The sequence below is a fragment of the Melanotaenia boesemani genome, chromosome 15, assembly GCF_017639745.1.
Source record: "Melanotaenia boesemani isolate fMelBoe1 chromosome 15, fMelBoe1.pri, whole genome shotgun sequence".
Taxonomy (NCBI): domain Eukaryota; kingdom Metazoa; phylum Chordata; class Actinopteri; order Atheriniformes; family Melanotaeniidae; genus Melanotaenia; species Melanotaenia boesemani.
The window spans coordinates 16069211-16188781 of record NC_055696.1 but is presented as its reverse complement, the minus strand read 5'-3'; the positions used below and the strand labels follow the sequence as shown (position 1 = coordinate 16188781).

Below are 119571 nucleotides of genomic sequence, written 5' to 3'. Positions count from 1 at the left end.
TATTTGTTTCTTCTTTTGCTCCCACTCATTGACTTTCTCTTTGTTTTTAAAGTTGACAACCCAGGGTGCTGTCAACACTCCTGCAGCTCAGCTCTCCAAGATGAATCGACTTTAGCAGAGACTGAAACCAGGAACAGGAAGAGAGAGGAAAAAAATCTGAGCTGAGTGGCAAGTGAATTGGAGCAGAGAGGACGAGGGGTGGAGTGGGAGAAGAGGAGAGTGCACAAGGGTATTTAGGCTGATAGATTAAAGAAAAGGAGGACATGATCAACAAGAATGAGTGAGGGTCCAGAGGGAGGGTAGATCTGAGAAAGTTACAAGATTCAGGATAGACAAAAGAAAGATAGAGTCGAAAGAAATAAAAAATAAAAAGTGTAATTATAGAAGACAGTGAAGTGGAAGAAGTTTGGAATTTGAAGAGGGGATTGTCATGTTGTGGAAGGAAGGAGCTGGGAGACAAATGCAGTGCAAGACAGAAGAAAAATGACATTGAGCAGACAGAGAGGTGGCCAGAAACTCAGGTGTAGACGCATAGAGAGGATTAATGTAGCGATACACTTATACATTAACAAATGTAAAGTGTATGACAATAGAAAAGAACATTTTTAATGCAAGGGGGATTTTTCTTTCTTTTACTAGATCTAAAAAAATACTTGAGCTGTTGCCAAATCACCATCTTCGTCTTCCACCTCAAAAGATGTTTGCATGTTTTTAATAATAAAAAAGTTGCTTTCCAAGAGACAAATTCAGTATGTTAGTGGGAGAGCCTTATATAATGGCAGTTACATAATATAATTAAAAGTTGCTGTTTTACCATCATTGGATTATATTTGTGTGCTTTCCACTTGCCAGCCAAGCATCGTAAATCAAAAGGGGTCTTAAGCTTATTGCAAGCCATGGTTATATTTAATACCAGGCAACAGAGAGGCAATTTACATCACCAAATGCATCCAAGTGAGGGCTTTCATGTGGAATTAACTAGTTTTCTGACTTCTTATGGATGCCCTGTATAAACCCACATTACTTCATAAGAACCAAAGACTCATAGAAGCATATAGAGCTCTTTATTGTTTTGAACCACTGCCAAAAAGTTCATATTTTTTCCCATCGTGAAATAACAACTTGGTAATTGCAGTATGCAGACTCTTTCAAGCTGCACCACTTCTCATTAAAATCTGTTATAACCTCTATTTGCAGTTCATCTGTCCTTTTTTTTCACAGCAGAAAGGTGGTGCAGAGGATTCAGTGACCATATCTGCAGCATACAATCCAGTATTACAACTGGATTTATGTGGAACAAATTCAACCCCTTTGCAGTTTTAAATTCTTTTATTCTAAACAATGGTCCGGGCTTCACTTTTGCTGCAGTAAGCTGGTTGGCAGCACATTCTGTAAACACCGCCTAATTCCTGAAGGTCAAAGCACTAAGACTTTTGGATCCAGTATTGACAATATGGGCTATTTGGGGCTACTTTTGCACAGAAATATTTTCTTTCTAAGGTACTATCAGGATGCATTTTGTTTGACACTATCTATTGTAAGTACATGAAGGCAGGTACAGTGCAGGTATAGCACCACCCTGTCACTCCCAGAAAGCCTACTGAGCACCAGGTATGCACTTTTTTTCCAGAGTTGGGTGTAAAGCTGCCAGTAAAACAGCAGCTGGAGATTTATAGTTTTACCTTGGCCTGTTACATAGTGTGCTGTTTTCTGTGTGTGGGTCCTTGTGTGTACATCCAATGCTTATATGTACCCTTTGCACATAAGCGTGTGTAAATGTGCATGAGCTTTTGTCTGTCCTGCTTAAAGCTATGTTGCTCTCCTTTTTACTCCTATAAATCACAGTGTAAGCCCATATTTACCTTGGTCATTGCAGGCATCACCTTGTTACAGCTTTTCTTAGTCTTGTGCGCAGTTCAACCTGAGCACTGTTTCACCCTTCAGGGATTCTGAAGGAATCACTTGTGTTCATTCTCCGCTTGCAATTTATTTCACCTTCCCTCTCTTTCACTATCTCTCCATCTGTTCCCATCACTCCAATTTTTTCTTTTCTCTCCAAAGCCTTCCGGATGGTTCTTGTCAGAACCAATAGTTGCCATGTTTATCTCTAACAAGGCCTACAGTTCACAAGGCATGAGGCTCACTTCTGTTCAGCCACACATTGTCATTCAATCATATCTTGTTACCATGACATGTCCCTTTGAAACCACCTACTTTGGAAGAGAAATAGCCACTTAAAGGGCACAAGTTGTATCAAACTCAATCACACGAGCTTAACTTTGTTTCTTTAATCTTGGGCTTCATGCCACAGTTTCTTATTCCAGATTACTGCACCATGACTTCCCGAAAAAATGACCAAGTGTCAAATGTAACCTTAATAAACGCTTTGGCATGTACAAGTAAAAATTATTAATATCGGCTTCAGGCCAGAGCTGTTCCGGCTTCACAAACATAAATCAATGAAGAACTTTTTTTTTAGAATAAAATGATGTGTTACCATGGAAGCATATTGTTATAATGTTTAGCATTAACTGGATATATAGATAAAAAAATCCTGCTTTTCCAGTGCAGTTATGTTGATATTCCAAACAAGAAAAACAGCTATATATATATATATATATATATATATATGTGTGTGTGTGTGTGTGTGTGTGTGTGTGTGTGTGTGTGTGTGTGTGTGTGTTTGTGTGTGATCTTTTATTCTTCAGACATAAGACAGACAGTTCCAGTTAAAAAATAATAAAATAAAATAAAATACAAAAGAGAGATAGTTCTTTTCACACACTGTATGTTTAGATTTGTGCTTGAAGTAGGCACTCCCTGATCTTGTAGATGAAGAAAGACAGCAAGCTACAGTTGGTCAGACAGTGACTCATGTAGAGTTTGTGATGTGGCTCAGCCAAGTCATAGCAAGAATTTCTTTCATCCATCTATCCATTTTCCCAACCTCTGTACCTGCACCAGCCTGTTTGCTGTTGCAGTTGGATGAAACCTATTGCAGCTATCAGCATGTGTGAATCCAGCGCTACTCAACAATTGACCCAAAACTTTATTTCAGTCAGACAACTCATGTGAATGACAGGAATATGGCTGAAGTTAGATTAAAAGAATAAAATAAAAGATAAACTATTTAATATACAACTTTAGATTAATCCAGAAATTAGTAAATAATAAACTAATGAAAGAGGAAAAAAAGGAAAGGAGAAGAAGAATTATGTAAGTTTAAATGCTCAAAGACATTCTCAAAGAGCCTTTAGCAGGGCTTCTGAGTGAAGAACTTCCGAATGAGATTGTTGGGATTATGGTTTATTCACAACCAAGGCAGCCTGACTCAGTCGCAAAATCATTTCTGTTCAAAGGACTTTTGGTTACTTTGCATTTTATGTTAAAAATGCAAAGAGAGGTGGGTCTACTGGAACACAGGTCAGCTGTACTGAGCAATTTCAGCCTTTGTACATGCGATGCCCACGCTTTGACATGCCAGAATGATCCAAAACTCACAACTATTAGCAAAATAATTTATTACATACAGTAAAGAGCCTTTGCTCATGTTGTAACATTACATTATTGACTTAAAATCTTAATAAAATAACAATTAAATCATTCAAAACATCCGGTTTTGGCAACTTAATCTATGCCTGCATGAAACACACACATCAATGGAAATGGAGCATGGCTACCATGCATGCTACTTAAGCTAGCAACGCTAACTTTTCCACGCTAAGTTCCACTGGGCACCATTTGAACCCAACATAGATTTCTTTTTCAAACTACGCCAACTTTGACATGTACTACTACATGCAGCACTTTTCATACAGTTAAGAGTCTTCCAAGTCTTTCTGTGTAATTTGGGGAATTGTGCCAGAAAACAGCTTCCAGTGCTGTAAGATTCTTAGACCATCTTGCTGGCATTTTTGAAGGTGCAGCTATTTTTTTTTTTTTTTTTTTTCCCACAGTCTGATGTCTAGGTCAAGGGACTGCGAGGAACAAGGAAAAAAAACTAGCTTGAACTAGTCAACTTCGAGATTTGAGCTCTGTTTTAAATTATCTTCTTTTCATTTTCAGTTTTTTTTTTTCTTTTGGTTTATGTGCTACTAGTCACAGCACAAGCAATAAATATAGCCAATCCATGCAGTCATTAACAAAGATGTTCTTTCAATAGTATTCTGCACCATCTTTCTTTCGATCGTGTGCTTGTTGGCCTAAAATGCATAAGATGTATTTGGATACTTACATGCATAGTTCTGTCGATGATTTTATATACCAACTTGATTAAAAATTTAAACTCAGTGATTCTCACATTATAAACAGAAAAAAACAGCCTTTTATTAGCCTTCTTTTGCTTGTAGGTACCAGCTAATATTAATTTCAGAGAGCCAAGCTGCTGGTTACAGAGGCCAAGGGCTACTGATTATTGAGTCCATTAAGAAAGCACTGGCCTCATCATTAATAATTTTGCTGTCAATAAAGTTGGTGGCTCGTCTGAGTGCATGGTAAAGCAGGCCAGACCATCCAAAACCTTATCCATTCCAATTATTAAATACTGTTGTCCAGTTGATAACGTTTAGCTCCAACTCACCAGGCTATAGTGTTTGCTGCGAAGCAGGTAGAATGTGATAACAAGGCATATGGAGTTTAGTAAATGTAATGGTGGTTTTGGTTTCTACCTTTTGGCTGTATATGCTTTGCAGTTAAAGGTCCCATATTATGCAAAATTCACTTTTTAATGGTTTTGGAACAGTCATACTGGTCCCCCCGCATGTGTAGGAGAACCGTAAGTGTGAAACTCTTTCAGGCGCTCTCTCTCCCCCCTGCTCCACCTCTAGGGAAGTAAACACTGAAGTGAGCGAGTTTGAAAGCGTGTACGTTAAGACGTCATAAGGGACAATAACCACTCCCCACAGAGCGATGGACCCGCCTACCGGCTCTCAAAGCACGCCCTCTAAAAATCACCTAGCGCCCAGTGTTTATCCTTTTCAGCAACCCTCGTTAGCGGACATGGCTAAGCGACAGAAGCACTGTTCTGTTTGTGGCTGCATAAATGAACACGAAAACGTTTTTTTACTTCCATCCACTGAACCCACGAGGACTGAGTGGATTAATTTTATTTTTGGAGGAAATGTACCCGGAAAACTTCCAAAGGTTTTGCATGTCTGTGGCCAGCATTTCAAAGAGGACTGTTTCCACAACATGGGGGCATGGAAAGCAGGCTTCGCCAACCGTTTGAAGCTAAAGCCAGGTTCAATACCAACTGCCCGTGACACAGCTGGCAGGTAAGAGCTGGCAGTTATTTTATCGTTTCGGCCTTATTAGTCTGATAGCTTGAAAATATATTAGCACTGTTGTAAATGTAGCCAAGTCACTGTTTCTACTGTTTGTATCCGGTGCCATTGTGCATCAGATTGGTGAGCGTAGCTAGCTGTGTTCTCCGTGCGTTTCGGTTTGGGACGGGAATGGGGGCTTCAGGAATGGGTTCCGGTGTTCCGGCGTTTGTTTATCCTTCACTACGCTGTAATCAGCGTCTAGTAACCTCTAAGGCCTAACCTGTCAATCACCTCATGACGGGCGATGCGATGGGCGGAGCCAACAGCTGAGCTGCTCCACCAGGGTTCCGCCCACCATAAACGGCACATTTCTGAAGCTGCCAAAAAGAGGGAGGTGAAGAGAAGCCGCTGCACTCAAACTGAGGGTCGATTTGTCCATACCATGGCGGAAATATTTCATTTAGATATTGATGAATGGTCTCAGATTGGGAATAAAGTGTATAATATGGGACCTTTAAAGTGATTTGTGTATTAATTTCAATTGTGCTACTAGAATGTGCAGAACCCCTGAATTTTACTGGGTTAAGTGTATTTAAAGGTCAGAAATGTTATTGTTCCATCCCAGTCATAACAATATTGATAATAATGGAGATACTCTTAGCAAAATTTACCTTCTTACCAAAGCAGTTTATATTATTTCTTTCTTTCTTTCTTTCTTTCTTTCTTGCTTTCTTTCTTACAGTATTTCATTTTCTTTTCCTGCTCACTTAATTGTTTACCTGTGAGTTTGCTGCTGTCAGTACACTGTAAAAAATGTATTGTGTGCATTTGCTGCTAAAAGTGTACTGAAAATTTTGTTTTGTTAGAAATAGTTCCAAATATTGATTTTAAAATGTTAAAAAAATATGGTTTTGTAGCTAAAACAGTTATTCAAATCATAAAAAAATGGATGTATTTGATTGTAAATTGAATTTCAGTCAATGATTTAGTCTTTGTCTTTTAGCCTTTGAAAGAAATTTTCTGGTTAAAAATTATTAGAATTTATCAGCAACGGTTGAATACATTCCAGTTTATTCCATACAAATAAACTCATGAAACGGACCTGGACAAATATGATGGTACCCTTAACTTAATATTTCGTTGCACAACCTTTTGAGGCAATCACTGCAATCCAACAATTCCTGTAACTGTCAATGAGGCTTCTGCACCTCTCAGCAGGTATTTTGGCCCACTCTTCATAAGCAAACTGCTCCAGGTGTCTCAGGTTTGAAGGGGAACTTTTCCAGACGGCATGTTTCAGCTCCTTCCAAAGACGCTTAATAGGATTTAGGTCAGGGCTCATAGAACGCCACTTTCGAATAGTCCAAAGTTTTCCTCATAGCCATTCTTGGGTGTTTTTAGTTGCGTTTTGGGTCATTGTCCTGTTGCAAGACCCATGACCTGCGACTGAGACCAAGCTTTTTGACACTGGCCAGCACTTGATAGTATTTCATTGTACCCTGCAAAGATTCAAGGCAACTTGTGCCAGATGCAGCAAAGCAGCCCCAGAACATAACAGAGCCTCCTCCATGTTTCACAGTAGGGACAGTCTTCTTTTCTTGATATGCTTCATTTTTCCGTCTGTAAACATAGAGCTGATGTCCCTTGGCAAAAAGTTCCATTTTTGTCTCATCTGTCCATAGAACATTCTCCCAGAAGTGTTGTGGCTTGTCAACATGTAGTTTGGCAAATTCCAATCCAATAATCCTCCTTGGTTGTCTCCCATTTAGTCCACTTTGGCTCAAACAACGACGGATGATGTGATCTGCCACTGATGTTCCTTGAGCTTGAAGTTCACCTTTAATCTCTTTAGGAGTTTTTCTGGGCTCTTTTGTTACCATTCGTATTCGTATTCATATTCGTATTCGTATTCTTATCAGTTTTCCTCCTGCGGCCATGTCCAGGGAGGTTGGCTACAGTCCCATGAATCTCAAATTTTGAATAATATGTGCAACTGTAGTCACAGGAACATCCAGCTGCTTGGAGATGGTCTTATAGCCTTTACCATTAACTTGCTTGTCTATAATTTTCTTTCTAATCTCCTGAGACAACTCTTTCCTTTGCTTCCTCTGGTCCATGTTGAGTGTGGTAAACACCATGTCACCAATCAGCACAGTGACTACCTGTAGCCCTATACATAGTCCCACTGACTGGTTACAAGATTGTAGACACCTGTGATGCTAATTAGTGGACACACCTTGGATTAACATGTCCCTTTAGGTCACATTATTTTCAGTCTTTTCTAGGGGTACCATTATTTTTGTCCAGGCCCGTTTTATTTTTCTAAATAATTGTGTTGAAAAGCAATGTTTGACTTTCATTAGTTAAATTTCACAGAATTTTTATTTGTTATTACGTTTGTCATTTCTGTGACCATTGTGAGTTTTTCTTTCATTAACCGAAGGGTCCAACAATTTTGTCCACATGTGTATGTATATATATATATATATATACAGTGGTCTCTCGCTATAATGAGGTTCACCTTTTCTCGGCCTTGCAGTTTCACAGATATTTTTTAGTGCGATTTTGCATGCTTTTTTTTTTTTTTTTTTTTTACAACGCATTGTGTTCTGTGTCTATAATATTTGGCTTATTTTTCTATGAAGGTTTGAACTTTGACTGTGTTTAAACCAGAGAAAAGTATATAAAGCGTGTAGTGAGGGTTTTATAGCCTTAAAACATCTATAATAATTGTATAAAATAAAGTTGACTACTTCGCGGATTTCGCTAGTTTTAGAACGAAACTCCCGTGATTACCGAGGGACCACTGTGTACAAATGGTATGAATTAGGCAACCTATAAATCTGTCAATGCTTTTAAAGTGAGACATATCGGTGTCCCTGTGTGTACTTTAAATAGTAGTATAATTCTTTAATCTTTTCGTGGGGCAGAAGAGCAGGCTGTAAAAAGCTTTAGCTCTGGTTTTCTGCAGTGTGATGTCATGTGATTAGCTTCATCTGTTTCTTTTTTAAATCAGCTCTCCTGGGCAACTGAACTCTTTGAAGTTGTTCAGATATTCAGGGAAATGAAGACAGAGCAGTCCATGGAGGAAAACTTTGCGGGCAAATGTCTTCCTTTTATCAAAATACAGATGTACTACTTTTGTTATGAAGTGGTAATTTCATATTAAATGAGGGTGTGCCTGCGGCTTTCTCTATATATACACTATATTTCTGCCTTTCATAAAAGATTTCCATGTGATTTTGTTCTCATGGAACAGAACACAAGCTCCAAATCATGCAACATTTGTGCATACAATGCATACTGAAAGCAAATTATCATAAGACATAAAAATTTGATTGTGTATATAATTCATGCGTCAAAATCCTTAAGGAACATTTTTTTCATATCACTTATTTATTTGTGCATGTAAATTCCTGCACTATTTCTCTCTTTCTCCACACACACACACACACACACACACTTTCCTAATACCGACGTAACTGCTGACATTTGCCTCACCCTGAGGCATTTTCCTTCTTCATCCACCCCTTATTGTTTTACACCGTACCATCTGGCGCTCAGACGCCACTCATCATAGATAGATAGGATGAATAAGAGAAAGGAGAAAGCTTAAAGGGGAGGCTACACCTCCATTATTCATCTGTTCATTTCACTGCAGTAGATCCAGCAGGGGGAGGTGTTGCAATATTTGCTTGGTTGCTGCCCGGCTGTTGCACAAACACACCAACTAAAGCATTCAGACTCCAGTTGAAACAGGTGCAACTGTATCACTGTGCTTGAAAAGCATTCCCTAAATGGAGAAAGACTACACTGCACAGTCCAATTTATGTTGCATGGACAGGTGTTGTGTCTTCTCTCTGCTTGTCTTAGTTGCTTTCTGTGTGTGTGCGTCTCCTTTGTTGTTTGGAAATCTGATTCAGCTGAAGGAAAGGTATATTCGGGGCAGGGCAGTGAAAGGGTTGTTCATAACCAGGAAATCTCTCTCCTCACTTGGGACATTCTGACATTTTCCTCATTCTGAGGACACAGAGTGGAGGAGAGAGAAACATAAGGAGAGAGGGGGACTTTGGGAAGAAACCAGACATGAAGAAAGAGCTTTTCTGTTGAACACAATGTGATTGAATGAAGTGGGCAATAGTAATAGAAGATTTGGTGTATTTTTTGGTGTACTTTAAGCAGTTCATACAGATTATGTGTATATATGTATATGTATAAATTTCTTTATAATTCCATCAGTTCACTATAGACACACATGTTTTGGCATATATCATGTTATGAATATCAAATATTTATCTATTTGTCATTAAATTAAAGACGTAACAACAAACAGGAAGCAGATAGAGTTAGATTTTGTGAATTCAAGCCAGGCTGCTTTTTCTGCCAGCCCATAATGTGTCTTGGCCAGCAGCTATTATTCATTTTGAAGCTGATTTTTTTGCACTAAATAAATTACTGTTGTATTACAAAATTGATTACTGAAACGCTGCTTTCCCTTCTTTCTGCACAGGCCTCCAGCACTCTGTTGCCTTCACTGTTCCAAATTAGACCTCAAAGTCAACTCATAACGTCATGAATTTAAATTTTTCATCAAGTTGGCATTTTGTCCTGAGAGGAAATGCGCCCTCTCAATGAAATTCAATTAGGTAAACAAAGAAAATTGTCTTTCATAACCATAGTAAGTAAGTATAAGTACATAAGTGATGACAAAACTTGTACTTCCATTGATGGTAAAAGATTAAGTAACAAATTAAGTAATTAATTAACCATTCCTCCAGGTTTCTTAAAGTATTAAGTTTAAAAATGCAAGTTTAAAACATGTTTTATCATTTATTGTAAATGTGTTTCATGACGTATAAGAGGCTCTTCCTGGGGAAAAAATATGGGAACTGGTAGAAAATTGCTGGAGTTATTTTCATTATGTCATTTATCATAAAATGAATATAATCTTGGAAAAAAAAACATTTTATTGTTTATCAAACAAAAACAAGCCAAAATGCAGAAACAGATACACCCCATGTCTAGTAGTTCATCCCACCAGCTTCTTTCAACGTCATCTAAATCCTACACACACCTTCAGACCCGTTCCACATTCTACTATCAATTCTCCGGTAAATAAACCTGCCAAGAAGTTATTGCTTTCTGACAAATAGACTTTTATTTGCACTTAGCAGGATGAACGCATCTAAAGAGGTTTCATTTCAGGTTTTTTTTTTTTTTTTTTTTTTTTTATAATATTTCCCTCTAGGACATGATTTTAAGCCCGACTGCACAATTCAATGATCCTGAAACATCAATGAAATAATCCTTATTTCATTATTGATCACATCCATGGATAACTTCCATAACTTGTCATAATTACTAATGTGAATAAAGTCTGCTGTCTGTGGCATCCCAGCTTTTTTTTACCAATCTATTCCTTTGGACTTCATCCCTGCCTGCTTTGCTGCTTTCCATTTCATTGTCTATTAATACTGTCGGCCTGCTTGACAGCACTTCAGTCTACGCCTGTTTGACTGAGCTGCTACATTATCAAAACTGTGATGAAAACATACATTAAAATGTCTTTTTCAATGTGAGAACAGAACACGAAATAAACCTGAATGAACCTGAGTTTGAGGAATAATCTATTGTATCCTACACTGAGGGTATGGCTCTTCAGTGTGCACTGAATCACAGGTAAGTATACACGGCAGGTTAGCATGTGATTGACACAGCATCAGATACAGTGCTGGCATGGCACAGTGAGACCACCGTTATCTCAAAATACCCCACTGACACTTTCATGCTGTCTTGCAGCCATCCAAGCGATTTTCATATTTAACCTCAGTGACAGACGGAGGCAGCAAGAAAGCCAGAGGTGGAGCGAGGGACAGCAAGACAGTGGAAGACGTACAGGGTGAGGAATAATGGAGGGATTATAAGAGACAGCGAAAAAGTAGAGGAAGAGAAAGAGTAATAAATACAGTAGAGGTTTTGAATGCTCTCCAGAAAAGGCATTAAGCAGTTACTTAGATAAATCTATAATGCCTCTCAGGATGCTGCAACCTATCTGCTCTAAATCAAATCATGCATCCAGGTAATTGTTCTCACAGTGGAAAACTACATTCTGCTTCCAACCCCCAGAATGCTCGTTCACCCTACCCCATCTGTCTGAGACAGGGGATGGTTACAGGGGAAGGCTCAGGATGAAGTATGTAACATATGATGTGTTTTATATTGTTGATGATTCAATACACACTAAGAGGAGGAGGTCTCCAGCTTTGTGCTGAAGTGTAATAAAAGAAAATCAACAACTCAAGCAACACTGTACCTTTAGCCATGATTTACTGATTGTGTCTCTATGTTTCTGTGGTGCCCTTAACATATTTTAATGGCGGCTTACGAAAACAATTGACTGTTTGATGAGGGGTGATTTGGGATGATTAGACCCCTTTTGAAAGTGGCCACATTATTAGTTTCTATAGTGAATTGGGAAAGTTTTACAATGCCCACATGTCCAAAAATAACTATTTTATGAAATACTGATGCTTTTCTAAAACACATAGTAAGTTTTTATGAGTTCTGCACATGGTCAGTACTGCAGTATTGAAAAAGGTTAAGGAGCAAACAGTGCTGTTATTGTAAATTCATTCTGTCAGCTACTGATGTTAAAACTGCCACATTCAGATAATTATGGTTGACTTACGAGGGTGTTTGCATTCTGCACACTATTATCAAAACTTTAATAATCTCTTTCTGAAACTCCACAAACTGTAATCTAAATGCAACCATTTATCGTGTCAAATACATAAATGGTTCCTGCTGATGCAAGGTGGGCTGTAAAAATGAGATGGGCAATACATTATGCCAGCATAAACGAGCAGAAAATAGGATGCCATTCATTTTTAAGTCTGAAAAAAGAAACCCCAGCCTCCTAATGACCAAAACAAAGTCATAAAAACATTCATTCTGTCTTAAATAGCTACATTAAACTTAACAGTGCTATGCCTAGCTTTCCTCAGAGCCAGCCATAGCCCTCCTGCCTGATAGTATTCATTCATATGGTACATACTGTATGCGGTTGCACCACTGTTGTTTAAATGTGTCTATCAGCCGAGAACTCTATAATGGAAACAATAAAGTTTCCAAGAAATACACATATTGTTAAAATTTGCAGCATTCTTATACTCATATTTTTGTTTTTCTTTCTTTTCTTGAAAGACTTTGTTGGATTAATTTTACTTTAAATTAGTATGAAGCAAAGGAAACATGCATTTAGATCTCACGACTTGTCTAACCGGCAGACTATAGAAGTTTTTAAAAGTGTAATAGATTTGTATTTGTGTTTCTGAATTCTAATTACAAGTGAACAAAAAAAATAAATAAATAAATAAAAAAAAATGCATATAAGAATACAGTCCTAAAGTTTTTTTTTTTTTGTTCTTTTTTTGTTTGTTTTTTGTTTGTTTTGTTTTTTTTTGACAAATCTTAGCTTTAACTTTGCTTCCCATCCAAGCCAGTTTGTTCAGTTTGTAATGCTTGATGCATCACTTTGAGCTGTAACGGTTTCAGCAAACTGGACCACAGAAGATGTCAGGATAGAGGATTGGTAATTAAACAGATTTTATTGTCAGGAACTGAATAATTCTCAGGAAATCCGGGTCTGGTCACGTCGCCCACTAGCCTGTGAGAATAGGAGATTCCAGGTGAGAATAAGCGTGGCAAAATGGGGAAGTGTGAATTCTGACGCTTACGTACCGGCAGAAGAAATGGAGGACGCAGGGGGTCGCTGAACCGGGAGGGTAGTAAATGGTCCACTGCGGCTGTGGTGTAGTGAGAAGGGCTGAGACCAGGTTGGTGGAAAAAGGCTGAGGGGAAAAACAGTTAGTCAGACCTAAGATCCCTACTGAGGTCCACTGAATCCTCTGGGGAAGACAACGAGAAGAACACGTAGTGTTAGGGATAAATCCGTTTCCACATCCACATCCGAAATCCTGTATCCAAATCCAGAATCCAATTATTCAATCCAAGTCCAATAATCCAAATCCAATAGTCAAATCCAATAAGATAGTCCAAGGGTCAATACACGGGCAGAATCCCAACAACAGATAGCAGAGTTACCAGACAGGGAGGAGGCAGGCAGAATCAGGAAGTCTTGGTCGGAATACGAGTCGGAGGTCTGAACACAGGCAGGCAGGCAGATAATAAGGGCTGGAAACGTGCAGGGTAAACCGAGACGATCTGGCAGGGAACTGTTGTCAAGCACAGGTATATAAAGGGCACCGCACAGGTGGAGTGCATCAGCAATCAAAGGCGCACTGAAAGAAGGATGCCTTCAGGGACGGCATGGAAATCCGGATTACAGGCCAAGACCGTGACATTGAGCTTTGCTCACTTTTAACTTTATTTCTCAGCCATTGTTTGGTTTTGCACTTCAGATGATGTGGTTAGGTTTTAGCATTTAACCTATTGGCATCAGACATGCTATGGGAAGGACATGAAAAATAAATATGTTTTTTACTCCGCCGCCCTTCCAAATACCTAGACGTTAAACACTTTTTTTTTCTGACCAGTCGCAAATGGAATTTATCTTTGAATTCATACTATACTCCAGTAGCAGATGATACTACAAAAATGGTCCTGTTACACTAGCTTGGGTTCAGTAAAATATTCCAGTAAAATAGTTGATCCAAAGCCAGCCTTTTACCAATAAAAACAGTTTTAGGTGAAAATTGAAGGATTTTAAAGGGTTAAACTAATTGAGGCTTAATAAAACACCCACAAGGCCAGCCTTAAAACAGACTTTTAATAATTATCACATAGAAACCTATTCTGTCTGGATAACTAGTCGGCTAGGCTGGTTAGGTCCAAGACAAAAAAAATGGCAGAAATAAAACAGATTTCTTTGTGAAATTACAAGACTGAAAGTGGTGCAGGAATTTTGTTTTGTTTTTTTTGTTTGTCAGAATATCCTGTCAAAATAACAACAAAAAATATAAAGTTCAGGTAAAGACTGAAGAAAATGTTAGCATCGGTTTTAATGTCAAGATGCAAAACAATTTCAAGGAAAACCGCAATCCATGCCTAAAATTTAAGGTAGAGAGTGGATTTAATTATTAAAAATAATGTCACACCTTTTTGAAAACAGCCTTACTAAAATTATTACTACATGTTAGTATCAAGACTGTCAAAAATGTCTAGTTGGCAATAGCAAAAATCCTGTTTTTTTTTTTTCCTAATTTTAGTCAGATATGTCTCTTGTTTACTTAAAAGTAATTATCATATATCATCAGATCAGAAAGACCACAAGACTAAAAATCATAGGCAGTCAAAAAATTCCATTAATCTTAATACTGGTCAAGAGCTGTATTGATATATTGCTATATGGGACTCTGGCCACATGATTAAAAACAAATCTTCTAAATGTGCTTCCAATTTAATCTAAGAAAAAAGTTTGGTAATATGGCCTGATACATCATTTAGGAATGCGTTTAACACAATGCCACACAAATCAGAATTTACGACATACTGCAGGCAGACCACATTAGTCCTCATTCGTTCTGCCGCAAGTGAGAAAAATGACTGTGTCACAGCAAATGAATTACTCAAACCATCAATGTGTGAAACCCAAATTGACCTTAACATGGCACCTATCAAAAGGGAGCACTGGATAATTGAAAATCTTTAAAATATAAATGAACACTGAATCTCAACAACTTTCAAAATAGGACATCAACAGCAGTGGGCTTTTGTTTTTTATTTGACCCAGTTCTTTGGTATGATGGGTTTGTTTCATTAGTCTGAAATAATCATTTAAATTGCTCCCCTGCCTCCCAGATGCACACACCCCTCTTCACCTACTCAGCCGCTTTCCAGGGAGTCTTTATGGAGTTACTAGTTATGTCTGAAACACTGCTTTAAGAGTTTTCATAATGAACCTATGTTCTACTGTAATGGCTATAATGTCTCTAGCTTCTCCACAACCTCTTATCCTTTAATTATCTCCTAATAAGACCCTCCCAACCCCCCCTCCCCTGCCAAACAAAAAGCATCCCAGGATTAGAAATAAACGTTTAAGTGAAGCTGTCTCTATGACCTTGGTTCAGTTAGTTAATCTACATCTGAAAACACTGAAGGACAAACTATCTGAAAGTCACAGAACAAAGTTACACCAGATCTTTGATGCTATAGAGCAGAACCCCCTTGGAGCTGCTCCATTTGCTGTGGAGGGGGCAAATCTGTGAGGGGTACGACAGTGCTTAAGGCTGTTTTCTGGGAATACAGGCACATCTTTTGGTTCTGAGCACAACACGCTTTAATGAATAAAACCCATCTGGATATAAAATACCGCACAGCTCCCCCATTTGTAAGCATCTGCAGGAGTGGACCGCTAACACAAATTATTGCTATCACACTAAGTTTAAGATTTTATTACACAGTCTAATAGTTTAGTGAATGGATCAGTCAATAGTAGATCATTAGTTCTACAATATTTAGTAAACGTGACATGAAAAAAAAAAACAAAAAAAAACTGAACCTTAGTTATATATATTTATTATTATTATATATTGAACAATATATATGTGTATTTAGTAGGTGATATAGACTGGGATATATATGTATATATAGATATATATATATATATATATATATATATATATTCACATAAAGAAGATTTCTTTTTAAAAGTTTTGCCCAAGAGAGTTCTTTTGCATCCCCTTGCTATTATACAAAGAAATTCTTATTTTGCTTTGATGATTTATGAAATTTTCTCAAATAGTTTTAAAAATTCTCTCAGATTATCTACAGAAGTCACAAGCTTTGCAACTGCATCTTACATAGCCTGTAAAATAATTTAAAAAAATAACCTGGGGTGTTGCTGTGATACTCAAGCACACTCCCCAAGCAGCATCTTGCACATTTTAACCAAATGCGTGTGTTTTATCCTGATGCGATTTATTTTTCTATTCTTTCTGAACTACACACAGTTTGTGTTTTAGTTCAATTAGAGCAGAAGCGACTTTTGTTAAGTAACAGACAGGAAAGGTATGGAGAACCAGGTGGGTCTTTGAAGTAGCAATGCAGCATTTTGATGATGAGTACTTAATTGTGAAATAAAAATATAGATTGCTAAATAAAATTTCAAATTCAACAACTAATTCATACAAAAAGAAATCAAATTACAAGGAGTTTTGTACACATTTTAAATCAAAATATTAAAAAGGATTTGCATAATTAAATAAGAATTCATTATTAAATACTGTGATTTGTAAATGTATTTTGCTATTTCTAGAAGAAGAAAAAAATAATAACCCAGCTCACGTAATTGGTTATAAATACCTTTGCATTTCAAACATTTAAAAATGTATCCATATCCAATGTTCTTTTTTTCTGTCTGCATTTTTAAATCCTTTTGTAATTGGGTTTCCTTAATAGTTTACCTACTTTATTTAGCTTTTAGGTGACACTTCGGGTCCTTGAGTAGTAAAAACTAAGTTAAACCAATCACAGCTGTTCTTCGAAAGCTCTCTAATTGGTTAGAAGCCACACTTGTGTCTCTGTCTTAAATCTCTGAGCAACAGCTCAACCTCTTTGAGAAAAACTCATATCCTGAATGCGGAAAAGATGCAGGAGTCTCCTTAGTATTTGCATTATCAATGTGGGGATCTGTGATAAGCTATGTGTCACTAACATGCAAACTGCAGTGGATGTTTTTTTATTTATTTATTTCTATTTTTTTTGTTTTTCCTGTAGAATAATCGTTTCTGCACATGACAATGGGCATCTGTACTGTTGACGTAGTTCCCAGGCTGTTAGCAAGCTTTTACTTTTTTTACTTTTACTTTTAATTCACAATTAATTAGTTATCATTATAATTCTGTATTTCAAAAACCCTCCTGATCCTCCATAGAAAGGCACCCTTTCCAATCCAGAATGCGTGTGGCTGTTCTACGAAAAACATTTGTCTTTCTTTCTGATGTATTTGAAAAATTACAACTTAAAATCTATGGCAAGAACAGACCTGAGTTACCTACATGATTTTCATTGAATGTGTCTTACTTTTATTTCCAGTTTTTCCTTGTCTTTTGGAATAGAAATCCAGCTCTTTGTACTGGATAAACCTTCAGTCCTGCACCAGGTTGCTTCTGTTGACTTTATTTTTGCTATTTCTGTGTGAGGATTTAAACATATTGGGACACATAACATGCAATCCACGTTCATACAGTGAGCACGGCTGGGACCAGGGCTCAAGAGGAACACCCAGGGATGAGTAACTACATAGTCCCAGCCATTTAGTTGAGTGGAGTTTGAAATAAAATAAATACACCTGTATTTACCAGGTTTACAGCTAAATGTCAAGCCAAGGGAAAAAGATTCAGATGGGTATAGATTTCAGGATGTGATTCCTGGAGTTTATTTTGCATACTGTGAAGACAGAGGGATGTAAGGCAAGGCAAGGCGAGGCTAATTTATTTGTATTAGAACATTTCATATACACAAATTAAAAGTGCTTTACATAAAACATTAAAAGCATTACAGCAGGGTGCAGGAATCTGGGTGGCTCATAACAAACCAGAAGATCCTGAATGTATTTTGGTCCTAAACCATTCAGTGCTTTGTAAACTAACAGCAGGATTTTGAAGTCAGTTCTTTGATAAACAGGAAACCAGTGTAGAGATCTGAGGACTGGAGTTATATGATCTGCTTTCTTGGTCTTAGTGAGGACTCGAGCGGCAGTGTTCTGGACTAATTGCAGCTGTCTGATGGACTTTTTAGGAAGACCTGTGAGGACAAATAAAATACTAATGGTTTCCAAAGTATATTAAGAAGGAAAATGTGAGTAAAAATATTTCAAGGAGAGATGCCTATTTGATTGACCAGGATTTCCTCAATACCTTTATATAAGTAGATTATTAAATAGATTATTTGAATTCTGACAGGTCAAAACTGTTTCTTGTTAAAGCAGACAATCTATATCTATAATCATGGAAAAAAGGAATTTCCTGGGCATTAGTGGCATTAAACCCCACAGTGTAAATTTTATGGTCAGACGAAACAAAGAGAATGAAAGGCCGTCTTTGCTGTGTGGACAACACAGAGTAAATCATCAAGTGTTGTTGTGAATAGCCAATGTGCTGGCTACACAAAGTGGTACAGAGTGGCGTGTCCTTGGGTTGAACAAGATGTTTTGTAAGTATCCTGATGGAGACACAGAGAAGAGGGATGAGCTTTGGATAAAGCCTTCTCCTACGCAATGAATTTAAATGATAGGCTCTAAAAACCACTGAGGTAAGTGAAGATGAGCTGCACTGATTAGATGAGGCGGCCTCATATTCATAAAATCACATGGTGGAGCTGAACTGCAGTGATTCGCTTCTATTTATTAATTTTTTTTCTAAATGTCATTGTAAATTTAAAGTGATTGTTCTACACTGTGAAAACCTGTGATTCTCCTAAAAAGTCACAATTACATTTTCATGTTTATTCTCAGCTGGTAGTTATTTCATTAGTCATCATAGAATGTGAGAGGTGATTAAATCACAGGTTCAGAGAAAACAAGAAAACATTTCCACTGGTTGAATTTTATTCTTGATTTAATATCATCAACTGTATGTTACCCATGCACAAATCTTCCACTGTTACGCAACAATCAGGTCTGAAGGGTGATGATGCTAAGCAGTAGCTAAATACGTATTTATCACTCATTGTTCGTTTGAGTCACAGCTTCTCTGGCTGAAAAAAGAAATTCTCTTTGTGTCATCAATATGAGAATTGCAGCTTTCTGAATGCCTCAGGTGGCAACTGATGTATCGAAGGGGATACACAAAATGGTCCTTCCTTCTGTTTAGAGTTATTTGATTAAAGAAAAGAGAGAAAAGAAAAGTTTGTGCTGGATGAAACGGGAAAGTGATCCTTTAGGACTGTCCATTTAGTGATGGCAAGTAACCTATTTCCAACATGAATGGAGCTATATTAGAGCTTCATCTGTTATCTTTTTGGCTGTTTTAATCTCAACAATAGATGGACCAGCAAGATTATATGTATTCTAAGACTCAGCTGATGAATGGGAGATGACAAAACATTAGTGTCACTCAGTTGACTAATTAGGGCTGTCGCTCATCCAAAATGATGGAGCAAGGCCAACTTGAACATAAAAATGTGACCAAAGTCTGAAAGTGAACAATTATTTAGGGGTCACTGAGTTGTGACGAAGGCTACAGGCTGACAAAAATGTGTTTTTCTACAGCAATAAAGGCATCACTGGAATGCTCAGGACATCAACATCCTGCCAGGGGATCTTGATGGCAACTATTGTGTAATAAAAGAGATTTACATTTGACATAAAAAAGTATCACATTGTGCTGTAAAGAAATCTCAAAGCAAAAGACAATATTCTAAAAACACACACATTCCAGTTTCTGTGTGACCTGGCAGGGTTTGTCCTGGAATTTGCACCATTCTTTTCGTTTTGGCATTTTTCCTCATCTTTTTAGTATATGCAGCAATGACTTTGGATTCATTTGTGGTTTGTGTTTGATAAAGCTGAGACCCTAAAGACGCCATAAAAGCCTCAGATATAATACCACAGCTGAAAGCAGAAGCTCCCTGTGATTTACCTTTGGGAATGGAGATTATACCTGCTTAATGTCAAGCAGACCAAATACTATATAAAGAGGCCGTGAAATCCGCCAGCTATATTTCCCTCAATAGTTGCAGTGGATGGCTTAAATGCTGGCAGGAGCTTCACAAACTCACAAACAACAGTTCATGAAATTTGACTGAGATTTGCTGTTTTTTCACAAAATTTCTGAATAATTTTGATTATCATTATGATTGGTTGAATCCATATTTAATGGATGGTTACAAAAACAGTACATTTTTTATTCAGTGAAATAATTTTGAAAGCTGCCATAATATTAAGATTTTATTATAATTTTTCTCCCCCTCACCAGTGTTGGGCACGTTATTTTAAAATAGAAATTAAGTATACTTACTGGTTACTTCTTGCAAAAAGTAATGGCGTCTACGGAGTTACAGCATTATAAAAGTAATTAATTACTAGGAAAAGTAACTACTCTGTTACTTTTTAAAGAATGTTAAAGTTGTTTGATGGAATTTTAAATTCATCAGCATGGTTATTTATACATAATAAATCCCAATGTTAGATCTGAATATTGATTGAAATGGAAACCTAATGAAATAATCACCGTCACTAATCTCAGACTGCTGAAAGTCGTCTCCTCTTCAGGAGAGGAGCTTCATCTGATTCTAACTGCTTACAGCCACCATGAAAAAATAACTTTGTTTCTGGTTATGATGAACATTTCTCATAACGTTCTTGTCTTTTTTCTATGTAAGGGAAAAGTGATGTCTGTGGTTCCAGGTTAAAACTCTTCCTATTTTCTCTGGACTCACCATTGACCCGGGGAGAAACGATAATGAGCAGTGAAAAGGAGTTTGCAGAGAGGAAAGCGTTTGCCAGTGGAAAGATGCATTACAAAAACATAAAGAGGCATGCATATTTCAGGGTGAAATTGGTCATAAAAAAGTTATGATAAAGCTACAATTTTGTACGCATTTCTTTCAGGTTGTAGTCTGCCAAGTGCAACAGTGTCCATAGGAGGTCTCATAATAAACAGGACAGAACTTTGCTGCCTAGCAGCTGAAAAATAATAATAAAATCAGCAGAAGTTGTTTGAGGAATCATGTTAATGCAAAAGCCGAACATCAACATTATTCATCAGGTTGGAACATCTTTTAAGTTGGATTATGGATGTCCTACCAGTACCTACCATTTTTTTCTGGTGGATAAATTATGGGCTATTCTTGAAAAGACTGCTTCTTCAAAGCCCCTTGAACAAAATATAGCTTTCTCATTAGGAGAAGCTCCCCTCCTTTATTTGTTAGGGACCTTTTGGGTTTTTTCTTTTTAGGATTACAAGTTTCCTATGTTTTTTTGTGTGTGTGTGTGTGTGTATAACAAGTTGGAATTTGCTGCCAGTTCACCAGGTAAAGGACACCTTCAGTTGGGTTTTGTATCTTTATTTTTCTAAATAAATTGTTATTCATTTTATTTACGTTTTCTGGCTCGTTTGTGTTTCCGAACCCTTTCCTCCCCTAGACCAGAAGGGGTTCGTAACAAACGCTAGTTATTTATTAAGAGAGTAATAAATATTAGGCCTATTGTTGATAATTCTGAATACTTGTGAGAGTGGATTATTGCTAACTAAAGCTAAGTTAGTTTCAGTCTCCCTGTTTTCCACACTAATTAGAATATTTATTGTGACAATTAAGTACTTTAATTTCAACAACATTGCCTCCATTCCTATAGCTGAGTTCAGCTTTGTTTTTGTCAAAAGATATAATATCACAAACTGAAGTAAGTGTATTGTAAACTATGCTATATCTAATTGTTGGCTCTGCCTACAGTCCTACAGACCTGTCCAGGGTGTAACTGCCTCTCGCCTGCTAATTGCTGGAGTAGGCTCCAGCTTTCCCGCAACCTTTAATTGGACTCAGAAAAGGCATCTTCATATGCAGACTTTTTCAGTAACTCAACTGAAAAAGGTAAATTATAATATAGACTTATTATATGCAAAGTGAGATATTTCAAGCATTTTTTGTTAGAATTTTGATCATGGCTTACAGCTTATGAAAGCCCAAAAATCAAAACTTCAGAAAAGCATTGAGGCAGCAATTTATGCAAAAGGGGATGAGTTCCTATGCATGACTATACTCTGATATATTATAAGTTTTTGAGTTTAACTTGTAAATACTCAACTCCTAGTTTTTGTTAAACCAGCTGAATGAAACCAGTTTTGCACATTAATAAGTAAGTAATGACCTGATTTATGTTTTGTTGGTCTTGGACCACTTCAGGTGAAAGCATTGCTGTGAAAACTGGAGTTGTGCTCTTTCTTTCAAATATAACTAAAAAAAATATTTATTGAAATACAGAGGATTGTTATTTTCCTGTATCATGAATTTTATCAGTTTTATCAACTTGAGCGGCTCAACGTAGGCAATTTCAGATTAATAATATAGATTATTTCATATCAAATTATTTATTTTTGATATGATTAAAATTATTAAAAATATTATATAAAAATGTTTCATGTATCAATTTCTCTCTGGAATAAAAAATAAATATTTTATTATGACAGCAGCCTGTTTACCCTGTGTGTCTAATAGACTGTAGCAGATTCGTAGATCATTTAAGGGATTAGCCATCTCTATTTTAGCAGGGCAAACTAGGGGCCAAGGTTATAATAGTTTTGGATGTTTTATTAGTTTTAGCTTTTATTTCGTTTTCACTTTTTATTTTCAAATTCAGTTAATTTTAATTAGTTTTGAGAGCAAATTTTCTCGTTTTTATTAGTTTTCGTTTTTTTAAAAATGCTTAGTTTTAGTTTAGTTTTTATTAGTTTTAGTGTTAGTTTTAGTTTTTTGTTTGTTTTTTATAAATTAGGATATGTAGCGACTCTCTGGTCCTATCATTTTAGATGCTCTGGATGCGGGTTTCCTGGTCATAACGCGCTTCATTAAAACAATGTCCAGATAGAAAGGTAAGCTTGGGGTGTGTTCCCATTTATTGAATGAATGAATGAGGATCTGAAGTCCAGGATGGCGGTTTACAGCAAGAGGATGGATGGAAGGTAATGACAGGTATGGAGGTATAGTAGGCCGTGTGGAAAAGTATTGAGAAGTGGAAAGACATTAAGGAGCAGAGAAGTGATGGAAGTGGTCAAAACTGTGCGACCTCCCGTCACCCCAGCACCCCATGCACTGTCATCTCCACGCCTATATGCACTTTCCTCAACACTTGTGCCATCCCAAACATAAACAAACACCACCACAACGAACCTGAAGCAAACAATAAACAGAAATAATGGCTCCTACAGGGTATTTGTCAGGTGCAAAATTCAAAATAATCAGTATAAGCACTGTATAATAAAAACTTAAGATACAATTTTTAAAAAAATGTATCAGGAGGAAACATGAACAGCCATCGGCAAATCAAACACAACAGCCCATAAAATAGCAGCTTTAAGTAAAAAAAAAATGTGTGCAATGCTGCTTCTGAGATAATGTGCTAGGTAAAAATAAACATAACCAACATACTAAAGACACACATCAACATAACATGAATCCATTTCACAGTTCTTGGCAGCCAGGAGTCTAAAGGAGCTCAATCTGACTAATCATGAACAACCTCAACAACCCAACAAACTCTAGACTAGAGGTTTAATTCATTCATAGAAACAATTAATAATTAACTACATATAGAATTTCACTAAAGGTGCAGCAGCTGTAGTACAAATCACTGCAGCTAATTATCAGTACAGAACCTCACATGTTACAGTATACTGGACATGATAAAGCAGTGAATATTTTAGATACTTAAAGTGAACGTGTCTGGTAGAACGCAGAGCCAGCAGCTGGTTAAGATACTGATCTATCTCAGCTGGATGATGATGAGCTTTTTTCTTTTCTTTTCAGAATTAAAAGTTTAGTCTTCCAGAAAGACCAAGAGAAACTCCTCCATGCATTCATCTCCAGTAGGCTGGATTACTGTACTGGTCTTTTAACAGGACTTCCTAAAAAGAGCATTAAACATCTGCAGCGCATCCAAAACGGTGCTACTAGAGTTTTAACCAGAACTAAGAAATCTGAACACATCACACCAGTTTTAAAATCTCTACAATGGTTTCCAGTCTGTCACAGAATAGATTTTAAAACCCTTCTGATTGTTTACAAATCCCAGAATGGTTTAGGCCCAGAATACATCTGTCATATGTTCAGAGAATATAAACCTAGCAGAGCTCTTAGATCCAAAGACTCTGGTCAACTAGTCCAAACCAGAGTCCAGACTAAACATGGAGAAGCAGCATTTAGCTGCTATGCTGCAAACAAGTGGAACAAACTGCCAGTGGAGATTAAACTTTCACCAAATGTAGACATTTTTAAACCCAGGTTAAAAACATTTCTTTTCTGATGCACCTATGCACGAAATCTGCATCCTAACTTTTTTAACTCACCTTGCATTTAATGATTTTAATGTAATTAATGATTGTATTGTGATTCCTGCTATGTGTTGCTGCCTTTTACCATTTCTTAATATCTGTAATGCTTTTGTGTTATGTAAAGCACTTTGAATTTTCCTGTACATGAAATATGATATAAAAATAAACCGCCTTTCCTTCTATGCTAAGTGTCCAGCATTGTAAACAAAAACGAATTTAAGCCTCTAAAATTCAGCTTTTCAAGATTTTGTGTGTGACTGTGTGTAGGCATGTTTGCGTGTGTGTGTGTGTGTGTGCGTGTGCGAGATTGTGTGTGTCTGTGTGTGTAACTGACAGTGTGTCTGTGACTCACGTTCTTTCCTCATGTTGCTCGGCCAGGCTGAAGCTTATAAATCCGTGGAGGGGGGCAGAGAGGCTACCTGGTCCAGGTACTTCTGGTTAGCCTTCTCGTGCAGCTTCTCAAATGGACTTTCAGATTCATGGTTTTCTCTTCCACATATTGAACCACCTGCTTCTTCTACAAGGCACTTTTATCTTTGACATGGTCATAATGAAAGAAATCCCCAAAAGGACTCTTTCTCTTAACTTTCTCCGTAGCATCACGCTAGCCGGCGCGGGCGGACACGCTGTTGACACGTGACGTCACGGACCTTCGGGTACTGTACGATGCAGACACATGGCATAAATCCGGCAGAGCGAAGTAAATAGATTTCATCTCAACCCCGAGGGCTTATGTATGAAATAAATTTACAAAATACGAAAACGAAGGACATTTTTGCTTTCATTTTGGTACTGTCCTGTAGGAAAGTTATGCTGTTCTACTCAAAAAGTAACTACAAACTACAGTCTGCACAGCAATCAAAGACGATCACATTTCCACCACCATGCTTCACAATTAGTGTAAAATTAATCTGTAAATGTCTTTCTCAAATGAGGATGCTTTAACATCTTCTCACCAGTTAAGTAAAATTTTAATCACTTGACAGCCTGTATGTATGTATATATATATATATATATATATATATATATATATATATATATGTGTGTATATATAAGCCACATTTTGAATAATTACTGCAGCCAATTATCTTTCTGCTGGTAACAGGTGATTAAACCCCAAGTGATGCAATGAGTAGCTTCTAATTTCCTAAACAACCATGTAGAAAGACACATTCCAAGTTTGTGAAAAAGATGTTAGTCTGTTTAAGAAGGATGAAATCATTGGCATCAAGCAGAGCAAACATCTAAGGAGATTTTAAAAAATATATTAAAATTGGGTTAAGAACTGTTTAAGACATTATTAAAAACTGGAAGGATAGTGGTGAACCATCATCTTCCAGAAATAAATGTGGTTGGAAAAAAATCCTGATTGATGATGACTAGCGATCACCTAAATGTTTTGTGAAATCAAATAATAGAAAAACAGCAGTAGAACTCAGGTATATGTGTACTAGTAAAAGTAAGAGCATTTCCACACGCACAATGTGAAGGGAACTCAAGAGACTGGTGCTGAACAGCTATTTAGCCATAAGAAAACCAATAATCAGTGCGACTAACCAGAGAAAAGGCCCCAATTCGCTAGGGAGCATAAAGATTAAACTCTGGTGCAATGGATGCCAGTCATATGATTTGATGAGTCCAGATTTGCCCTGTTCCAGAGTGATTGATGCTTAAGGTAAGAAGAGAGGCAGATGAAGTGATGCAGCTATAATGCCTGCCTACTGTACAAGCCTGTGGGGGGAGTCTATGATCTGGGATTGCTGCAATTCGTCAGGTCTAAGTTCAGCAACATTATGTGCCCAAAGAATGAGATCAGCTGACCACCTGAATAACCAGGTTATCCCATTCATGGATTTTTTCTTCACTGATGGCATATTCCAAGATGACAAAAAGAGTGATTCAGGAAGCGTGACACATCATTTTTACCCATGGATTGGCCACCACAGAGTCCAGGCATGAATTCCATTGAGAATCGTGGTGATGTGCTGGAGAAGACTTTGTGATCTTGGTGAAAAATGAATGCAACACTGGATGGAAATAAATCTTGTGACATTGCAGAAGCTTATCAAAGCAATGCCACAGCGAATGCTGTAATCAAAGCTAAAGGCAGTCCAATGAAATATTGTGTGACCTTTTTTTTCTTTTTTTTTTTTCGGCAACCTCTTTTTGTTTTGGCCAGCCAGTGTACATTTCCCCCATGTGACAGCTAGTGCTTCAGTTTCCTTTGTCCCTTCTTTAAGTTAGCTTTTATTGATCTCTTTTATGGACCCAACGTTATTATAAAATAATTATGATTTTTTTTTCTTTGTTTTTCTTTTGTAAATAAATTCTAACTATTTTTTTCTAAATTCTCTGTGCATCTCTGGTTTTTCAGCTCAGTTCCTGACTTTCTGTTTAATACACAACGTATCTATTTTCAAGGTTTTGTTCTCTGAGTTGCCATAGTGATAACATGGACTCATTCAGTTGCAAACCTCTGAAATCAAAAACTTTTATGTGTATATTAGGATGGTAAAATCTATGGTTTTGTTGAGGAAGCAATAGCCTGAAAGAAAAGTATCTTTGTGACCAAAACACCACTGATTGGACAAGGGACATTCAAAGACAAAACAGTTAAGTTACAGTTGTCTCTAGAGCTCACAAGACATTTAAAGTATGACTAAATTATTGTCAGCATGAAGGTAAACACAAACTGTAAGAAGTGAAGAAGATGCAGAGATGCCACTCTTATTGGGAGCCTCATTAAATCAGCAGAGAGCAACAAATGACACAGCATGACCTATGAGTAGTTAAGGCAACAATTTCTCATGTAAGATTAATGAAGACACATTTTAAATAAAATTGCCTGATGAAGCAGGCGAGGAAAATTAAAGGTGTTCCAGTTAGACTGACTTGTGGATGTAGAGAAAATGTTATTTTAGACCACAGAGAGTACTTTCTCATGAATGTATCCAAATTCTCTGAGAAAGGATGGTGTTCACACATTTGCCAATTTTCATAAACAGACCATACTGCATATTACAGGATACATTCTTCAATATTTATTTGTTAAATGATAATACATTGACCTGGAAAAGTTACAAAAAATGTTATGCTTTTCTTCATCTGCTTTTGGATCTTGCTTCTGAGGTTACATCACTTTGACTGAAAGCCAGACTGTTTCTCATATCCAATAGTGCTTACAGGAGATCATTCGGCTCCCACAGCTTGATGCTAACCGAGTGGGGCTGTGACGGCATATGTGTGGGTTGTAAAATTGGAATAATAGTGGAACTGGGCATCTGTGCCTTCGGTGTTGCCATTATTGAAGGCCATACCTCCCCCAGCTCTTATCTAAAGATGACACAATGTATTATCACAGCCAGAGTCACACATATCACTCTGTTCAGAGATAAATGGGTTCCATTTAAGATGACCTCACAATGGAAATGTTCTAAACAGATATGTCACTTTAAGCTTTTACACACAGATGCTGTCACCACCCATAAAGTGCTCTGCCTGATTGCAGAAATTAAAACCCTGAAAGGCTTTAAAGTAACCTGTTTTTGTATATTAAGCTGTGTTGGAAAAATTTTTGATCATTTTCATATAAAACTAAAATCAGATGCTCAGCTCTACTTACTATAATCTAAGATTAGATTTGTGTAATACTGTATAGTCACAGTCAGTGACTCTGCTGGGTGAGAATTAAAAGGTGATGTCAACAAAAATGATTGCCTAGGTCCATATTCAAGAAGAAAATAAAGAATAGATTGTAGGAGACAGGTGCAGTGCATGATGACCCAGATCTCCCCATGATATAAGGATGTGCCATTTCGACACATATATCTGGTGTGGTTACCGAACCAAGTCAATCTAGACTGGCATCTGTGTGTGTATGTTTGTGTGTTTGTATGTGTGCAAGAGACAGAAAGAGAAAGAGAGAGAGAGAGTTTGAAAAGGAGAAGCTGAAATATTAACAGACTGCTGTGTGTCATCAGAAAAAAAATATAAAGAGGTTAACATAAGCCACACAGATTACTGAAAAACATTGAGTCATATGTTATGAAAGCACACAACAACAAAACAGCCATCCTGTCCCTTCCTGTTTCATTCATGAATGGCATTTTCAATCAAGTGTAAAAGTATTTCACCAGCAGAAAATATCCTCTCAAATTTGAGCTCATTAGCTGATAAACTTTAGTGGCTATTACATTTATTAACATGTACTTTAATTACCTCTAATATCACAGCTAGGTATATACCTACTGTACTGCTCATCAGTGGCTCTGATACTAAACAAACGAATGCCAAAATCATAAAACATTACAAGTACAGTTAGGGTTTAACACTGCAGTCATAAAAGATGATAATCTACAGTAAAATGAGATTTGTGGTAGATCACAGGCAGCAGACCTGATGAAGCATCTGTCATTTTTCTTAAGATGATTAACCTTGGTTAAGCCTCTCCTGCCACATATATACACATAATTTGACACACTTCATAATGCATGCCACATTTAGCTGGTGCCAGCAACAACCCATGCTGATTGGTCCAGTCAGGTTTTAATAAACAGTGTTTAAAATCTCAAATCAGACCATGAGTGCTGCAGTCTTTAATTCATACCCGATGCATCATTTTAAAGGCAATAAATACAGTAAACAAAGCAGTGCCATATGGTTATAGTCTCACGGGACCAAAACTATAAAAATTATTGCAGCTTGCTCACTGATGTTATGCCTGTACAATAAATGTTCAATAGAAAACTAAGACCAAATGTTTGTGACAGGACGATGATGCTGAAACTGTCAGTCTTTCGCTATTCATTTATTCATTTCTCATTCAATCACCTGTTATCCTAAAGGGTTTTTTAAATTCAACTACATAACTTTTTGTTTTTTTTTTTTAAATGGGAATGCAATCATAAAAACATACTGTGCATCAATCATAGAGAAAGGGAGAGATGTGTGGTAATACATGCAGAAATGATCTCAAAGAAATGCTCTCTCATTTTAAAAGACAACAATGCTATTAAACGCAAGTGACCAACTTTTTTTTTCACACATTATGATAATAACAATGCTGATAATAAAACCGTATTAATTTAGAACATTCATAATTGTTACAAAGTTTTTTAACAGAAATAAAAACAGAGCCAGAAAAGAAAAACATTTGTATAAATAGAAAATATGTATTAGATATACAACAAATGTTATATATTCTTATATTATTATATTATTATTATTATAATATTATTATTATATTATATTCTTATATATTATTATATATTCATAAAGCATATAAAAATAGAAAATAAAAAAATGGATATCATAAGTCTTTTGGGTTTTTGTGTCTCACATAATCTAAAATATTCAACTTGGGTAATTTTATCTGATTTAGTCCAACAATAATCAAGTTAAAAATTTGATCATGTTAAAACAAGTACTATGTGAATGAAATATTCCAAGGTCAGCTTCTTTGTGCCTTTGTGTATTATTTATTTTAATATCCCCAATATTCAATTTCCTTTATGTGTTTGTTTGACTCAATTATCAACTCAGTGTGAGAGGCCACCATGTTCTATTTCAGATTCTAAACGCATATTTCTTCCATAAACTTATTCTCAAGGAGCCCTTGAAAGGAAGTCTTGTCCTACCAATACATCCACATTAGCATACTTATATAAGAATACTGAAATGGATAATGGAACACTTTCCAAATGGCAATGAAAACCAAAGAATAATTTCTGGATTGGTTTAAAAACATGACAAAAGGCTCAGAAAGCAACATATATTATAGAACATTTCTGCCCTCTGCCTAAATAAATATTTTGGCAAGGACTGGGTTCCTATATCACCCTACAATAAGCAATCAATGCACATTGGAAAAAGAATAAAGTAGTAATCAGGTTTCAAGCCTCCATTTTGTAAATAACAGTTTTATTATTATTATTATTATTATTATTATTATTATTATTATTATTATTATTATTATTTTTCTGAATAAAGTGGGTCAGTACTCCTCTGATCTAAGCAGCAGCACATGGATTGGAGCTGTCCTTGGTGCTGATTGCTGATTTAAATTGCAGCGGAAACAGGCAGAGCTGTACGAGGTCCTGAAACAGTGATTGGGCTGGACTCTTGCTTGTAGTTAGCTCAGGATTTTAGGATGATATATGTAAAATTATAAACAGAAATTAAAATGTAGATAAAAGAAGATTTTTTGGTCTGATTTTTTACTGTTGTATAATAAGTTAGAAAAATCAATAAAGAATAAAAGAGTATATTGACCTTTCTTGAGACTGGATGGAATGTTTATTAATATATATATATATATATATATATATATATATATATATATATATATATATATATATATAACAAAGATATATTTAGATGCTTCCGCTGAGTGAAACCGCGCATGTGTTGATCCGTGCTGCAGCAACGTGCATCAGTTCCTCTCTGACCCCAGTGTTAATCTGCATTCAAGCTGAGGCTCCAATGGTTTTCTCAGCTGCTCGACATTGGAGTAGCTTATTACTTTGGGCTTCGCTCTTTCTGGCAGTTTTGTAGGCCTCTGTTAGGTTGTCGAATCGGAAACAGACACGCAAAAAGACGAGTCTATACGAAATCAAGCTTTCGACTCGCGTCGATTTAGTTTTGCCTGATTGCACTCCAACGCACGTCCGTCTCGAGTCTAGATTTGCAGAAACGCTTCTGCTAACGTGCGTAATGTATCGTAAAGAGGAAAGACAGTGAATAGACGGACACGTCCATCTGCAGGAAAGAGGAAACGAAGATGGTGATGACGGCTTCACCAAAATCAGCCTTCAGATGCTCGATAGCAATGGCGAAGCCTTCCCTCCCCCTGAAGCCGTTACTCTGGGTGTTTATTGTCATTAATCTATCTACAAGGTAAGAGATTGATGCCCATTTCATCTCAAAACCGTGATCAAGCGTTTCTTTCGCGGAGCATCGGATTTCTTATTTTAAATAACATATAATAATGCGGTGCCTCCCATCTCATGCCACCCTGAGCGACAGGGAGGCTGACAGGTATGTAGTTTTGTAGAAAACACGGCGGTTCCTGTTTCCATTCTTTAACTGTAGCTCGACATTGAAGTTGGATATTAAATAACCAGCCATGCATCGCATTGGTGGAAGATTCCGTTTGTTTATCGCGTATTATTACTATTTAGATATATTTAAAGGGAAAAAAAGCGACTGACAGCCACATATCGTCAAAATCTTTAGCTTAAGAGCATTATTAATGGTAAAAGATGAACGTATGGCGACTACTTTTATTATGCTCTTTATCTGCCCAGTGTTAGAAATAGAACAGTGGAGGGCTAAATTACCTGAAGCTAAAGCTACATAGTCTCTGCTAAGCTGTCTTCAAGGTTTAAGTCTATTCCAAGAGTCAAAGCCTCGTTAATGATTGGATGTGTCAAATAAGGCCAAACTGGGTTATTATCTTCTTTTTCTTTCTTTCTGTCTTTTATTTATAAGAAAGCAGACGTTTGTTTTAACGACAACTTGGTTATTAATGAGAGAGCGTTTAATCCCACGTATTTTAAATAAAAGGCATTTCAAAATGGCAGACAATCATACAGAGAACAGAAGTGTGAGGCACAATAAGGACAAGCACACAACATACGGGTTGAGCCTTAACGTAAAAACACTCGCAATGGACGGCCATGTCAGTTTCATCTGTGCTGCAGGTGTGAGTTTGTTAAAAGGAGCTCTTTCTCCCGGTGAGGACTTCATTCATGTGCACTTATAGGGGGAGAAAAAAAAGCAGCGGAGAGGAAGCGGATGGTTAGGCTCCTTGCAACGTTTTCTTCTTGTGCTGCCGGAGGATGAAAAATGGAGGCAGATAAATCAGCTGACGTTCCGTCACCGTCATGCTGATCACAACCTCAGGGTTCCTTGCTCAGCCCTCCAATGACAGGCCCGTGTATTTCTAAATGTATGCACTAGTAATGCTGTCAATACACTTGAGTAAACAGTGTATCCTTTCCATTCAGAACTGACATGAAATGTTGTGCATGAGTGATTTAATATGAAAGAACCAAAGTAGATGGAAGTACGTGCTATGTGATTGACACTGAACAGTTAATCATGGCAAAAAATGCACCTCTTTATGCAAACACCTGTAAGCACGCTGTGTGTTTTTGTGTGTGTTTAGATTGCAACTGTTTATTAGTGAGTGGGTGCCCTGGAAGTCAGTTATGATTCATGCATAAAAACTCTTACATAAGTGATTTTTCAAGGTCTCACCTTGTTTTGAGTGATCTATGCCACTTTGTGACTCACTGGCCTCTATTTTGTTGAGTGGTGTCAAACAGCATTACTACATATTAACCTCAGTACACAGTCAATTACCGATTTACATTGGAGATGTTGTAGAATCCAGGTTTTATACACACTCAATGGAAACTAAAATAAATTTTGGCTAACTCTATGACATATTGTTCCATCAATCAAAAGTTAGACTAAAGATGAAGGTCCAGGGTTGAGGTTATGTATCATTGGAGCAGGAAGGAGTGATGTCACAGCAAGTAAAGTCTGAGATCCTCAGATTTTACACCAAATCCATCTGATAGTCTGTATCAGGTGGCACATGAATTACATAATCAAAATAATTTAAATATTTCATTTTTAGCTTTTTTACTTTATGTACACAAGATTTATTGAATACTTTCTTCTAATTAGAAAGCAATATCATACATTGTTCTGACAAGTATAGAAATACACAGTGAAACAGTATATTACATTTCTATGATTATTTTTTATGCCATGCCTTTGTCATATTTACCACCAAGACACTTAGTTAAGAGACATTCTAATGGAGTATTGAGGGTTTGAATAACAATAAATGATTGTTTTATTTTTAATTTCCTAAAAAATGTATCTTGTTTAACATCTTACACTATTTTACCTTTGTTACCAAAACATTAGAAAACTGCATTACGAAGTGAAATTTCTTAACCATACCATAGTTTAATATAGTATACTATATTTAGCACATTTTCTTTACATCTTTCTAAGTTGTTTAACCTCTGGCCCCGAAATTCTGAAGATTTTGAGCTATGAATAAAATTCAGTGTTGAACACAGTGCTGTGAATCCCCCATTCATTATTTAGAGGATAACAAAATGCTACATGTAGGTCTGGCTTAGGAGAAATATCCTACAGCCACAGTTATAAATCTGGAAATCCTCTTGCAAAACAGTTAACAAAGAGGAAAAATACCTGCCAGAGTATATACACCTAAACAATTACCTGCTGTTTACATAAGTCATCAATGGTTTCTTCTACTACTCTAAGAATATTTATTCACAATATATGCAGGGCCATATGAGTAGATTTGTTTTATTTTTTCAGCTATGAGCATCAGTGATATGGCATAAATTAACAAACCCTGACTGACCTGTAATTTGTTGCATTCCAGTTATCCCCACACTTGACTGCATTTGATCGGCTTGTTTACATTGTTTACAAGTGTAGTTAAACTCCCTCCTTGGAGATTTAGAAGAGCCCTAAAAAACAAATATCTCTGCATAGCAGCTACTTATTAAGATATTTCTTTAAAAAAATATTTCCTTTAATCCTTACAGAGTAAATCTACTACTATTTGAAATGCACAAATGTATGAGTATGCTAATTAGTCCCACCTTCCCCTCAACAGCTCAGAGCAGCTGTTCACACCAGACTTTGCTCAAACTCATTTCATTCTCCAGTTTGATACATTAGCATGCAGCTTACAATGCAAGATAAATCTGGTTACCAGTCACCAGCTCCAACAAGGATATGAAACTTTGGCTGTCTGAATCTGTGTTTTTAACATTATCATTGATATGCTGCAGTTCCAAGTTGGAAACGTACTTCTGCTGGTTGAAAACAGTTGGTGGAAATTTTAATTTAAAGATTTGATTTTAACCTGTTAAATGGGAACCCCAAAGTGCATAGAATTCAATCAAGCTGTCATAGAAATATCTGCCTCTTTTCAGTTAGAAAGGGCTGAGATGTTTCACCAACTGACATGTATCCAATAATGAGGATCATATTTTTATGTCTCAGTTTCTCAAATGTAGTTTAAAGCATCCAGATGTCAGTCTTCTATTGTCTGTGGTGAAAAAGGTCTGACAGGACATAGAAGATGACAGAAGACAGCTTGTAGCTCCCTTTTGATTTCAACTTGAAGACTCTGTCATATTCACCACCCAGGAGGCGTTAAGGGTCACATAGTTTTAGATACAGGTGGGAGGGTGATCACAATAAACCCTAGATCATTTTCTAATCTAACTTATTTATCTTTACTGTTGTCATAATCACTCTTTTTGCTGTTTTAGCACCAATAGTTCAAAGAAAAAGTTGATATCATCCTTAAAGTTTTACCCCTAGATAATTTGCATAAATTTTGAGGTGGGAATTTATGCAAATTATCAGTTTTTTTCCAAGATGCATTGCATTTCATGGATTTTACAAACTTGGATATAATGTCTTTATTGATGGGTGTACATATTATAATTATACCTACTGAATCTTGGTGATGTTGTACACCTGCAGTTCCTTTGTTTTTTTTTTTCTCCATGCTGAGTCATTCATCTTTGCAATAATAACACACATTATCCAAACCAGTTGTCTGACACAGACCAGGAGCAGTTTCTTCTTATTTCTTCTTATCTTATGTAATCCCAATGTTATACATGTTTTATGGGCTAATCTCTGTTTGTGTTTATTTTGGTTGATTCACAATAATGCTAATGTGGCACTGATCACTTGTACTTTTACAATTTATTTGGCTAGTTGGTAGATGTAGGTTGTGGCTGCATTTACAGTGCAAGATGGTGACTGTAAAGTTCTGGCAGTTTAGGAATTTTGTTTAAGGCTATGTTAGCTTGTAAAGACAATTACAGTATGTTTTTGAAACTATCACAGTGTGATATCAGCTCTCTCTTTCTCAGCCATGATCAAAGATATTCCAGCCTTATTGAACGTTAGTGATACCCAGTTTTATTCCCTTTAGTAACTACTACTTAAATTTCTTCAACACTCAACAATAATTTAGCATTTCACTTGAGGCTCAGCACTGACACCATTAGTGAATGGCATTAAGTCACATTGTACTTAATTGCTGACAGAAACAAGTCAGCCTTGTTTGCTAATGTAAGTTAATCTATCTGATCTGGTTTACACTGAAATGAGTTGAGCCTGCAAATCAAAAGTGTCTCCGTGCCAGAAGTCGGTTAAGTAGAGCACAATGACAAAATTCTGTTAATTGGTTGTTAACATTCCTGTTTAAGAGTACCATAGCTGCACATGTTCATTATTGCAAAGTGATGGCTGGAATGATTAAGCAAAAACACAGTTAAGATCCACTTCCAAGTTTTTTTTGGTTTTTTTTTTTAGCAGTAACAAGGGTGCTATTGTGTTAATTTTTTAAAAGAAGGGTTGAGCTTGCTAAAGAAGTGTCATATCTAAAACTGAGTGTTCAAAAGTGGTTTGTTATGTTGCTGCCAAAAGGTGCAAGAATAATTTAAAGGGCTAGTGCACCCAAAATGTGTTTTTTGAGCTGTACACAACACAGGACTACCTAATTGTGATGGAAATCACATATACTGTTGATAAAATTAGTATTTTTTCAGTTAATTTTTTTTTTAAAAGGGGATTGTGCTGAGTAATGCTGAGCATGCTCACAAGATTAGGTTCATTGATTAGCAATAGTTTGAAATATATTTAAAAATATTGCTGAAAGCAATGCAATGAGGTTGTCTTGTAGCAGTTCCCATGGCTGATATTGCTAACTTTACCTCCATAGACCCTTTAATGAGTATGTTAAACTGCAATCATATGAGTAGTTCTGTACAATGTTAAAATTTAAATGTTCTATAGCTGTAATAATCTTATTCTCATTATTGCTGCATACACAGTCACTGGATTATGTATTCATAAAATAAGCAAACATACACTTGGGGCACAAATGTTCACTTAGTTGGTGCATGCTCCTCCGTGGACCCTCAGGTATTGCATTTGTAGTCAGACCTTAGTTCGCCTGTAGAGGAGAACACATGACTGCTGCTTTGATCTGCTGTTGCTGGGAACATTTTTTATATGCACAGAGACTCTGTGAGATGAATAGTAATGATAAAATTGAGGCACCCTGAAAAACTGCAGATTTTCAGCCTCTCACAGCCTCCACTGTCTCCTTTATCTGTCAGTTTGTGTGTACTCATCTGAGTAAAGTAATTAAGATTTAATGGCTTAGGCACTCATGTTATGGTAGAGATGGATAGCACTTAATGGTGTTTAATGCAGTCTAAGGAAGACCGCAGGTCAACACATTAGCTGTCACACCCACCCCGAGAACACAAGAAAGCCATCAGGGCTCCCTATGTTTGTGTTCAACCAAGGAAACTTTTCTCTCACTATTTGTTATTCTTTATCATTCCATCCCTAAGTCGCTTTGACTCTCATTGCTCTAAAGCCCTGCTGAAAGCACACATCTATTTCAAGGTTACTCCTTTGTGCCGTTGGCTGCCTGCTTTATCTGAATCAGTGGTTGGAGGAGCACAAGTGATCCACATCTGCCATGGCTTAAGGATTTGCTGGATCAGTGCGCTCATTAATTTTTATATATTTTTTTTAACATTAATATAAATGGTGAAGAAGATCTCTTTTTTAAGCTGAAAAGATAGGTTTTTAGAAAAGCCATGGGTAAAAAAAAACACATTACTTGTGTACATATTACAAGATACTTGGATTTGTACCTGTAATTACAAAAAGAAAAAGATATACTTTCTTTAACATGTCTGTTAAGTGGATATAGGTTCAAAGACTATAGAAAATGGAAAGGTTTGAAACTCATTCATTTAATACACTACTGTAGTGCAGTACTTAACACTGACTGCATAATAAAAGGCTGTCTTTGAAAATAACAGACTAATTACACAGAGGACGTGCTATTCTAACACAAACTGAATGGAATAGGTACAAATGTAACTCGTGCTTTGTGCATATAAATTTGGCCCATAGTCTGTCAGTTACGCTCTTTCTGTCTTGCACATTATCCTCTGGCAGTACAAACCTTACCTTCTATTGCAGACAGCATTATACAGTGCAAGATACTTTTGACATAGTCATCCTCTTTGGCACCATGTTGTCAGCTAACCCAGCTAACTCATACTCATGGCTTTATAAGCTGCCACTCAAAGCTGGTAGGATCTCTGAGATGTGTACAAGGTGTGCTTAGGTGTCTATGTCCTGAAATACAACAGAGCAAACACAGACCTAATTAAGTCTGCAAGTGTGCATTTTTATGTTGTTGTAGAGCACCTTAAATCCTGTGTAACTTTTACTGATGTTAAATATGTTCAAAATAAATAAATGGGTAAAAAGATAAATCACTGCTATACAGGTATACAGTGTCTTACTGTGTGACGCTAATGGGACATAACAAATAAATAAACAATACATGTTGAGAGTGACACCATGCACCATCAGCACACAGTTTCTAATGTTATTGTGAATTACATGCCTCCATCTGCTGTTTTAGGAGAACAGTCTTTTCTGTTAGTGACTAAGCTGTCACTTTAGACATATAATCTACCAATATGATAGCCATTTGTGAGAGAACAGGGACTCATCTGCACCTAGTTGCAATGATATTTGTGGTTGGAGGCTCATGAGACATCATTATCCTTCACATTTGAAATGTCCATGGTTAGAAAGTAAACTTCAGCAAACTGGCTTGTCTTTTCACTCTCATAGTGATAGAGATGTTGGAGGGTGGTTGGGGGCCTGTTAGCACAAACAATTCTGCCATCAAGTGTCTTACCTCTGCTGCCTGAGAGTTTATTCCTTACTTTTGACAAGTCACTTACTTGAAAATTGAGCGAGAGTTTCAGCCGTCATTCACCAGACTAGCTGGCTTTTTTTAAATGACTAAAAATATATATTTATTGCTTATAGTTGTTAAAACTATATGAAGAAAGAGTTGTGGGTTTGGTAGAGAGATAAATGACTTTCTTATGGATTAATAGTAGTTCTTGCAGCAATAAAACAAAGTGCATTTATTACTTTAAGTCTTGACTTAATTAATTTTATCCTTCATCAAATGACTGCCTCTTTGGTCAAACAACACTTTTAATATATATTTTAGTAAGTGCTTACTTTGAAATCAGCCGAGGTTTTGAATATACGTCTTTATATATATTTTTTATACATTGAGAGATGTCTAAAGGAGGTTATTTTCTGGACATTTAGTCAAGTTTGGCTGAGTTAAAATGATGTCACACTGTATAAATAAAAAGTATGTCATGAAGATTGTTTGGGGGAAATTGACAATCTGGATGGAAGAAAAGAGACTCAGCATTGCCTTACTGTGAATCTGTTTCTGCTAACAAGCTTGATGATATAGCATAAATCTGCCCTAGTGGCATCTTAATGTTATGTTTAATTTAAAGCTGTGCACACTATGATGAGTTTGCATTACTGATAATACTAAGCTTGACTCTTATATAAGCATAACCTGTTGATGGATAAAAAGCCATGTGTCATGTATTGTAACTAAAAGGGGCTCTCATATGCCTCTGCCTATGATCTTAAATGTACATACAACATGTTTATGAACTGTTTGTCATTTCTGACATGATCGCTGACATCTGTTCGAAAGGCACAATTCAAACAAATAACCACTGGATTATAAAACCCAGATGTTGAGGGTTCTATAATATGTAACAATATTATTCTGAGAAAGGCTGTTTTGCAAAATGCAACGTGGCATTTTAAGGCACCTTGCAGTGTGAAAGTAGACGGCAAGATAGATTAGTTTTTGTACTGAATGTGTAATATAGTTCAAGTCTTTCTTTTATTAATGCAGCTACTTTGATTAATTATTACAGAAACATAACAAAAGAGAATAATTCACTACAAACTTTGGACATAGATCTCTTTCTGCGTCAGATCTATTTCCTTTTGAAGACAAAAACAGAACAAAATGCCAACAGATATAGATATAGATACTCATTACATGATATGTTTCATTTCCTCTCTGTCCCCTGCAGCTCCCTCCAGAATGATGACGATGATGAGGTGTCTAACAAGACATGGGTGCTAACTCCCAAAGTGTACGAGAGTGACGTCACACACATCCTCAACAGCCTACTAGATGGATATGACAACAAACTCAGACCTGACATCGGAGGTGGGCGCTGATTTTTCACAGATCATCCATTTAGAGTCCCCAAAGAAATAAAAAAAATAAAAAATCCTCAAAATGTTAAATAATGAGCACACAAATATGTCGATACTCTACATCATGATCATTTCGAATCATTTGTGTTGATACAAACCTTAAAAGTCTATAAGCCTGAAAGGCATTGGATTATAACATCATTATGTGAAGTGGTGCAATGTTTTCTGTGTGTAATTGGCAGCCATGCTATTTATAAACTTAATCTACCTGTGTTTATGTATATACATGCATTTTGTCCGGGAAGATGTCTGTCACAGTCCCGTAAGCCGGCAGACAAGTAGCTTACTCCCTTCACTTTGACAGACAGCTGAGCAGGACTCCCTCGTCTGCATGAGTCCGTCACGTCCATCTGGAAGAGCAGAACAGGGAGATGCTCAGTACCCTTGAATACTTGATTCACGGGTCAGTATTCCTGGGAAAACTGGCTAAAGCCATCAGCTGTCACATATCACCACGTATGAATAAAGCTGTGCCACTTCATATGCAAGCAGTGAAGCACTTGCCCAGATACTGCATCACTCTTGCTGTATGAGAGCTGCTAACTTGTGACATATTCATGCTAAATTTCCATTTTTTTCAAACACATTTTTCCTTTTGGTCCTTTTTTTTTTTTTTTTTGCTTTTTTTGTTGATTTCACAAAGTATTGGATCCACTGCCTCCTGCTGAGATGTTAATGGTCTTCTTTCCAAATTCCCTCCCTTTCTTTACAGAAGCTCAGAAAACTATCAGGTTGTGCTGGTGTAACGAAAGAGCACAATTCTTCACTTGCTTCCCAACTGAATTCATGGCAGATCACATTCTCTGGGACATACAAACGTCATTATTTGATCTAATGCTAATCTGAATGCTTTGAAACCCGATGGATTATCAACCGAAACGTGGCCACAAGATGAAAGCAGCTCAGTAACACTGCTGTATTTCATAATTCGCTCACACTAGTCAACATTGATGGGTCTTCCATGATAAAGCATGTGCAGCACATTTCCTGAAGGGCATCAGTTTTATTCTTGAAACTTTAAAGATGAGGCCCTGTGCTTTGAGCTGATTAGTGGCTAAGATCTGCTTTGTGGTGCAGCTCCAACTAAGCGAGCCACTGCATAGCTGGGCGGCTGGCTGCCACCGTCTTAACCATCATCTTCAAACGTGCTATGATCTTGTGCTCTCAGCGTTGGTCTTCCAGTTGCTACCAAGTTACAGATCCTCACAGGGGATGTAATTAGCCGGCTCTACTGTCATCTGAGCCAGCAACCAACCAACCATACCCTGGCAGAGTAAAGTTTCTCCTCCACTCCACAGAGTGCTGTGGATTCAGATTAACCGCTGATTGTGCCACTGCTTCCCTTTGAAGTCCATTGTGATGCTCATTTAATTTTAATGTCCCTGAAATGCTGGTCGTGTGAAAACTGAAGCAGATTCGACAAAGAGGAAAAATGTGAATATAATTGATCAAGATTGTTTTTTCTTTGAAAAAATAACATACAGTGCCATGACCTGACGAAGGTCAGAGACTATGAGCTGATTCTATCAGCGTTTTATCACCCTGTAGTGGGTTTGGATGCATGAACCACAATGTCTCAGAGAGCAAGTTTGAAACTGTACCATCTGTTAACAACAATCTTGGAATAATGTTTTTTCAGCCTCTCTTTTTGCTTTTATGAAATACATTCATTTTCCAGTTGGCAGCAGAAAATAGGATAGGTTCTGTTATTTTGTTTAGACTTGTATGCCCAAAACTTAATACTTTTGGGAATAAAGAAGTTCTAGTTACATAGACAATTTGGCCCAAACCAAAATTTATTTGTTTATTCATGGTTAGAACAAAACACAAGACCAAGTGTACACCATGAAGAGCTATGTGTGTGTGCATGTGTTTGTTCATGCATAAGCAAGCAATGTCTAGGGGGCTGGGAATACAACGAACATACATGTTTGGTTGTGAGTGACATGAAAAATGGATGCAAACTTGTACACACCTCCTCCATTTATCAGTAACTGTTTCCCCCACATAAAGCCATGAGGATGGCTGAAACTTGCTCTGACTCTTAAATACAATGTCCTGTCTGAGCCGTTGTGCCGTACACAACCTCTGTTTTTCTGCCTGCATCCTTTCTTGTTTCAAAGCTTTTTACTTTTTAACGTCCTGAACTACAATACTTATATGCATGTAAATCTCTTGGAGTGAGAACATTTGTACCTTTTCCCATTTCGAATAATGCAGCTTTCTTGGTTAAAAATAGCACAAAGTGAGGGAGACAAACTGAGTCCATATTGTTAGTATTTTTACCTTCAAGCAGGGACTCGTGACATATATTTTGGGCTTCAGTTGAGGTCTCACTTTCAGTTTTGGCTCAAGTTATTTTGGAGTTTTCTGCTTCAGTCTGACACCCACACACATTTTTTTTTTTTTTTTTTTTTTTTTTTGTTTGTTTTTTTGGCAAGTATACCTTTAAAATCTTTAAAGTATTTTTTTCTTCACTTGCTTCATTTGGGTTGGAGGAGCTTCCACATTAATGCTTCCTACATACAGTATAATGCCTGCTGTGACTGACCTGATTGCCGTATAGTGAATATTTGTATTAACATAACATAAAGTAAACCCGTTCATTCAGTTGCTTTTCCCATTTACTCTTAACCTGAGTGATCATTTAACCTACCACTAAATATGTAATTTAATTCATTTCTCAACTAAACAGCTGCTCCATAAAGAACAAACTTTGGCATTTTGGTAGAACCACAAATAGATTAGTTCTTGTAGGACACAATGGCTTTTTGTAAACACAGTCTGTCCATGACAAACAGACTCAGTGTGTAGTTCTTCACTTTTCTAGAAAAATCTAAGGTTTTGTCTCAACTGGGGTTTTGCACTCTCTGTCTTAGAATTTGTGAAATTGTAATATGAGATTTAATATATGGAAATGACCTTTATATGTTTATAATCAGATTCATGAATTTGAATATTTTTAATTGAATTTACTTCATCTTTCCCTTACAGTGACTTCAATAAGGGCCTTTAAAAAACATGATTTTCAATTACATTTTTTAAAGGAAAATTAGGAAAATATTTTCCATTTCATAAGAAACTTGGAATGATTCATGCAACCTTTACTGGGATTTCTCTTGAATTCTGTATCACATATGAACCAAATTCTTCATTTACTTACTCTAAGCAGCTTTCTGTTTACAACCACTGGTGACAAACAAATATCCACCTGCTGGAAACGTGCTGTGTTTATGTATGAAAGACCTTTCTTCTCTCAGTTATTTAATATTTTTTCTGTTTCTTTGCAGTGAAACCAACAGTTATCCACACAGACATGTTTGTCAACAGCATTGGCCCAGTCAATGCCATCAATATGGTAAGCGATACTGGAAAATGAATTCATAGTGTAATCATCATTGTAATCATAAACCTCTCTAAGAGGGGATAATTTGTGATTGGCCTGTTTCTACAATGTTTACTGGAGGAGCTCTAGACTTGATTTCAACAGGTTTGAAGATCTGATTGTTGTGACGGTTTAATTAAAACCTGAGTGCTAGCTGCACTCTTTTATTTTCAGTACTGTTTGTTTGTCACTTTTTCAAAAGGAATAAGAGAAAAATCTTATTTCTCAACCAGTTTTTCCACTTACATCTTACCCAGTTTCACTTTATTTTCTGCCAGTGTGTGAGTAAAACTGCTGATCTGTGTCATATTCCAAACACTCTTTAAGTACATTCACATTTGAATTTACAATTTTAATTTTGAAAGAGAAAAAAAATGTGTTGATTCGTGAAGAAAGACCTCCCTCTACTTTGCCATCTGATCAATTAAAATCTGTGCAGCAGCAAAACAGCATAATGCAGACGAAGCAAAAAAATCTAACCGAATACTTCTTAAAAATCTGCTTTGTTTATATATTCATTCATGTTTTTTGTACCCTTGCTGAGAACCAGAACCCCTTGTTATTCTGCAGGGCATTCTTCTCTACATGGCGATGATGTTCCGTTTCACTAAGTCTTAGCTAAAACACCCACTCTCTCGTAAATGTAGTCAGAAGCATTGATGGGATCAGTTAGAAAATGTGTGTTTATCCTCATATTAGAGAATCGTGATAGGGCATTATGCTGACATGAAAGGTTGAGTGAGGGCTTCACATTTATATGTAGCGTCTGTAGTTTGGACAACTGTGTTCACACTGTGCCATGACAAATCTGGTTGGGTTTGATAGCTTTACTCAGAAGCAGAGAGTGGATGGATAGTGTGTGGGTGTGCATCTACTCTAATCATAAACACAATTTTGATTTTTTTAATTATGATTTAGGAATCTGAGATATGGCAGCACTACAGTTTGTGAGTATGAGAGAGAGGAAAGGGATGGAGCAGACTCAGAGAGAAGGAGGTCAATGTTTGATAGATAAAAAGAATCATTAATTAATGCATAGACATTTATTCAGCTCTGAGGGAGCTGCATAAAGATCCTGGTATTCAAGCATTTTCTCATCACTGGAAATATATTGTCTGTCCCTTGTGAAAGAAAAAGATGGGAATTTCGCCTGGTGAAAATATTTTTTCAAATCTTGTTTGGAACACTTTGGCATGGATTTAGACTTTATTGTTGGGCTAAGCTTTGCCAGGAATTTAATGCCTATATGCCCTCTTGGCCACAAATCCCCATATTTTCCCTCTCTCTCTTCCTCTCTTTCTCTCTCTCTTCTGCTGTATATCCCTTTGAACCTCAGGGCTCAACCAGTCCAAATAACAAAATAAATAACAAAGCTCCCTCTGTTTCACTGCCTCCCCTTTCCCTCTCTTATTAGACCACATCTCACATTTTTTTCTCAGCTCTCCAGCTCTGCCTGTGCCTCCATCTCCCTCGGGCCTACTGTGTATGTTCCAACTCTGCTTTCACAAGGACTGAATAGGAGACAAAGCTCAGGACAAATTGCTGTCAAAGCAGCCAGGTTATGAAGTTTGGTAATGCTTCAGTCAAACAATGAAAGATATTAATTGCCCCATTTAACATTTAATTTTCAGGTTCAGGGTGTCAAGATGGTCTTTTTTTTAAAGTGGTTATCCGGGAACAGAAAGGCTTCTCGACCTGAAAGGACACTATCTTGTCTAAATAAAAGGTGCTTGCCAATGTGTTCCCGTATTGTTCCCACTAGCATAGAAGACTTCCCTTCAGACAGAAAGCAAAGGAAGGCTTTTTGAGCTCATGTTTTGATTTGGTTGTAGTGCATCTCTAAGTTAAAAGCTTGCATTTCCAAGGTCTGGAGGCAGGCAGTAGAGTTACAAAGGCTATGCCCAGACAAAGACTTGTATCCAGTGTTATACTGAAAAGATTAACCTTTGAAACTGTACTTAAACATAGAATTTAAAGTAAAACTTGTGTTTCATGTTGTCAGGAATACACCATCGACATCTTTTTTGCTCAGACCTGGTACGACAGGAGGTTAAAGTTCAACAGCACAATGAAGGTTCTTCGCCTCAACAGCAACATGGTTGGAAAGATCTGGATCCCAGACACCTTCTTTCGCAATTCAAAGAAGGCCGATGCCCACTGGATCACCACGCCCAATCGCATGCTTAGGATCTGGAATGATGGAAGAATACTTTACACGCTCAGGTAAGACACCAGGATTCCCTACAGCTTGTCTGTCTCCACAAGTTCTCTTCAAATCACTGAATCAAGTTTCAATTAAAAAAATGTCAAAGATATGACTAAGACATGTTTACTGGTTTCCATCCTCCTGGCCCCTAGTTTCTAATTACCACATAACATCTCTATATAGATGACCAGGTTATTCATGTTCAAGGTCGGATAATACTATTTTAGGATATTTTAAATTATTTTATCAGTTTTTAGTGTTTATTATTACAAGAGATCTTTTAAGATACCTAATACGATAATGTTTTCTTATTCCTTTGCTTCCTTGTATTTATTTTTATTAATATTTAAAGACCTGATCCTTTAATGCTTTAGGCTTGAAGGTGTGTTGGAACACCAGAGCCAAGGTGTGCTGCTCACCCCTTGGCTCTGCCCCCCTTCATACAGTTATTCCAGAGGTATGGTTCAATCTCTTTTCCCTGACTTTTTTTGAAAAGCATCATGGAGTTCAGGAAAGATGATCAAATAAATTTATATGCACCTTAAAAAAAATTAAACCATAGTACAATGAGAATCAAAGCACACTGGCATTAAGCTATAAAGTGGGTCTGCAGTACTAAAACTACTAATGTTCGCTATATATTCTACAATTAAAAGGCAACAAAATAAAAAATGTTGCTGTCACAGGCTGTTCACACTTACCTTCCTGTCCTCATTTTTATCCAGACAAAAATCATTTAGTCTGATTGTATTTATTTAATCAAGTGTCACTTTGCAAGTTTTACTTCAAAAGAATCATTGAACTGAATGATCTCCTTGATTTGGTAAAAGCTGGTGCAGTGTTTCTCATGCTAAAGGACATAATAAAGGGAGCACTAAGCTTCATTCATTGGTATTCAAACAGCTCTTATCATGGCTGCTCCTTAAATACATGTGGGTAATTTCACTCAGTGGGAAACCTTCCTAAGAAAGAATGAACATTTGACTAGATCCCAGGTTTTTTCTTTGTTCTGCACCAGATTATGATCTTCATTTCAACTGGTTGTCATGTCAAGGTAAACTTGGCTCCTGCCACATTCTGCTTTGGACTATGATTTATGTTTCTGCTCTCCCAGTCATGGCAGGGTCTTTTGTTTGGCTGAATAAAGTTTTGTTTCATCTACACCTATCTATATATGTTTGGGTCCAATTTTTTCAGACACATGAAAATGTTCAAATTAGAAATACAGTGACACCATACACCTGTGGTGGTGGTATCAACTGGTAAAGTTAATTTGCTTGAAACCTGCCAATGGAAATGTGTGTGAATCATATTTCTTTGTTGTAGCTATGTAAAACATATCTGCTTTTGCTAATGAGTGAAAACCTGGCTATTAGATGTTAGTCATATTCAGACAGACATTCATTGGATATCAAATATTTTTAAAGGCATTCTGATAAGATGATGAGTCAGCAGTGACACAGTTATTGTGTGACTAATTTATTTTATGCAAACAACATATTCTGTTTTACTGACAAGCATCACAAAGAACACTCAAACATTTTTAATACTCTATATTTCATTATATTCACATATTGTATTTCTTCTTTTTTGGTTTTGTTGCTGATGTTTTCAGCATTTTAACATAAAATGTCTAACTAGTTTAGATATTTTGAATTTTGGTGGGATAAATACTTTGCTATTGTAAATGTGATGCTATTTCTTCAATTTAGCTCTTAACACTGCTCAAAAAAACATCTGCTAATTTCTGATGCTATAATGTTATGTGTAAACTGGCACTGAATCCCTTTTCTAATGACTCTGCAGTAACTGCTGGTTTTCACTCACCTCCAGCTTGGCGCAGCATCAAAGGTTCACATGCTAATTTTCAGTAAGGATTCTGCAGTAAGATCCCACAAAATCAGGCACAGCTCACTTCTTCTTTACATAAAAACACACCTACTGAACATAACATCACACATGCAGGCTGTGAGACTGATGTCAAGACTTTGCAAGTGAAAAGAGATGAGATCAATTGTTTTTCTCTCTTTCTGTCATTAAGACAGCTGAAAGCTTATACTTCTGTGTGGGGCTGATATACCTGATACTTCACTCAATGGGAAAGGCTTTAAATGGATTGTTGTAGTAATTAGAAGTTTAAACACACTTTGGTGGAAAAAAAATGCATTTGTGAAGTAGACATTGGCAAGTAGTGTTTGAACAGTGATTCAGACATTTTTGTGTGTGTGTGTGTGTGAATTCAGAGGTCCTAAAGGGTCAGATCTTTTGTTAACCTTTACTTGCTAACAGCAAACACAACTGTTGAATGAGATATTGTTTCTAAGTCCTCATTGAGGTCAACAGATACTAGTAATGCCAGTGCTCCCAATCAGCTTTGATTGTGATGACTGGCCCCTGCTCCTCCATCAGTCCATCACTAACAATGTGTGTGTAATAGAAAGTATTGTGAATGTGAATGAATTACTGATTCTTATGAATATCAGTGTAAATAGTAATGCGTCACTGGAACACAAAAACTACTTTTCCTTGTACTGCTTTTTTTAGCTGCTCTGGTTTTGTATGATAATATCAATATTATATCAGCTGTAAAATGACTGACTACATTAGTTATGATGTGGTGTTTCTGAGTGAAAGAATTATGTGACGTGTGCCACACGGATCAAGATGAAGAGGGAATATTAATTATACTTATTATCATGTTTGCACGCCATCATAAATGCAGCGGACGTTTTTAGTGACACCACAATATATCAACAGTGAAAATAAGAGAGAGAGTGAATTCTGCTGGACTCAGTCAAGCTGTGATGGATGTTTTCCTGAGCAGAACACTACCCCTCCACTTCATTAATTTGTTAAGGAACTCAACTTAAGCACTGGTTAATTAGGATGGCTGCTGTGATTCCTGAGCACAATGATACATGACAATAGCGAGTCATGGATGAGTGAAGTCATTTAAGGTCATTCTCTCATTAAATGGAAGTTTAATGACTTTGCCTGTGAACTTTTTCAAGTGTAAAGAAAAAAAAAAGAAAGAAAAGTTTGCTTCTGTGCAAAAACATCAGTTTAGTCTGTTTTAGTTTAGCATTAGTAATAAAGCTGGGCATTTTTAAATTCTGTGAGAGGGCTGTGTCTCTGTTTTAATGAGTGCAAATTTTATGTCTCCGCAGGTTGACCATAGATGCTGAGTGCCAGCTTAAACTGAACAACTTCCCAATGGATGAGCACTCCTGTCCCCTGGAGTTTTCAAGCTGTGAGTTTGGCCGTGTGCTTGTACCCTGCTGCTTTACCCCCTCCTTGTCCTTTTCTTACACATTTCAAATACACATACACAGATGCAATATGGTCACAAACATGCAGGATATGAGCAAAAATACATATATTTCACTTTAAGGTGTAACAATTGTAACAATTTATGGATTTTTTTTCCAAAGAAGTGGAAAAGCCATTGAGCTGCACACATATAAGCACAGTCTAACATACTGGATGATACTCCTGGGTAGGCACCTTTTTCTTTGCTAAAATTCTACTTTATTCTGTTTTTTGCATTTGGAAATATTATTCTTAGAGAGATTTGTAAAAGGGACCACATGACTCATTCTTTCCATGGAAAGAGAGTGTGGCAGGCAAGTTATGCCAATGAGCCTCCTATAGATATACAGAGATGCATCATGGGATGTTCTCCAGGGAGAATGCTTCCTGAATAGCTCCAGAGAACAAGAAAGAGAAACCGAGGGGGTTTGCAAGCCTAAAAATGGAACAGAAGCATTCATTTAAATTTGATGAGAGCCGTGGATGTTTTCAGAACTTTGAAAATTGCTTGATGCACAGTACATGAGCTCGGTCTCAGAAGTTGCAGTGAGAGCAGCGTGCCGCTATTTATCACGCGGCAAATTATCTCAGCACGTGCCGCAAAACAACAAAGCGTTGGTGGAGGAAGCCTCTTTTGCAACGGTTAAGATTGTAGTCAAAGAAGATCAAACTACACAAGGCAGCGGTGGTTCCAGCTAAAAAAATAAAATCACATTGTCAGTGTTGAAGGTTATAGCAGCTTTGAGTGAAAGTGAATTCATGACATTGAGTTTCAGGAGCATCCTCATTTATGCTTCCCAGAGGGACGTTGAATCTATAATATCTTCTGGATGCGTTAGGAGCGAGGCAGCAGATTGTCTGCATGGATGGCTGTAATGGGGGAAATAGGAAACACCTTTCATCCCCTGTTACAATGCAGCCCACCATTACTGAGCACTTAAATGATAAAATCATTTAAAGTTTGCAGAGAAGAAAGTTTACGTGCATTATTCAAGCAGCAGCTCATCACTTGTAGTATAGTGAAATCTGAAGATCTCCATAGTCAGGCTATTACACCTGTGATGGGGAATACTTAGTCCAGTCATTGCTGTTACCACAAAAGAGGATTGTTGTAGCTCTTCTTTTGTTTTTCCAACCCTGCATACCACACAGAAATTCAATCCTAAGAAACATGATTTGATTATGATAAGATAATTGCTTTTCTAAGTGAATCAGTTCTAGACAAGTAAGATTGCTGGTGGGATTGTTCCAACCATAGAGGATAAAGGCTCTAAACTAATGACGTTATTGGAATTCTAGTTACTTTGGGTTTTAGAAATCTCAACAACTTTTGTTTTACATTTAGCTCAGTGTTTTAGATACAACTTTTCTTCCCACTCATGAAGTGAATGTTCCCCTACATGTAGTTCTGGAGTCTGTTATACCATGGTGCTTTCAAGAACAAATGTATTTCCTGACAGGATGACTTTCTGGATATGGATTACTCTAAAATTAATTTAACTAAACTGTATGTTTTTTTTTCTTTTACACTGAACACTGTGGCATCCGATTCCCAATTTCATAACAGAGAGCTCATTTAATAAGCACTTAAAAGGGAAAGATATTATAGTGTTTGTCTTTTTGCTGTGAATTTCTGCTCCTCCCTGACACCTTTACTGTTTTCTCTTCTTTAGATGGCTACCCCAGGGAGGAGATTGTGTACAAGTGGAAAAGGAGCTCGGTGGAAGTTGGAGACATTCGCTCATGGAGGCTCTACCAGTTTTCCTTTGTGGGCCTGAGGAACACCTCTGAGGTTGTCAGGACTGTCTCAGGTAAGACAGCAGCCTATTCTTTTCCCATCAAACGAACACTTTATGTCTTTATTCAGTAAGGGTTGAATAAATTCATTTGGACTGATGCAGTAACTATACCAAGAGACTTTTATTCCTGCTGCCAGAGGCATTTAAAACTATCTCTTAGTGCAGATAGACCTCTCTGCATTGTGATTCTAAGGCCTGACCTTGCATGCAAATCCATACCACACTCTACTAAATTAAGTCACACACTGCCAGACTGCTTCAGAACTGCTGCTCATCCTCCAGATTTAATTCTGAACGATGGACTGATCTGGTTTGCCTCTGCTCCTATGGGTTACACCAGGTTAAGAAGCATAGACAAGATCCATTTTGTTTCTTATCCACTTTTAGCTCCCACTGCCTTGTCTTTCTCGCCTACGCTTCTTTCCGGAGTTCACTGTCCTTATTGCATTCTCTGCTATGATGGGTGTATGAATCTCTCAGAATGCAGTGCCAATTTAAAATATCAAATAACACTAAGAAGAAAATAGTGCATCATTGAGGTGTTTTTATGGTGTAGTGGCTGGATTCTAGTCAGAGAAACAGCAGCCTTTTCTGGCCAGTTCAGGATTTTAAAACACAGTAAAAACTGCTCTGGCACACATTTGCTTATTTGTTCATGTTTATGCTCATATTGGTGAGTAATGTATGTAATATTTCTCAAGGAGCTGTGCATTTCTCTTGCTTGCCCCTGGTGTGAATATAAGAAAGGCTGCTGCAGAGGTTAACTGTGGCCAGAGAGAAGTTCATTCTCATTAGATCATGCAAAGTAAATGTTATGCAATTGAAATATACACTTATAAGCACTACTTTAAAACTGCTTAGCAGGAGATGTTGCAATTTCAGCATTTATTTAACATAACTTTCAAGTTTAGAATTCTGCTTTTTGTAATGACTGTCGTGTGACAACATAAGGGAAGAAGTGTTTTCTTTTTAGCCTTAACTTAGTGTTATTTTAATGAGAGAATCAATTAATTCAAGTGCATATCAGCTATAAAAAATTAATAGTCTACTTATTCTTGCGTGTTTTTTTTAAATTAGTGTCTTTCAGATAGTTTTGTTTGAAACATACTACTTCCATTAAGCATCCTTCTGCTCCGACTATCTCATGGAGGTAGGTGGCTTCTGAAGTAACTATTAATGTGAGTTACTGATTTATTAAAAACTGTTTTTAGTGTGCTGTATTTATTTTGGAAATATCTGTAGACAAAGTCAGCCTAAGTTGTAGGGTGTTGAAGGATAATTGCACTGTATGGAAATGAGCTTAAATAAGCAGCTAACCTTAGAGCAGTTTTGGATGCGAGATGAAGGAAGAACTCTCTTTTTTTCTGTTTTTAATAAAACCATTTTTATTAAATTGCATAATTAAAACTATAAAATGTTTTGGTTTTAGCTTAAATTTCATCTGAAATGCAAAGGAACTTGCATGCTATGCAAAGGAGTAGCAGTCAGAATAACAGTGTTCACCCAGCTATTCTGTAATGTCCCACATCTGAACACAGCCACTGCAATGTATCAGAGCTATGCACCCATTTACATGGTGTGTAAAGAGCATGCGTGCTGCAAGACCAAATGCTTGAACTGCAGTGCTGCAAGTGAATAAAGTAAAAACAAAAATGCTAGTAATTTTTATTTTCTCTCTTTGGTCAAAAACAGTGTTGAATTGACAGCATGAAAGGGGAATGTTTGTAAGAGGATTAGCATTTGCTGAGAATTTGCAGGATCCTGAGACTCTCTCTCTCCCTTTGATCAGGTTTGTTATTTCCACAAACCGCCATCTGCTCTCTTGTCAGAGCAGAGAACCTTGACTGTGGCTGAGAGACCTCTTGTCTCATTTTGCAATCAGTTTGGGAACTGACCTGCTTCAAGATTTGTGAACACAACATCTGCCTCAAAGAGCACTCAGTCAGGGCATCATAATAACCATGACATCCTAAATACTCACTGTGCAAGGAGTAATGCTCTTGGAGTTGCAGGACGACATTTATTTATGCTGTCATTGTTGGGGCTGTCACAATAACTGCAAATTTGTAACAATGAGGAATTGATCTGCCAATGGCAGCAGATGGCGAGCAACCGCCACACTTGCAATGTTCACTCTTGTTCTTTTTATCATGATTCAGTTCGCATTTACTGAATGTTAAAGAAATGCTAAATAAAACAGTTAAATCCTAACCTGTTTCAAGAGGAGAAAGCATACTTAATGAAACACACGGAGGATCTCTGCAGGTAGGGCACAGCAGAGGTGGATGGTTGCTGCCTTCCAGGCTCTGTCGCAGGATATCCCAGGATGCACAAGGGCCTGATTATCTCTTCATTTCCCCCCATAAGTTTCAGCCTCAGCAGGCCTTTCCCTATGACCATTTGAGGAGAATGTCAGATGGGCTTCATGTTGTAATCTACCTTTCTAGTTCTCACAACCCTTCACATCCGTATATTTCCAACGGCTTGCTTTGAGGGGTTGAGATGTGTGTATTGTAAAGAAGTAAAGAAGAAGTATAAAAGTTTAAAAGAAAAATTCTAATATTTATTGAACTTACTAGTCATGAGAGCTCTGCCGTTGCTTCCTTCATGGAAATAAGAGAGGTTTAACCAAGATTTAGTTTCTGTTTGGTTAACTTCAGAAAACTAAATCTATGGGTAATGTATGAATGAACTGGTGACGTGTCCAGAATGTGCTGTGCCTTCCACCTGCTAATTGCTGGGATAGAATCCAGCTTTCTCACGATCCTGAATTAGAATAAGTGGTATAGAATAAATATGGATGGTTTTGAAGGTAGTTGTGGTTTGGGTACAGCAAAGAATTTAAAAATACAGGCTCATTATATACACTTACACTTTCCTCACTTTTTTTTTTTTTGTTTGTTTTTTTTTTTTGCTACACAGATACAGTTTAAGCACAGCATGTCAAGATCAAACATCTGAAAGGAAGAGATGGCAGGAGGTCCCAATCCACAGGCCTTTGTAACTCTGAACACTGTTATGTAATAAACTGCTAGTTCCAGTGTTAGTTTGTTACTTACTTTTTCATGCCACTCTCTCCTGGAAAGAGTTGAGGTTAGGTAATAAAGATAAAATGGTTACGGTTTGAATAGATGAATATGGCTAATAATTCATATTTACTATTGATTCTTTTAAATTCCTATCAAATCACATTAATGTTGTCTAACTAAAAGAAAAAGAAAAAAACTGCCTCCGAGGGAAATGTTGCCATCTCTGAGTTGGGCTGGTTAACCACATCTTAGAAAGTGCAACTGTCTGTTCTACGAGTTTCTTCTCCCACTTGTGGGTTGGGAATGTGGTATGCTAACACATAATGTCACCATCGGAGAACATTTGTGGTTTCATGGAGTTTATTTCAGTCTTTTCTAATAAAAGTTGTCCTGTGTAAAAACATGCACCAAGCGGTCCTAAACGAGAGTCTGTATTTAAGGGGTGATGTGAATATAGTAGATCCCTGTCAGCTAAATGGATACTGTACATAGACATGTCTTTGTTTGCATGGGTTAAACTTTACTTGGGTATATTTTTTCTTAGAAAAACATCCTTTATATTTCACTTCAAGAACCGTTCTGACTCTGTCATATTGAATAAAAATAGGTGAGATAGGCCAATGGAGGGACGGCCTGATCCAGACGTTGACAGCTGATTTAAATAGTTGGAGCCATTTTGTTAGACAAGCATATGTCTTCCAGGCTCAATGTGTCACAGTACTCCTCCTCTACACAAACCAATGTTTCTTTTCTGAGAGTACCATCAATTTAAATAAAAGAAAACAGATTATTAAAAGTTATGCATGATAAGAAGTTCAAACTGCGTAATGTAATGAAAGAGAGAGTAAACTATGCAGTATGTTTTTTTTCTACTTCTTCTTCTTTTAAAGCTGTTTGCTCTGTATCTGCTAACAGATACAGAGCATTTAAACGTTGAACATGTGAGCCACTAAGTATGCTGTTAACCTCTAAACAAACCTCTCGGTTACTGGGTTAAGCTATATTCTGGGAGCTTTGCTCTTATCTGTCTGCTGGGCAGGAGTTCAGGCATGATCGGAAACATCATAATGTAGACGAACATGCAACAGAGAAAACTAAAAGCTGCAGAGAGAAGAAGACAAGGCAAGTGATAGAAGACAATTCATGTTATATCCATCTATGAAGGTGAGATATATGTAGTGTGAGACTATGGATTTTACTAAAAAAAAAAAAAAAAATACTAATCTTTTTTACTAATAAAATCAAAATCTAGTAATAATGTTGTTTCTTTTTTTTGTTTGTTTTCTTTAACATTCACCAAATCTAAAAAAGTGTTAGCCTTGATTCAGTTGCAGTAGAAGAAATATCTGGAACTCCACTAGATGAAGTAGTATATACACAGGCTTTTTGCTGTCTTTTTCCACACTCATAATGATCAATTTCTATCCAACAATAACAGTGTGGATGCATTAAAATATTCTAGAATGAGGTAGTTTAATAAACTAAATGGAGGTAATGGAAGGTGTATGACAAAGGGAGGGCCAAGATGAACACGTGATTAGTTTTTTTTAATAAAAGTGTTTGGCCTCTTCTACTGAAAGATGTACATTAATTGCAAAATACTATCACAGGGCATCTTCCACATTAAGAGAATAAATAAGCATAAAAACACCACTTAAATGGGCGAGAGGCTTTTCCCTTTAAGCATAAAGGGAATCGATGCCATTTGCTGTTTTTTTTCTGTCTTTGCATTGCAACTATCACTTTAGTCAGCATTGAACCATGGAAGGGTTTGGGCATGAGGTAGTTAATTTTCTGTCCTGAGCACAAATGTACCCTGTGTGCATCGGTGCTGCCTGTCTGTCTGTGTTTGACAGTATGAGTGCTCCGGACTGTGCCTTTGTCCATGAATTATTGCATGTTTTAATGTCCATTTGCTTGCATGCACATTTTAGTCTGTGCATTCCACTGTTTATGAGCCTTTTTTATGTATTGGAAGCTATTCTTAGAGTGACCTTCCAAAAGCCGTGCCATGCAGCTCTGTTGTCTGTGTGCGGCCGCCTGTGTGATTCAGTTTGAGAGCAGAAAGCCCAGGGACACATCAGTGGCCTTCTCCCGATTACTGAGCTGCACTGTCTCCACATGATTCTTTGATGGGGCAAATCTGGAGGCATTGTGGCTGAAAGGAAGCGCCTGAGCTTAAAGAAGAAGTTAGTGATACAAGCATGCACGCAGTGTAATAGTCCAGCAACATGCTACACATGTATCTGTAGCTTATGCATCTTATGCATTAATTTCCTGAAAGTTTACCTTCTCTCTGATACCACATTAGGGCACATATCATGTAATGGTGGCCTGAATTTGAATATACATCATCAAGTCTTTGAGTTGTGTTTAAGGGGAACATTAAACTGTTTTATCAGAGCTGTTTGTTTTTTGTAGTACTCCCAAAAAAAAATGATGTTTTTCTTTCTTTTTTAAAATGGCAAATCATTCAAATATTGAAAAAAAATATATATATAAATAAAACTAAAGAAAATGACAATGTTGTCTTGGTGGCAGTATGTGTATGAAATCTCCCAGTGGTGGTGTGATAATGGTAATGCCACATCCAAGTTAAATGGTAGCAATCCAAACCAAATTAATGGGGAAATGTTATCAAATTCCTCAAAGTAAATGATGCCACAGAGACAGGAGTGTTTGTCACTGCTTGCCTGGTTTAATCAAGAAAAAATGGAGGGAGACAAAAAGCAATAACTGAAATGCCAATGATTTTTTATTGTTACTGAGACACTGAATCCCTAATCAAATAACCTTTGAAAGATCCAGCATGCTGTGTGAAAGTATTTCACTTTCCACTGGATGAATTGATTTAATTCTCTGAATATTTTACAAAACTATACAAAAATAGAAAGCCTCCAACACAAGATCAAATAATATGTAAAGATAAATGTAATTGGACCAAGCTCAAATATTGCTTTACACCTAACTTCATGTTTGCTGTCACATTTTCATCATTAAAAGTGACAGAAACGTACATTATGTTAAATATACCTACAGCAAAATGCCTTTTGTCCCACTTAACTAGCCTTACAGACAAGGATTGTATTTGTGGTCTTCTCTTAGACAATTTTTAGCTTTAATTTTACTTTAAATATGTCTGTTATTATTTCTTAAACTGTCAACAATTTGAATGGTCTTTGTTTTTTTACCTAAAAATATGAAGATGACCTTTTATAAATATCTTGCATTTCAAGCATGTTCAATAATCTGTAGACTTTGAACATAATTCAATTTAGTGCAAAAAGTCAGTTGCTTTGCTAGTGTTGGTTTAAAGAAAAGTTGTAGAAATATTAGTGAAAGTTATAAAAATAATAATACCAACCTTGGTACATTGGCAACTGCTTGTTTTAGTGAAACTATAGCAGTTTTGTAGTGTTATTAGCAGAGCTGTGCCTTTGTGTGTGTTTTTTATTCAACCTCCGATTCTCTGACCTCTGTTAGCAAGACGTGACATGAACGCAAATAAGTCCTTTCATTACAAACCTTCAGATTCTCCACTCATTACCCTAAATTCTTCAGTTAAATATCATTATACAGTGAAAAGACCAGAAATTCTGTCGCTCTAGTACGACACTGAATTTTTTCAATGTTATGTTTGCCTGAATGTTAGATTTTAAATCTCACTGGCTTGGCAAATGCTGCATTTATTTGACATCAGATCTGACAGAGTTTGTGCTAGTTACAAGTTAAAATTTAATACCATTACACTAATGTTATAACACGTGTTTGTTACATGTTTAAGCAGATAAAAAATAAACACTGTTCCATTTAACTGGAATAGTGCAAATATTTGTGCAGAAGACAGAAGAGAAGATTGTTTTATAGTTACCTTACAAAAAAAAATGTCCATGACCTTGACTTGACTGCATATATAAACAGCGATTTACCCAAAGCAATGATATAATGTATGCATTTTTTTCACCCCACGTTAGACGTTTGACACTTTTTAAAGGTTAATAAAACTGTGAAACAATTCATAAAAATAGTTTCTGAAATAAATGTTTTCTCTCATCTTTTCTTCTCTTCATCCCCTTCTTTCTAACTCTCTGTGAGGTCCCTCTTGGCCTCTGGGTGATTGTCAGAAGAGGAAAAAAAATGTTCTGACTCAGCTGAAATCCTTCTTTTGTCACGTTAAATACAAAGTTGCACTCTTCTCCATCACACCCGTTACAACTTTCCACATACACAGTGTTATTCTTACAAATGTTTGCTTTATCAAGCCATCTACCAGCCTTTTTCCCCACTCACTCTAACAAAAACATCATTATATTTTGCATCCTCTTTATTCCTGTGTCCTACATTTTTTATGTGTTTCTGTTGACAGTTTTATAAGCCAGTAATTAACACTGGAAAACAGGGAATGGTGAGAAAAAGCCCAGGAGAAGAAACTGTTTTGGAAAAACAAGCCACTTATTTTTTCCCTCTACCGAACACAGCTTGCATATAAAAAGCACCTATGGGGCATAGATTTAAAGAGTTATTATTGTGTGGTATCTTTACTTGTCAGTCAACTTTGCATCCTGTAAATGTATGTAGGTCATGGTGGACAGATAATGAAGCACACTGGAATCTCAACTGAGAAACAGCTTATGAAATGGAACGAAATGAAGTCATAGCTTCCTGGCTTAATGCAAAAATAAAATTTCTTTTTATACTTTTACCTCCTTTAGCTTCACCAAACCTTTCCACAGCACAAGTGTGGTTGCAACATGAGTGAAAACTGCAAGACTAAAAATCATGGTCAAAATTAAGCTCATTTGCTTAGGAGTGAAAAACAAGCAGGTATAAAATAGTGACATTTTATTATTTATGAATTTATTTATGGTCAGAAGGAGATAGATAAAGGTTAAAAGAGTCTTAAAGGGGTGAAAAGAAAGGATGAGTAATAAAAAAAAAATGCTCAGTCATTACTAAATTATATCAAAGTTGTCAGCAAAGATGTTAGAGACATTTTTATCCTTCTTCATTACTGCAGGTGTAGACATTCAGAAACATAAGTCATCTGAACAGTATAAAAAGCAGAAAGGTCAGCCCTGGGTTTACGTGGTTGCTTTCAGATTTCATCAACCTGAAGGTACAGAAGTAAAAAATGGTTTCACATGCTGTTCTTGATGATGAAAAGTTTTATTTTATGCTTTAAGCAATAATATTTCTTCTGCTGGAAATACAGCCAACTTGAATACCACGGTTGTTGCTAGAACTTCTTCTGCTTCTGAGATTGCTGCCGCTTCTGAACACGTCCTTTTCTTCTTCTACTGTAACTAGGGCTGGGCAATTAATCGATAAAATCAATTAATCGAATTTTCTGTTGATGTTGGTTTATTTTTATGAAAATCTGGATTTCCTTTTCCTGTTTTATATGCACCACAAACGCTCTCCTTGCTCTCCTTGGACTTAATAGTCAGTGGACGAAGCCTACCCTCCACACCAGAACGGTGTTTGTCTGAAAACAGACATACAGTGAAGAGAGTGGTCCCTCACGCCTGAAATTTAGCTGTGCATTTAAATCCAGTGAAAAATGCTTCTCTCTTTGAGATGCAGAAGACAACTTCAGCCCACAAACTCTCATTAAGCGATGACATAATCAGGGGAACTATTTCTGCAGTGGATCCCATATGATAAGGATCCAGATGGAAAGAGATCGTGGATGCAGTTGTGTTGCATGTCTCTATGCAAGATATGAAGCCATTTATATGGTGGAAAAGTTATGACGTCATTTCCTTTCTTTACTGTCATTTATTCATATAAATCAATAAAATACATTTTGCATGCAAACACTTTAAGTTTAACATTGTTTTTAATACGTTTTATAGGTTTTTAAGTTAAAAAAAAAAAGGGAAAAAAAACTATTCAAACTGGAAATCAGATTTGGTTTTATATAAAATCGAGATTTTAATTTTTTACCCATATCACCCAGGCCTAACTGCATATACTTATTGTAGTATATAATCTGTGGTGTGGTATCAGTAGGCGAATTGACTATGGCTACAGGACTCAGTAGAACTTCATACTATTTTGCTATTTTTCCTTTGAACGATTGTAAAAGATTATAAACTAAATCATAAAAACATCCTGCTATATTGTCAGTAAGTAGGTCTTACATCTGTAATGTATAATAAAAAGATACAATAAGAAAACTGAAAATAATGCAATAAGAATATACTCCACATTGTTAATGTTTAATAGGCAACATTTGCTTTGCTTGTTGACCATCCAGAGTTGTTTGTAGTCCAAGCAACATTCACTCACTGAAACATTCACACAACGTCCTAAGCACATTTTTACCATACACACACACACACACACATTCACATGCTGATTATCCATCAAATAAAGTACAGTGAAAAGTACAGAAAGTTACAGTCATTTCATTTTATGAATTCTACTGTAAAGGGTTTGGGTATGAAGCTGCATAACTAAGACCAATAGTGTAATTTACTCAATATTCCTGCACTAAAAAGAATACACATATACATGTCTCTGCTTATCAGATAAAATGGTTCATATGAAGGGTCATTTTAGAGTCTTTTTCATTCTTGTCAATCAACTTATTAGCCTGCAACCCTGAGCTTCAAAGTTATTAGACATAAGGAAAGTTTTTTTTTATTTTTATTTTAGTCTATATTCTCCGTCTGGTTGTGTTATGAATAGCACAGAGGGGAGTTTTCCCATTAATTATGATTATAGGACATCACCAAATATAGAAGGACTCAGATACAACCTATTTTCTCATGGCACAGTAACTATTCAGTATCCCCATTTTAAGATGTGGTGTAATACATTATTTTAACGAAGCCTTAAATAGAGCATACCATTTCTCCACTTGTACATATTATGCTAATACATGTCAGAGATACGTTAAGGTATCAGTGGCTTATTATGGGTAACTCTACTACAAGAAGGAGAAAAATTAAATTTCAAGTCATCACAGCTTGGACTCTGTTTACTAAGAGGATTAACCTTCCTTTACCCAAATGTCTGTTACCTTCAATGAAGCTGTCTGTGAATCTATGGCAGTGGAAGCTTTATTAATTTGCATGCTAGATAACTGTGACCATGCAATGAATTAACCTGATATGAGGGGTGCTGAACTTATCAATACAAGACTAAATGCTTCATATTCTGAGTATTCGTAAACATAAATTAATGCTATATTGTGGGCAACACAGCAATAGAATTAATTAGATTTCAAAGCCTTGAGCCAGCTATTCAGAAGTTTTATCTGTAATAGCAAAAAGCCATTAGGTAATTAAATGGGGACTGATTGTCTGAAACAATGTTTGTCTGAGGTCATTGATCCCATTTTAGTTTAACTAACATAATGCAGCATCAGTGCATTCTATAGCCTCCTATAGCCTAATTTCCTAAAGCACACATTACAGCTAGATGTGATGAAGTGTGAAGCAGCTACATTTGAGATATTATTGTTAAAATTATGGATTGGGGATGAAAATGGAGCAAGCCAAGAGTTGTAAGTTTTAAAATAATTTTTAGTGATGTTTCAGGCTTTGATTAGCTTTGATTACATATATGAACACTACAAAGTGATCAGTTATAAAGACCAGCTGATGCAAATTTCACAGCTTTATATACCCCTGTTCATAACAGTCAGCTTCCATTGGCTACTTTTAGCAGCTGTTCACAATATTCCAAGATTACATGACAGGAGAATGCAATATTTTATTAATATATTTATTTATTGATTGATTGATTGATTGATTGATTGATTGAACTAACTTAAGCTATATTGGTCAACAGAAATTATATTTAGGAGCAAAATACAAATATGGCTATTTTAGATTTACAGTAAATCAAACTAAAAATTGAGTAAAGATCTAAAAAGAGATTTAAGATATTCTGCTTTCAGCATCATGAAGATTTGTAGTATTACATTATATCCAATAAATAGTGAAAAATAAATACATACATAATGACCGATAGGCGCTGGCACTCCTGACCGAATTGGTATCAGTCCCTATTTCATGCACTATGTTGGACTGCTAGAAGCCCAGGCGCGTTTGATGTGACTGTAAGACCATTAATCAATTTTATTTATTTATTATTATGTTTTTTAATCTGTCCTGTCCAGCATCTTAAAAGCAGAATAATGGTCTGACTTTCTTGTTGTGTCAAAAAAATTTGCTTTGCCAAGAGGAGCCTTTAGTATAGGAGGCTCCCTTGAATCTTGAATGTTCTCCTTTATTGTTATTTTATTTTATCATTTTATTCATTTGTTTATTGCCAAATTTACACATGACCGCTGGACCAGAGGAACAACAGAAGAGAGAGCGTGAACAGAGGAGAGAAGGGAAAAGAAACAGTCAACATCCTAAGGTCCCTAAGAAAACGCAACAATCATCAGGAGCACCTGAGAAAGAAAAACTGTACAAACCATGGGCAACAATGAACACGATTTCAAGTATATGTGTGTGTGTGTGTGTGTGTGTGTGTGTGTGTGTGTGTGTGTGCAGGTGTGACATTTGTCACAAATTGTCTCTCTGTCTATCTATGATTGCTGGATTCTAGATCTTTTTCCTACATGTACAAATCTAAATTGAACCGATCTCTTCCATCTTTTTGTCATGTGTGATGTGTTATCCATCACTGCTGCTGCTTCCTATTCTCTCATGTCCTCCTCTTGCTTTTACTATTCACAGATTACTTGAGTTTATTTTAAATTGCAGCTTATCCGTTTGCTTGAAAAAGGCACAAATGGGACAAATAAGTCAAATCATTGGTGTCGTCACTGTAGACGGCGGATTAGTACTGTCACCTGGCCAAAGGATTACAGCAGCAGATAAGGCATGGGATTAAAAAGAGGGTATATATTAAACATGGGAATGGAGGAGCACAGTGGTTTAATTTTAGAACTTAGAGCTTGTGTAATGGCTGCGAGGCGCTTCTTTTCTTGTGAATCAGAAATAATGAAGCATCTTAAAGCTGGAATAGAAATAAAGGGAGCATAAGAGAGAAGTGGATTGTTAATGTCTCACTTGTGTCATAAGCTTCCTAATGTAATTGAAATAAACTAAGTATTGAATGTCATTTGCTTTAAAATTCAAGAGAGAAATGGAAATAATGGAAATTAATCAAGATGTTTAAGGTGGGTGGTCCTTTTTTTGAGCAAGAGTCCCTGTAATTGTGTGGTAATTACTTTGTGTTTGCTTGGACCAACAAAGCCAATTAATTCATGGTCATAATGTAGCAGCTGCATTTTTATCTAGCTTGATGCCTCATCTTAAAAATGGTCCTCGTATGTATCTAAATCTTAATACCACCAATATTTCAGTAGTGTGTGTTTGTTGTATAATCTTTAACAGCTCTACTCTCAATGATATGAAAGCTGTTGTTGTTTCTGAAATGGATAATAATCTGTCCCTGTCACAGAAAACACAATGGTAACAACAAGGAAATGACACAGTATGGATTCTTTTCTGTGTTTAAGCATGCTGCTGTGTTGCCACAGTTACTCACCATGACAGCACTGCTCCTCTTTACTCTGTGACGCCATCTTGCCAACCACAATTTGGTAGCAGTAGCTGGGGCAGCCTGTGGAGACAACATACAAAGCGCTAGTGACTGGTTAATCACTTGCAAACAGCCTGTAGCCATGACACAGAAAGTGGTGAGTTACATTCCATCGGTATTGTTGACCCTGTAAACCAGTCGTTAGCAGACCTCCTTGTTTTTGTCACACACATGCACACCCCTACACACATGTGCACGATAGCAACCGCTGTCACCTCTCATATGCGTGACCCTAGACAGGATGGGGAGCGCAGTAAGACAGCCTGTCAGCAGAGCTGCAGTGTGCCTAGCTTGTCTCTCTTCATCGGATGGCCAGCATGTGCCTCAGGTCTCTCCTGCCCATCCATATCCACAGCAATTTCCAGTCTGGCTGCCAGCAGAGCGATACTTTCATATGACAGCTTTTATTCTCCCGGTCAGCATTCATGAATTTCCATGTTTCACTGTCATGAACCCCTGTGTGGCTACTTTGCCTTTTTCTACAGCCAAACTGAGATCAACACCCTTCCTTGCAGGTTCAGCACTCATACTGTCATAAAGACTGCTGCATTCTAATAATTACAATGAAAAATACATTTTTGAAGTATTTTCCTCTTTTGTCTCCTTTCACTGTGTGGGTCTAGTTTTCTTCAAGCCTGCTGTCTCTGTGGCTTTGAACTGTATAAAAGCAACACTGTTCTGATAAATGATCATGTCTGCCAAGTTTTTATTGCTTTCTGTAGATTATATCAATTTATAGTAAATTGTTTTAGGCAGGAAAATGTGTGATCCTAATAAAAATGCTTCAAACCATGTCTTAATACAAACAAAGGTTTTGAGTTGTCGTCAGAGCTGATTTTTCATGCGGCTGCTGTCAGCTTGCTTCATTCATGAATACAGTATAAACAGGACTGGGCCAAATTGATATCTGTGTAATTATTATGGGGATGAGATTGATAAGACAAAAAACGTTTTAGTGATTTTAATAACAGAAGCAAAGCAAAAGAGTCGTATTGCTTCATTCTAGAAATTTATATGTTCTGCTTACTAGAATGTTGAGTGAGTTATTCCAAAGGAACAAGGCCTGAATCTACCTGCACAAAGCAAAGACTCCGTCAGCCATAACGAAGTGAATAGTGACGCCTGCAGGTTAATCAATATAGAAATAGCCCAAATGTAAAAATAGGAAAATCTGAATGTGAATTTGAAGATAGGTAAAAAATTTTTTGTTCTTTTGGAATTTGTTTTGTCTCTTTTTCTTGTTTTTCCACCATCCTTGAAATTGTTTGTGTTATTTTGTCTTCTCCAATCCTCAAGTCTTAGTTTTTCCCATCTGTGATGCAAGTGGAGGAGGTTAGGAGGACACAAGGCAAAGGTATTTAACAGAAAGAGACATCCTTGCCTTGGAGCCTTCATGTTAAACTGAGGTCAGTTAAACATGACATGTGGTACAGGTGAATCATCTGCCTTTTATTTTGTTAAAGCTCACTGCTGTGTTTCATGATCCGTCAGGTGAGCCTTAGCAGTGCTCATGACAAGATATTTATTTACTCTGTACTCTGTTTAGGATGTTAAAGGATGTATCATTCCTCTTTGTAAACATCAAAGATGCTGAAAATATGTCCACTATGGTTTACCTGTAAATCTTTGCTTCTAGTTCCTCATGTAAGCCTTCCTTTGTCAGGTGTAGGGATTAAAACATCCTTCAGAAAGATTTACCTAAATCAGAAATAGAGAAATGAGAAGAGCCTCCAGTCTATTTTTGGTCAAGTCCTTCCCCTGTTAAGCTGTAAAGTTCTCTCTTTCAGTCAGTTCCTTTTGATTCCTTTTTTTTTATTATTTTCACTTTGAACATCATTTTTTTTACTATATTTGGACATTATTTACTTTGCTCCTGGATTCTCAGGTAATAAGAAATAATTCATTTTTCTGTTTGGAAGGACAAGGCATAGTTTGCAGAACTCTTGCTATAATGGCAGATAAAGTGACAATCTGTGTTGGAGATGGTGACACTTTATGAAGTGCCTGAGGGGGAAGAAATATACATTTTTTAAGAGACTATGTATAGGATTGTAAAATATCTGGCTGGTGACTTCTAGAGTTGGTAATGCATACTAACACACTGTTTTATCCACAACCATCCCACATATATGTTGTGCTTTTCGTTTCCAAACTCATCTCCACGTAAAACAAATATGTGTAATTTGAAGTGTTCACACCCTACTAATTGTGTTGGGACTGTTTATCTGAAGCATTAAAGTATTTGTGCCCTGATAGCCATGTTGTGAAATCCCTACCAAACATTTAAGCCATGCGGGAAAACCATTTTGTTTTGAGTGGGATCAGGAAGTCATTAACAAACTGATGCATTGCTACTTGGCTGTAATGGCAGGCAAACCGATATCGATACATTATCCTGACAGGATAGAGCGCATCGATCGATGGTGTTTCCTCAAAGTGTCTTCTTGGCAACTGCTCTTGCCCACAATGAAACTGGCAAACAGATGAAGGGAGACATAGGCAGGAGAGTCTTACAGGAACCGACATCACCCCTGTGGTGGAAAGTCCATTATCATTACGAGTCTGAGGAAATGTGAAGGAGGCTTTGTGCTGCTGACCAAGCTGGAATAAGTGTATTCACATGCAGTTTCTCAAGTGTCAGGGGTCTCAGTCTTGGGCCACGGCTAATGTTATGCTAATAAAAACCAAATAGTGGGTTGCAGGACCCCCTGAGAGCAGCCTTCATGTGTTTGCTTGACTCCTACACACCGAGACAGTGCACTGTAATATCCTGTACACCTGCTGGCATCAGCAGAAATCACACATGGTGATATGAACAGTTATGGTTGTGGTGCTGAGGGTTATTGCACTTCGTCTGTTTAATGAAACTATCAGTGACTAATGGAAGGGGTGCATGGTAGAAGGAGTAACAAAGTCTCAGTCCCTGCATATTCAGTATGAGGACTGCCGTCTACAGTGTTCATGGTTAGAGACATAACGAACACTGACAGTGTCCTCCTCTTTCTATCTGTCTCTCATTAGCACACAAATGCACAGATGTTGGCTGTTTTTCAATAAGCGCTGCGTGCCCTTTCCCATGAGGAAAATCATTAGCCAGCTGCTCATTCCCCAGCTGCAGAGACTATTTCAAGATGCGCATTCACACAGACTCAAAAATGTGCTTCATAGAGAAGGTGCGTTTGTGCCCTGAAGGTTACAAGCCACAGTGAGAGGCCTGGGGAGGTTTCTGACACCGTTAAATGTCTGATGTTAATCAATTAGTAGCCGTCTGACTTAGCTGGAGGCCAGCAGTGAACTGTCATTAAGCTCACTGACACAGACAGGTACACCGATAGGCAGCTAAAGAGGACTGAACTATTGGCAAGCACAGTTAGATTGTAACACCGGCAATGAGACCACTGGTGTGTGTGATACTGTAAGATTATTTCCTTAAAACACGACTGTTACTCTCCTTTGGTTCAGCTCAGTCTTCTTAGAAAGGTGTGAAAATAACATCTGATAAAATGTGAGAAGCTTTATGCACGTGTGCGTTTACGAGTGCCTGAGTGCTTGGCACTCCTGCTTAGCATGCATTTTAAATAGGCAGGGCAGATGATCCATATTGCCAGGGTCAGGTCTTTCTGGGCTCAACTAACCTCAACCTCTTAACACCCAGCATCTGCTCGGGTCAGCCAGCCAGTGCAGAGATGGCTCATCATCAGCTGGCTGCTGGTGTTCATGTTCCAGCTAACTACTGGCAGGAGACGAGGGTTTGTGTGTATCCAAGCAAGTTCATCTCCAGCTCACTGAATCACTCGACTTCATTTTAGATCTCAGGTTGCCTTGGGCCACTATGCAGTAAGGATTTTTGTTACATAATTTTATATACAGACGACTTAACAGTTTGTTTAATCTCTGCTTGGTGTGTCTATGTTGACAGCCTTCGTTAAGCATGGTAGATTATCAGAAATAGTTCCATAAAAAGGCTACAGTGTCATAAAGGACTATTCTTTCAGTGTGGAATAACAATCATTTCTCAAGACTAATCTTTTGTCCATTTCTGTTGTTTTTACACCACATAATACAGCAAATCGGCAGCCATATGTGTGCTTCACATCCCTGTTGTCCACAGTGAACTCACGTGCTTTCTTCTTTTTTTCATCTCTGTCCAGGTGACTATGTGGTGCTGACCGTCTTCTTTGACCTGAGCAGGAGGATGGGCTACTTCACTATCCAGACTTACATTCCATGCACACTTATTGTTGTTCTTTCATGGGTCTCTTTCTGGATCAACAAGGATGCAGTACCTGCTAGGACTTCATTAGGTATTAACCAACTTATTTCTACCACAAAAGCTTACCTTACTTTAGATATTTAAAACTCACCAAGCTCTTCCTTTTAGTTCATTTGGGTGATCATTTCACCCCTCCCCTACACACACGCTGCAGTTTTAAGCTTCATTAAGTTCGTGCTGACCTGAATTACTCCCTGATATAAAACTCACCAAGAACCCTGTGATGCTGTTCGCTATCTTATATTATAAAGCAGACTGCTTAAGATTCCTCATTTCTGCTGTTCTCTCCTTTACTTTCTTCAAAAATTCTTTCTCCTCCTCATTTTCCCTTCTGAGACAGGGCAGCTGCTTCGAAATCTAGTGCATCTTGAGTAGATGAGCCCATCCTGGCGCATATGTTTGCATGCACGCCTTAATGAGGCATTAATTATGCAATACAGCAGGGAAGGTACTGAGATGCTGCTTCAGCACAATATTAATGCAGGTGGCCTCTTCACAGAATGCAAAAAAGGGACACGGGATGAAAAAAAAGGGCAAAAATGAGAATTTCAGGGAAATTTGTCAGCTTTTAAACTTGCCCTTGACATCTTTTAGAAGTTTTCTCGTGATTTAGTTGCATACACAAGCCTTAGTCAGCTCTCATTTTAGCTCCTTAAGGGTCTAAAGCCTGACCTCAAGTCCATGAGTTATTATTAGAGAGGATAACTGGATGTAAAGCAATCCCTACAAGTAGTAACCCTCACCCTACCTTTCTCGTATCATTATATTGTCTTTCATTAATCTCTCTCAAAATAGGTTGTTTTTTTCTGCCTCTGCAGCTCCAGACATGATTTACAGTTGCAGTAATAACACTATTAATTCCCTGTTACAATTGTGCCAAGAGTCAAATGTCTTAATTTCCTCTTTGAAAGATGATGCAGGAGGTACATGCAGCCTAGAGGATTATGGCAGATGACATAATTCTTAATCCGTCAATGCCATCCAGAAATATATCAATTCACACAAAGTATTAGTCTTAATCTTGACACAGACTGATATCTTTCAGTTCACGTTAAATTTTGACATGAATCATATTTAGCATACAAAGGAAGCCCCCCCGCACATATGGTGTGTTTAAAGGAAGGAGGCGGTCTTGCTTGTTTGTTGGTGTTTTGGAGGCTGTAATGCTGCTGCTGGTAATCTGCTGTATCTGTGTACTTACGCATTTACTCGTCATGTGCTGCCCCTCTGCTTCCGGCGACATCGTCGTTAGAGACAAGTGGAGTGAGTAAAACGGTTGCAAAAGAGGGATACCAGATGGTTGATACAGGAAAGCAGTATGTCAGTGTTGTGGTCAATGGCTGTTGAACTGTAAAGTATGTGAATCAAGGGGACAGTGAAACAGCTGCTCACCATCCCCTCATGGCCATCCAACGGTTAAGAGCTCGCACTTAAACAGCCGAAATCAGTTCATTTAAATGTATCATCTGTTTAATTAAGTTTCTGTGCACTGTTTTACTCAGGTATGAAGATAAAGGACATCTTATTTACTTATTTTTTAAATTATTTTTTTACTTTTAAAATCATTTCAAGACATTTTGCATTTGTGTTGGCATGGTTTTTTTCAACTTTTTTTCAGCTATTAACCTTTAAACATTCTCAGTTTTTATTATGGCGACTTTATACGATGTCAAACTTCAGGCAAATAATGAAAACAATATTCTTTTCAATCCTTTAAAAATGGGTAAAAAAATGAATTCATTAAACTAAAATTCAGTTTTTATATAGATTTATACCTGTCCAATCATTATTGATCTAGTTAAGAGATTTTAAATAGAAAGAAAAAAATATGCCTACATGAATATATGAATTCAAATGTGGAAAAATGTATTTATCATTAATTATAACAATAATTAATTGTTAACATAATTTAAAAATAGTTAAAAAAAAAAAAACTTGACATTATTGGTGAAATTTAACTCAGACTTAAGTGAAATTCTGCCTTTAGACGTATTAAGAATGACGTGCAATCTTTGTTTTTACTTATTCTGTCTATATAGAGCCTCAATCATTTTTATCATCCTTTTCACTTCTATGACAAATTTAACACAGTATGTACTGCAACAAATTTTTATCGCCACTTCGATCCACTTAAACAGATAAGACTGCAGTGTAAGAAAAGGTCAGAGCGTTCCCTTCCAATAAATAACAACAGAAATCTTTTTCAGAAGTAATAAAAGTTCTGAGTGTGCCTGTGATATAGGCCACGGAGGTCCAAGTAAAGGCCCTTTGACCTAATTTCACAGAAATCTAATTTTGTCCCATTTTCTCTTGATTCTTTACCAGGCATCACAACTGTACTGACCATGACCACACTGAGTACCATTGCCAGAAAATCTCTTCCAAAAGTGTCATATGTGACCGCCATGGACCTGTTTGTGTCGGTTTGCTTCATCTTCGTCTTTGCCGCACTTATAGAATATGGCACGCTGCACTATTTTGTCAGCAACAGGAAGCCGAGTGCCAAAAAGGACAAGAAAAAGAAGAATCCGGTGAGCTTTATTCATGTTTTTTTTTCCGTAACTAATAATAAGGTTTAATTTTTCCTCATCTTGGCTTGAGCTTTTTTTATTTTGCCAGACAGGGGTTACACAGTTTAACTCTCTAGTGACTAAATATTATTCCAGGAACTAATGTAGAGGAATATATAATCCCATCAGTTTTCAGGTAAGATCCTGTCTACTAACACTTTGTCCTTTCCAGTGTGTTAAAGCAATAGATGAAATGAGCTGTGGCAAAAAAAAAAAAAAAAAAAAAGCGACACACTGCCTGGTATCTCGCTTCCTTGGGGTTGGCACCTGAAAATTACTCAATGACTGTAACATGTAGCTCCAAGCATCTTTTAATCCATCATGCATCTGTTAAGGTTGTACATTAGACCAGGGTCACATGACAGAAGCGTTGGCCTCATATGAGCCCTAAATCCCTCAAGAGATCATGGCAGCTTGGTTTAAAGGTCATGAGCTTTCAACAAATGTCTAAGTACTTAGTAAAAACTCCACAGAAAGGCTACAGCTACTATCTGCTAAAGTTGACTTATGCTTCAAGAAATAATTTTTTGCAGAAAACATAAGTGTAGGTCTAATCCATGTATTTTTCTTGATGGAAACAGTTTTGCTAAGTTACAGAAATGTTGAAAAGAGATGAAGTGTAGATAACGTTTTCTTGAAATGCTGCACCGAGATGAAGTTGTTGACCTGGAACTTGGTGGAGAAAGTGGGGCAAGCCAGCTTTAGCAGGTTGTTTTACACGGTCTAACTGTCATGTGGATGAATGAATAATAAAGTGGAGGGTGAAATGCCAGTTTGCCATTTCAGTGGGGCTTTTAGGAGGTTTTCAACATGGTTTGCCCAAATGTAGAAAGGGTAAAGTATGTATTTGGAATAAGGGTTAGGACTTTGGTTGAGGATGATGTAAATCTTAATTTAATCTTAGTTTATAAGTTTATTTTTATTTCTTTTACAATACTGTTGATAACTGCTACGTCATTAGCAATGCACAATGAAGTGAGAAATGCTAACTGAAGCTGTGCGACATATCAAAATGTAATAACACACTCATCAGGGGAATGTGGATTCAGAGTTGGATGGTCTGAACTTAATCTTTCCAGTTTTGCAGTTATGTTTTCCCTGAGGTGATGCTGATGTAAGACGCATGTGAAATACACATATCCCAACATGCATCCCCCCCTTGTGTGTGTTTGTAACATGTTTGTCTCTGCAGTGTATTTCCTCTTTCCATTTTGAACTTAAAAAGTACTGTAGTTGTGTGTCTCACACATTATCTTTGTGTCGCTGTTTATTTTTCTCGCAGTTGATTTAATGTTCTCTGTTTACATCTTTGTTTTTGTTGTTGTTTGTTTTGTTACTCTCTTTCAATTCCACAATTTCTTTTTCTCCTGTTGGACAAAAGCTCCTCCGGCTCTTTTCCTCAAAGGTATATTGCCTGTGTCTGAATGCATGTGTCTGCTGCATTTTGGCTCTGTGAGCCCCTCCCCAGCACCTCACTGCTTTTCTCTCTGCTCAACAGCAGAAACGCCTCTCTCTATTACCTCTTTATCTACCTGCATTCTTATTGTACTCCTCCTCAGTTACTAAATGGGTATCAGAGATTACATTAACAGGGGCACTCTGCAGTGCACAGTGCGGAGGCAGCCAGCCAGACATACTTATGCAGTTTTTAAAATTCTAATGAGGATCCTACACATCCCATGTCCAGGAGAATGTAACAGTCCAGGCCCAGTGTGGACTCATTCTGGCTCCCTCTGTCCTGTTTCACTCTATTCGTTGTTACCACAGCGAACAAGCAGCCGCTACAACAGCTTCCTCCTCTTTTCCTTTTCCTGTCAGTAAATCTATACCTGTGTGTTTGTTGGGCTTCTCAACCTGACGCTTCCTACAGAGTCAGCAGAGCCTTAACAGACTGAAACAGACAACCCACACACTGAGTAAAATCTAATTAGATCTGGAGGTCCTTCACACGATTTAGACATTGTAATCTATAGATGGCAAAAAGGCATTTAGAGTGGGTGAAAGCTAGCTAAAATCTAAATTTAACCCAACTGCTATTTCACATTAGGATCCACATCAGTGTTGATTCTAAATATACTGTTTAAAATTCCCAAGCAGTATATAAATGCTGATTTTTGATATTCAGCTAAAAGCTTCAGAAAACATAGAAATCTCCAACTGATGACCCTGAGGTAATCCTCATTTTGTCTTTTCTGAGTGGTTGTCAACTTTCAGCCAGTTAAAGCTGCCAATGCCAATGTGCTGGTATTTTGTTTTTATTTATTTGCGTTCTGCTAACACCAACTCAGCGTAGCCCAGCTTGACCAGGCCATGCGGTGGGACGCTGTCAATGCTCCTCCTGCTTAAGCTTCCACTGCGCTTCCTTCAGTGCAACCCGATCCCCCTTTGAGAACTGAGGCATAACCTGCTCTGCTAATCCCCTCATTAACTTCACATATGGTCCGTTAATAAGGACAAAAATGCCCAAACTAACCCATATGTTGTTTTGTTGTGGTTATGTATCGTTTTCAAAGGGACAGCCGGTTTGTGCACTAGTGCTGGGCAAGATGAGAAGTTGTAGGGAATTAGTATTATGTTGAACAGCAGTTTAAGCTTGTTTGAGGATGCATGCTTCCAGTAGATTATGACATGCTTCAAAGTAAAACTGCAATGACCGACTTTTTTTTTTTACTTTCTATTATTATTATTATTATTATTATTATTATTATTATTATTATTATTATTATTATTATTATTATTATTATTACTTTACAGCAAGCATGTCTTTTGTAGATAAAACAAACTACTTTTAAACTATTGACATGGCAGCTCAATAAGCTGCTATCATGTTTGTTGCAAAGTAAACTGATCTCAAGCACCTTGTATTCACATTAAGTATAAAGGCGTATTTTGAGGCCCATTACAGTCCTAAATATTAATAAGGAAATATTATAAGGAACAATTTAATTGACATCCACTAGCACTTTCTGAAATTGGCTTTTGGAATAATTTCAATACAGTGTGTCTTTTTTAATTGATTGGCTTGACAACCTAGTTTATCAGCAAGGTCAAAGAACCATCCATTTCAGCCATTAGGGCCTGAGGATCAGGGGGTGGGTAGCGCCGCTTTTAATCTGCAAAACGGCCAGAATTCCAATTTGTGCAAAGGTGGCATGGCATTTCAAGATAAAAAGCTGATGAAAACGGTCTATTTGAATACTAATTGTCTCCCTTTACAATGACAGGGCCACTGTCACTGATGTCACTGTCCTATTTTAGGAATCTTCTCAAATGAAAGGCATCTGCCCTCCAGTGGTGAGCACAGCTTCAAAAAGAGGTTTAACCCATTTAGGGACAGAAATAGTGGGCTGGAGAAGTATTGAGCTGTGTGCTGCACATCTGCCAACACATACTCCTCCCTAAGCTTAGCTTTATGATGCATCATAAGCCGCATCTCCTAAGTGAATTTCAGAAAAAATCACTTAGAAACATCCATGCCGGTCCAAATTATGACATGCTGTTGAATCAGTGGGCTTAAAGAAAAGACATTTAAAATATAGCCTTTGAACAAATGATGCATTTTTTTGTATTTTATGTATTTTGCACCGCATTTGTGAATGTAATGCAGCAGCAGTACAATTATCTATATAAGCCCAGCACTGGTTTTATTTAGCTGCTAAATGAAGAAATATTGTGCGAAATGTGCAACAGCGATAAAACTATAATGAATGTCCCAGCTGCCATCTATACCCCAGCCAAAAGGTATAATTTGTTTCATGGGTTCCACTGGGATTTACCCTTTGTTTCTGTTAGCATCACTAATTGAACCCACAGTTGGTGGATATGGGCCTGCTTGTATTTCTTTACACTAAAGAGGGTCTATTCGCAAGTTTAGAGTGTGAATTACAATTTATAGATTAATTATTAAAAATGGACTATTAGGTATACATAGTGACTCATATTGGATCTACTGTAATATCAGGAAAGGTTTCATTATGGGACTCTTGTGGCTTACTGTGTAATTTTTTCCTGTTAAAAGCAGACACCAACGGTGGACATCCGTCCACGCTCAGCTACCGCCATTCAGATGAACAACGCTACGCATATGCAGGAGCGAGACGAGGAGTACGGCTATGAGTGTCTGGATGGAAAGGACTGCACCAGCTTCTTCTGCTGTTTCGAAGACTGCCGCTCCGGAGCCTGGCGGCACGGCAGGTTGCACATCCGCGTCGCCAAGATAGACTCATACGCACGCATCTTCTTCCCCACCGCATTTGGTCTCTTCAACCTGGTGTACTGGGTCTCCTATCTCTATCTTTAGGCGCCGGTGTGTATCCAGCCTTATCCTACAGCCCATTACATTCAACAAATGTTCTGCGCCAGCAAGTGACACTTTGAAGGAGGGGACCCACTGAAATACCCAAACTTTATTTTCAGTTAACTCTATTTCTGTCATTTAAATCCCTTTAAATTTTAGTTACCTTTTCAGACAACTTTAAAGAATATTGCAAATGTTGTAGCATTACATTTAACTGGTGGGAGGAGGTTTATTGTTGTGTTGTAAAAAAAAAATATGATTGTGTGAGAGATAAACATATTTCTTAAGTTATGTTTTCATATTATGTTCAATTTTTAAGCAAGAGTGCCCCCTGTTGTATGTCCCCAATACTTCCAGAAAAAAATAAACATGTAATCATATCAAGTCATTTAAGTCATATGAAATAATTGAGACAACATTTAGATATACATTTCTACTGAAATAAAGTTATTTAAATTCAAAAATACTTTATTTCATTAAAACAGTGACAAAGAAAGTAGACGCAATTTAACTAATGAAATAACAACAAAATGGCAGAGAGATTAAAAATTATTTAAACTAAAGATAAAAAAGTATGACCATATCTATCAAATCTTATCCATCCAAACTGCATGAACCAGATCTCTTTTATTCATTTTTACATTTTCTTTTTCACTTCCTAAACTCAAAGTCTAAAGCACTTTAAAGGAGCAATTTCAAACATGAATATTTATTTATATCTAGTTCTTTCAGTATGCGTTAGAACAATTACATGTTGCATTTTTCACGTGCGGTCAACGTATGACGATGCTGTTTATGAGCAATGCTCAGCTGTACAGACACTGTATATATTTTATTCTTACATAGTGGTTTACATTTATTGCATGTACCTTTCAGGCCAAAAAAAAAACCAAAAAAAAAAAAAACTATTTTATGGTCTTCTACTGTTGGCTATGGAAACAAAATCGTGACTAAATAACAACAAGTATTCAGGACTTAATTATACTTTTTCTAGGAAAACTGGAAAATTAAGTGTTAAAAATGGGCCCAAAATATTCTTTTTATTTGGGAAGTCATATCTTTCCTGACAGGTGTAAGAATCTGCCTGATAGCTCATGCCAGATATTTGGTTTGTTTTCCTTGCAAACATTAGCTTTCAGCACAAACTGTACCGGCTCTTTATGTTTTCCTCTGTTTGCAGTTAAATATGTACATTTGCATAATAATAAACTGACACTTTATTTAGGTTATGCAAGCTGCTACAAGAAAAACTGGACTGGAAAGGTGTTCATATGATTTATTATTATTATTATTATTATTATAATTATTTTGCCCTTTATATCACCAGAGTGATAGATGCAGCTGCATAACCAGCGGCTGAGTTTCACTTTCAAATTGAGGAGCTGAAACTAATTTACACGTCAGTGCAAATGTTACTTCAGAAAGCTGAGAGGTATTTATGAAATATCTGCAGTCTCAGTTCATGCCACATGGCCTTGCTTTGAAAAGAAATATAAATATGTTTAATATCAAATCATTTAAGAGTTTTGAGTAAAAAAAAACATAGAGCTTGTGCCAAGAACAGCTACATTGTTAAGAATATCTCCTCTTGTCCATTTTAAATTAATTAAAATGAGGACATAAAAATAATCACAAACAGCAACAAGCACACAGATTTGCAAGGCTCTGTAGAGGTCCAGTGTTTTGTCAGTACTTTTATTCAGTTTTGCTTGAATGTGTGATTATAGCAGAAACATCTCAACTGTAAATGTTGTAGATGGGAACAGGTAATGCACATGAAGTGAAACTCCTTACCGATCAGTGTTAAAAGACACCAGTATGCAACCGACTGTGCTGCAGTATGATTTGTAAACTCACAAGGAATGGTTGTAAATCACATTCTTTATGTACATAAATTATAAATGGAAGAAAACACTTGTCAAGCCCTTGGCATTTTGTAAAAGGGTAATATATTTTGTAATTTTATCATTGTTACAGTATATCATTATACTCTATAATATACTTATTGTATTATGCTGGACTGACCATGCAGATTACTTGGGGGTAATGGGTTATTTATTAATTTATTTATCTGCTTATGCTATTTATTTATTTAATTTTATTTAAATAAAATAAAAAACATTTTATGCTCATATAGCCCCTGAAAAAAAAAACACAGAATGCTGAAAGATTTCTTTTTTTTTTTTTTTTTTTAAGTGGAGCTTGAGCTTATTTATCTTGTGTTTTCTATGTTGTAATAAATGTACACTACGCTCACAAAAGCCTGTCAAACTGTTATATTTGTTGAGTGACTTTCAGCATTACCTGTTGTGCAGCTTCTGAGTGCTAGACTTTATTTATATAAATAAAATAAGAAAAAAATGCACAATAAGGTTCCTAAGCCACCAGGAGAAGAACATTTGCTTGTCTACTGACTTTTAATTATTTTCACTTTTCCCACCACCACAACTGTTTGCTTTGGTCTTGACTTTATCATAAATAAAGCCTCGGTGGAGATACAAACATATACATTTATCAAATTAGCTCATATTTCCATAGTTCTTTCCAGGATGTATTTAATGGTGGTCCTGCTGTGTCCCAAAGCTGCCACTTAGTAGTTTGAATCTGTCGTCAGTGTACACATATACTATTTCTCACGTTTTAGGGGTGTAAGAGTGTCAGTAGCGACGTAGACCGGTCCTAATCAGTGTTCAGTGATTACATCTTATAATGTGCCAAACTGACACAGAAAATATCAAATGATCGCGCACTATTTTAAGGTACAATAACAATATACAGTGGATTTGCAGGTGCCCTGAAATTTCTTTTATTGTTTACTTCTTTTCTACATGTATACTTGTTTTTTGTCCAGCGCTGATAAAGTGCATCATCAAAAACATCAAGACAACAAGGAATTTTGCTAAGAGGAAAACAGAATTCTCAGTTTCGTCTGTTTTTTGTTCACTCTAGTCAAGGCATAGATGTGGAGGTGTGTGGGAGGTACTGAAGCATGCATGCAGGATGTCGATTCTGTTACCAAAAAAGAAAAATGTTTTTGAAGAATCAGATTTCATTCATGTGCTTGTAATCTTTTGCCTGCATTGGCATGAACATTCACTGCACTTATTTTTGACAATGTGATTTTATTTGTTTTTGGACCCATAAATGAGACATGAACAGCACATGTAGATATTTTCTGTTTTTTATTTTGTCTACCTGCAGAAAACAAAATAGGAAGCACTGGAAATACTGGGATCTGAAAGGAAAATAAAATTTTATATGATTTTAGTCCATACAGTATGTTAGTTGTTTCTATGTATATTTGAGTATTGTATAAAAGGGGCACTAATCATTTCTGAGAGGGGCTGCAAAACATATTATCAATGTTATGGAAAAAAGTCCTTTTCATAAGGAAATTGCACATATCTGTTGAATTTTACAATAAAATTGTTGCATTTGTCAGTGTGTAGAAGTTCATTCTTGTTTATTACTCAAAGAATTACTAGTAGTTTTTTGTACTAATTACTGTACATATTTATTGTGTACTTAAACAACCTGCAAAGCAAAGCTGGAGGCCCAAAGGAAATTTGCATTTTTAGTGGCCACTGTGATATAAATGTAATTTTTTTGTTTTCATACCAGTTTCTCTCACAGCCACAACATCATAGCTTGTAAGGAAAGTCCTGCAAACATTTTCACCTCAGATTTTTAAGAGGAAAACCTTTTAAATTATTTAAAAAATTCAAAGGGAATGTTCTTCTAAATATCCTTAATTTATTTCATTTTATGTAGAGCTTTTTCACATTCAGAGTGACAGGGAAGCTGTAGTTAGCAGGCAAGTTAACAGGGTACACCAGGTGGAATAAAACAAACTGGCATTTTCCTTTTCTTGTCAATAATGGACAACGGTGATGTGCTGTCTTTGAATATGCAGCCCTGATTTTAATAAACTCAAGGCGGTGTCTATCAACTAGTAAAGGCTTTGACATTAAATATCTACATATTAATATAGTGGGCAATATTTCATATTTCTAGCTGAAGCAGCATCCTTATTTTACCCAGTGAATGCTTAGCTCCACCATTGAGCTGTCACGATAAGAGTAGGTATAACTGCATGTTCATTCCTCTGCAGAGCTGACTTTATGTGCAGTTAGGGAGGGGTTGTATGTCCTCTACTCTGTAACCTCAAAAAGGAGTAAGAAAACATTCATAACATAACAATATTACACTTTTGCTTCTCCCTTTATTAGGAGTCCTTGCAGTGATATGTTTTTTTTTTTCTTTTAATTTTAAATCATAAATTTATATCATGCAAAGTCTTGCTCCTCTTCCTACAAAGCATCCCTTCTAGTTAACCTCATCATCACAGGAGCCGACTGTACAGGGGCCTATATGAGTATATAGAGTTACAGTATTGATAGGCCTTGTCATTCAGGGGTTAACATGGTGCAGATACCTTGGATTTTAAAATGTCATATAATTTTATTTATTTTTCTATTTGAATAATTAAAATCTATATTTGAGATGTTATTGAATGGTTTATTGTCTTAATTTATTCATTCAGTGTTCATTAAGTGATTAAAAACATTAACTTCCCCACATTAGTATTTTAAAAAACTTAATCATCATGTCCTTCGTAGGTGAAAATGTACTTATACACAAGGGTTAATCCTTTCCAGACCCCCAAGCAATAAAATGTTATAAAAAACATTTATTTATATTTATTTTATTTATACATTGACATGCACCTACTGTGTAATAGTAACTTTGGAAACTTCTTGAGGACACACATTTAGGTAGTTTTATTAACCTCCTTTTAGGGAAAAAGCTAAAAGGATTAGTTTAGACATTGCATAACCCCACCGCAATCACACTTTCATTTAATAGGAATTTTTATTTATTTATTTTTTTTTTTTTTCTTGTTTTTGTTTTCTTTTTTTTTTTTTTAATGGACAGGAGCGTACACTTTGGTTTACCCCAAAAAGTCTCTCCCTTTCAGGAAAGTGCACTAGGACAGAGCAGCAGTTGGCTGATGGAACCCTGTGCTGGCACCTCTCCCTCCACTGGGCAGGGTGGCAGCTGCAAAGGACAGCAAGTGAATCCCTCTGATTATTACACAACCCTCTGCAATCTACCACAGCACCGTGCCATCAGAGCAACTCTTTCATCAGCTGAGGTACAAGCTCTTTGGTGAATGCAGAACTGGGAGTACAGGGAGGGCTGCATAAATAATGCAGTGTGCACATGGCTCACTTTTTAGAGATGTGTTCATTACTGGGACATAGACTGGAAATTAACACACTTGCACACAGGAACTTTATTTATTTAATTAAAACTTGTTTGCCAGCAGACCCAGACTCATAAAGGGTGGCCATCAGCTTCAACCAGTTTGGAGTGGAGAAGAACGAAAAGAAGAGTCAACAAACACCATAAGTCTAATTTAGGACTGCTTGCTGAGAAAGGAAAATATTAATAGAAATTAAGGACAACATATTTTGTTTAGAGGTGGAGAATTAAGAACAAAGGGAGGAAAATACAAGGATGTTCTTAGTGCTTGGATGTCCTGCAATAGCCTAAGCCTATGGTAGTATAAAGGGACAACATAAAGAGCTGGTCAATCAAGACAACTTAAACAAAAAAAATAAAGTTTTAAGCCTAATTTTTTAAAGTAGAAAGGGTGGTTGATTCATAAACTCAAAGTGGGAGCTGGTTCCACAAGAAAAAGACCTGCCAATTGAAGTGAAGGCACATCCTCTAATTCCACTTTTGAAAATTCCAGGAACCACCAATAAACCTGCAGACTGAGAGTTAAGTTTTCTGTTGGGATAACCTGGAGGTATGAGATCTTTAAGATACGATGAAGTCTTGTCATTAAGAGCTTTATATGTGAAGAGAGTACCAGACCCCCTTGTATGAGCTGTCCAGTCCCTGTGCGACCAGAGCCAGAGCTTTGTCCGCATTGCCAGCAGTTAATCAGATTTGTTTCCAGTGAGGGTTGGACTCCACCAAGGCTGCCCTTCTTTGTCGATTCTGCGCATAACTTTTATGGACAGAATTTCAAGGTGCAGACAAGGTGTTGAAGGGATCCGGTTTGGTGGCCTTAGGATTGGGTCTCTGCTTTTTGCAAATGTGGTTCTGTTGGCTTCATCAGGCCGTGATCTTTCTGGAGCAATTTGCAGCCAAGTGTGAAGCAGTTGGGATGAGAATCAGCACCTCCAAAGGTGGGAAGACCCAGGACACACTGGAAGGACCACATCTTTCTACTCTTTTGGCCAGGAGGAGCGAAGTCTGGGTGCTTCTCTGCTTAGGCAGATGCCCCCTTGACCCTACTCCAGATAAGCGGAATCAGATTCCAAGTTGCGATATCAGAGATACAACCCCACTTGGGGGGCCTGGGGGCATGTTCCCCTGGAAGAAATTTTTAGACATTTTATATTTAAAAGCATCAGTCAGTTGCAGTTTGAGAAAAAATTAAGCAGAGTTACAAGCCAGTATGAATGTATAATAAAGTATCTAACAAATCTGACAGATAAAATGACAGCTCTTGTCCTTTCACTGTGACTTCTAATTTGAGCCAATACCTGCATCCTGTTGTGTGACCACAACAGCAGCTTTCTCTCTTAACACACTCAATCTGCAAATACACTGTAGTATTAGGGTTAACTTATAGCTTAATTGATAGAACAGTGGTTGTTCACAGTTAGTTTAGGTGTTATTTTATACAGATATCTGTTCACTTGAAAAATCTGATTTCAAAAAACACATTTATGCCAACTGGAAAGGAGTATTTTACAAGTTCAGAGAAATAAAGCACAGGCCTATCCTAACCCACAGAGTAAAACTATAATAAGTAACAAAAAGAAAAGTACCATGACAGTATTCTTCCCTGTATTTGTACTAATATTTCAATGCTTGCCTGTAGGGCAATGTCTTGTTAAATGTAAGGCTCCCTTAATGCACAGCCACACATTTGCAGCTCACTATGCTTTTGCACTGCTCTCATTTATAAAATCACAGTCCTAATAAAACAATTTTCCGTATAACTCTATGTCCCATCCATACCCTTGAAGTAACATATGATTAGTTGCAAGGCTGTGACATGTTTGGTTATTGAAACTATGGCTTGAATAAGCACACATTTTTAGATAAAGTTTGTATTCCAAGTAAAAACCCTTCAACTATTTTACATTTTTTATTTATAATGTTTGTTATAGTTAAAGACTGGCACAGACAGGCTAACCTAGGCTGCAGTCTAGGGAGCCACGTGTGTTCTTTAAACTTGATCATTAGTGGTCCATTACAGACACTACCAAAAGAAAAAAAAAAAAACCTGATTGTCTGAATGTAGACGGACCCCGTTGATTAGATCCTATTTTTTTTTTTAAATAAGAAAGATAGGTCCAATTGCCAACCTAAAAAAAAAAAAAACAATATGACCACTGAGCAGAACAGGAGAAAAATGGCAGAAAAAAAGTATGACAGCTGTGCCCAAAAATGAAAAGCTTAACATTTGAAACAACTTCATGATCAAGATCTACTCAAGAAAATCCCTAAATTGACTGGATTTTTTAAGGCAGTCTAATCTATATCTAGTCATGAATATGAAGTTCCAGGAGGAGGACTCTCAGCTAAAAACTCAAACAACTTTATCAGCTAGCCCTAGCCACAACAAAGACTTTAGCCAAGATGGGTGCCACAATTCCTCACAACCATCTCGCCCAGGTCAGGGATCTGGACTGACACTTGACGCACATGAAACACTGCTAGGTTGTGCCTCCACCACCACCACTCCAGAAAATTAGCCATGACCCAGCAGTCGTGAGTCCCTCTGTGATGTCTGCTTCACCTTCTGTAGCTGAAAGAGCACCAGATAGCAACAGTCCCATTACCTAAAGCACTGATCCTGGATGCTGAGATAAAATTGAACATATAAGGATAAGTAGTTTTGATGACCTGTTGCAATGCCAAAGTTCTGTTCTATATTGGATTAAAATGGGACCTGAAACGTGTTAGAATGAAGATGCAGATGTTGCAACCTCAGAGAGACTACACAAACACCAGAAGAAGCACTTTTCTAAAACCCTGGCAAATGGTGAAACAATACCAAGGAAATGGTTGCTTTATTCCTCTTCAAAAGATAAAGTGTTCTGTTTTGCATGTACACTATTTGGGGACAGTGATCAACAGTCTGTACTCACTTCAGGCTACAGTGACTGAAAAAATGCATCTATGTGCCTTGCTGAACATGAAGGATCAGAGAGCCACAGAAAGGCTATGGTTAATGAATGTCAGTACTGGACTGTGATGGATCGAGCTGGTACAAGGCAAGGACACAGTTGGTTTCAAAACAAGAGCGGGTTTTATTTACCCAAAAGAATACTCACAAAACGTTTGGGCCCTTAAAAGAGGTCAAATGAACAAAACTAAACCAAAGTATAACAATAACTCAGGAAACTTTAAACTAATTGTTTAGCATGTAACTCAAAAGAAACCAAACTAACACAAGAACCAAACTGACCTAACAAAACAACTAACCTGACCTAACAAACAGGAAACAAAGGGGTACCTAAATACTGGCTGATCAGACCAGTTCTAAAACTCAAGAGGGGTTGACAAATACTAAACAAATACATTAAACAATTAGACAAAACCTAAACAATTAGCTCATTATTACTTAACACAAGAATTACTCAAAAATAAGAAATCAAACTAATCAAAATCGTAACAACAAAACTAATTGTTTAACGATATGAAGGCCATTAATCTCCCCTCCGGAAGGAGCTGACTTGGTCTGGGCCCATGGCACTTCCTGCTCCCTGGCTTCTGCCTGTTGAGCTCACTGCTGCCCCCCAGCATTCATCATGCTCCCCCCAGCACCATTAAAAGAGAAAAACATATTGAATACAGAGAACTTAACCAGAATTGAAAATACAATAGTGCTCCAATGTGCGCGCTAACAAAAGGGAACTAAAGCATTTCAACCCAATTTAAACCAAATATAAACAGTGTTAACTCAAACTAACATAACTGAAATGTGTTGGTGTAGTGGGGGTTACCGCCTTTAAATGTGGGGCTGTAGGTACGGCCATCACATGGACCGAGGTCCTAAAGAAGGTGGTTGCAGTGGTAAAGATTTTGGCAGTTATTAGTAAGCTATGGACATTCTTCTTCCTTTTGCAACATCACTTTTTTGTGAGACTGGCTTCTCTGCTGTTGGTGTGCTGAAGTCCAAGTACAGGTCCCAACTAAACACTGAGCAAGAGCTGAGAGTTGCAGTATCATGTTTCAAACCCAGCTTCAAAAAGCTTTGCACTGCAAAACATGCTCAGTGTAGCCATTAAGAACATACATTATATGAAGTATGGACACCTGGCAAAGAAACTATGTAAGCTACACAAATGCAGTTCCACAGGATGAGAGGTGGTCATGTGAATCCATGAAATGCCATTTTCTGCTTTGAACTATCGACTTCCTCATTTTGAAAAGAAAAAACTGCACAAATAGTTTTTGTTTTTCATTTTTGTTTGTGAAAGTGTTCTATATATTGTGCTCCAGAGTTAATGTTGCTGATCAATTTGAATTTATTATTATTTATTGATTTTATTTAATTAGATTTTTTTAGTATCAAATGGTTCAAGCCGGTCAAAAAATGTTTATAGTTTAAATAAGGATTTTATTTTTGTTTTAATTTCAGACAATTTTCTTCTTCCTGGGAGGGGCGTAACAGAAAATAACTGAGAAGCACCGCACTAACCTAAGGACACTTTGGCTTGTGTATCAGACTACTAATCCTGAAAATAAAGGACAACCTGCTATGCTGTTTAGCAACATCAGTTCCAGTCACAACCATTTATCCCGTCACACCTACATAATAAAAAGCAGACACAAAGAAATCTGATTTCTGTGCTACCTCTGATAGTGGCTTCTTTTGATACCACTGTTTAAAAGGTCATACAGCTGAATATAATACTTCCTTATATCAATATACAATAGCCCTCATTGGAGATGACATTTAATGGCTTTTGGACTATCCAGTGATGCAAGTCGGGATCTAAAATGTCAGCTAGAAAAATTATAAGCTTTCATATTAATTTAATGTATTCCTTGCAAGTAAACACTATGACTTGTGTTTTTATGTGTGCATTCTGCTTGGTCTGCTGCACCCCTCTTCACCAGCTCATATGTAATCTGCTTGGGCTCAGTCACCCTGTAGGCAGGGTAACCATGTGGCGGTTGCATAACTTATTCCTTTAGCCAGGACACTCAATTTAAACTGGATTATTTACCAAACTTGGCTGTCAAGATAAACCAGTCCACAATAATCAAAGTAATATAAATGTTACGTCCCTAAGGAAGGTCTGGGGGAAGAAGGAAGTAACACAACTCCAGAAGATGCCAATGAGGAGGGTTAAGGTTATAATCCATTTAATACTTGTTCAACAGCTAAAATACAGAAGGGTCAATAGCGTCAGGGAGAGCTGAGGCCACCAAAACAAACAAAACCCCTCTACTTGAAAATGAAAAGAACATCGTACCTTCAGAAACAAAATAATACAAACCTGCTTCTAAACTACCCTAACCTCAACATAAACAGGAGAAAATGACCCACAGGAAAAACAAAATGGCAGTTCTCCCCTACAAGACCAATCTGGAAAACGAAAGATAATACTACCACTGGACATAACCAAAACCTAGGCTTCCACAACAGAAACACAGTACAAATGACAAGTGGCCAAAAAGCCCAGACGTGCAGATCCTCACTCCTTTTGTAAGCCACTTCCAGGCATTGATTGGCTGGAGGTGGCCTCCATCTAACAGAAGGAGGAGCCTCTAGAGAGGTAGCATAAAATTAATCCCAGGAACCAACCACATTCCTGAAACAATAATATGTATTATTTTAAATACACCAGAGCTGCAGAGTATGCATACACACACACACACACACACACACACACACACACGTACACAAACACATATTTGTGATTTCTAATATAAATGAAAGATTTTAAACACTGATGTTCAAACACTCTTGTAAACTCTGATTTGATTCACTTCCCAAATGTATGAAATGTTAAAAGTTCATCAACAAAACACATTAAATTAACTGACCCAGCGTCAAGTCCCAAATCTTAGAGTGATGTTTAATATCTTAAACCTCAAAAGGCCAAAAGAAGGGAACATCAAGAGACAGAGGGGTAACTAAAAGACAAATAAGAGAACAGATTAGTTCCTTCTTTTCAGCGCAGTAATTAGCAGACTTTAAAGCCTGCAGAGACCTCTGACGTCTATGTTATTTTTATTTTTTTACTAACCCACTTTATTCCATGCAGATCTAACTTTGTGCAGTCTCTGTCATAGCAGAACATTTTCAGACGGGATTCTTTCAGTAATTACAGATCCAAAAGATATTCAACAAAGTTTTCTCTATTCTTCCTCAGAATCAGCACTTAAGACTGTGACCTCTCATTTCCTTTTTAAGACCCTTTTTTGTGATATCTTAAATGTACACTTGAGTAACTCGCAGATATTCTTCATGTTAAAACCAGAATCAATCAAGAATTTATCTGAAGCTACAGGTGAGAATATGTAATCAAAGTGGGGCCAGACAAAAGAGTTTTTATCATCCTGAAGATCCTCCTCCTGTTTCTAAATATTTAATCTAACTTGACTCTCGAGCAATAAAGCAACAAACTTTCTGTGATTACAATCCAGGTTTTGATGGAGAGGAGTTTGTCCATGTGTAGAAAAAGAAGAAAACAACTCTTTCTGGAAGGAAATGATGACACAAGGCTGAGATATTGCAGAGAATGCAATACATTATATGTACTGCTCTCAGTGCACCCTATAATTAGCCAGGAAAACTAGCCTGCTGACTCAACTACAAACTTTAAAGATGAAACACTTGGAGAGCATAAACAGCCTGAAGAATAAGCTATGCAGGAGCAGATGCACTGATGGACTTGCTATACCTCTCCCAGCAGAATTCAGAAGGTGGGAACCAACTAATAGGACTCAGATTACATAAAAATCCATTGAACCCGTCCACTTGCAAAGTAGGGCATCCCTCCGTTATGAGTGATGAATACAGTGATGTTTTAGCTTCTCAAACTAAAGATGAAGCACATTACAACAAATTCCATTTCTCCCATATTTTTGATGGATACCAATAAATAGAGATTTTAATGATGTCTTGTTTTATTCAGATGGGGGGATAAGGATTAAAGGATTAATGTATTAAGTGGGTATATTCAACAAGCAAAATTAATCACTTTTGTTTTTGTTTTTTGTTTTTTGTTTTTTTTTTTAATGCTGTTTCACTTTTGGACTTTTTAAACCAAAACCAAACATTCTTATCTGCATATATAACTGACTATGGCAGGCAACTCAAAAGGCCAATTCAAAGTCACCATAAGTTTGTTATCTACCAAAAAGTTACTCTTTCCATGTTGTTCTGTACAGACTTGAACCCATTCAGCCAGGTCATCATGAAGAGAGGCTCAGATATTGGTTCTGAATTGGAGCAATTATCTGCTACCTCTTTCACATCACTGATGAGCAAATATATCAGAATGTTATTTAAACTAGATAAATGTGGCAAATGGTGTCAAAAATAGGTAAGATCACAGTTGAAGGGCTTAAACTACCTGAAGGCAGCATAGCAAATGTTCAGAAGATCTACAAATGCATTAAAGTTCTACAGACAGATGGCAACGCTAGGGAGTCTGGCAGGACCACGTACCCATAAAGAGTAAAGAAGGTCCTGATGAATCAGCTGAAAGGGAGGAGCAATCCCCCAGTCATCAACATGTATGCCCTGCCAGGTATGGTAGAATGACCTGGCCTAAAGAGAATATAAGCCACTTCTCTCAAGACAAAAAAGCTCTTCACATTGCAAGGAGGGTTTCACCCCAAATCCAACACACTGAGAGTGTATACTAAGTGAAAAGATGGGGCTGTGGGTGATTGAGCTTATTACTGTCTAGAAAGAAATAACAAAGATCCCGGAATACATCAAGAAGATGGCCCCAAGAGATGCGCTGCTGAGTAAATGCGTCAGGCAGCTGAAACACATCAAGGAAAGCAGGAAATGAAGAGCAACCATCATTGAAGGATAAGGTTATGCACAGCAAGTAGTGCTGATAGGTTGAAGAAACGGACGAAATCAACAGGCCCTATCGATGCCTAGAAAAGTATGACCTGAAAGCAGCACAGAGGCAACTAATCATAGCAGTACAAGAACAGACACTGAGCATATGAACAGTAGAGGCAAAGGTCTGCAACGGCAGACAAGAACACACGTTCAGGCTCGACACAGAGGTACATTAAGTGCTGTAACCAATTGGTTGAGTGTTTTTATTTTTGCTTGAATATTGGATTTTTCAATACATTTCAGTGCAGCATTAGCTTGGGTGTTATATGGAGCTGTTAAGTGTGATGGCTGTAGGAAGGAATGATCTGAAGTAGCACTCCTTCCTGCGTTGGGGTGTAGCAACCTTGCACTGAAGGAGCTGCTTAATGCCACTACAACAGGATGCAAGGGGGTAGATAGAGTTGTCCATTATGGTGTTAGCTTGGCCAACATCCATCTGTCTGCTACATCCTTGATGGAGTACAGTGAACAGCCCAAGACAGATCCAGCTCCCTTAACCAGTTTGTTAAGTCTCTTTATGTGTCTGTCGGTGCTGTGGAAGCCAACTACAAGCTCCTTGGTCTAGCTGGCATTTAGGAGCAAGTGGATTTGCTCACACCCTTGTACTCCTGCTCATTCCCCTCTGACACACAGTCAACAATGGCAGAGTCATCAGAAAACTTCTGTGGATGACAGAGGGTGGAGTTGTAGTCTGAGGTCTGAGGTATGTATGGAATCGTGAGAGCACCATCCCCTGAGGGGCCCCAGTGCTGCAGAGTACCACATCTGTTTCACAGCCAGGCATCTTCATATATTGTGGTCTGTCAGTGAAGTTGTTGTTGGTCCATATATTCTCTTTTTTTAAGTCAGGGATGCCTGTTCAGCAGCATAGATCCCTCAAAATTTAACAAATGGGAAAACATCATGGCAACAGTACTACTGTCAATTACCCCCAGTGTTTGCAAGTTGGAATAATCTTATTACAAATTAAAAAAAAATCTTAAAAAATACAACTTTTAACATGAAATTAACTAATTGGGTTGTTCTCTTCTAGATTATGATCCGTATTCATAAAGCTGCTTTGGTTTTCACAAAGGGCTTTACAGTGGTTTAAAGTCTTTGTGTATTGAGACATCCTTTATTTACTTAAGTAAAACATTTCCGGACCGTAAAGAATCCAACAAGGGTTAAAATTTCTTAGATGATATGTAAGGTCTGTTAGTAGACTAAACTGAACAAAGGATGTCAAACTAAAGGTTTTAACAATAACTAGCTATATAAATGATTCAAATCTTTTCTTTTTTTTTTTTTAATGGGAGATAAGAGCAGCTTGTGGAGAGCTGCAAACAATTTGAAAAGAGTTGAATGTTAATAGGATGAAAACGCGGTCAGTCAAGCAATAATGCCCCAAAAACACCAATCTAAGCATTGGAAGTTCAAAGGGAATCCCTGTTGTGCTTTCAGGTTTGAAAAGCACTTTATTTTTAGCTGTTAATTGAGCCTCTTGTGACTCAGAGTAAAGAAAAACAAGCCATACTGGAGGTACCTTAAAAAAGCAACGAAAACATCAAAAGTGTACAGTGTAATGTAGTGTTGAAAGTACATCACAAATGTAATGCAGTTTATAATATCGCCTATTGGTTTTATTTTTCTCCATTAGCAGAACACAAATCCATCCTTATAAACATCCCTGGACCATCTTCATTCTGATCTTTTCAATGTGAGGTCTGACACAAAATGAGAATTTTGTACAGTGTTTGTTATAGACAAGGTACATTTACCTGGAACCAAAAGCATCATAAAGCAGACTTTATGGGCAACTTAGGTGCAATAATCCTTGATGTTTGAGGCTGCTCATTGTACGCTTTCTGTAGTTTCATGCTAAAGTTATCCTTTAGTTTCAGTCTGACCCTGCTATATGTTTGGCAAGTTATTACCACCTAAAAAAAAACAATAACAAAAAAAGAAAAAAAAAAACTAAATATACATGTGATATTATAATGAATACGGGCTATGTGGCTTTATTAGACCAAATGGGAAAGTGGTATAATTGTCATCAGTGTGAATCTTATCCTGCAACTTGTTACTATCAAATACATTTGGTCTGTTACTATCTATATATTTTTACCTGATAGATAGATAGATAGATAGATAGATAGATAGATAGATATATAGATATATAGATAGATAGATAGATAGATATATAGATATATAGATAGATAGATAGATAGATAGATAGATAGATAGATAGATAGATGGATGGATGGATGGATGGATGGATGGATAGAATATATATATATATATATATATATATATATATATATATATATATATATATATATATATATATATATATATATGTGTGTGTGTGTGTGTGTGTGTGTGTGTGTGTGTGTGTGTGTGTATAATAAGATTAATTTTAATCTAGAAATTGTTTAAAAATCCCCAAATTATTTTAAGACAAATCTTCATCAACATCACTATCAACTATATTGATTAACATAAGTTTAAAATAATTGGACTGGACCGTCTCATTTAAGTAGATTTGTGCGATAAATCAATTTAATCGATTAGTTAGAATTTGCCATCTATGTGCTCATTTCTCACTAAGACACACAGGTGTGCACACACACCCAAAGCAAAACTATAAACGACAGCTTTCAAGAAGGAGCTCGTTCCAAAAAAAGGTTCCAAGTTATCAATTAGGAACAAGTAACGGGTTACAAGATTTATTTAAAAGATGTTTATACCAAAGATGGCAGAAAACAATCAATTTATTTCAGCTGCTCAATAGAAATAAATGAATATTTCATATTTCAGGACCTCATAGAAACTGTGAAGCATGGTGGTAGAAGTGTCATGGTTTGAGATTTGAGTCAGCACCCTTGATATTGGGCAACATGGCTAACTGATTTAAAATTTTAATCTGTCTCAAAACAAAATATGAAGTATTATGTACTGGTCAAGCTAAAGCCTCCATTTGAAAGAATGTTGGGGATTTTGAATAACAGTGAAACATCTTGTAAGTAAAGGAATTTAGCATGCAGAAATTTCAGTACGCTCATGTCAAAGTTTTTTTGTTGTGTGCAGCACGTTTATTTGCTGTACTGACTTAAAGAAAGTTAAAAGCTTTCTTTGTCGATTTAGTGAAGAACCAACATTTTCAATTGCCTTTCTCACGTCACACATCACGGTAACACTAAATGTACTTTACTGGCATTACCTTATTTATGCATGTATGTATTTATTTATTTAGTTATTTTGTTCTGGCACATCGTATTTCACATATCATCCCACAACAAAGTCAAAAGGTCTTCCCTATAGTATCTATGTATGTCTCTGTGTGCCATCTTCCTGTGTTATTGATTTCTTTTTTTTCTCTCTTTGCTGTGAGCTGTTGCTATTTGCAGAGGCAGAAGAACTAGTTTTCTCTAAGGATTCATTAAATATTTATCATATCGGGAGTACATGTAGGGGTTGATGTTGTAAAGTTGTGACTTGTGGTGAACCATTTCGCATACTGTACAATATGAGTCTGTGTTTTTTGTAATTCCCAATGCTCCATGGGGCCCCAGGTGTTTTCAACAGATGGATGCAGTGGGGAGCAATGTCCAGGGAAATATATGCATGTTTCATGTTTCAACGTATGTATCATAGATGTGTAGTCTGTTGCGTACAACCAACTTCAAATTATATTTCATTGTATGCATCCAGGTTTCTTTACATCACACAAATAGTGGAAGCTCAGAAACAGACGACACAAATGTATTACAAAATTCTGTGCAATGCCAAGTGAATGAAACAAACAAACAAACAAAAAGACAGATTTTAGGATCCATTTGTATGGGTACTTTAAGATTTGTTTTTGTTTTTTATTTTTCATGACAATGGAAAGTTGTCCTTGACAGTGTGTGAGATTCAGCTGTTCAGCTTCTTGGTTGTGTAAAACTATTATGACCCACAGTGGTCCTGCCAAAAGTCACTGGGGCCTTAACTGTTGCATCACTTAGAAAAGATTAGTAGCCATGTACCAAGCAAAAGTTAGTCTCTTCCCTTTATTATGATTAATCCTACTTTCCTGCTAATCCCTCAAAACTTCTTGGACTCTGTTCCTCATTTGCATTGAGGCCCCTTTGGGTGGAGAAGGCTGCAGGTGTCGACATGTTTAAATCTCTAATCTCTCACACTGACTGGCTGCTTCACTGTGACTAAATCTGTGAAATTAATACACTCTGTTCCTTTGGGTTACTATGAAGATAAGAGTACAGTTGGGCTGATGTTGATTTTTGAGAGGAAAAAAAGGTAGAGAAAGGTTTGCAGCCATTCTTTATTTAGAAACTACTTGCATTCAATATAAAAATGTATTTTTTTAAGCTGTGATAAAAGATTCAAGATTTGTTTCCTTTAGGTTTGAAATGACTTTCAGCATAACAGTATCTCTGTGTCTTCCTGCAGATCAACCACCTGTTAAATTTCATCTGTACACCCAGGTCTTACAGGTATGCTTTCTTTTAGTTTCTAATAAAGCAGCGCCATGTTTACTCTTACATGACAAAGCATTTCCCCTCACATCAATGTTTTCCAAGTGTGCCTAATTAATGCAAGATAAAATTAAATTGAGCAAATATCGCTGCCAGCACTGTCTCACAGTTGGTCTCACAATAAAAATCTGATTCAAACAGACAGGAAAAACTCTAAACTCTGATTTGGATTCAGTTGCAGTCACAGAATTTCCTCTTTCTGAAAGATGAATGTGGACACACACACACACACACACACACACACACACACACACACACACACACACACACACACACACACACACACAGTGAGGGTAAAGACTTGACCATGGATGAGGAGACAGGTCACATTTTTCTAGAGCTGACAACTGCACTCATACTGTGAATACAGGAAACTTTGGAGACTAAGCAGCCAAAGAGTCCTTTATCGTATCACCTGCTCATAAAGCTTAAACATATCAAAAAGCTGCATTTTGAGCTGATTTTATCCAACTTGTGTGAAGTACATAAGAACGTGACCTTTATCAGGTGATTCTAAATTTTTATAGCAATATAACATGTAAGAAGACTGTGGTGCTATAAAGACATGACATGAATGCATTTACATTCTATTTAAACTTTTTCTGTCTTCATTTAATTTATTTTCAATTTTAAAGTTTGTTTTTAATGTACTTTTTAATGCTTCCTTTTAATGCTACTACACCACCACAGAAAACAAAGCAGAAAATCATTGGGAGCACCTATTAGAGCAGTAATTCCCAAGCTTGGTCCTCAAGGCACATTATCCTGCCGTTCTTATAGCAGAATGACCTGCAGGATAGTGTGTTGAGGACCAGGGTTGAGAATCACTGTATTAGAGGACAAACTGAGAAAAACTACAACACAAGGAGCAACAAGTAGCAACACAGAGCAACAAGTATACAAAAACATATCTGTAGCTATTAGTGATTAAACTTGCAGGACAACACAGTAGCTGTATAAGCATGTGTTACTGAATGTAAGATATAAGGAAGGAATTTTATTAGTGATGAGTTTAATCATGGAAATGCAAATGCAACTCCAAGTGTAGGTGTTTCTAGCCCATTTTGGGGGTGCCCTAAATTGAATCCCAGCACCCCTAAAATTTGAGATATATATATATATATATATATATATATATATATATATATATATATATATATATATTTGTTGTTGTTGTTGTTTTGTTTTATTAACAAACTAGAAAAGTGTAAAAACCATAGAGTACTTGATTGAAATGTAATATTTTATCAAGAAAAATACAGCACCCCCCCCTTGTCTCAAAGATGGTTTGATCCTGCCCACCTACTCTGAGCTTTCTCTTTTTAACTTCTACCATGCAATACCAACACATTATTATCATTAGCATAGAGAGAGCGCAAGGTCAGGAGGAACCAGGTAAGAAAACATAGAATAGTGGCACGTAAAACAGCAACTGTTAAGCTGACAAAAAAAAAATATTCTATTCACGAAACAATTTTACTTATACGTCATGAAGTTATGTGTTCTCCCATATTAAATGCTTTCCAAATCCCTTACCTTATATCAGGTATAACAGATGATGAGGCGACATAGGTTGAAGTACGAGGAATAATCTGCAGTATACATAATTTTGTTTTGTGTTTTTTCTTCTTTCATTCTAGATTTCAAGTACTTTCTTTTTAAAGTGTATTTTCATTTATATATTTGTATTTTATATACATAGATTGAAAAAAACTTTAATGTGTTTTACATGTAGTGCATTGTAAGTGCATTTCAAATAAAAGTAAAAAAAAAAAAAAAAGTCCAACACCCATTTCTTGGTATTTTTAGTACTCACTATAGGGGGCTGGTTTACTCCAGAAACACTCTTACTGTTTATGTGTATGTTGAGGAGCTGCTGTATCAAAATGAGCTGTCTTCCCCCAGAAATTAAGGTTAAGATAAGTTTCCTTTATGATTCCAATCCATCCAAAATCTGCCTTTGATGCAAAATGAAATCTGGATCCTGAGAGATTAACTATGAGAAGGATAACCACTTTGATTTAATACATAAATAAATAAATCTCCTGTAGGATGGCTTCAAGGCTTTGTGATACTTAAAAAGCAGCAGAGGCTGCAGCGTAAGTATTGACTTGACACAGCGCACAATCCAACCCTTAGGGTTCAAATTCATTCAGACATACTTTAAGCCGCCCTGAAAAAAGGTTCATGTTTATATTCAAGAATCATTTTATGAACTATTGATCCTAATTTAGAGAGCCAGGTAAGTATTGCACATGTACTTTTGACTGACACAAAATCATATTGAGACCAATTTTACCATTTTGCCAAATAGAAACAAAAAAAAAAAAAAAAAAAAAGGTAACCTCATGAAACACTGTGGAATACCTACATTGGTCTGTGGACAGGGCTGCAGTATCATTGTTGTGTTAACAAACACTGTCAGCTCATGAAGGTGATTTATAAAAGATATGTTTACATTTTACAAAATGCATGTTGGACATACACATATGTACGTTTACATATTAAATCTTCTACTTGTCTTAAAATACCTTAAGCATCTGCCTATTTAAATGTATTGACCATGCAGATGAGCTGTTCTGTCAGGTCTAAGCTTGGTTGAGGATAAGGTCAAACAAGACCGTCGGGTAAAACCTTATATTCAGAGTTTTGGATTGTTTACCTTTTAATGTCAGTGTGTATTTGTCAAATGTTGGAGAAAGCAATGCATTTTTGCAAGACTTATTTACGAAACAGCTTGATAACATAATTTAATCTCCAAAAATATGAGTTAATGAGGGCTTGTTTTGTTTTTAGTACTAGACAGTCATTAGAGTTCATAAAAGAACATCAGCCAGACATAGCCTGAAAACTCTGTCACTGCAGAGCAGCGGCAGAGACAGATAAATCAGTTGTCTATGTGGGGAGTGATGCAGTGTGACAGAGATGTAAATTTAGTGTGGTGTGACTGTTTCTCAACATCCTACCCTGCTGTCTGTAATCCTAAATGTGCATTCATGTTTGGCTGATGAGACACTTTCTTTACCACACTGTCCTTGACACAACCTTTCTCTGCTTCTCAGACTTCCTAAGGTCATGTCTCTCCAATGTCAGACCTGTCTAGTGGTGAAAACTCGACCTCCCTCTTCCCCACAGAGCTGGAGGCCCATGGATGTGTGACTGAAATCTCTCCTCCACAGGCAGTCTACTCCCCTCTGGCACTCTGTGACTCAGCCAAGTACACAGCTGAAAAGTGTTTGCTTGAATAGAGAAAGGTTTTTAGACCATTATACCAGACTGAACTCATCAGCTACAACAATAAAATCATAAATATTATTTGTGAGCTGGAGCAAGTTACACTAATAAATGCATTACATTGCATTGTTAAGCTTGGGTCTTCATGTTTTTACTTTGATAAATAATCACCAAAGAGCCTGAGGCCTTTGTACGCCCAAATGCCCAAGACACAGCCTCTGTGGTGTTCATAAAAAAATAAAAAAATAAAAGCTATCATTCCTAATCCATAGATCCAAAGGATCCACAAACAAAATCCTGTTATAAAACACTGGTGCACATTACAGATGTTTGTGCTTCATAGCATGTGCTGTTAGTTTCATCCAAATGGTTGACTGAGCTTAGTCTGTTTACAAAATGAGACCACTCAAAAATGCATGCATGAAAAAACATTTTATTTTCTATTTTCCATGACCAAGACATACTTTGTTATCTTCCTTCCCACTAAAAGTTTTGACAATTAGTTTTAACTACTTCAATATATTTTTTACAATTGCACCTCTTGAGGTGACTTTTCTAGCTTTTGTTGTTTTTCTTTTCCAACTGGGGATATTGTGAATGTTTCCAGCACAACAGCCACCAAAATCTACAAACTCAAACATGAGCACAAGACTGAGAAGATACCAGACATGAGGGCCTTTCTCCTTCTTCTCAACTAATAATAAAACATAATCACTCCTCACCAAGATCAACCAAAACTTTCATCCTAATCAGCCCTTTAATGAGTTCATACCAGTGTTCATGAATCCTCTTATAGTGTTACACTTAAAAAGTCCATCTAGAATCCCCCGGATGGTAAAAAACAGAGAATGTCGAACGTCCAGGTGGTGGCTCATAATCAATCAGATCAATTATCTAAATACAATTCACCTAGGTAATTTCAGTCAAATTGATATGATTATTCAAAAGAGTATATTCCTTATAGAGACATGAACAAATTAAATCAATTTATTAAGATTAAAATACAATTATTTAATAAATGTCAGCTTTATTCAAACCCCATGAACAAATATATTAAAAAGTAAAAGGCTAAGTTTGTGTACAATTAGTATAGACTGTAAATAGAAATGTCTAATAGTAAGTCAAAGTCTCGTGTCCACAGTGTTTTATTCATTACTTTTTTAAGTTTCACCTTAAAATACAACACCAGTCATTATATTACAACACATATATCTATAATGTTTGTTTTTTAAGACCAGTCTCAAAATAGCATTTAATTGTTTTTAGCGTTAAATCCAATTGAGCTGCTGCTTACCACTTATGTGCCCCAAAGAACTGAATGAGGAAAAGCCAGAGAAAGAAAATCAGAACTTTTATTGTATTATATTGAATTATTTGGCGAGAGGACATTCCAGTTGTAAAACCATGATTTTAGACATCTTCTGATCTGCATCTGGATGCATGGCTTGGGAGAGATAGCAGGTCAACAGTTAATAAATGAGTCTTGTTTATGTCACCTGTTCTGTTGTCTCACAAACAGAAAAAAATATGTCAATAACAGTACCACTTCATTAGGAGAGTAGTTGTATCAAAGTTATGGACATTTGAGCATGTAGGAGATAAACAAACAGACGTAAAAGAGCGACATGAGCAAAATGACCTTGGTTTGCACTTAAACCTGTGCATGGAGCTGATGACAATGTTGGCCTCATTGGAAAATGAGGTTGCACTTATAGCGATTTAGCATCATTAAACATTGAGATGTTTATTAAAATTATTAATTTTAATAATTTCACTGTCTTCCAGTTACAGCAAACATCAAATTCAAAGCTCTGCTTCTGGCTTACAAAACAATAACCCAAACGGCTCCTGTCTACTTTCACTTAATCCAGAGCTACACTCCCTCTCAACAGTTACGCTCTGCCAACGAAAAACACCTAGTGCTCCCACCACAATGTGGCACAAAATCAGTAGCTAGACTCTTCCCCTCTGTAGTCCCCCAGTAGTGGAACGATCTAACAAACTCCGTCCGGTCCGCAGAGTCCTTATCCACTTTTAAGAGCAAGCTAAAGACTCAGTTGTTTAAGGAGCATTTCCAGTCTTAGCTTAACTCTTCTACTCAACAGAATGAGTTAGAAAGATTTGTCCAGCTCTTTGGCTCAACCAAGTACTGAAGAAGCTGTGTGCACTTATGCCCAAGTTGATATTGTTTGATGAAATCGTGAAATTTGTATTTAAACAAAATGACTTACAAAAACTACAAAAAAAATTATATGCACTGCCTCTTGCACTACACGGCGGCACCTGGGTCCAACTGGACTCACAGCAGTCTGACTGTCACTTAGTTATGACGTCCCATCTTGTTTGAATTCATGCTTGTGTTGTTCTTACTCTCAAATGTAAGTCGCTTTGGATAAAAGTGTCTGCTAAATGACTGTAGAATAGAATAGAATAGAATTGAATAGAATGTAGAATAGAATCATTAAAATGATGAATTATTAGTCAAAATATTGATCATACCTCGAGGAGCACCACCACACAGATAGCTTTATACTAATCTAATGGCTGTGTGGACACTTTTAGAGTACTAAATTAATTAATTTAATAAATTAATTAATTCAAGCTTGTGAAGTCAATCAGTTATCAATCAGTCTCAGGACGCTGATAAACATGAATTCTTAATTCAAAGGGATCCATAACATGACTCAAAGAAGGAGTTCACAATAACCAGACCAGTTTAGGATAAATATGAAATATTTATTACTAGTCTAATCATGCATAAATGAAAGGAAATATTTACATAAGACTTTGTATAAGAAAATAATTCAAACATTGTAAAATGCAGAATATGCTGTTCAAACCAGAATCTTATTTCAAGATCATGTAATGTGTCAAAATGAATTAAATGTATGCAAGAAATGAAACAAAAGTTAACTAACCTGTGGTGTTAATTCAACTAATGTTTAAGAAGACTGGGGGGAAAAATGGGATCTCTGAGTCCTAAAAGGAAAAAGAGGGAAAACTGAATCTCATCTGTTTAAAGCTGGAAGTTTAACTAAGATGTAGAACTACTTCACTAAGGCCAAACCTAGACAGCCCACCAACCATTCCCTGAGCAGACAAGCAGAGAATTGATCCCAGCAGGACTCATCCGGTTCTGTTTGGATCGAGTCGACTTACAACCGTTGTGGTGACTCTCCCGGGCACATTAGGAAGTTGGGAAAGGTGGTTTGGATCCCAAACGACTCCTATGAGTCCATTTCTGGTCTGTACAAAAATGGGCCGTGCAGGACACAAGTCTGAATACTCTGTTGTCCCCTGAAAATTATCAGAAGTTCCTCATCAGAAATCTTCTCTTTTCTCAATTCATTTCTCCTCCTTTGCGAACTCTCAAACTACCAATTTCTTTGTTCTAAGTTTAGGAAGTGTTAGCATGGAAACGCCCAAGGGTATTGGTCTGAGATCCTTTTCACCCAATCAACAGTCTTGTGGGCTAGTTTTGGATCAGATCATATAACAGAGGGCTGGTCTGATCATTTCATGAAGAATATCAAATTGAACATTTGTGAATACATCTGTATGTCCAAGTTATTAAAGCCTTAAGTTAAACATCATTAAAATCATCCATGAATCATTGAAAAGGCACAAAAAAAAATAGTAAGAAGATTATACCTCAAACAAACACATGTTGATAAAGTTTCAGATCACAAATTAATCAAGCTTGTTGATTAGACCTTGTACAAAATAATGATTATATGCACATGCACTATCAAGATGAAACACTTATGCATATATATATAGATATATTAAAATGAACATATTAAAGTAATAAGAGTAGAATCTTATACTCTTCATACAGACAAAGAAATTCCTTTCTGTGGGGTAATCGGAGAAAACCTTAAATTACTTTATTACCCTATTGGAATGTGTAGGAAAAACAGTTCTTGGCATGTCCAGGGTCCATTGGGAGTTGAAACCTGTAGTAAGGGGGTCTTGCTTATCAGTTGAAAAGAAACACAAGTTTAGAAAGAAAATGAACGCTTCAAAAGGACAACGTTCTGGATGAGTTCCATCTGGAATCCATAAAACCTTTAATTGGTACTTAAGGCAGATTTGTATTGCAGAAGATTAAAGTTCAGAAATGTCCCAGATCTTGGATATAACTTAACGAAGTACTCCCCAGTCCAGGTTGGAGAGAGTCCACCTTTGTTGACCTGTGGAAGTCCTGGGCTTTTACCAGTCAGACCTTTGTCTGTAAGGAGAGAAAATCCTCAAAAATGTGTTATTCAATCAGGATTAAGCAAAAGTTCAAATCTTTATTTTGAAGATGCTGGAATCTACTACACACTAAACATTTAAGGATGTTTCTATCATAGTCACTGTTCCACAAATACCGAGATTACTTTTGTGCCCACTCTTGGAGCCACAGTCAAGGCACTTAGTGTGTTTTACTCATAGTTGAGATATTTTAGAAATGGTGAATTTTAAGTGGACAGGTCAGAGTTACACAGGCATCCAAAGGACTGGAAACCTTGATGGCTCATGGAGAGACATTGTTGTGATAGATGTTGAAAGGAAAGAAATGGGCTTTTCTTCTGCCCTGTGGGCCTCTAGACAAGCCGGGACACCTAATTATGTATGTACAATGAAAAGTGGATTTTGCATAATGTGGCTCCTTCAGGGAATAAATATAAAAGAGGGCAATGCCTAATGCCATCTGTATCTGTGTACATAGATCCATGTGGTTTATCTTTTATCTGTGCTACCTCCAAATAACTTTTGTGTCTTTGTAGATAAAGTAAAACCTGAAAAAGAAACCAGCAAGGTCATCAAGTCCCTTCCCATTTCCTGCTTATTTTAACATAATTATTTACAGACTGTTATCAAAGGAACAAATAAAAAATGCTGTTTCCCATTTGATATCATCAGTATGTCACAACTGCAGTTGAATGGTAAAAAGCAGTTTATTGAACTCAAATAACATTGTCCAATCAAAGGATAAACTATAGGCAGTGACGAAAAGGTCAGTGATTTAAGGAGCATTTTATCTAATTATTTGCTCTCAACCTTAAAATAAATCCACACAGTCTTTGGGTATTGGATGGCCTTTAGAAATACGGTCAGGAAGGCAGCATTGATTGATGAGATTCCTCTAGATGCTAATGCGAGTTTAATCAGATTTGGTTCGATTTGCTTCTTGGTATTTTGGTTGTACTGTACACTTGGCACTCATAGGGTCAAATAGCATAACATTCTCTGAAATGTTTAGAAGACCAAATTGGGGAAATGGAAGTCACGGAAATGAAAAGTGATGACAAATGACAGTTTAAACTGTGTATTCATCGTGCATTTTGAAGGTAGATTTAAGCTGCTTACCTGACACCTGAAAGTTGGAAATGCCAAATGTTAACAAGCATTACACCGTTTTAAACCAATAATTCAAGCATGACTTAGCTTACCTGAATAACATTAGAGCCATATTTTGCCTGTTTGCTTCGAAGTTGAAAACAGTGCAGAGTGAAAAACAAAAGAAATAAATCACGAAACCATGCAAAAAGGATTTGTGTGTTTTTTAAAACCAGACACATTATGGAACAGCTGCCCTCCAAAACAAAAACACATCTGAGTGGTGAGAAAATACAGCCTGAGTAAGGCTGATAATTAAAAAGTGAATGAGGAGGCAACTAACCCCAAAAAGTTTGATGAAAATTGTATGAGCCAGCTGTTAAAGCATGTTTTGTCATGCACGATGAACAAGCGTTAAACTTCAGCTCACATTTGCATAGCTTGAAACAAGTGAAATGAATATTACAGCCCACATTATGAGAGTGTGGACAACATGATTCTACTGAAAGTCATTGACGGTTGGCTGAGCATGCTTGCTCTTCTGCCAGCTCTGTTTAAATTCATCTAAGTTCACATTCACACCTGGAAGTTGTCAGTACACATTGTTTTCTACTGCTAAAAAGTGAGCAGCTCCCTCAGCACCAGTCATGGACAAAACATGGAGGCAGGGTTACGTTTTGAATGCCATTCTTTTTCTTTTTTGATCAAATTTCCACAGAGTGTCAGAGTTACTAAACTATACCTGAAATATAATTTTAAAAACCTAATTAGAAAAAGAAAATCAACATTAGTCCTTAAATGTACTCTGCAGCAGCTGCTTGCTGCAGCTCAGCTGCATTCAGTGAGCAGGAACGGAGAGATGCTTTACACAGCAGTCAGATTACGAAAACAGCATTGTGTAACTGTAACACTTACTTTAATACATCCATCCCCCATTTGCTAGATGACCTTTATCCTGTGGAGAATCACGGGGTGAGATAATGCAGTGTGCCCCATCTCTAAAGACTAAACTACAAAATACTACAAACGTGTTATAATCATGTTTTTTTTTTCCTTTTACCTTTTAAATGTTCATGTACTAGACCATCGTTGTCTGTGTTCTTGTCCTCTACCCTGCTGTGTGTGCGTGTGTGTCTTTTTTCTGTATTATGTATTCTGTTTTGTTTTTGTTTTGTTTTGTTTTTTTGTTTTTGTTTTGTTTTGTTTTTTTTGTTTTTTGTTTTTTTGTCAATTGAATTTTATCCAAGACAATTCTCCTTGCAGTAGCCACTTTGGAAAGATTTACTTCATGATGGCATCACCAACAATATCTTTTCTTGTTCAGTGTAGTATGTGCAATGATTTGGGTTCTAAAAGTAAGGAGAGGAAATTAAAACTGACTTCAGAAATGACAGCCTGACTGTACTACATGATAGCTACATATGTAAAACAATAAAGAGAGCAGCTAGTGTATACATTTATCATGCAACTTCATTCACATTGAGTAATGACTTAGTAATTTTATATTTAGCATATACAAGTTAACACCATAATTATACTGCAGAGTATGCAAACTGCAGCTGACAATGAACACGACCATTTCAGATGAAAGAATTCATGCAACATCAAAAATCTGTGCTGCTGCATTACTTCCCAAGTCAAAGCTTCCCACCTTCCCCAGAGCAAGTTAAAATGATGTAAAAGTCACTGAACTGTTGCGCCACTTTTCTTTTTATCTTTTCATCTCTCATTCTTTTCCCAGTGAGACTTTGTGGTAATGACGGGCTCTGGCCTCGCAGGTGCATACTGAAAGAGTCCATTTTAATCCTCTATGTGCTGCATTTGTCATTTGTCACATCTGCTTAGCCTCCCTAGGCCAGTTTCGAGTTGAATTGATTTCCCCTTTCTCTTCTTTTTCAATATGTCCAAATTCCATTGAAGTTATCTTCATCCCCCGTGCAAAGCGACTCTCTGGTCTCCTTTGTAAACTGCTTTGATTCAGAAAACATTGTAAACTGCTTCTGTTTCACCATCAAGTTATCAATATTTTTAGGATTATATTAGTTGTTTTATAATAGCTTTAATACTCATGGTGAATAAAACGGAGTCACAGCAAAACTGATAAATACACATTTCCATCATATTCCATCGATATTAAACCTAAAATGTACTTATATGAGCAAAGCAGTGGCTGTGGCCCATTTAAAACGCAGTTCAAAACTTTACCTTCAGCTGATAAAATGCTTATCTCTTATTCTTCATGTCATTATTTGTCATGAAAAATGTCTCAAATGAAAAGACATATGTGATCTGGCATGTCAAAAGAGAAGACAATTTGTCAGTTTATTAATAAATTAGGTGAGACGTTTGTAAAAATGATTTTGTAAAATTATCTAAGATAAGCCACTAGAGCTGAAAAGTGGGATGTAATGATATCTTAAAGGTGTAAAAACCAAATAAAGGAATAAACAGAAAAGACTAATAAGGTCTGACATGCTGTCACTGAATTATATTAAACACCTTTTGGTCCCTATGTTTATTACACTGCTGTTTGTAGTGACGATGGCTTTCAAGCTTCACTTGCTTCTTCCCTTTTTATGCATCTAACAGATCTCTACTATTGAAGATGGAAATAGGCTTGCTGTGAGATGATGGTGATGGACATTTATTTTTCACAAAAATTCTCCAGATGAATGCATGTAATAGGTGCTTTTCAAAAAGCCACAGATTTAATACTGTGTATTTTTCTTTCTGACACTTCCATTTTGAGCAGCCATTAAATACTGCTGTGATGACTAGACTGCAATAAATAATAATCATAAGTAGTGTCTGTTTATACCTGAAATGTGCTTCTTCCCACACCGAATATTAATATGTCTTGCTATAATCATTTGGGCTGCGCTTTGAGCTGATGTGCGTCATAGAAATAGCCAGAGGGCTGTTTCACAAAACTTAGAAAGCAGCTTAAACTTGAGTTTTCCACTTATTCCATCTGAATTTGTCATGCCTGAGTTTCATGAAAGCAGGACTATACAAGTTACCATGTGCAGTAGATTTATTTAATGCTGCTCTGCTGCAGATCAAACAATCAGCAAGCCTTGATGGATGATTGTACCTCTTCTGTTCAGCCAGCAGCCACCTTGATCAGATTCATTTCTCTACATCTATTTTGTGTTTGTCTTTGTAAACCATTACTAAAACAGCAACATATTACATGCCACTTTAAGCAGAACACTGAATAAGGTTGACTTTGCACAGAAATTTGAAAGAATATAACTTCTTGGTCCCTTCTTTTGTCTCTCCGCTGTTCTCCGGCTCTGCTTTAAAGCATCCCCCTGTAAAAGAAGCCTTTAACGCACAGTTAAGATTAAATCAGTAGAAGTTCTGGCCATTAAAACCAGTTAGAGACACTCCCTGCTCTGACTGCACGGTTTTATTATGTATCCCATTTAACAGTTAAGGTGATAAAATGTAATTTGAATCTTACCAGAGTGCATGTATTTATTGAAATTATTTAAAAGGTCTAACATAATTGGATAATATTAGGATGCACTGAAGGGTATAGTTCCATGTTCTTCTTATTTCAGCTTTTATCCTTTTTTTTTAGATACCCTTACTGCATGCTAAATGAAAACTCAAACATAAACTGCTTCTTGCTAAAAAGGTATATCTGAAAAAAAACCTCTAAAATATGTCAAAGGGCTTTCTAAACCGTCAAATGAACACTACAAAGAAATTATTTTCTACTAGGATGTCTCAATCACAAGATGACCACAATGAAAGCATGGCTTTTTTAATTTCTTAGTCACCTGCACTTTTTTGTGTGAACTCATTCCACTATAATTTATGCAATAAAAATATCAGTTACTTTGCTACCAACCCCATCAAAATATAGCTTTTTCTCAAATCCCTTACCAATTATGTAGATGTTTTATAATAATTTCATGACTGTAGCAGCAACTCAGAGTGGAGATGTGAAGGTGCATTTGCCACCGGCACTCAGAGCTACCCCTCTGGGATTGATCTTCAGCACATCCAGAATGGAAGCAATAGTTTGTATCTGAATACAAATACACATCTGAGATCCCCGTTGTTATCCATCTATTCAGCCTTCTTTTCTACAGCTGTTGGTAGGAAAGTGAATCAGCATAGTCTCTTCGTCATGGTCAAAGACAAAGGCAGTTAGGGGCTTGATAATTGGGCTGCATAAACGATTGCCTTGAAGTTGTTCTGACATTGTCCTGATCTGATGACATCTAGCATATTTGAATAATCAATTGCCTTTAAACACCGTTAACCTCATCTCACCTATAAGTGGTCATTAAGCTAGAAAACCACAGTTGTTTGTTAGATAAGACAGAAAAACAGATTAAATCTGTGGGCTAAAATAGTGCCGCAGAGTTATAAACTACAGATCTGGTGCTCAGGTCTTCTGAGTGCCCAAGAATGACAGCAATTAACAAATTTTGCTTTATGGTAAACATGTTATGAAAGTTGAAAGAAGAAACATCAGAGAGCAGTGAGTCCCTGAACCTTGTTAAAATACAGCCACATAGTCAAACACCAGCTGTCTTGGCCTAAAGCTAGAGCCAAATAACACAGGCGTACCGCTTGTTTAGTGAAGCTGTCAGAAGCTTTGCTCCACCCTACAGATGTGAAGGTGTGCATGTGTGTGAGAGAGTGTGTGTTTGGATAAGAAAGCTGCAGGGGGGCCCAGTGCAGGAGCAGGGGAGCTGTAAGTTCAATCTTTTCACAGAGATCAAAGTCAGGCTCCTGGCCCCAACAAGCTGATGTGAGCAGCTGGATGGTTGCCACTGTTGCCACTGACCTGCTAAAACTTTTCATTTGGAACTAGATAGATGACCTTATTTGACTGTTCACACTTAGGAAGCAGGCATTTTGCTAAACGTTGCAAAAATACTATCTCTCAGAGTGGTACCCAGGGAACTCACTAAATATACAACAGGCAAGACACAAAAAATAAATAAATGCATATTTACAAAAATATTTCTTAAATACAGTTTTAAGCTGGATTACATGGGATGTTTTTACAACATTCAACTGACCTGCCACAGGATTAAAGCAGACTACTAGTTTACATCCTCCTTCTGTAGCTGCAGCAAAATAGCTGCAGTAATGTCTCATAGCAACATCACAAGAATGCTAGGTTCCAACCCAGCCAGCATGTCTATATGGGGCCCATAAGGGTTAAATTTGGGCTGCAGACAAGGGTCCTAGGTGGGTTTGTTTCCACGGTAGCCTCAACAGTGTTTGCCCATTTGGGCCTCAAATGGGTTCTGACTGGGTTCCAAATAGGGCCCATATCCATGTTACCCAGCTCCAGCCCAACCTCACTCAGCCCACATTTATACTTTATAGGGCTCATTTAGCCAGCCTACATGGGCTCCCCAATGTGGGGCCCATTTTATAAAAATAAGTTGGGCCCTATTTAACTTTGCTCTGTTTATGCCCAGGCCCAATTAACCCCCCTAGGTCCCTTATGAGGCTCATACAGCAGGCTCACATGGGCTTTGCATATGGGACCCATGTTACTGAAACCACAAAGGACCTACATCATTTGTCTAGTTCAAGCCCATGCCCACTCAGTACCTACATAGCATATGGACTTGCTGGCTGGGAAGCTTTCTCAGTAGAGAATTTTGTTAAAAGATGATGCATGTTGTGGTTAACAGGTGATGGTTGAATCATTAACTCTTAGAAAAGCCAATAAATAGTACAAGAAAAATGGCTTGCATGTGCATGGTCATGCAAGCCAAAAAAAAAAAAAAAAAATCATGTGTGTGTTTTTTTTTAAATGTTTTAAGCATATGACAAACTCCCCCCATTAAATGTTTTTATTGTCGGTGTGCTCTTCCCAACAATTTATTTTAGACTGATAAATTATGTTGGAATCATCAGTACAGCTAATGTAATATAAATGAATATAAAAGTAAAATATATATATATATATATATATACCTGGCATCACCAGCAAAAGGAACATCACCGCCTCTTATTTTTTTATACTTCCAGTTTTTCCCATAAAAGAACACTTTTACCCTTTCCTTTTCATCTTCCTTTCTGCTGACACATAAACCGGGCTGTCCTTTTCTGGTCATAAGTGCTTGATAACTTCCAATTCTGTATTTTCTGAAGCTGTGGGATATCCACTACAGCCTACCAGCACTCTTTCCTGAGACAACCTTTTGTAAGTGTGACAAAGAGACCAGGACCTTTCAGAGAGCTTGATATATCCTAATAGGGTTTTCTGGCGTTACAGAAGCTTTTGATTTCTGAAAATATCATGCTCAAGGCCACAGTCATTGAAGCTGGTCTTGCAGAACAAATGTCGGTGCCACTGAGGGCAGAATTGAAAAAAGGGTCAAAACATTGCTCAGAAATCTTTGTGTTGGGAGAAGGAGTGTTACAGGTACTCTGTAAATCTCCTATATTTACACAAACCTTGTGGAAGAGCTGTATTCTGTACTTGCTTGCATCAATAAAGAACAAACTAGAAAAGTATGATACACATATAAAAAACATTTATACAAATATATAAAAAAGTGCAAAGTGGGGAGAAAGTTACAAGTTGGCATTTAAATCAATGATAATTTAAGAACATGTGTGATGAGAGGACTCATGTGTGAAATTCTTACTTTATTCCAAACAATTTTCTTAATTAGTTTTTATGTACTTAAGCATAATAGATACTTTTGCTTATGAAATTGTAAGAAATAAGAAAGAAAAATCAATTTCTGTCAAATTAACACTCATTTTTTAGTACTTTCATGAATATTGGGCTCTGTTTTTCTGTGTTTCTGTCCTTTACTATCTACACAAACAGCATCCGTGTACAACAGGTTATCTGGGTTTTGGCAGGATTCAGAGCTCAAAACAGAATCACTGTGTTTTAGTTTAAAATCCTAGAAAATAGACCTAAAGCATAAAAATACATATTACTTCACATACATGAAATGAAATTAATGAAATGAAAAATACTTTATTAATCCCAAAGGGAAATTCAATATTGTAGTAGTAGTAATTTTTTTAGTAAAACAATCACATTAATTAATTAAGGGCTTTGTTCTTCAGCCTGATAGCTGCTGGAAGGAAGGATCTTCTGTATCTCTCTGTCTTGCATCGGACTTGAACAAGCCTCCCACTGAACACACTCTGTTGTTTCGTCACGGCGTTGTGTAGGGGGTGTGAAGGATCTTCCATTATCTTCGTCAGCTTGTACAGAATTCTTTTTTTGATGATCAACTCCAGCGGCTCCAGAGTTACTCCAAGCACAGAACCGGCTTTCTTGATCAGTTTGTTAATTCTTTTCAAGTCTCTGGTTCTGATGCCGCTGCCCCAGCAGATTGCTGCAAAGCTGATTGCACTTTCAACAACAGACCTGTAGAACATTTGCAACATTTTGGTGCAGACGTTAAAAGATCTCAGCTTCCTTAAGAAGTAGAGTCTGCTCTGACCTTTCTTGTAAATGTACTCAGTGTTGCTTTTCCACTCAAGTCTGTTGTCCAGCTGAACTCCAAGGTACTTGTATTCCTCCACCACCTCCACCTCCTCTCCCATGATGGAAACACTTCTATGTGTGTTCTTGTTCCTCCTGAAGTCAACAATCATCTCCTTTGTTTTCTTGGTATTCAAGATGAGATGATTGTCACCGCACCATTTCACAAACTGACCGACCAGTTCTCTGTACTCTGCTTCTTGTCCATCACTGATACACCCAACAACTGCTGAGTCATCAGAGTATTTCTGCAGATGACAGAACTCAGAGTTGTACTGGAAGTCTGAGGTGTACAGCGTGAATAGAAATGGTGAAAGTACAGTCCCTTGTGGTGTTCCAGTGCAGCTGACCACCATCTCAGACACACAACCTTTCAGTCTCACAAACTGTGGTCTGTTTGTGAGGTAGTCGTAAATCCAGGTGGTTGTGGAGGGATCCACCTGGAATTTCTGCAGCTTCTCACACAGCAGAGCAGGCTGAATCGTATTAAAAGCACTTGAGAAATCAAAGAACATGACCCTCAAAGTGCTGCCTGACTGGTCCAGATGAGAGTGGGCTCTCTGAAGCAGGTATATGATTGCATCTTCAACCCCAAGCCCATTACGGTATGCAAACTGTAATGGGTCCTGAAAGGTGTTCACCTGCTTGCTGAGGTGAGCCAGTAAGAGTCTCTCCAGGACTTTCATGACGTGAGATGTCAGGGCGACTGGTCTGTAGTCTTTTGGTTCAGCTGGTTGTGGTTTTTTAGGCACTGGAACAAGGCAGGATGTTTTCCACAGCACCGGGATTCTTCTCTGGCTCAGGCTGGTGTTGAACAGGTGCTGGAGAATCGGACATAGCTGTTTTGAGCAGGTCTTGAGAACTCTGGGACTGACACCATCTGGACCTGCAGCCTTGTTCTGGTTCAGTTTCACCAGTTGTTGCATGACTTGGTTACAGGAGACAGACAGAGTGGAGGTGGAGGCAGAGGAGGTTTCAGGAAGTCCTGATGTGGAGGGAGATGAGGTTGTGTCCAGGTCCTTGACTGAGCTGCAGGGTGACAGAGTGGAGGTGTGACAGGAAAGCTGTGGGCTCATGGAGGGTGTGTGGCTAGTTGGGGTTGAAGCAGGAGGTGAGCTAAACCTATTGAAGAACATGTTCAGTTCATTCGCTCTGTCCAGACCTCCATCAGTCTGATCCTCCTTTATCCCGAAGCCAGTGATCTTCTTCATTCCTGACCACACATCCCTCACATTGTTTTTCTGAAGCTTACTTTCCAACTTCTTCCTGTAGTCCTCCTTGCACTTCTTCATTTGTGTTTTAAGTTGTTTTTGTGTGGACTTCAATAACTCCCTGTCTCCATCCCTAAAAGCTTTCTTTTTGATGTTCAGCAGCTTTTTCAGGTCACTGGTGATCCAGGGTTTGTTATTGGGGAAGCACCTCACTGTTCTTGTTGGAACGGTGCTGTCCACACAGAAGTTAATATAATCTGTCACACACTCAGTCAAGGCATGGGGATATGTGTGCAAGTAAAATGTGAGCTGTTTTGTTGCCAGTGTATACAGCTGGATTGAATTAAAGCATCTGACATCAAACGTGCATTAAAACACATGACCAAAAAAAGGCAGCTGAAATCATTTCAATGCACACGCAGCTAACTGCTGCCAAACATCTGAGTCCTAAAATTTAGTTAATGTGTTTTCTGAGCTATCAGTATGGCCTATCTTGCAGAAACTCAATCTTAAATTATAAAAACTGAATGTTACTGATTTCCATAAATGGCACTATAAAATTAAGTTATGACCTCTGGATGTGGCCTTAGTAAAGCTTCCCAATAAGATGCAATGTATTTTTGCTGCAAGTACATGTTTCTTAGCCTCTTATTTCCCTTGGCTTCCAGGAATGATAACTTTTCCAGATAAAAAATTTGGTAACCCTAAATTGGATGAGGGTTGGCATCATGTGTTAAATGATCCTAATAACAGGTGTTAGATCTTGGTGATGGCATACAGGTGTGTAAACATAACATGCTGCAAAAATGTATGTATTTATAAATGATTATTTAGATGGTATTGGTCTGCAGGGAACTCACACTAATGAGCATCAGGGGCAGTGTGGGGTTTGGTGTCCTGCTGAAAGGGGTTCAGCATATAATGCGGTAGCTGGGGATCATACCACTCATCTTCTACTTGAAGCATGTTTTGCCCATCCATCCATGGCCTTCTCCAAAATGCTACAGAAAACGAAACTTGTGTTTTTTTTTCCTTTATTAAGACCACATGTCAGCATTGTTAGGAGAGCCTGGGATCTAAGAATTTTACTGCCAATGATTATTAATGTAATTGTTGTGCAATGAGAATAAAAATTCATTCATTCATTCACATGAGACAAAGGTCTGTAGTCAATAAATAATAATTGTATAATTGAAAGAAACAATAAATTAAGTATGAATTTTGGTAGAGAAGGATGGAAGCTCACTTCCGTGAAAAAAAAAAAAAAACAGTTTGGAAGGACTGACTGAACTGACAGCTCTGAGTCTTTGGCTTACGAATATAAAGTAGGCTACTTGGAAAAAGAAAAGACATCTGCATAAAAAAATGCACAAGCAGCTGCAGTGCAAGATGTCACTGGATAACTGTAGAAATGTAGTTAACATACCATCTACAATTATAAAACAACATTTAAACAATTTGTATAAATTTGTAAAAGGTACATCATGTTAATCCATATGTTATCTCTTAAAATGCTCATTTTTCATCTAAATTCAGAGAAAATTGTAGAACAGAGTATTTTCTGTAAATAACAAACCATCCCATTGTCCCTAGGGCAGAACACTGTTGTAATGATAATTCTGTTATATCTGTGGTGCTGTGTTCTGATCTGATAAATAGATGGATTTTATACATGGGAGAAAATTGCAGTCTTTACCTACTTCAAGTTAAACTTTGTGTAAACTTTGCCAGATGCTTAAACCCAACCACATGCTGTAATTTAATTCCTTAAATCAAAATCAGACAGTAGTGTGACAAGAAAATGTAGAGTAAATTCTTTGTTCACCCAAATCACAAACTTTTCCTTAAGCTAAAAACAATGTAAACTCTGCAACATTTTCTCAGAGTTTTATACAGAAGGGGCCAACCTCACTTTTAATATCAGAATTCCTCTAATCTATTATTTTTATTACTTAAAAAAAAAGCAACTGCTTTTTGCAGATTAAGTACGCACAATTTGAAATAAATAAATATTTGTAAAAATGTTTGATCAAGGGCATTCCAGAGAAAAATATAAGTTGTATAAATATAATTTAAATTAGTCTAAAATCTTGGCAGAAACATTTTTTAATGTGCATCATTTAGTTGAAACCTTTATGAAAAACAATTTTAAATTACCAAACTGTGAGTTTATTTTCTTTTTATTCTTGTTCATTATAATAACCAGTTATAAACATTAAACTGTTCTCCCTCTGTCAAAATGTATTCTTTTCCAACAATCTTGACGAACTTGTAAATATTTTCCATTTCATGGACCTAGTTTATATAGACTGCATCTTATATAATAAATAAAAAAAAAAAGAAAAAAAAAAACAGCATTCTAAAAATTGAACAATAATGTACAACAAACAGGAAACAGACTGGCTATGCAATGCTGAAGTTGTTGACAGGCAGCATGTAAAAAAAAAAAGACTTGTAGTGCCTTCTTCCTTCTCCCATATGGATGTCTGCTGAATGCCTGAAATGAAAGACTGATGAGGCAGCCTTCATTCTGAATGGCTGCTGAAAATGGGACCATGAGACAGATTGGAATGGTGGGACAGAAAAGCGAGGTATAACTTTGAAATGCTACCAGGAGAAGAGACAATTGAAGAAACTCTGCTGTGTGACATTGATAAGGCCTGAGAAAACATGACATCTGAGACGTCCAGTTTCCTAAGACTGGTGTCTGGGGAGGTGAGCCTCTCAATCTCTAGACACCAATTATGGGAACCCTTTCCTAAGAAGGCGGCACATGCAGCCATGTTCCCAGAAGCTAATGAAAGTCCTAATTATTTTAGACCAAGAATCCAGGATTGACATTGTGGGCATCTGAGGGCATTGACTCCTCGTGTCTTCATGCCAAACCTTGGCAGCAGCTTGAGGAGAAATCGTTGAACGGACAGGTTCCCACGGGATGGCAAAGGATGGGATGATTATGTACAATTGGATAGATGGATGGAGAAAGAATGAAAAAAAGACAGAAGGAAGATGCGAACGAGACAAGATGTAAGCTGGAGGAAAGCCAGGATAGACCTTGTGTCACTGGAAAAGAAATGCAATAAGAGGTAATCTGTAGTCACAGGGAGCTCTTGGCTGAGGTGCACTGAGGGTCCCCAGGGAACTGTCATGTTTTACCCACTACTGCTGGTGCTTTCTAAAAGCTTAATGCACATGAAGAATTACACCACAGCGTGTAGATGTTTGTGTGACTGTCATTTTAAGTGTGAGAGACTTCATCAACTGATCACTAGAAAATATATGTGCCAAGGAGGCACATATATTAGACATCAGCAATCTTAAGTAATTGTTGCTGCCCATTAATCTGGGAAGGAGTATATGGACATTTCCAAATAATGCTGAAGTCATTATTCTACATTGAGAAGAATTTGAACATTTTAAAGTTATTTTTGATTCACCCCAAGGTCAGACCAGAACACTTAGGCTCCTAAGGCAGCATGTTGAATGTTGAAGTTTGACAGTTCAATTTGGAAAAGACTGAACATCATTGTTTGTTTCCAAAAAAAGCTTCTCTCAGGGAAAGAATGTCAGCATTCTTTAAGTCTTAATATCTGATCAGTCATTTGCACAGATGAAGCCAAAGTGCTGATGTTTGGCCATAATGCACAAACACCACATGTGCCAAAAATCAGCACAAAAATTTCATTCTTGCTATCAAGCATAAAGATGAAAAGGTGAAATGTGCCTGCATTGCCCACACAAGAGATGGACATCAATGTGCTGCAATAGTCCGTTTCAAATCTCAAACTAATTAAACTGATGTGGTTGGAACTTAAGAGAGCTGTGCACAAACAAACCATATCGCGGTTCATCTTCTGCGGTCTCGCTGTTGGGCGATTTTTTTGTATGCAGCTCTGCATATTTAAGTATATGTAAATCCTATTTCAACCATTCTAAAAATCAATGCACTGTGCTTTGTGTCTTGATTGGCCTAGGGACTCCATCCAGAGTCAGTCTACTTCATGTCCTGCTGTCTTTTTCAGAAAAAGACAGCAATTTCGGGTCTTCTGTGAAAAATGACGTTACAGACGAGAGTGAGGAAGCAGCGCCAGCAGAGAAGCTGTAAAATATTTTACGGGGTTGAGTTATTATTAAGAAATTCATGTTGTTAAATATATGTAGGTTTTTTGAGAGTGAGAATGTTGAAAATGTTCATTATAGTTTGGGAAAGGTCTATAAACACTCCAAGGAGGGATTATTAGGCCTTAACATGCATTTGAATTGTGAAAAATTAATAAGGTTGTCATTTATCGGATTTCATTTATCGCAAGGTGTTTTCAGAACATAACCCCCCCAATAAATGAGGGACCACTGTACCTTCACAATAATGTGATCATACAGAAAATTTATTGCTTTTAAAGGTGGTTATAAACGGGGTGTAGTTAGTGTTTCTGCATTTTGGCAAATTTTTGTTCAACAAATAATGACAAATTATAATATGTGCTGTATTACTTGTTTTTGGGTTTTCCATTTGATGCGATCTTATAGGGGACATGGCCCCACAGGTTGGCCACGTCTAAGAATACCAGCTGATAAACGACATGTCACAGCGGTCAGATGACGCTTCTAAAGAAAACAAGTATTCTGAGGTAACGCAACATATGAAAAAAAAAGGATTCAGTTATTGACTCCTTTTTGGAGTAGTGATTAAGCAGCAAGATAATTTTTTATCTTAGTAATCAGTAAGAAAAGATTAATGCAGTAAACAAAGAAGCAGCCAATTTTCTTATGAACCTTTCTTTTATAGTTAGTTGGCTAAACACATAAACAAGCCAGTTGTGATCTGCAAGGCATCTAGAAGCTTACTGGGTGCTTCTGATTGGGCCGGTTGTTCAAAAGTAACCCGATTGCATTTCAGTTATCAGATAGGATCAAATCTTGAAAATGGGCCGTTCACAAGGGAAATCCAGATTCCGAAATCGGCTTGGATCATATAATCCAATCCTGGTTGGTAACCTGGATAAAACCCTCCGTTTTGGTTGTTCAAAACTTTTAAATAGAATCTGAATAACTTCGATCCAAAAAAACAGGAGAGAGCGGGACATTCCACCTGGTAGCAATGTTATGCAGGACAATACATGCGAGTTTTGTGTTACCTGCTCCCCTGTGGTTCCACTCACAAGCAGTTACATAGCCGGAAGCCCACAATAATGTACATGCTGCAAATCCGGATTTGGTTATCTTGAAAAACGGGATTCTAGATCAGGTTGATCCAACCCAGCAAAAAAATAAGCTGGATTACATGACCCGCTGTCCTGAAAAATGGTATTCCAAATCTAGATAGCTTTTATCCGGATTAATTTTTTTTGAACAACCAGCACAAAGTGACAGTGTTTTAGAGTTTTTTTCTTTGGGTCAAACAATTCTTCAGGTTAATGGTATTCCACATGTAACTATAAAAACTCAACCTGTGGAGTTCCTTTTAGCACTCAGACAAGCAAAAAAGAATTCCCCTGCATCAGTGCAACTTCAGAAACCAGTTAAAGTTTATTTTATTAAAATGAAGTGTCTTTGTTCAGTACCTTTCCACATTCACTGCCAGACACACTCTCTTCCCCCTTGTGTAACATTTGCCTCAGTGGTTCCTGGGTTTCTCCAGATATTTACCACTGGAGCACTTAACAGCTGACCTGACCAGTACTTAGCACTTGTTAAGTGTGCATTGACTATGTGGGTGATTAATTAAGAGAATCTATCTGAAGCTCAACCAGGGAATTAAGATGCTGTTAGGAAGATCAGTGGCTGAAGACGCCAAAGGAGGCTGATCATCCTCAAGCCCCTCAGGATAAATACTGTTCCACCAGAAGAGAGCAAAATACAATATCTCTACGTATCAATATATTTGAAAACTGTAGAACATGTCAGCTTGAAGAAGCATGAAAAAATGTCAACAAAGATCTGGTTAAAAGTCCGGAACTGTGCTTTTGCAAGGTTTCCAAGAAGGGTTTACAGTAATAACTTGAGACACAAGTTTAATTCCTTACTCGTATCTCAGTTTGCTCATATCTCAAAGCAATTTTCCCCATTTAAATTAATTGAAATCCCATTAATCCGTTCCAGCTCACAAAATTCCACTCCAGTTGTTGTTGATTTCCCGTTTTGATTCAATAGACATCATCTTCTTTTTCTCCACAGCACTGTCCTTTACACTCACTTTCTTAGGGCCCATGGTTTTCAATGCGATAAGTTGTACTGTACGCAAAATTAAAGCACATATGAGCACAGTTTTACATAAGTCTTAACAAAGCGAGCAACACAAACACTAACTGAGTGAGACGCGGGAAGCCGAGGCGGGGAAAACAGAGCACATGTTGTTGTGGGTCTTTGTTCGGCGGCGTTGGCTTGGATGCTTGTATCCAAAAAAATTGTTCGTATCGTATGGTTTTGATAAACAAGCTTCTGTTTAAATTCCGATTGGATATTTGACCAAGCAGAATTTACAAATGTTTTGAACATGTTTTAGATGCCACTGAGATTAGAAAGGATTGCCAAAAGTTTTAACAGCTTGATTTATCTATGCTACAGTCAGCTCTGATATGTGTTTGAGATCACTGTCTAGATGATTGATTATGCTGCAGAACTCTGAGTACATTTTCTTCAATATTCCACCATGTTTGCGTAATCAACTTGTTTCCCTGGCAGCACATGAGGCCCAGAGTATGATGCTTACTCTACATGATGAATAATTTCTACAATGTTCTATAGCTTGTTTCTTGGGGCAGCAGCCTCTCACTATGTCTTACGAAAAAACAAATATGAATTGAAAATAAAATTCATTCATTCTATTTTTTTTTCTACTGATAAAATGTGTTGGAAAAATTTCCTTTGCAAAAGCAACAACAGCACAAAGACATTTTTTACAAGTATAATGTTGTCAAGACATTCTTGTTTATGACAACGATTCAGTGCAACTTACCCGAACTGTGTGTATAAGAATAGTTTAATTAATTAGGTTTAAGCCATTAAGCCTATGTGAGATTTCATCAGTGTGTTTAAAAAAAAACAAAAAAAAAACATCTTTTAAACATATGACCAAAATATAAATGTAGTGTGCGCAAAATCTCCACCCCACCTCTGCCTCTTTGCTCTGTCTGGCAAAGCAGCCATCCCATTTCAGAGTTAATTCTGTTCTTGTGTCCTTTCATCCATAATTAAAATAACAAGCAACTAATTACTTTTGAATAATGTCAGGCCAGTCAGGTGGGTTGCACAATCCCTCTCCATAATTAAAGTACACTCAACAGTTTTGGCAGACACTGGCCTCATAGCCACATCACTTCACACTGTTTCAGCGAACTAGTGTACAGACCAAGCCTTTGGAAAAACCTCTGATATACTCTAGGGTCTGAATGTCAGCTAGTTTTCAAATGCTCAAGTTTGGCAATCCAACACAGCAGCTCCGAACCACCCTGAGCGTTGTAGCAGCAAGCTGAAGATTTCACATTCTGGCATTTCTTTTTTAAACTCAGCAAATGTGGCTGAAAAGGTATTGAAAGGCTGGTTGTTTGTTGTAAGCGAGCCCAACAATATGAAGATGAGTTATCTGGGTTGCCACACAAGATGGCAAAACACATCACAGAATGAAAGATAATCCTCTTGGAAAAGGCAAATAAGTCACACGTTTCTGTCTCAAACACACATTTCTCTTTTAGTCTGAGGCCTACTCAGTTTCGCGGTTTTTCCTACATAATTAAACATAAGTATGACAAGTGTAAAACCATAACTCATAGAATAGACTTATGCTGTTCACATAAGTTACTACAATATTATAGGTAGTTTAAATGCCTATGATTTAATGCCTTACAGCGCCTGCTTTAATCCTATCGCTGCTTGTCCATTCTAGAAACGGATTGCCCCACTTTCACTACCTTCCAACAATGCTGCAGCTCTAAAACATTGCTCCCAAAGACCATGGGGAACACTCTGGTGTATAATCGTGCCAGGAAAGGCAATTTATCAGACAATATTGCCTCTGTGTAGTGTGGAGGTCCCTAAGCTCCTCCCCAGCGAGGACAATTGGGTTTGGACCATCAGGTTGAGCGTGAGGGAGGTCTCCTAACTGATCTGAGGTCTGCCACTATCAATCTTCGAGGGATCCCGGTACTTTAGTGGCCACAACTACACAGGGCCTAATGAAGGCCTCATGTGGCGCGCTGTCTACTTCAACACAACATGTTTATCTCTGTCAGAGTGTGCTGGGTTTAAGATTAAAGGGGCGGATGGATAACTAGGATTATAGTATGTATGTCTTCAGCCACTGTTATTTTCTTTTAATCTATTTTTGCTTCTACTGAATGATGCACTGTTTTTCAGAGCAATGTTTATTGTATTAAGTGGCTGAGGGAATTTTTACCTAAGCACACTGCTGTTTAACCCAAAACTTATTTTATATGCTAAACTAAATCCATGGTGTTGATTGAGATGGTATCTGTCCTTACAGCATGTCATTGTCCACCAGCGTCTGTTTTCTGTTACAATCTAAATATTTGGAAAAAGGTTCAATATTGCTTATATACAGCAGCTAACAATGGGCCTGTTCAATGTGCATTTTCACCTTTTTCATATTTATATTAATACATTTCAAGACAAACCACCTCTTTCCAGTGGACTCATATCAGCTGAAAATAATTTTTCTTTCTCTGACAAACACCATTACATGTCACTTATATAGTTATTTTGTTTTGATTATTTACTGCTTTCTGTGGAATGCAGAGTACAATGATCCATCCATATTCACATCCCAGTGACAAAAAAATCCAGTATTGTGAAAATATGTAAACTTTTGCATCTTCATTTTTCCGCTTTGGGTTGGCAATCATTTTAATTCTGAAATACAACTATGTGTATAGTGGCATGGTATGATTCCAAACTTAAAATAAACAATCTGAGATTGATGAATATTTTTATCATTTTAAAATGAATTAAATTGACAACCCTCTCAAAGCTCTGTTCAGAAATGAGATAAGCAACATTAATGATGTCGGGAGTCTATTAAAATCATACCATTCAGTCTTTTACATATTGATTACAATTACATTATTGCTCAATTTAAAGCTCCATTCAGATTTATGCTCAGCCATGATAACTCAATACACGACAATATGTGCCAAGGCTGAATGGTAAACATATCCACGCTATGCAAGCAAAGTCCTTATACAGATTTTTACAACAACTTGTCAAATCGCTGGAAGAATTCATATTAGCATGTGAAGCAGGCAGTAGTTACATATGCCAGCAGTGAATGAGATTAGCTAAAGATACGCTCGACATGTTTATTCCTTTCTACGGTCAGTGAGTAGACATTTTTCTCCAAAGCTACTGACATCTGATTAAGCAGACGGGTTAAGGGTCTTGCCTGAGGACCCAACTGGAGGGTGTTAGTATTTGTTCCCTAAAAGATTCAAACTCAGGTCTCCCGCATGGGAGATGGATGCCCTGCTAACTGAGCTGCTTATTTGTAAAAGTTTCATTGCACAACATCTTTTAGTATGTTTTTATCAACTTGAAATAATTTTAATATAACTTCACATGGGGGTGATGGATGTATTCTTGAGCTTCTTGTGAAAAGAATCACTACACCTTACCGAAACAAGAGCTAATGTTGTCATTTCCAGAAAATGTCTTTCACATATCCAGCTGGCTTCACTTACTTAAAGAAAAGTCATCTGTATGTCCAGTTTCTCGTACATGTTCAGCTTACAGACGGCAGAAAAAAGGTTAGGTATGCAGGTAATTACTGTAGGAAAAGCTGGAGCTGGAAATTTAGGACAGGCTATTTTTCAATGTTTCTATTAGTCTCATTCCTCAAGAATGAAAATCATATTCCTTATTAAGATCCAGAGAAAAAAGATGCTTGTTTTTCATTACAGAAGCTTAAATAACTCCAACACCACAGATAAACTTTTAAAAACCTTTCAAATCTATACATATGCTCACCAGAATAAATGTTCCCTTCATTAAGTCAATAAACTTACATTGCTTTGTTCTGGACGTTGCTAGGGAAATTCATAAGAAATCAACGCAGCAGATGCAAACACACAATTGTGCTGCAAATGACAAAAAACATCAACTTACCACAGCTGCTTGTACACATGCATTGTAGTCTTGAAATATTTTAGAAATGTTCAAAATTAATGTAACATTTGCAACCAGATTTTCCATCTAAGCCCCTTGTAAAACTTCCAGAACATCAGAAGGGGAAAGTACGTGTGAATGAGTCAGCAAATATTCTAGTATTTTCTGCTGCTGTGTGCATGAGCACGTGTGCATACTGGTGAGTGTTTGTCCTTTCTGCTGACCTGTATCCTGGTTTCCACTTGCTCCTTTGTATTTTGGTTACATAAAGTATATACTCGTTTTACCAAAATGAGGAGCCTCATCTGCTATTCTCAACATGCAAGAAAAAAAAATAAAAAAAAATAAAAACAAAGTGGTTTCTATTGCATACTTTCAGCATAACATGCAACCTCTTGCACACTTTAGACATCCGTTCCCCAACACCTAATATTTTGCTATTCCACCCGGTATAGTGCATCTCCTGCAGAAAGCTTCCTGTTGTGATGCACTTATGGGAACGGTGACTATGGACAAACACTGGGCCATATTTTCCAGACTTTTAACTGAAAATCTCTGGTGTTTGTGTGTGACAAAGCTCACGCAATGAAATTCTTGC

At 37.1% G+C, this 119571-nt stretch overlaps 1 protein-coding gene and 1 long non-coding RNA gene across 5 annotated transcripts; one reads left to right on the top strand and one right to left on the bottom strand.

Annotated features, from left to right (window-relative positions):
• Nucleotides 1-12902: 12902 nt before the first annotated feature.
• Nucleotides 12903-13407, bottom strand: LOC121654898. The gene is made up of 3 exons (XR_006013043.1): nt 13368-13407; nt 13005-13114; nt 12903-12930 (listed from the first exon to the last, which is right to left on the bottom strand). It is a non-coding gene; the product is annotated as an uncharacterized LOC121654898 (long non-coding RNA).
• A 17313-nt stretch (nt 13408-30720) lies between these two features.
• On the top strand, nt 30721-75475 carry gabrg2 (gamma-aminobutyric acid type A receptor subunit gamma2). Of its 4 annotated transcripts, none has more exons than XM_042008878.1 (10): nt 30721-31165; nt 39319-39458; nt 42799-42866; nt 44896-45116; nt 48267-48349; nt 50082-50219; nt 66958-67110; nt 69405-69610; nt 71031-71054; nt 73671-75475. In XM_042008878.1, the coding sequence occupies exons 1-10, from the start codon at nt 31050-31052 to the stop codon at nt 73947-73949; spliced, it is 1428 nt and encodes a 475-aa protein (XP_041864812.1). In that variant the 5' UTR covers nt 30721-31049; the 3' UTR covers nt 73950-75475. The 4 variants fall into 4 exon arrangements, with proteins under 4 accessions (XP_041864812.1, XP_041864811.1, XP_041864814.1 ...); XM_042008877.1 differs by having other exon boundaries at nt 73668-75475; XM_042008880.1 differs by lacking the exon at nt 71031-71054.
• Nucleotides 75476-119571: the final 44096 nt, after the last annotated feature.

Excerpts from the sequence above, each read along its gene's own strand:
- gabrg2 (XM_042008877.1), top strand. The coding sequence starts at position 31,050 with ATGGTGATGACGGCTTCACCAAAATCAGCCTTCAGATGCTCGATAGCA. Across the intron at positions 31,166-39,318 it reads GTCATTAATCTATCTACAAG|CTCCCTCCAGAATGATGACG; the intron begins GTAAGAGATTGA and ends TGTCCCCTGCAG. Across the intron at positions 69,611-71,030 it reads ACAAGAAAAAGAAGAATCCG|CTCCTCCGGCTCTTTTCCTC; the intron begins GTGAGCTTTATT and ends GTTGGACAAAAG.